Genomic DNA, 144,179 nt, shown 5'->3' on the forward strand with positions numbered 1-144,179 from the left:
TAAATTTACTCAACAGCACGCAGCTTTGGCTCGCTCACTCATATGTGTAGTTATGTTCCACACTCCCTACGCGCAAATAAGGTTGTGCTTTTTTATTTGCTCATCACAATACCTACTAACAAACTGATGTGATGTAATTTATGTGTTGAAAAATGCACAAAGATGAGTAAGTGTACAAGACTGGTCTCCAGATGTGCATACGTATATTCCGGCGTGCGAAAAAAGTGCTACAGTTAGCCATACCTTTGGCTGCAGCGAAATCGACAAGCTTCAGGCCGTTGTCGTTCGTTGTAGAGTGGAGGCTTTCTCTACCAAGCACGGGGCGGAAGAAGTTATCCTGCTCGACCTGCGCATTTGCATCCCCGATTTGATGTCGTGTCCTGGGCACTCATTATTCGGTTTTTCCAGGAGGTCATAGACCTCCTCCTTCTCTTCATCGGGTTTATCGTTGGTCGGTGCGTACACATTTATCAGGCTGCAGTTCAAAAATTTGCCCTTAATTCTCAACACGCATATAAGGTTATCAGGGCTGTCATTCGCACACTCATTGCGCTCAGTGTGTTAATTTTACGTCAAGCTACAACGAGAACGGTACCTACACATTTTGACAACTAACAGGCACAAAGAGAAAGAGCGAAAACAAAATGACTATGAAAGATATCACCAAGTGAGAAATATTTCCGCCGTCAGTCAGACATTCAATCAGTTTGGGGTGAATAGCTGTTTCTACAAGCATCGTAGCGTCTTACGGTCTTCAGAAGAGTTTTTCCCAGGAAAATTTCCTACAAATATCATATACCGATATATTTTTAGGACCTAACTGGGAATTTCTAGAGAATAAGTTTTGAAAAAGTGAATTTTCCCATATAAAATCGTATGGAAACTTTAAAAATCGGGCGCAAATCGGGCGTTTCACCGATCGATCTGAAAAGTTACACAGTTGTTATGTGACTAATGGGAACACGAAAAGTGCATGGGAGCTAACATTCATTTTTTGTCCCACTTTGGGCAAATGCACAAAGTGTACTCAGTCGCATTTTTTCGGTGTGAAAGAAATACAAAAGAGCAAGTGGAGAGAAGAGAACACAAACGAAATATCAGGAGTAGCTCGCACGGTTTGATGGCAAATGTGTTGTGTACAAATTTGTGTGGTTCTGTCTGCACTAAGGTGAATTCCAGCCCTGACGGTCACTGATCGGCCTCCATCTAATGACACGCTTCATCTGTTTCCCTATGGGCACGAAACCGACTCCCCTTTCTGCTTCCACGCCGCCACTGTAGAAGATGTGATACTCGAATGAAGTTCTCCCGTTTTCGGCCACCTCACCTCCTGTATGGCAGCAACCTCCACATTCACTTTTTACAGCTCTCTTGCCAGTATACTTGCACGTGCCGGTTCGAGTAGAGTCCTTACATTCCTAGTACCGAGTTTCCATTTATCGTTGTCCTTTTTCGTACGCCAAAATCCATGCCGATTATTCCGTTCCGTATTTATTTCTGGATTATTCGTAGTGATTTACTTTCGGTATGCTGCCTTACTAGGGCTTCGACACCTAGTCTTGCGACGGGTTTGCCGTCTTAGATATAGCTGGCGAGGCACCGCGTCTCGTGATTCAGCCGCCCGCTCCGGGTCAGACGCTGCTGTACGCCGCCCGTAACATGGGGATACAGCCGCGTACGATCCCCCTCCCCAGTCAGCATACGACCATAGTTTCCACCGGGGGTTGGTATCCCGGTCGGCACCTCGTGGAGGTTGGGATGGGGATTGCTGGGCAAAGGTGAATGACCACAATGGGGTCTCAAGTTACACGTGTCCAACCATTTGCCAACCAGTATTGACCTCACATAGGCAATATACAAAGTTTTGATAGTGTACGGATCTTAGAAATTTTAGCAGAAGCGTTTGATAAACCCTAACAAGTTGTTTGGTTTGTGTATGATAATGTTATAGTGGTTGATGAAATTTAGTTTAAAATCTAAGATTATTCCTAAATCCCTAACTTTTTCACATATTTCTACATTCTGATTTCCTAATGCAATTACAATTTTGAGCGTTGTTTGTTTTAGGGTAAAGCATATTACGTTGCATTTTTCACATTTAATTCCAGTAGGCTTTTCTTACACCAGATGTAAAATGTGTAGATTTCATTCTGAAATACATTGATGACTTCTTGATTTGTTATTTCCAAAAACAGTTTCATGTCGCCGGCATATATTGGAACTTTAATATTTTTGCGGATGAAGGAAATGTCGTTTACGTACAAAATAAGAAAAAGTGGTCCCAAGTGGGAGCCACGGGGAACACCTGAAGTAACATGAATGGGGTTTGACTTGTTTCCATTAAATTTTATTATTTGTTGCCTGTTTGTTGAATATGATTCAAGCCACTTCAGGAGACCAGACTCAATTCCATTTTTTTGCAGTTTAAACAGTAGCATTGGTATGTCAATACGATCAAATGCGTTGCTAAAGACTGTATAGAGAGCTTATGAGCACTTCTGCATGGTACTAGGGATATTGAAGTTCTGAAGGAGAAAATGCAATTCTCAAGTCATCTTCGTTGCAAAGTCCAGACCAATGGAATTGATTCATTCTAGCTACTCTAGCGGAGTTGATTCTATACACTCTGGAATTGCAGAACTGTTCAACTTTAACGAACCCATCAACGTTAATTTACTACTCTTGATAGTAGCGTACATATTTTATCAATCAATCAATTCGAATTTTCATTATTGTTTTGATTTGGCACACTCTTTTCATTCTGTCTCACATAAATTTGGGTTTACGTCGTGTCCATTCAGCCTCGAGCCCATTATGCTTACCGTCCTTTAACCTAATGTACTTATGTGTCACCTATCTCAAGCGTACTATATCCCGAAAAACAACAAAGAAAAACAACAAGTGTGTATATGATGCATAGTTTAAAAGTGTCTCTTCAAAATATGCGGTTAATCGTTAATTTATAGCACAATACATAGCAATAAGTTTACTATTTATATCAAATTAAAAAAGCAACTTATTTTTTTTATTCTTAATAGTTTTCAAACCAATATCCTAGTTGATCGGTCATAGTTCTTAGTCTCAAATTAACGTCGACATCTAAATTTTGTGGTCCCCGTGGCTAGTGGCGTAGCTATGGTTTGGTGGGCCTGGTGCGGTAACAAAAATGTGGGCCCCCAATGGAAATGACTGGGCAGTTTTTTCTTCCATAAAAGGAATTGAGACAAACAAAAAACTTAGATTTTTTACTTATTTATTTCGTTGTCCGCAAAATCAATAATTAGGTATTTAGATACTCACTTTCCGAGCCGTTTGGTTGACAAAATCAGAAATTACAGATTCAAAATCAATGGAATCAGTTATTTCACGTTCGATTGATAAAATGGCAAGGTTTGTTAATCTCAAGTTACTCATCGTTGACGTCAAATAGTTCTTGATCAACTTTAACTTAGAGAAACTTGATCAACTTTAACTTAGAGCCAACTATTTTCGAGTGTATATAGTCTCGCGTGAACGCAGATTATTTCCCTCGCTCTGGTTCATGTTTTCGTTAGCCACACAGCAACACAGATAGACAGCGTTTTCCAGACTTGGTAAAAGCACCGCTCCGAGCCGCTCGGTGACATCGCCAAATAATAGACACCAAGCACCACGAGCGTATTATCGTCTTATGTGACATTCGTAGCAAGCACCAGCTCGGCGCAAGAGCTAAAAAAGCTACGAATGTAGTGTGATAATCTTGTGTTCGTCACCTGCAGGCACGTTGAGCGTTTTTTCTTTTTCGTTCTGTTTTGATCCGTGAAGAGATATTTGCTGTGTAAGCTTTTCTTAATTTGTTGCGCACCAAGCTGGAGACCAAAGCACCTAGCCCGAGTGTGTGTGGGCTATAGAGCTAGAGCTACAATCAAGCTCTGCTTGAGATGCTGTGCGTACTTTACCAAGTTTGATTAGGAATTTTGTAATATTTTTTTAAATATAAACTCGTTTTTTTGATCAAGATTGATGATTTTGCTTCCTGAAACGACGGAAAGTATCAAAATAGTGTCTTGATTGTATTTCACTGTATTTTCTGGCTGAAGGCTCAAAAATATAAAGCAATTTAAACCTCATATTACAGGAAATATTTAGGGTAAACAGGTATAATACGCCCCCCCCCCCCCCCCTAAGGAACATCGTCAATATTGTAGCTATGTTTAACACAAACAACAAATCGTTCATGCAGTTTGATACACTATTTAGTTGGTAATGTACTGCTATTACTTTGTTTTGTAATTACTGTTACACAAAAACGCCATAATTTTATTAAAAAAATTGACTAAATTGCAAGCTCTCCAATCTATCGGGGCAAAACACCCCAGATGCAGTATTATATGCCCCATGCAGTAGCTTCATAGGCCAGCTCAGCATGCGAAGTGAAACAGCGCTAAAGCAATGAACAAATCAGCCGGGCTAGCGGTGGGGCATATTGTCCGCGAGCTGTAGTGTAGCAGAAAGCATTGAATACTCAAGCAAATTATAAAATTTTTATCGTTTCTTCACTAATAACAGCTGCTTAGAGGTTCATTTGAGATATATTAGTACAAAAACCAGGTAATAAACTTCATACATAAAAAAAAACGTTACGGAAACGCTGCAAGAAATTGGATCTGAAGCAGCTCAAATCAAAATTGATTTTTGTTTATTTTTTGCTGCTAGTGACAATTATCAAATTTGCACAGAAGGTTGGTCCTATGACCCGCTACGGATTCCCAATAGTCTCATTTCTTATTTTTTGTGTGTTTCCGAATAAATGGACTGGGGCGTTATGCCCCGGGGGGGGGGGGGCGTTTTATACATATTTACCCTACCGAAACGCATGCTTTTTTAAACGAAGCAAACAAATCCAAGTAATTGCAACTGCTGCAGGTAAAAAATTTTCACGCATGCTCTTTTGAAATTATTAAACAGAACATTGTTGTGCTGCTTTATTACATTAAATTTCATTTCATTGAATTCACGACATTCAATTTCAAAAACAACACAAACAAATAGTCACCCACTCACCCGCATACGTCGTCAGCGCACACCCTCTGCACTAGCTGTAATGTGTAATATACATAGCAAAGAGAATCAAAGTACAAGAAGACGGAGATGCCACGAAGCAAAAAAGTAAGCAAAATGATTTGGGGCTACACCATGCGCTCTATGTAACTTTAGAAAAGCACCGACGAAGAGATATCCGCTCTGTGGTGCTGGTGGTATTCTTCATTCTTCGCGTGCCGAATCATCGACCGAAGCACCCAGCTCAAGTGCGTGATACCTAGCAAGCAAGAGCTCAATTTATGTTCCACTTCTAGTGCGGTGCGTGCTTTACTAAGTCTGGTTTTCAGGATTGCAAAAAACCGCTCCTTCGTTGCGTGTTTCCACGTTGCATCGAATGTTTTCCGCGGTCGTAAAACATCCAACTTCGGCATCAGTCGAATCACGAATCATGGTAACAATGAACACCGGTATCACGTATACTTTGTCCGTGTGGATCACGAGAGCAGAGTGGCGAGTACAAATACATGAGGTTAAGTTCAGATGGGCAGTTAGACCGGTTCGGTGTTCGCAAGATTTTGGGGCCCCCTTGAGTGGCGGGCCTGGCGCGGACCGCACCAACCGCATCCCCCTAGCTACGCTACTGCCCGTGGCTTAGTGGTTAGCAATGTCGGTCGGCTAGCTCTCCCACACGGTTGTGATATCGGGTTCGATTCCCGATCGAGTCGAGGATCTTTTCGAACTGGAAATTTTCTCGACTCAGCACTGGGGCACGGTGTATCGTTGTACTTATCCTACACATACAAAATGTGCCAAAAACAATATCGATAACGAATTCTCTCAACTAATCTAGTTGATAGAGACCGCTATTAGCCCCAGAGCTAAGCGTGCAATATTGTTTGTTTTATCTAAATTTTGATTGTAGCTTACCAATTATACTTGCAGTTTTGAACAACGAAACTATTCAAAACGGTTATAGAAAAGATCGATCTACAATATGCAATACAATTTGTGTAAATTCTGCATGTAGTTGCTGAATAATAGTTTGAAGGTCATTTTTCGAGGTAAAATTTGATTTCTCTCCGCCGGGAATGGGTTAACATCCAATTGTAAACACAGATAAACTTTCTCAGTCGTATCACAAACCAAGTCTATAATTACCAATAGAGTTCCGGCGTGAATATTGCACACAAAACACACTACAGGACCGAAATCTAGTAATAACAATGACTCGAAATGTTTCACAAATAATCGATTCCTTGCCTTCACGTACTTTTCAAGACTATTTTTTTCCTTCCCCAGGTCCTAATGCAGTCCAAATCATCCCAAGAAAAAACAAGCAAAAAACCCACTTCTCACTGCGATTAAGTTATTACGAGCAAACCACAGAGGAAACAAAAAAGCAAAAGGGTCTCGGCAGGACTTGCGGAAAAGAACCCTTTCATTTTCCTTCCTTCATTCGATCCGCTCTCCTGCAGCGAAGCAGCCCAGAACCATATGCAATCGTCGGTGATTTCTAAACAAATATACATAATTCATAACTGTTATAATTTTTTGTATCCCATTATTCTATTTGTCTTAACAGCATGCGGCTATTATAGATTTGGGTCTCTTTGGGTCTTTATCTGTATTTTTTTTTTTTTGCTGTTCTGGTTTTCCATTCAAATGCTTCTCCTCACGACACACACATACGTGTCAGTCGGTCTTTCACTTCGTCCTGCTGTGGTGCAAAGGGGGTGACCACTGTTGTCACCATCCCGGGGTGCTCCGGTGTGTTTCTGTCCAACACTAGTCAAATCTGACCACGGTCGTATCGTATCGCAACCAATGGAGGCAATAAAAAGATAATCCTTTTTCCTTTTTCGGTCGGCATTTTCGAGTCAGGATATGCTACCAGATTGACTTTCAACCCTTTACCTAACGAGGCAGTCAACGGTTGGTGAGAGGTGGTCGTAAAAGTTCAACAATTTCAATTTATGACTATGGGAGAAAATATTTATACCATTTCGTTTCAACTAGTCTTTGCGAGAAGTGCAAACGGAGTGCAGAGGGAATGGTCAGTACCGGCTGCCCGCTGATCGTCTTCCTTGGGCTCTCATCATCACCGTCAACTGGAAGCTAACATGAACTAACTGACCTGCTGTTAGCCGCCAACGTTGTTCCGTGCCCTAGCTGGAAATCCATTCGCCATGCTGGATTGATACGAATTTTCCCCTGCTGTTCCCTCTACAACCGACTCGACAAACCGGGGCCCCAGTTGAGGCTTTTATGACTTTATTAGGATGGAAACGGTGAGCGCTTCTCTTGACCATTCCTTACTAATGATTGTAGGTCAATTGATTTATAGTGTTTCGCCTCTTTCACTCTTTGCCAATGGCCACTGGTTGTGGGGAATCTGCTGATAATCGGTCGAAGCTACCGTTTCGAGATGTGTCTGCGGGATGATAGGATTTAGGATTCGTTCAGCAAAGGCTTTGCTTGGTGCAAGTTTTGGTAGGAAATTTAGTTTCTATTTCATTCCCTTTAATTCAAAGAGGCTTTATAAATCGGAATATTTTTTCGATTGAATTGCGCAATCTTTTGAGAAGAGCACCTAATAATTCCCTTATACAGATAATCGTGCTAGAGAAATAACTTGTTTTTATATCATAATTTAATACTATAATATTTGATTCATAGGACAAGCAATAACTCAGAAAGAGACAGTTTCGCAGCACTAAATTAACATAAAAAATGGTAGAAATGACCTACAATTTGTTAGTAAACAGAATCCACTCTTTTTTCAAAGATATATTATTATTTTTTGAGATTTCATAATTTATTGAACCTTTCTATTTAAATACATTTGATTGTTCAATAATCAATCCCAGGGCAGAAGCTAGCAAAAAATAACATAATAAGTTATGTTTAGCGCTGAAATTCAAAAAGTTTCGTTTTTTGTTAAAACACAAAACAGGATTGTAGTTCCTTTGATCCAAACTAATTTAACTCTTCAAGTATCACCGGAATACCCACTAATCTTTCCTCCCAACATAAAAACTAAAGCTGCAGAGCAAAGGTATATTTTTATTTGTGGTTTACGTCCGAACTCCGCTTTCCCGTCCTAAAACCTTAAACAAATTTTGAATAATTATGTGCAGCCCAATTCCCGATAACGAAGGTGCACTCACAACTCGGGACGGGCAGGTAGATCCGTGGACGCTGATTGCCCCTTGTGTTGTTTCTGGTGTTTGTTTATTTACCCAAGCACTGCGCTTCTTCTGAGCTCTGTTCTCTCGCAACTGCATTCGGAATGCGATGTGCAGCCAAAAGTCAGTCCTCAGCTGGTGCACTCCACCAGCGAGGGTAAAGGAAGAAAGGGTACAAGTATCATCGATAGTCGCACTTTTTCCGCTGGCATTCGAACAACAACCAGAAGAAAAAAAACCCTAAACAGACGTGAAGCGTAAAATAACACCCGAAAGGAAGTAAAGTTTGTCTCCGACGGATTTGAGAAATAATTTGAATAATTCCAGTGGATTAAGAATTCCCTCCGGTAAAACCCGTACAACGAACAAATACGCACCAGAGCATATGCTTCACAACTGTGTGTTTCGCATTTCCCTTTGACACTGCAAGCATGTTTAGTTCATGCTTCTCACGTCTCTGGACTGATTTCTCGGAATTTCGCTCAAGCTCCTGGGCATTGGAAGTTGACAAACGGAAACAAACCACGGAAAACGATATTATGCGATGCCAGATAAGCTGACCGACAAAATGACAATTTGTTGCTTGCCGATTGCTCATTCTACCGCCTAAATACTCTGTCTGACGGTCGAAATCAGCTATCGTAAAAGTTATTGCACGACCATCTTTTTAGCACACGAAAACGCAATCATTCGCAATAGTTCTTAACTGTAGTTTTTTAGTTGACAAAAAAATTCATTCTTTTATGAGTGAGTTCATTTAGCCCTAAAAAGTCCCTCTTCGCTATCTACGGTGCAATAAAATGCGAAAAAAGCGCATGCTTCTGCGTCTCAAATATCCGCAAGGAAATATTTTCAGCATTTTAACAGATGCACTAAAAAAGCTGCAGAAAAATTGCATTTATAATCATAAAGTGGATCTTTACTCTGCCATAAAACAGTTACTTTTTTTCTTTAAAAAGAAACCAATTGGAAGAAGAGAAGTTTGCAAAAATGTGCATTGGAGGGCCACAACACAGTACAACTTGGCCGCAGGTAGTATTCGACAGACGAGGTGTCCTTCGACTTGGTACGGGTCGAGTAGACACAGAGCAAATATTTGCACTTTTTCGAATCCGTCGTAAAGCGATGCTCGCCGCCGTGTGCAATTCTTATCTTGTCCTTGCAAGGTCTCCGTGTTGTTGTGGGCGACGAAGACGGAATAATTCGGTCCTTTTTGCGGAGTCATAAACGGCTTCGGTAAAATTTGGCACTGGTCCTGTATGGTATTTGTTTTGCAGGGAATGCTATATTTTTTATTCGAACTGACGGGCACGTTTGCATTCAGAGTAGGTTTGTTTCTTATTTGGCGCTTTGATTTAAGTGGGTTATGCCTAAATACAATAGTTTGAGCATTGGTTTTAGTGAGCATGGAAAGATTACCGAAGGTGCAGTAGTTGCATTGTCATTTTAGGCGCTCCAATCATTACTACCGAAATTGAAATGATTTTTTCATTGAACACACGTACTAACAATTTTTGATTTGCTCAGGATTAAATTTGACATTTCGAAATAGTGCCAACTCATTATCTAATGTAGTCGAGGATATTTTAATATAACTTACGATACTTTACGATCGTCTCTAAGTTTGTAATAGCCTCTGAATAGTTACTATAATAAAAGAAAAATGTAATAACATTTCCGTAGCTATTTTATTATTTGGTGATGTTTCATGATCAGATCAATTCAGATTATTTTCAAGGTAGGTACATAGACTTTCATATCACATTTTCACCAATAATATCGCGTGTTATCATATAGAAAGTACGTCTTTCAAAAAAATATATATCTGCCTAGCAGAAAAAATAATTTATAGCAAATCCGACGTGAATTCATTAATATATATCGTTTTTTTCTGATCATGAAATCTGTATCAAGATTGGACCATAAATGTATCATAATCGGAACGGTCATTTCATTTGAAATCCATTCAAACTCAAGTTTAAGTCAAGTTTAGGTCAAGTTTAAGATAGACAATTTAAATGTTTAAAACTCTTCTGAATATTTTGGAATTGGCACTCTTTAAAAAAAGGTTTTTTCTCACAAAACTTTTTCATAGATGTTTTTCTCTGTGTGGACTCATCACTGCGACCATAGACATTCGATCTATTGTGATATTGCCCAGGTTTTTCTGCACTCCGTACTTCATATTGTTGGCAGTATCACTATTAAAGTAAATGATGCGCTTTTCATTTATATCCGTGTTTGTGTGTGAGAATTAACGCTTTCGTTTCAAGCTATACTACTATACCGAACCTCTTTCTAGCCTACCAATATCGCCAAATTACAATTCCCTGAAGTGAGACTACACCTAACTTTTCTCTCTGGCCAGATTATTTCTGAGAGGAACTTATTATGTCAAGACAAAGGAGTCTTATCGAAATCTCGTTACCCGTGCCAATATCGCCAATTACAATTCCCAGGAGAGGAAAAATATTCCTGAGATCAGTTTTACCTATTATAAGGAGGGTTTATTTTGTCAAGAGGAAGGAGTCTTATCGAAACCTCGTTCCTCCAAACCAAGATCACGCCGTAACTACAATTCCCTGAAGAGAACTATTATACATTACTCAGACCAGTTTTATTACAAGTGTGACTTATTTTTGTTAGGATGAAAGTCAGCAGGGATACTCTAGAATTTAGCTTGAAGAAAGGGTATGTAGTGGAGAGCCTGAGAATAATCCCAGGTTAAAGTCCTTTGACAACCAAAGGGCCTGATTCTATTGAGATTCAAACCCACGACCACCCGCTTATCAAAGCAGACTCTGTAATCTTGTGGCTACGAAGCGCCTCCTTTTCATAGATTTAGCGTCCAATATTTCATGCACGGGCGAATTGAAGCGGTGAAGTCTCAGAAGTAAACTGGTCCGACCATGATTCAATGTTGGTCCGGTTTTGATACAAAACAGGCTTTTATATTTCACCAGTAATTCCAACTTTGAAGCAAATATTTCGACCAGCATATTTAAAAACATTTTACTAAAAAATATACTGCAATCCTTTTATATTTGATTTTATTATCACTGCTTGAAAACAAGGCATGATGGCTGTAGAAAGGGCGAATTTTGCTTAAAAATGGATATAAAAAAAAATCAACTGATTCTATTACTTAAAAAAAAGATGTTTTTGAAGGTATTGCTGAATATTTGAAAAGTTTTTCATTGAAAAGTGAGGCAATGTCGCATTTGAAAAACTGATTCAATTAAGACAAAAACCTCTATTTCCGGAAGTATGAGATGTAGGTTTCTGTTCACGCTTAAAAACGTTATCCAGTGAAATGTTTTTTCTCATGAGCAATCTTTTACCCTCTAGTGCCCAATGCCGCCTTTTGGTGGGCTTTAGTCAAACCTCTAAAAAACTGCAATAAATACTTAAAAAGTGTGATTCATAGTGATTTTACCAAAGCCCGTCTAAAAATTAACTTGGGTTAACTACTTTTTTCTTTGAGTTTCACAATAAATGTGAGATATGAAGGACATAGAGATTCCATGAATAGTTGATGTTTGGTGCCAGTGCCTCCTGGTTGATCCTTGGCATCGTTGTACTTTTGGAACCCTCACAAGAAGCATGCCAACCTACAAATATATTTCGCCATGCTCGCTTTGTTGGACCAACGAACGCCAAGTCTGGATTCAAATGAGAAGATGTTATAATTTATGAAGTTGGAAGCTGGAACATCATCAAGCTTCATACTCTGTACAACTCAAATCTGAGGTCAGTTTTTGGCCTTTATGCTCTCAGATTACGTAAATACCTATATTAGATGGTATTTGGCCATTCTAGGATATTTCTCAGAAATCACCATCTTGGATTTCGAAATGGCATAGAAGGTTGATTTTAGGTCTCTGGGAATCATCCCACTCTTAGCGCGATAGCCGAAACTACATCGACACCACTACCACCCTGTACAGTTATGTACGGCGATTGGTATGAAAAAAAATCGTGCATAAGGTTCTACAATTCTTCTCGGGTCGCTCCTAGGCTATACAGGTTTATTTTCAAACCTTGCTTTAGTAATTTCTCTTCATCATAGGATAAAAAACGCGACAGAAATTTCCCAATAAAAAAAATTGTTAGAAAACTTCCATTTTCGATTTTATGTCGGATTTTTGGAAATACTTGCAGCTTACAGCTTGGTACTATTTATTGGTGACGTAATGTCTTACGTAACGAATTGTAAAAATTGTAAGATATGTTATAAAATTTGTGTACCATTGTGTATTGCGCGGAACATTGCCGTGGCACGTTTTTCCAAGACTAGATGTTTAACTCCCAGCTCTTCCAATCGTGCACGAAAAAGTTGGATCCTGAGCAATCATTGCGTTTTCGGCACAATTCTTGATCGAACGATTGAAAATTGGAGGTAGGAGAGGATTGTACAAAACGCACCAGTTAAACATTTGCGAGATTTACAGCGCTTCAAATCATTTCAAAGCGACATTGAACGTGTAGGATGATTGTAGGATCTATTTATTGTATGTTTATGACGAAGTTTATTATAAAATACTCGATTTCAATGTCTTTTTTTGTAAAAATTACCATTGCCGCCAAACAAGCCCGCGACCAAAACGCACCACAACAAAGGTCAGTATGCTCCAAAGCAGTAGGCTAATATGCCACTAGCAAAAATCAGCACGCGAAGTGAGAAGCGCTTGTAGTCTCGAAAGTAAAATCAAAAATAATGGAACATGCTCTAAGTTGTCGAGCAATCTCCTGCAAGCTCTTCATAGTGAATTCTGCCCCAATTTTAATTTTGATTGTTTTTAGGTAAAAGTTGACGAAAGTTAGTAAAATGATTTGAAATACTCATAGTATTATAAACTCCAAATATGTAAAGATTAGGGGAACCATAGTTTTTTGTATTAGGTAAGTAAGTTAGTTAATCATAAAAGCTTAAAAAAAATCATGAATAATTACATGTTGGACAGAGCCACAACCAATTGCACAGTTTTTTGAGTATTTTAGTCATTGTGGCAAACTTTTTTATATGAAAACTGTAGAGAAACTGGGTTTTTATGAGAAAAGCGAAGAATTTCGTCATAAAAAGCCACATTGTAAGTCTTTTGGAGAATTAATAGCATGGGCCATCTTACCCAACTGGTGCGTCTTGTACGGTTCTGGACGGAATACCGTAAGAGCAAAAAGCTGAACCCAACGCTTCCTGATTATGTAACGAAACACCCCTATAATTTTTCGGTACTTTGCAGATCAATACCGAACTTCACCGAATTCGCATACCATCAAGTAGATCATAAGCATCCACTACTTGAGATTCAACGTGGTGCCCATGTTTCAAATGCGTTTTTATGAAACCTATCCCGATCAGTCAAAAGTATCAGGATTATAAAAAATCAACATGTGTTCTAAATTTCAACATGTGTCCTAAATTTGGTTTCGTTAATAGTTAAAATATCTAAATTCTTTCAAAATTACTTACTGTTTATTATAAATTATGGGAAGTTTTAGAAGGTTTTTAACAGAAAAAGATCAGAATCAGCTAGAATGTACAATATTTTGTTAATTGAATAACAAATTTTGTTATAAATATGCTTTACAAAACACACTTTTGAACATTCAAGTGTATGACAACAGAATTTGATGTAATTCTATACTTTTTATCATGCTGGCAAGAATATATCAGGCTTTGTTTTTTCTATCAAGTTTGGATATATTTGTGTTACCCGTTTGTTATAATCGTTTGATCAGGATCACTTTTTTTAGCGCATCGTATGAATTTATCAAATTCGTTACCTTAAAAGTTTAATATTTCCACAACAGCGCATATTTGTGGATAGGTAGTTCTTAAGTAAAATTTCCCGCGAAACACAGTGGTGATATCAAATTTAAAAAGAAAATCAGAGTGCGAGAGTCACAAAGATAAACACAATTTAATTTTTAAACACAAAGATATTCATAGTGGCTGAACGCAAAATGTGATGATGCCATTCAATTAGAAATTTAAAAACCTGTAAAAATGGTATCTAACATTATCTTTAGCTGTTACTGTCTCTGAGATATGATGTTGCTATGTTGTCCCGCAATTGTCGAGGGATTGTCCGAAATATATAAAAACTTTGGATTTTTTTTAGTTTCGCCCTGAAATAAATCGTTTTATTTGTATAGGAGTCAAACCCGTTCACTTGGTATGGTATGACCCATTTATGAGATTTGGGTTTTATCTGAATATTATGGGAAAAATGCACCTATTCACGATGTGTAATGAGCTCTGTGAGTCAAATAACTGGATGCGATACTGAACTTAACCATACAGAATACTCAAAAATAACCCTACAAAAATAAAAAATGTCAGAGAAAAATAAGAGTTTCTCTCTCTTTTTTTCTCTCTCTCTATCTCTATCTCTATCTCCATCTCCATCTCTATCTCTATCTCTATCTTTATCTCTATCTCTATCTCTATCTCTATCTCTATCTCTATCTCTATCTCTATCTCTATCTCTATCTCTATCTCTATCTCTATCTCTATCTCTATCTCTATCTCTATCTCTATCTCTATCTCTATCTTTATCTCTATCTCTATCTCTATCTCTATCTCTATCTCTATCTCTATCTCTATCTCTATCTCTATCTCTATCTCTATCTCTATCTCTATCTCTATCTCTAACTCTATCTCCATCTCCATCTCCATCTCCATCTCCATCTCCATCTCTATCTCTATCTCTATCTCTATCTCTATCTCTATCTCTATCTCTATCTCTATCTTTATCTCTATCTCTATCTCTATCTCTATCTCTATCTCTATCTCTATCTCTATCTCTATCTCTATCTCTATCTCTATCTCTATCTCTATCTCTATCTCTATCTCTATCTCTATCTCTATCTCTATCTCTATCTCTATCTCTATCTCTATCTCTATCTCTATCTCTATCTCTATCTCTATCTCTATCTCTATCTCTATCTCTATCTCTATCTCTATCTCTATCTCTATCTCTATCTCTATCTCTATCTCTATCTCTATCTCTATCTCTATCTCTATCTCTATCTCTATCTCTATCTCTATCTCTATCTCTATCTCTATCTCTATCTCTATCTCTATCTCTATCTCTATCTCTATCTCTATCTCTATCTCTATCTCTATCTCTATCTCTATCTCTATCTCTATCTCTATCTCTATCTCTATCTCAATCTCTATCTCTATCTCTATCTCTATCTCTATCTCTATCTCTATCTCAATCTCTATCTCTATCTCTATCTCTATCTCTATCTCTTTCTCTATCTCTATCTCAATCTCTATCTCTATCTCTATCTCTATCTCTATCTCTATCTCTATCTCTATCTCTATCTCTATCTCTATCTCTATCTCTATCTCTATCTCTATCTCTATCTCTATCTCTATCTCTATCTCTATCTCTATCTCTATCTCTATCTCTATCTCTATCCCTATCTCTATCTCTATCTCTATCTCTATCTCTATCTCTATCTCTATCTCTATCTCTATCTCTATCTCTATCTCTATCTCTATCTCTATCTCTATCTCTATCTCTATCTCTATCTCTATCTCTATCTTTCTCTCTCTCCCATTCTCTTTCTTTCTCCTTCTCTCTCTTTCTCCTTCTCTCTCTTTCTCCTTCTCTCTCTTTCTCCTTCTCTCTTTTTCTCCTTCTCTCTCTTTCTCCTTCTCTCTCTTTCTCCTTCTCTCTCTTTCTCCTTCTCTCTCTTTCTCCCCTTCTCTCTCTCTTTCTTTCCTTCTCTCTATCCCCTTCTCTCTCTATCCCCTTCTCTCTCTCTCCCCTTCTCTCTCTCTCTCTCCTATTCTATCTTTCTCCCCTTCTCTCTCTTTCTCCCCCCCTCTATTTCTCCTCTCTCACTCTTTCTCCTCCCTTTCTCTTTCTCCCCCCCTTTCTCTTTCTCTCTCTCTTTCCTTCTCTCTCTCTCTCTCTCTCTCTTTTCACCCTCTCTCTCTCTCTTCTCTCTCTCTCTCCTTCTCTCTCTTTCCTTCTCTCCCTCTCTCCTTCTCTGTCTCTCTCCTTCTCTCTCTTTCTTTCTTTCTCTCTCTCTTTTTGTCTCTTTCTCCCTTATGCCAGCGTTTTTGTAGTGTTCATGCATGCTGATTTCTGTTCAAAATAGCGTCGCTGCTTAAGGCTGCATCCATTAATGACAGGGGAGAGGAGTTCCTGTAACGTTACGAACTGTTACCTAAAAGAGGGAGAGATAAACTCTGCGTTACGTAACGGAATGAAATCCTTGCTTTCTTCTCCGCGGAGACCAGTCAAATTTTTAAACCAAGCAATTCAATTCAGTTACGTAGAGCAGAAGAAATCGACTCACGTTTAAAAACTGAGCAAAAGCCTATTTATTTATATCTGTCGCAAAAATAAGCTCACGCCGATTTTTCAGGAACCACATGGCGAATTTCGTCTAACTTGGCCTCATATAAAATGAGTTTTAGCTTAAATGTTCACTTTTCAATATTTTTCATGGTTCTATGTATCGTTTTAATATAAAGCAACCGGACGTACTGGATTTCACAGCCCTGCTTTAAGATTATCGCGATATGTCCCGCATTCGCGTTAAAAATATTTTACCAAAATTTCACATCTCTGGAAGATGAACTACCTGTTTGTTCGTACTTTCAATGCACATCTCATGTAGTGAATGTTGTATTTTGTAAAAAAAAACATATCAAGGGGTAATACCCACCAAATGCTCAAAAAACAAGGCTTTTTCATTATTTTTTCTGAAAGACATTTGAGATGTAAGGTATATAAATCATTTATCGTTAGATTAAGCAACTCTTGGAGAATAGAAAAAAAATATTATTGCTGCTTTTTTACAAAATGGCGGCTGTGCAGCAATTGCCGTAAACCGCTTTTTTTTTAAAGTTGTTTCGCGGCGAGCAGTAGAAGTCGTGCCCAACTCCACCTATAACCAAAACAAAATTTTTTTCATTATCTAAATAAGTGTACATAAGTGAAGTACACATGATTATATTTTTAGAATTTTTCTTCGCAAAATGTCAACGGTTTGAAAAAAAAAAGTTCTGTTTCGACAAAAAAAATCGACTTTGATTGTTTATAACTTTAGTTGTTGTTAATCAATCGCTTAAATCGTGTGTACTTCACTAGATAATCCAATGAAGAAGCTACAGTTAAAATTTCAAGTCAATCGGATGAAAACTTTTTCAGTTCTATTACTCGCCGATTTCGAAAACATGGTTTTGAGACAAACGCGTTTAAAGTTCCAAAATGCTAGAAATCTCAACAAACGCAATAATAAAGCCCCTAATTTTTTTTTACCTCCAGTCAGCTATCCCTGCGCCGTAAAGTTGTCCTTCCTGGGCTTTATTTTCCTCGTCTTTCTTTTTGTTTTCGGATGTATGGCTGCCTCTTTCGCGATATCAGACATGCGATGCTCAGTGACTTTGATGCGGTTGGCGTCCGATCCCACGCAAAACTAAAACTTGTCACTCATATATAAGTACTATTAAATAGAACTCACAGTTAAAAAGTATAGAAAAACACAAACAAAGAACGTACACAACGAGAACGGCTGATCGACTAAACAAATGAAAATTGTAAGTAAACACGTGCTATAGAGACGCTGTATCGGTCGAAACTTGATGCAGCGACCTCTATACTTCAAATTTGAAACACGAAATCTTTCATTGGTAACTTCTACTAGTTTACAAAGCCTCGAAATTAAAAACAAAAACGGGCATCACCAAAACAAACGAAAAATGTTATTTTGGAGCATAAAAGTTGTTCGGTAAAAATGGATTCAAACGAATTTTGAGTTTATATCAGTACTTCGACGATGTAGATTTTGGTTCTAGGATAGTTTTGGCATTTTTTAAACCAATAAAAAAATGACATGAAAAAAAAATTGTGGTGGATATTACCCCTTAAACGCCTTCACGTGTTTCAAACCTTCCAATGACTTTTGCTGAATAATTTTGAAAACTTCTTGAGTCTTTTTCATCATGAGATAAATGTGCCTATTCGCAACTGTAATTTTCAACTTAAATTTTGAGAAGTGACTTTAATGTATACCTCACATCGGTGGGGAGGGAGATAATAAGAGTTAGAATCCGCATCTCTCAAAGCCTTTGATTTTCACTTTTTTTCAATTTGAAGGTTCTGCATTACTGTTTATAAGGGTGCCTATAGAGTGTATACACCTTTGAATTTCTTTCAGCGGTAGGGCTAAAGAGTTTCGTCCTGTCGAATAAGTTTCAATGTAAAATTTCAGCTCAGTCATATCGTAACCTCTATCTAGTTCGAGGTATAGTCACAAATCCATCGGTCGATGCAGTAAACACAGCCTTGAAAGCTGCGTTTGATAAAATAGATCATCGAATATTACTCAAGAAACATACTAGAACGGGTGTGTCCGACGACCTGGTTAAATGGTTGAAATCGTCCCTAAGTGGTAGAAGCCTGAGTGTCAAACTTGGATCCTGCACCTCCCGACGATTTACAAACATCTCCGGCGTTCCTCAAGAGAGTAATCTTGGACCACTCCTTTTCGTTATGTTTATAAATGATGTCGCAGCCCGTCCTGGAAGAGGATGTAAGCTGTTCTATGCTGACGATCTAAAGATATTTATGGTCATTGACAAATTTCCCGAATGCCAAAGACTGCAAAATCTGTTGGATATTTTTGAGGATTGGTGTCAAAAAAACCTAATGACTATTAGTGTTCAGAAATGTGCTGTAATTTCATTTCATCGATAGTAGTAATCCTATAAAAGCCACTAATACAATCGGACGTACACCTCTTGCTCGTGTCAATGAAATTAACGACTGGGGTACTAATTGATGATAAATTGACTTTTGGACCGCATCGAGCTGATATTATTGACCGTGCAAGTCGTCAGCTAAGATTTCTTATAAAGGTGTCTAATGATTTCACTAATATCCATTGCCTAATATCGTTATATCCGGCGTTAGTAAGATCGATTGTGGTGTTGTGAGCTGTAGTGAGGGCGCCATACCAGACAACTTGGATTGATAGGATTGAGAGACTACAGATGCGTTTTGTCCGTTTCGCACTTCGTAGACTTTCTTGGACAGACAGGCTGAACCTTCCTCCTTATGAACACCGTTGTAATCTGTTAGGAATTGCTTCTCTGGAACGTAGAAAAAAAATTCAGCAGGCAATGGTTGCTACTAAAGTTATTTTTGGTGAAATCGACTGCCCGGCTCTTCTAAGCAAGTTTTCTCTGGATGGTTCTGGTCGAATTCAACGCGGATCACTGGAAGAAATGTTTATAACGCCGTTCCATCGCTGCTCTGTCTTCGGATACTTTGAAACAATCTCCAGAACAATCCGTACCTTCAACAAAACTAGTCAACTGTTTGATTTTGAATATTTATAAACAGAAACTGCTGTCAGCTGGACTTTTTTAATATCTGTCAAGTTTAAGTAATTTAATTTTTTTTACTCATGAAGACTATAACTTGTCAGATGAATTATAATAAATAATAACAAAAATAATGAACACCTTGTTGCCTATGGGAAAAACAACGACGGCCGCATGGCAGCGAAACAAGTAGGCAACAAAAAAAAGAGTAGCGATAAAGACTTTTTTTGGTTTGCTCAAAAACCCATGAATAAAAAGGCTAGAAAAGAACAGGGAGAAATATCGGAAAAGAGAATTGTTTTTCTCCGGGGTTTTAATAGGAAAGATTTAAGAAGAATTTGTTCAATGTGGAAATAATTATGCTAACCGTAAGAATGCGTCGAGGAACTCGCGAGAAGACGTTTGTCAACTTGAACAGGAGGTTTTGATTATTGAGAAGATTTATTTGGACATCAAAAGACTTCGGTGCTTACTATCTGGGAAACGCAACGGTGGACAACTAGTTAGTTTCCGAAAATCATAATAGACGTACATATAAGGCCAGTATTCCAGAATTCGTGAAATCTGATATTGATTTTCTGATCGCTTGAGATATTGAACTATTTTCAAAAAAAAAAAAGAACTCAATAACATAAGTTACATAGCAAACTATTTTTTTCAATTTCAAGGGGGGAGAAGACTTTCACAGCATTATGTAATAAGATCGCGTTATGTTTTGTTACATTCGCAGGGGTGAGGGTCCAACATTAAATTGTTTGTGTTACGTAGATAACGAATATCGCCTAACTGAAGTGCAGAAAAATATTGACAAAAGTTGACGGTCAACTATTTTAAAAGCGAAAATCTTCCAATTTTGACTGTTTATAATTTTGGGATGGATTTAGCAACACCTGGTAAGCAGTATGATCAGCCATAAATCGCATCACCATAAAACGTTGGAAAGGTATTAGAAGACCGGCCGTTTTTCTTATCAAATCATGGTTCAAACCCAGGAGTTAGAAGATATGCGGTTTGGTCAGATAAAGCATACATTACGTCAAAAAACACAAACGTTTCTGAACAACTACCCACGAATCTGCCTCAGTGTCGCACAATCGGAGATTTCTTCGAGATTCAAAGTTACTTGGTTTATATCATGCACCATTCTTGTTCCGGTATCATAAAAAAGCTTTCTTAGAATGCAGATTACGACCCTTTCTCAAGTGTTCATCAATTACTTTTCGTTAGTAATGAATCTTCATGAGAAATTAATCAGTTTTACCTTTGTTATACTAAACAAAGGTTATAAAATCGGTCGAAAAACGCAAAATAGATCCATGATCCGGAGGGCCGAATCGTATATACCATTCGACTCAGCTCGACGAACTGAGCAATGTCTGTTCGTGTGTATGTGTGTGTGCATGTGTGTGTGTGCCGCAAAATACTAACGCACCTTTCTTACAGAACGCAATATCCGATTTTAATGATCTTATACGCAAACGAAAGCCACTGTGCTCCCCCAGAATGCTACCGAGTGGATTTTTGATTAGTGGCTTAGATTTTAAAATATTGATCAAAAAGTATTTTTATGTAAGACATTTAACTTTTAAGGCAAAATTAATGGCACGGAGAGCCATGTGTTGTATACCAATGTACTCAGATCGACGAATTTAACAATTTATGTATGTTTGTGTATGTGTGCCTTTACGTATGTATGTGTAAATATGTTGTTTATATGTGTAGTATATCAGAATCGACCCAAAAAAGAAAAATAACAAAAACAAACTTTCTTTACAGAACGCTTATTCCGATTTTGATGTTCGCATGCTAAAATGAAAGCCCCAGAGATCTATGAAAATCATACTGAGTGCGATCTTTTATTGGTTGCTTGAACTGTAGAGTTTTGACCAAAGTATATTTTTGACATGGGATATTTTACTTTCTGGATAATTTTTCTCTCTCACTGCTCTTTCCTCTTCTGTATCCCTCTTTTTTCGTATCGCTATTTATTTCTCAAGGGAAATCAAGAATCATCGACAACTTTTCATAATCTTTACACTCCTCGTAGTGCGTCTTAACTGGTGTAAATAAATTACCCTTGAGCTTTTTCTTGGAAATTTGAACCAGATTTTAGAAGAAACTGCAATGCTTACTTAGCTCTTTTTCTTCCGAAGCTCCCGTTCTCACTTCGTATAAAATATATACTAAATTATACGTTGAACCTAGATTTGCGAAGAGTAAGAAACATTTACAGCTTTCCGGAGCCAAGCATTGTAGCAAAATCTAATCCCACAGTTTGCACATGTAACACATTTAGCGATGCAGATATTTTGAAAAGCTTTACCAAAGATGCATAGACCTATTTACGTACGAATGTGTTAGTGCCACCCGTTGAGAAAATCACAAATAAATCGCTGTTTTGTTTGAAATGCTACGTTTTGAACAGCTGGAAAATTTTTCAGTTGAATACTTATTTTATGTAATAAATTTGTGACCAGGAATCTAAAGTAGCTGGTGAACGTAATCGGCAAAATTAGGAAGAAGTGTTGAAGCTACTCCACATGGCTATACACGTTTACTAGTGTGCGCAGGTGAAAAGTCACTTATATCTATGAATGATACAATATGCTCATGTAAGATATAAATATTGCTTTCTAATTAAAGACTAAGTGCAAACAGAGTATCCATGTTATTATGATGATGATGGTCCCGCCTCTTACCCCTACAAAGATTTGAGGTAGACGATTTATCTATTAGATAATTAGTTATTACTTCAATTAAACCAGAAAGCAAAAAAAACGGACTGGTTTTGTCAATACAGATATAAAATCCTCCAAAATATTCCAATGCTTAAACGGCAGTATTACTGAATAAAAAAATTTAAACACAAGTTTCTAAGCCGTTCAACGACCAAGATTACCAAGCTCTAATTATTTTATTTAGTTTTTATTTAGTTCTGATTTTTTTTATTTTATCAATTGGACATTATTCACATCTGAATTAAGCCAACACCAAATATAGCCCACAGCTAAATTTCTACAGTCCCAACAAGGCCATTCCCGCCGAACTCAGCAAGCAAAGCACAGGTAAACCGTGAACTTAACATGATTCCACTTCTCGTTATCGCAGCAAGATTTAAAAAGTCTTTATTTCGGATTTTTTCATACAGCCTAGGCCTTCGAAAAGAATAATGTTCTTGACTACACTCTGAAAATCTAAAATTCTCAAAGATCGTGGAGAACCTTCATTTTCAGATAATGTATTTGAGATAGAATTAAAATGACAACTTTCATCAATAGCAATATTTTTTTCCTGTATAATTCTAAACTATATTTCGAGAGCAGGTTTGTAGAAGTTTGCTTCAATTTGTAAAAAAAAACTTGATGCTGATTCATAAATCTAGGTCCTACGATTTCTGAAAATAAAGCGAATAAGTAGAACCGCATTAAACTAACATACATGTTTGCTGTTCTAGTGTAAAATCAGCATCATTGTTATCTATCACTGATTCCCCATGTTCGATTATTTAAAAAAAAAAAAAATTGCTTCTTGCCAGCATTTAAAAATTGGTTTGTGATCGAAAATATGAGACTCATGTACTCCAGTGATAACATTCATATTATTTGCGAAAATCACGTCAAGCTTTAATTCAATGATCTTCTTTGGTTAAATCTCTGAAAACTATCTTTTAAATTCATTTCATTCATTATTGAAATTGGACTTACGTTGGTATACGATTTGTAATTGACTGGCCTAATATGTATAAAATAATAGTTAGTATTACAAAGGTTTCTGCACCACTAGGTGGATTAATTCAGGTTTTTTGATAGGTTATCGGCTTCTTTATCGTCAGGTTTTACCAATTATTGTCCAGGGGGTTAATGAAGTCATAGAGAACTCATATTTTGCAGAGTGATACTCTGCATTATGAAGAACCACCATGCAAGAAATTAACGATCTTGAACATCATTTACCCTCCTGACAATAATAAACCCTGACGATAATAGAGCCGATACCCTACAGTTATCTCTTTTGACCGCAGTGAAAAATCCAAAATTTTAGTTGTGACCCGTTGGATTTTTCGATATTATGACATGGCAATTTATAATTACTTTTGAACTGCAATTTATCGTGTATCGTGTATGACTATATAAGTCACTTAGAAACCGAAAATAGCAACACTGTAGGTTAAAATATATTTATGTTGGTTATTCTAGAAATGATTTTGAAATGTCCTCCTTGGTTTGGTACACACGATTCACATAGACTTACTGGTGTTGAAACATTAGAAGCTATGTCAAATAAAACTATTAACAATTTTCGACAAAAATCGTTGCAATTCTACTATATAAGGCTCTTTTCATAGCCAATAAGTTAGGAATTAAGTTAATTGTAAGTTCATTTCCTTTTTTTTTTTGCTAGTAGGTTCGAATCTTTACGAATGGTAATTCTTATTGCGGAAGCAAACAAGTCCTAATAATTAAAACTACAATTTTCTAACAGTGTAAAGAAGTCGCCATTTGTGATTGGCCACGCAAACTCATTATTTACTAATATTTATCATAAATATTTAAGCTACTAACAAACCCCCCTTAAAAAAACATTTATATTGTCTTGAGAGATGTAATCTTCTAGGTTCGCTTATGTTGGATAAAATTTGATAGAGTTTTGACGAAATTGGAGGAATTTTATGAAAATGTGTTGAATTGTTCAGGGTATTCAAGGGATACTTTGATTAATGCTTGAACCTTATAAAAATTGTACAGTAGAATAGAATCAAATTGATTATAGGGGTGCAATTGATCACCGAGAAAGTTGTGATAAAAATACTGATGGAAACTATTTAAATAATGTTATGCTGATGTTTTACCAGAAAATAACAAAAATTTAAATTCTGAAGCTTTCGACCTTATGCGATTAAACCAAATTGAGATCGGTCAAACGACGATGGGACAAAAGCAAAGTTAGTAAGTTTCATTTCATTGGTGGCTCAATGAATAGGTCTCTTTTAGTTTCCACAGTAGCTGTGATTGATATTTTTTTGTTCAAAAATAATCTTTGCTGTACATGGCAATATCGAAAATAAACACATTTGAATAGAATGCATGGATTTCATGGGTGATCAAGATCATCCCAACTTATTTCATAAGACCTTACTTAATTTTTCGGTTAAATACAAAATACGTAGAGTAAACGATACAAATTTCAATTAATCTTGGACACATATCAGTACTTGTTTTAAATGAATACTGTTTCGAAAAAAAAACAACACGAACCGCATTATTTTGCTCAATTTCAAAAGTGTTCAATTTCACCTTGTTCCGTGGTACTTGAGGACAAATAAACATCACACAGGTCAACAATAGTTAAATAAAAAAATGTTACCCCTAAACTGAAATTAGTTGCCCTAAAAAGATTATAGTGCCCCTAATGTTTGCAGAAGTGCGTCAAAATGCGGCAGATATTGCTCGCCGGGTTCGTCGCTTCTACGTTGGCTTAAGTCTTTGAAAAAATTATCTTCACTAGTGGCATCAAAATTCACAGGAACTGAATTGTTAGAAAAGCTAAAATCTTTTATTTTTTCCAGTTTCAGCTTTGAAGCAGAACCTGTGTTTACCAGCGTTATCTTGTATTGATTTTGATTGGGACTTTTATCACGATTTTTAGGTTATAACTTTCACTCCACAAAACTGCGACGTTGTGTTTTTTTACAATTCAATTTTCGTAGTATCATATGCATTTTGTCATTTCAATGTTTAAATGGAATGGGAATAAACGAAACGAACGAAGGCTCAAACGAGCTCGTCTTTAAATATTATTTTTTGAACAATTTGAACGAAATTAAAATCACATCGAAAACATCGCTTGGAATGTTCCTCCCGGTGAAAGGTTCTTCAGGTAGGCTTCAGAGTCGAAGACCGGTTGCTCGCTAGAGCAAACATGAAGCGACCGTAAAAAACGAACTGAACTGTTTTGGGCAGCCGTCTTTTGGCACCATAAAACAAATGAGCTGCAAAAAACTAACAGAAATTGACCTGCTTTGGGCAGGAAAACCAAACATGCTTTATTTTCAATGGATTTCGTTTCGCAGTTACAATTCGGGTAGCGAATTTTTTCCTTGGTTGTTTTTTTTTGTTGGGGGTCGATCCAGCAATAATCGTCCTTTTTCTTTACGTAATTAGCAAGGACGACGATGCGCGTCTAGTGGGTTACAAGCACAAAAACAAATGGGAACGTCAAAGAGAGAGAGAGAGAGAGAGAGAGAGAGGGAAATGGGCGTCAATAAAAATCAACCGGGACCCAAAACAAACCATAAAGCAATAAACGGGTGTTTTTCCCTGGCTGCTAGCCTCCGGCGGGGGCTCCGTTATTATAGCAGCATGCCGCGATCGATGTGACAACGATGTTGAGGACGACGAACGAACGTTTGACCTGCTCCGGTGATAAGTGTTGAAAGGTAGGTGTTGGTGGTGAGTAGTAGTCCTACACAGCGAACACATACCAAACCAAAACCGGAGGCATCGAACCAGATCAGCGTTAGATCTGGATTCCGCCTTATTTCTGATATCGCACATATGTACATGAGGTACGACCACATCGAACGGACAAACGCTGAAACGCCGATAGAGTTGACTGGGAGTCTCCGCCTCCGGAACCGGCCCGGCTTGAGCGATGATTGGTTCGATCGTTTCCCCTCTCTTTCCGGGCTCACGGCAAGCACCATTGAGCAAGCGGGTGTTTTGCGGTCTACTTTACCTACTGTATTCGGAGGAAAACTTACACCGATAGCGCGATGGGGTGGCTACAGTGTCGTACAGGGACAGGCACCAACACAGTGGAAGGCTTTGAGGGCTGTGTTGATCCCCGGTGTGTTGTTTTTCCCTAGCATAGCAAACAGTCGGCGGTGATTTTCGTTTTCAGTTACTGAATGTGCGCGCTCACGATCACAAGCTGTCGCTGCTCGAGGGCTCTACGATTTTCCGTTTCGCCGTCTTTTTCCTGTTGCTTGATGCTCGTAACTCCTCAACCGGTTGAGTGTGGCGGTGGCTTATGCTGATCGGCTGCTGTTGCTGTTGCTCGTGGGTTTTATGCTGCTGCTGCTGCTGCTGTAGAACAACCAGCTGGCATCAACGGTGGTGCATATGATAAACGAACGAGCGTGCGGGCGCTTGGGTGTATGAGTGTGGTGTTGTAAGTGCTGCTGCGCCGGACGGACCCTTCTGGCTGCGATCTGAATGCGCGGGGTTAACAGTTCCGAAACCCCGGTCCAACGGAACGGTTTCCGCCTCAGTCTGGCTCGTGCTGCTAACGACGCGCATTGCGGACTGGTGATCGCTGCGAATCGTGCTGCGGGAGTTTTCGATCAGTGCACGCGTGCCCTGGAGCACCGATAAGTGACCGCGCCCGCCGTGGCGAACTTTAGAGTGATAGTGTGCAAACTAAAACAAAAAAATTAAATAAAACAATAGCGGTTTGTGATTTGATGAATGTGCTTTCTTTCCGCCTGTTTCGGATCGGTTGTTTTGTAAACAAAAGTGAAGTCTACTCGGGCGAACGGGCAGATAATTGGATGATAATCGATTGAGAAATCGACTGAGAAGAGAAAAAAAAACGTACTAATCGTTGGCAAACAGTGATTGAATCGGCGCAAATTAACGCATCGCCACAAATTGATCCCGTTTTGGGTGGTTCTCGTGCAGAGACTGACCACGCGGAAAGCAGAACAACGAGACCGGCCGTCCGCGAGAGCGCTTATCAGGCCGGTGTTAATTGTTTGCGCCCTCACGCGGACCAGAGAAGCACACGCCTCGGTGAAAACATTGAGCCCGAAACGGAGTCGTGATCTGGAATTGCTAGTGTCAATAGTAGAGCAATTCGGACGTGTGAACATTTTTTGAACTGGATTTTTTTTTTCGTTCGAGAAGTGATCTATTAGGAGGTGCGGATTGCACGCCTCAGAGAGCAGGGACTGATAACTAGTCGGACAAACAACTCAAAAGAGGATTGATTACGAGCTGAATGATAAGCGGTGCTTTGTTGCGAAGTTTTGTTCCAATCGACTGTACACATTTTTGTTGTTGGATCTGTTAGGTGAAGTTCTATGATATGGATAGATTAAGTGAGGAAAGTGTTTGATAGTTTGTGCCAGTGAAATTAGCGTAAATTCAGCACAGTTTCTGCTCGACCCCTGATTTGATTTGTTTCGAAGAAGAATCGCTGCCGATTGCTTCAATTATTTAAGGTGAGTGGATGATCTTTAGAATTGCTATGAGTTGTCTGCTTGGATTTCTGTTTTCAAATTTTTTTGCGTATCGAAGTAATTTTTATTCATCATAACCTTCGATATTTAAATTATTTATAATAAACAAGCCATTGATTAGGCTCATGACTGTTATTGTTGACTTACATTGATTGTGATTTGGCGCTTAATAAGTGACCGATTGAATTAAAAAATCATGCTAAGCAAACTGTTATTTATTAATCATTGCGCATAAACGAAAACCTCCTTCTTGATTAGTTACACATATTTCTAGAGGAAATATTCAGTTTAATTTCAAGAGGTTCACATGACAACGAATGTTCAACTACACAATATGCTGGAGTTCAATGCATATCAAAACAGTCAAGTGATTGAAAGCTTATTTTCGAGCTTATCAATACAATTTGAGATCCATAAGTTTTTTTGCTAAGTTCAATGGAATATAACAGTGATGAATTAACGCAAATTCAAAGTTTTGTTGCTCTCTAGTAACAAATATTTTTGAAATATTTTGTCTATATTTTTACCCTCGATCTGCATTTTAAAAGACTTGGCTTGGCGTCGTATGTATTTTGGAGAGTTATCACTTCATTGAGCACCACGTGACTTTACGCTGGCGATCACTGGATTAATTGCGAAATTAACAAAAAAGAAAAAATATTTGGAAAGAAATTTTTTGAAATTTTGTCCAATTTTCTTCTCAAATATCTTTAAAAAAATCAATGCAAGGTTATTAATTTTCTAAAAATGCTGAACGTTTTTTGTATTGCCTTTTTCTCTCTATCGGTTTCTAATTAAAATACCCTTCTATTTAAGAGATATGGTTTCTGTCATGTCATTAAAGACATCTTTGAGCACCGAAGCAACAGCAAACATGAAATTTGAAATCTAATCAAATGTTGCTAAACAAAGGTTAGATGTTTCCAGAGAACTGTTACCGCCCTTGCTACATTCTTGCAACTGTTGAGGAACGGAAAAGGAATGTTAGTTCAACATTTACCTAAGAGAACCACAGAGTACTCTACATGCCCTCATAAATATTGCATGAGATGGAAATGTTTAGTAGAAAATGAAGACCCTGAGATACATGTGTTAGATGTTGCGAGTCGATAATTGATTATATTATAGGTATGAATTTTGAGAGCTACGAAGAGCTGTGGCTGTTGTGATTTATCGACTTTTTAGTTAAATTGTATTTTATCAGTTGAATTTTTGGATAATTCATACAGAAATTTTACTATTTTATGTTTTGTGATTATGGGTAATGATTACATAGAGTTTAGACTTTTCATAATAAGAAACAAACCAGTCCGAAGACTGAAAGTCTTTATAATAAAAGGAAAAAAACTCTTCATAATTTAGTTATACGCTTAATTTTATCCACCGATTTGACGTAATTGTCATCAGTAGCAAATTAATCTTCAGACAGCCAGTCTGAAGGGGTTTTACCACATCATATGTTTCCATTACACCTAAACTGGAAGTCGAATATTGTCAAATTGAACCCAAGCGAACAAAGTTCAATGTTCTCCGAAACATAAACCCAAGCCTCTAAAAAATATATGTTAAGTGACGCATTCGTATAAACATAAAATCCTTTGTATATTTACAAACATTTTATTAAATAATTAGTTTATTTTCCTTCTACCCTCAACCGAAAATTCATACAAAACCGATCGGTATGATTCTACCTCTACACGTCGATGATCAAAGCAAAAAAATGCAGCGCCGCCTACATGTCAAAAAAACAATTTATTAAGCACATAGTATGTCAACGCAAACAACTCAAACAGAACGAAAAATCTAACAAAATAATATTACTTATCTCGCACGAAACCCTTCTAAGACTGCATATTCTGATAGTTCTGTTGTTCGGAACACCAACACTAGTAATTTTAGTTGATTTCATCATTTATTTCCTCGCAAAACACACTTTAAATGAAAAAATTACGTGGAGACAAAAACGCGCAACAACAATCGGTCTTGTTGTCAGTTTCTCCCTCATATTCTACTCAGCTGAAAGATAGTTTCAGATTTATTCCAAATACACTAAATTCACCCTTTACGAGGGTTTCGGAGTTCACGCGACTATTTAACCCGGATTTTAAAGTTTGTTTGCGGCTTTTCTACTTGGATTTCTCAGAAAAGTCGAGCTTTACGTGGCATGTTTTAAAGGGTTTTCGTTTTTTTATCGTTTATTCAAAATGTCGGAGTTGAGTTTACAGAGTACAAATGCTGAATTTTCACTGCTTTTACCTGATCTTTTAACTTTTTTCCTTGATTTTTATGTCGACTCGCAGGTGGAAATAATACTGCTTTTTAGATACTTTTGTTGGTATTTGTCATATATGAAGCGTTTTTTGAACTGGAATTTTGAAAAATATGTGGTTTTGTTACGTATGAAACGCATAAATAGTGTCTTTAGTGTGTTCAGTGCAGTAAACAGCAGTAAAACCTGAACCGGAACAATATATTAACGCGCCAAATTTGACGTTCTTCAGAGAAAAATCTAGAGCTTGAAAGTGAAATACACCTTCCTACACTTATCAACAACAACAAAAGTCCAATCCGGATAGGTTAGAAACAATTTTAAGTTTGAAACCCTATTTATAAAACTATAACAGTCGACAAAAAATATATCCCTAAAACTGAAAACAGTTTTCCTGAAAAGATTATAACTTTTTAACCATTGCTGTGAATTTTGGTGCCTCTAGCGTGATTATAAGTGCGTCAAAAAGCCGCAGAGAAATTTTCACCGGGTTAGTCGCTTCTACGTAGGTTTGCAGGAAAACTCATTTACGCCTCTGAAATAGCTATCTATTTTAGGGGCACCAAAATTCACAGAAATGGTTAAAAAAAGTTATTATTTTTTTGTTCTGTGTGAGTTTACCAATGCACAATGGTCCAGAAACTAAATTGAGGGGGAATTTTGGATCTAGGGCTGTATAGCAATATTTTAGAGAAAAATTTTCTTCTACTTAGGGGTCATCCACAAATTACGTAAGGGTTTAGGGGGGTATCCAAATTTCTTACGAATGCTTATGAAGGGGAGAGAGGGAATCAAGACAATCTTACGTAAGATTGAAAAATTGAAAAAAAAAATTACAAAAAAAATTTACAAAACTAAAAAAAATAAAATTAGTTGAATTATTTATCGCTGCGATCTTAACAGTTGAACCTTAGGGAAGCAGTGAATTCGCCGCCCAAGTAACAAAACGGGTTTTATCAAAGTTTTATAGCGCTGTTTTGGCTTTATTGAGCGCTACAAAACTTTGATAAAACCAATATTGTTACTAGGGCGTCGCTGGGTGATTGCGTGCTTTACCTCATTTCTACTTAATTTTGAATTGATTGTATTAACATGTTTTGTTTTATCCTCTACGAATATGCTATGTGTAAAAAAAATGTTTTACCTCCGAAAATATTTTTTTCCCTAAAAAGACAATCGAAAATTTGGAAAAAAATCCTTACATAATTAATGGATGACGCCTAAGTTGTTATATATGATAAAGCGCCAATTGAAAAATTATCAAAAATTAGAAAGACCCGAATTTTCGATTGAATCGAGTGTTTAACTTTTTGTCTCTGAAAAAAAAAATTGTTCTACTATGTTATAGCTCCGTGAGTTTTAAGCGACTGTTTGAAAAAAAAAGTTTATTTTATATTTTTGAAAATAAACGATTTATATTAAAAATAAACATTTTTCGCTCTAACTAATTTATTTTAATTTTCACCATGAAACTAACTTTAAACGACTTTCAGGGCTTATCAAGAGAAAAAAATTGCAATGCTGACATTGTGAATATCTCAACTCTACTTGAGGTTTCATGGTCAGCCTATTTCGGAACTAGTAATTCAAAGTGCTCCATTTGTGCTCAAGATTGCAGGGATGAATTGTTGTCAAAAATAATCAAACTCGTATTTTTTCAAAGGGTCTTTAGGACGACCAGCTCCGAAATGGGGTGAAGAATAAACAAGAATAATTTTTGAACCAGTTGATAGATTTCCGGAATTTATGAATCAAATTAAAGATATTTACACTAGCGTCGCTTTTTACGCGGGTTTTTTACGCGGATTCCAGAATTTACGCGGTTTTTTTACGCGGCACGTATCCCCGTAAAAAGCGACTTTAGTGTATTTCTAGTTAAAAAATATACCAAAAAAATTAAGCTGTGTGCTTTTACATAGAAATTATATACAATTATTGGTGTTTTTGTCACATTTTTTGAGTAAGTTCAAACTCAAATATAAAAAATAACATATTTTACAAAATTTCACCATTTATAGAGTCAAATATGTTCTTCAAAATAAGAAATATTTTTTATGTGTTCCCCAAAAAGAATGACAAACTAATAAAAAACTCATATTTTTTTGATGAAAAATAATTTAAGAAATATAAAATTATAATTTTGTAATTTTGGGTAGAATTGAGATATTTACGATGTGAAAATTTCTCCTAAAAAGCTATAAAAGTCGTTCAAAGACAGTTTTAAGTTGCAAATTGAAATAAAAACGAAGAGTGAAAAATGTATTTTTCTTTCTTTCTTTTTTTCTAAATCGCTTATTCTCAGTGAAAACTTTTTTTACAGAGGTACTCAAAATTAATGGAACTATAATATTGTAGAACAATTTTTTTCTTCTACAAAAAAAAATCAAATACTTGATTCCATCGATCAGTTGGATCACCCTTATTTTGGAAAATTTTTCAATAAGCGCTTTATCACGTCTTGCAACATTTTAGAAGAAAGTTTTTCTCTAAAATATTTCTATAGAGCTCTTGACCCAAATTTCTCCCTAAATTCAGTTTCTGGTTTCTTGTGCAGTAAAAAAGGAAATATTTTGATTCGATTTATCACCCTTATTATGTCATAACGTACTGTTATTATTGTTCTATGATAACACAGCTAAATCTAAATTTTAGTTCTGACGAAACTAACATGTTTTGCCCTAGAGCTCAAACTAGAAAACTATTAAAGAATGTAAATTTCCCATCCTTTTCGTGAATTTTGGTTCTCCTAGCAAGTTCAGAAGTTCGCTAACAGGTTGCATAATAATTTCTCGCTAGGTTCGTCACTTTTGCGTTTGCTTACGGGAAAACTTCATTTAAGTCTCTGCAGACTTTACGCACTTCGGAGCCTTCTAGGCGCACCAAAATTCACACGAACGGTTAAAAAGCTATTTTCTTAATTTTTTTTTTCAGTTTGAGCTCTACCATAAGCCTGTTTTGACAAATTGCTTTTAAAAGGGAAAAAAATGTCCTAGCTTTTTAATCATTCCTGTGAATTTTGGTGCCCTAAGCCAGCTCGAAGTCTTCAGAGACATAAATTAAGTTTTCGCGTAAGTAAACGTAGAAGCGACGAACCCGGGGAGCGATTACACTGTGGTCTTTTAGTGCATTTCTAAGCTCTCTAGATGCACCAAAACTCACAAAAATTGTTAAAAAGCTAAAATCTTTCATATTTTTCCAGTTTTAGCTCTAAGGCAAACTTTTATTTTCGCTTGTGTCGACCAGTATAATCTACTGACGGAAAAATTGCGATTCTTGATGTGATGAAGTGAGAAAAAGTAGAATCACCACAATTGCAGAATTATGATAAAGACTCCCAATAATTTTGATTGTGGATTTTACCCACACTTTCGAGTGCATATTTTTCACTGGGACTATCACTATATTTGAAAAAAAAAAAAATAAAACGTTTAAATGCGTAGAAAGCTCAGGAAATAAATCGTTCTCGAAATGATTCTAAGTTTTTACTGGTCGATAAAAGTGAAAAAGATTGCCTTGAAGCTCAAAATATTTGCTCCTAAAAGATTATAGTTTTTTCAACGATTTCCGGGAATTTCCGAACCTTTAGTGTATGCAGAAGTGCGTAACAAAGCTACATAGTAAGTGCTTATCGGGTTCGTCGCTTCTATGTTGGCTTAACTCATTTAAGTCTACGAAAAAAATTATATTTTCTAGGGTCCCCAAAACTCACAGGAATGGTCAAAGAGCAAAAATCTTTCATGTTTTTCCAATTTTAGCTCAAGTGTAAAACAATGTCTCCAGAGTGAATTATTAACGTTAATATTTATAAAAATTCGCTTAAACTTACAACAATCAGTGATGAACTTCAAACAAAATGCAAGTAGAAAATATGCTAGAAAAATAAAATTTTTATGCATATTATGAAATAATATCGACGGAATTTGACTCCAACAAATCGAAAATTTCAAACTACTTCAATCAATTTTTATGCCCCTCTGCCCAAACACAGACGCCCTTGCGAATATTTCAATCCGCCTCTGAAGGCCCGCTAGACCAAAGCCTCCCCACCTCGCAAGCAAAACCTTATCTCGTAACGACGACGCCACACTTGACGCAATAAAATTCACTCCACCCCGAAATGGAGTTCGCTCCACTTGGCGGTAGTCCTCACGCGGGTCCATCTCGATAGCCATCGCTTAAAATCTCGATGACCATTGGCTCTCGGCCCAAGGGGTTGTGCTTGCACAACCACACCGCACCAGACGTAGCAAATATCCTTCGCCCGCGGCAGACGGCATGCGCCCCGCGCGAAATCAATCAATTAATCTACTCGCACAGCCGCCAGCCAGCCAGCCACAAAAGAAGACCTCATCTCGTCGGATTTTTGACGGACACCGCCCCGTACAAACAAAGTTCGATTTATGTTAATTAACCCTCTGGTTGCCAACGCGCGCGCGCGTGATTTTGCCCTGCGCGCTTCGTGAGAATTTACGACCCCGATCAATTAACATTTATTAAGTTTTATAGATTATGCGAAGTCGCCGCGGCCCCGGGTCACAAAATGGATTTTAAAGTGGAAAACAATTAAAGTTAACTAATGTGATCCATCACAAGCGAAATGCATTTTTTCGACTCATCAACGAAGGAGGAGGGTTCGTTCGTTGGCGGTAAACCCGCAACAAATCGCAACGCGTCGCGTTGAGAAACCGAGCATGACTTGCGCGCTGCAGCAAACAACGAACCCAACAAAATCGGCGACGAGTTACAATTAAAGTGCAAATGCGCGGTCTACACGGTACTGAAACACAAAGATATGCTAATCGATTGATGGTCGTCATTAAGGTGCACAAAATTACACCTTATAAACCAGCACCGAATCCTGTGGATCGTCGCGGCCACCCGGACAGTGCGCGCGCAGAGCCACCACGGGTTTATAAATCACATTTTAATTATTCTCAATAGACCGTATTAAATCATAACATTGCCACAAGCAGCCTGCGGTGCGCGTCAGAACTTCCACGGTAGTCAAAAAACCACAAGAAAGAAACGAAATGCAGCAAGCGAAGCACAGCAACAGCAGCAGCAGCAAAAAAACGCGAAACAGACAGTAACCACAGAACAATAAGTGCACTTTTTTGTACCTGCGTACCCCCGCTTTCGAAGTGCACTCGACGCGAGACGCCAACCATCGATATGTAGTATGTGGAGAGGAAAAAAAAACCCCGACAATGAACAATTCAGCAACACCTCCGAACTTCCCGAGCAGGGTTGTGCGGAAAGCGAAGGTGACGGCAGGTCAGCGATCGGAATCAGGTCTGGACTGATAGACTCTCTATCTGCGAATTTCCACTAGTAAATAGCAATCGAACACAGCAAACAGCGCTGACCTCGTTCCGTACCGGCAGTTTGATTGCTGACCGCACCGCGAGCACACTTACGGCCCACCTCCGGTTGTAAGTCATACGATCTGTCACAATCCCCGCTAACTAAGCAGAACTGATTACGGGGCTTGCAGCAACAGCAACAATGCAACCCGCTTCTCTGGGAAGTTCATCCGCGAAGACAAAAGAGTTCGAATACGCGCGATTCGCGTGCACGTATATTTCTGCACCGCTGCACAGTCAACCGCAACCGCTGCTGTGGACCGGCCGGCATCGAGGACATTCACTTAAGGGCCGCCAAGTGTGCAGCAGCGCCAAGGAACCATGAACAATCCCAATTACACACTTTGATCCACGCCACGGGCCCCGCACTGCTCGACTGCAGCAGGATTATTAATTTCCATTGTTGGGCTCCCGGGGGTTATATTTCTTGCATTGCGGGCAGTGATATGATGAACGAGGTGCGCGTTTTTTTTTTTTGTTGTTTGCTGCCTTCGCGCTGTTTGGTAATTATAATTTAGCTGGCCACTCACACCGGTAGCTGATCGGGCTAATACTGTCAGGCGTCATAAAAGTGGATGCATTCTGCTGCACAGCAGAAACTGAGCCGGATGCGAAGGATTATTTATCATGTACGAAAGCTGACGGAAGCGGTGGCTTTGTTTTGCTTCCATTCGCGATGCTAATCATCACTGTTGCTGTGGGTTATTGCTCGGAGATGTTGGCGAGCCCCAGAACATCCTCTTTGTTACCGTTTCGCCGAAACAAATACTTCATTTTATCGGCGTTGCTGCCATTTTCTCACGACTACGGCGAACAGTCGGAAGAGGGAAGCCATTATAATCTATTTTTAATTGCATTATTTCTCCATTTTTTCTACGCGTCAAACGCAAAAAAAAATGAAACAAATTCAGAGCCGATGGGTGTAAAAAATGGCATCTTCCGAGCGTAATTAAGCTCCCGAGCAATGATGGGTACGCCCATACTCGAGCAACATTGTTGCCATTAACATCCTCATTGCTGTCGTCTTCCTTTCACTCTTCGATTCCGATGGTGCTGCCGATGTGATTGCGAACATTCATCACCGAGGATTCTGGGGACAAAAACAGCGCAAAACAATCCATTGAGCAGACAAGGAAACGAGTAGCTGCTGACATGAAGGTAAACATAACGTTTAATGCTCTGCACTGAAACTGATTCTCCCGAACTTGTGGTGGTAGTAGCAAATCCGAAACCAACAGATCTGCTGGGTCAAGTTCAAACGACAACGACACCGAGATGGCGCTTCCACTGCAGTCACAATAGGGCCACTTTTATAGTCGATCCGAGTTGTCGCGTCTGGACCTTTGGCTTTCGTCTATCCACTACTACTTGTGATAGCTGGCAGCAGGCAAGAGCAGCTCGCAGCAGTATCAAGTAAGAAGCAGGAAGAAAAATAGTCTAGCATTATGAACACAGGACGACGCCTCGCTGCAGCTCGAGCACGGGCACGGGCACGGGTTGGTAGGCATAAAAGCGAACGCGAAGGCGTTAAATAGGTTCATTTCCCACGGTTTGTTAATCGCGAGCCAATACGGTACCTCTTTCACTTGGCTGCTCCACCGTACGGGATAGAGCAGACGAGAGGTGAAAAGTAGAACTAGTTACAACACGGTCCGTGAGCTTTCATAGTGCAGGGTTGAACTCACTCCGGACTGAATTATTTGGTCGGAAGATGTACGCGTTTCAACCTTGACCAAGGACTCCCAGAGCACATGCTGCGTAAAGCAATTCGATTTAATTAAGAACGCAGAGCACCACTCCTATTACAGTCCAGCTGTGAGTTCGTTCCGGCAACGCCGGTATAAATAGACCCACTGAAATTTCTGGGACGCAATTACAGAGCTACAATTGCGTGCTTTTTACCATTCTTTTTCCAATTAATAACTTCATCTTTATTGAACGCAAGCAGAGCTGACTGCCTTTCATCCCGAAAGGCTGAATAATGTCACATTCAACGAAGCAACAGTGGAATGCACGTTTACCCGTTGGAATGAGCTGCATGATTGATGGAAAACTGTTCGTCCCAAAAGGTGCATTCAGACCTTCAATCTCCCGCTGTTCGAAATCGATTTCTGACCGGGTTTCCACATTCCAGAGCGTGGACTGTCGCCGCGGTTCGGCAGCTTCACCAAATTAATCGAATTTTTCTTCGCCCTTTCGGAAGAGTTCGCTGATTGACGATCGACTTTTATCGCGGTTCCAGTTCAGATAACACACCGAAAAAAAATCCCACACAGACCGTACCAACCAGCGACGCCCCAATCATCGATAATTGCACGCAAAGCCGAAAAGTCTCGAGAGGAAACCGCAGCGCTTACGAGATGCAAATGAAGCCGCGCCAACGTGAAACTGAACCAACATCATTAATCAAAGTATTTGTTTTTATTGCGGGGAAAATCAAATGATTTCGTCGATACGCACACTTGCGGGTCGGTATTTTCCCGCGCTCCCCGAGAGCGAACCCCTTCGTGAGTGCCCTTTTCGCAATGGGCTACCGGGCTGGTGGGTGGCGTAGTTGCGGTTTTAGTTTCGATTGAAATCAATCGTTGCCGCCGCCGCCGCCGTCGCTGTAGCTGTAGCCAAGGGTGTGCAGTGCTTTCCGAAATAACACTTGGAAAATTGAGTGAGCGAGCGGCCGGTCCGGCCTCGGCGGTGAACCAACGCTTTTCACACGCCCTTTCTGTTGCTGGTGCTGCTGCTGCTGATGGATGGTTCATAGTGAAGAAAGACGCAGGCCGGGGGGACTCCTAATGGAGTTGCAACGTGAAATTGAGGGAGGAAATTGTGAATTTTCAACGATTTTGCGCCACGATTGCGCAGCCTAAGAACCGGAGGTTATTAGGCTGAAATGAAGAGCGGTACTGTTGTTGTTTAATAACGATTATTAGTTGTTTATGTTGTCGACTAGCGATTTTGCGTTACTCTCCGAAAGGGATGGGTATCATATTGCTCCAAAATACTCTTTAAATCGCGGTTAATGGCTGGGGTTATTCCATTTTCTCGATACAGAATTGATCCTGTTGGTTGCATGAAAATTATATTATTATTAATATTTTCGACTAAACGAAAACTAGTGTACGATAAACGACTAGCAATCTTTGACCTTATGCACAAATTTACAAGAGAATGCTGTTGTTGACAGCATTTTGAGACTGCAGATGATTTTCACAAAAAACGGCAATAAACCCCCTTAGTCACAAGAAGTGTGACAGTATGAATATTAATAGACGATATCATGATTCCAGTTTCTCTAGAGGGATATTTAAAAAAAAATCAAACATTTTATTACTGCGAGCGAGTTTTGACACTACAAAAAAACTCCTATTATCGCTTCGTCCGATGAAAAACAAGTTTTGCTTTAAGATTTGGTTCTTTCATAAAACGCGCTTATATAATTCGAAGTGCAATTTGCTGCAGCCGAAATTTGATGAAAAAATATCCATGCATAATTGATGGAATGTGTGCATTTTCCCTCCAATTCAACTATAAATAAAACAATGAAAGTTATTTCCGTTGTGTTTTCATGCATTTTTATTCAAACTTTTTTTATACTGTATTTTGTTATCATCGAACACGATAGTTTACATGTTTAAAATTTTTTATAGCTGCAGAAGAAAAAACCAATTTATTTTTGATTTTTGACTATGTTTATTACGTATTTTCGTCACCATAAAAACGATTGTGCATACACCGAAAAGTTCAAGCGGTTATTAAATATTGCATTCTTCCTATTCGTACAATTTTTGATCTATGAAAACATCAACTAATTTCAGTCATTCTTTAGAGAAATGATGTCTTCAGCAAAGCAGTCGATAAAATTATCACGAAAAACTTAGCTGGAGAAACTTTTTTTATATGGACCACAATGCGACCAGTAGTTTTTTTTTATCTTTGCATTTGGCATTGTCCAAATATTTCGCAGTTCGCACATTTTGTTTCTTTTACCTTTTTGCAGTGCTACTTATTCAGAAGTGTTATAGGCGGCATTCATTAATTACGTAACGCTCTTAGGGGAGGGGGATATCCTTGGCCGTTACGATTTGTTACATACGGGAGGGGTGAGGTAAGATGAGCGTTACGTAACACCAAAATTCTGGAAAGAGTCTCCAAAAACGAGCATTTTCACCAGGCAAATTCTTTTACAGCGTTACGTAATTTTTATGGGGGGGGCCAGGAGTTGGCGTTACGTTTTGTTACATATGGGGAGATGGGGGACCACAAATGGGTTTTCTGTGTTACGTAATTTATGGATGTCGCCATAGTGCTTTTTGTCTTTTCCTTCAAACTCAGTAACCTACTGCCTTCCTTATCGACCTTATCATATCCTCCAGCAAGCAATCGCTCTAACAGCGTATAACATGCTATAGACTATGATACCATCGAAGCTTTAGATCACTGGTAATTAAGTCTAGAGAAAAGTTTTTGTGCGGAAGAGCCTAAGAATAAACTCATACTTTAGTTGAAAAATAATGAATTTTCGTAATATTTTTTCCGTTTAGAAAAAGGTGAATTGTTCGAGTATTTTGGCAATCGATTAAGGTATATTTGAAGATAAATTTTGCAACTTGTAGTAATTATTACGCTGTTGACAGCGTTTTTCACGAAACCATAGTAGTAAGTTTTTGTCAGCATCTGCTGAACCGATTTGGCTGAAATTTTCTTCTAGTATGTAAAAATGGATTATCTAACTTGTTATATAGCCGTTTTTCGAGATATGGTTTTTCAATTTTTTTTATGTTTTTTTAAATAGAAATTTTTCATGAAAAAAAGTATTTTTTTACTAAACTAGTGCCATTTTGGCAATTTTTGGAATTTTCAAAAGCGGCTATGTAACAAGTAAGATAATCCATTTTTAGAAGCTGTGAAAAAACTCTCCACATACATATACCTTAATCAATAGTCAAAATACCCGAGCACATTACTTGACTCTGAACATCCGAAAAAAAATTACGAAAATTTATTATTTTTCGACCTTGCAGAGTAGGGTCCATCCTGGAGTCCTTTTGCCAACGAATGGCTTGGTTCTACTTAAATTAGAACCTATCACCACTCGCTTGTCAAAGCGGACTCTGTGACCTTGCGGCTACGAAGCTCTAAGCTGTTCTTTCAATTCTTCTTATTTTAGAAATAAATATTTTCATATCAGATTAGTCTTTGAAATTAAATTTATGATAAATGTCTAACTACTAACTTTCCTAACTTTCGTTGAATATTTTTAAGAAAATTTATAGTACTTTTTCAGTAAGTGTGATGAAGTACTTCCAGCTGGTCTTGAGGTACGTTGCTGGCCTCCAAGTCAGTCATCGTAGGTTCTAGTCTCGACTCGGGAGAGACTGTTAGAGTCAGTAGGACCGAAGCTCTAACCATGCAATTGTCCTTTACATTTTACAGCTTCGAAGTCTGTGTATAATAGACAAAAGGTCGAGTTCTGAATCGAAATGTAGGCTTTGGTTTGCTTTGCTATTGAAATATCGTAGTTGTTGTATGGTGTCAGCGGCGGGATATTAACTTCAATCTGATAGTCGTTTCATGTTTGCTGTCTATTACTTTACCTTTAATTGCTAGGAATTTATATTTTGTTCGAGTGATCCACTTTTCCTAAGTTTTCAAGGTATTCATAGGAACAATACTAAAGCGAGTCTGAAACTAATGAAAAGTAATCTCCATTCTTCAAGGAGGTTCTCATAACTGCAACTGACAGCAACCATCTTAAGTTGACTTGTCGTGTTTACAAGCAAGTGTGCAGTTTTCGGATAACGAATGTGTTTTAACCATGACAAAATTTTTGTCAAGCTTATAGTTGAGCTTTTTCGATAAAATCTCAGTCGAAATCTTTCTAATGATCGAAAACTTTCTACTGATTTCACCAACTCGACTGAGAGGCTCTCCGGATCAAATGAACTAAGCAATTGTGTATGCTTTATTTCTCAAGAATTTATCTACTTTATCATTTGGCAATGCAATTTTTTTTAAACGCTCCATCTGAATAATGAAAAAAGTTAGAGAAAAGTTTTCAAAGGACTAATTTTAGAGAAGTATCAGAATCTCCATTTGAGAATATTGGAAAAATTAAATTCAGAATCCGGCACTAAAAGAATGATTTTATATACAACAATTTATTGAAGAAGCAATCTTTTCAAATCTCTTCAAAATTAAGTTATTTTGATAGACAATTCGGTTGCCTAAAACTCTTTAGAACATTTCAGAAAGGGGAATTTATAAATAGAGAGCCTTTTTTGTTCATAAACTGTTTCGGAACAATGCTAAGCATTAGAAAACAAAAAGTTTCTGCTTATTGTAATCCACAGGTTTCACTTTGCAGAAAACAACATTTTATTACAATTTCCAGTTGTATTTTTTGCGATATTTTTGAAAAACTTTTCTCATAATACTGGAGAAACTTAAACGCCATAGACACGAAACAACTCTAAGTATATTAAATTTTATGATATTTGTGATATATTTGAGCCTCCATCGTAGTCACCGCAAACCTTTTGAGAAATTATTCTCGGGGGAATGGCCATAGCTTCACTAACAATTAATATTTTTTTATAAATTGATTGCTTTCTGTTGTTGTTGAAAAATTATACTGTCAGAAAATTATAACTCTGCTGTAATTTATAGTTTCTAAAAAGCCAAGCCTTGGTACTACATTCCGATTCGGAACTTGAGCTCCTGTTTACTATACAAAGAATAAGTGTACAGGACAATTGCGGGGCTAGCGCTACGATCCTATTGACATTAACAGTCTCTTCCGATTCAAGATTCGAACCTACGACGCTTGACTTGTTAGGCCAGCATCGTACCTCGAGACCAGCTGGGGAGGCAGTTTATAGTTTCTATACACCTTCAAAAATCCAAACTTTCCTCGTTTTCTCAAAAATAGGTGCATAATCCATTGAAGTTGCATTGATATTGTTCCAATAAATTTATTTAAAAAACCTGTGAAGAGTAGTTCGTTCGAATAAAGTGTAAAACAAATATAACACAAATATTAGACTTGCACTGAAATCCAGCCGCTCTCACCATATGTAGCACCCGCCCTGCACTGATTTTTCTCGTTTTGACGAAACACCACTACACCTACCGTAAAACCACAATTTTTCTGAGTGTTTTTGAAGGCTGGGCCTAATGATTCACTACAGGGAGTTAATTTATGTTCATTTTATCAAAAATTAGGGTGACCAAGATTTTTGTTCAAATCGAAGCTCCAACTTTTTTTCATCTTTGTAGATAGCAAAAAAAATTGTTCTGCAGTGTTGTGGTTTCGGTAATTTTAGGCATTTTTGTAGAAAAAATTCATTTCTCTCCTTGAAAATAACTGATTTACATTTAAAAAAACATCTCGTTCGCTTTTAAATTTTCATATTAAAACTGTTTTCGACCGACTACTAGATTTTTTTAAGACAAACAATACAATATGCAATACTGAAATTGTAAATTTTTCATTCCTATTCAAAATAATCAGTGTTTTTCTTTTTAAAATACGCACTTTTCATTCGTTCGTCGTTCATTCTGTTGCAAACATAAAAATATTTTTTGGCTTCATTTTTTTCGAAGGTTACATTTTACCTGCATATGAAGAATTCTGGATAAATTCAATTTGAAAGCATAATAACAAGTACAAATCATTTTATAATTTTTCTTTCAAATATACATTTTTTTATTCTTCGATATTTTTCCCAAAACTAAACTCCGTTTCCCCGTTTTAATCCAAAAATACCGAAAACCGATCTACTAGTCCAGAAGTTATAAATTTTTGAAAATAAAATATGTGAAAAAACCGTTTTTTCGGGCCACTCTATTTTGGAACAAGTCGCCCTAACAACTTAAAAAATACGAGTCAGATTATTTTTAATCAAGATCAATCCCTTCCATTTTGGTCACAATTGAAGCACTTTGGGTGATCATCTCCGAAATAGGGTGACCAGAAGAAAGAAACGGCTTCATACGATATACACAAAGGTCTTATTTACGCGGGGAATGCGTTCTAAACTTGTATGGCCATGCGTTAAAAAAACACTTCTTCGAGTTGCAAATAAAACGAAGAAAACCGTCCTAAAATGTTCGAACCTCGTTTGAATGTGATAGTGGACCATAATGCAATATTTTAAATTTTGAGCATTTACACCAAAAATTGTGTTTTTTTAAATGATTTATGATCACTCGTGGCCTAAAACGTACTCGTACCGTTTTTGAGGAATTGAGGAAAGCAATAAGGCGTATAATAAGGCCTACTGTATTCTATTTTTCAAAAAATCATGACTTCGGAACCAGCCGATTGGTTTTCGATGTTTTTGATTAAATGAATGGTTTTAATTCTTAGATTTAGAAAACAAATTCCCAATTGAATGCAAAACTTGTGGAATTATAATAGTATTTTTTATGTTTTAAAATCGAATTAACTCAAACACAAAAAACGTATTTTTAAAATTATCTCACTATGTGAAGTCGATTGTGGCCTATGAAACGAAGGCAAGATATATTTTTATATTGGCCCCAGAATGAACGACAAACAAAAGTAAAGGACGGTTTTTTGAAAAATAGTATGTATAACTTTGGAGAGGATGGAGAAATTTATGATATCAGTATTGCCAAAGATTTGACTTTAAAAGTCTGAAAGTCGTTCGAAGACAGCTATATGATGCGAAAATTCAAATAAAATAGCTTAAGCAAAAAAGCTGTTTGACCGTTGTTTTCAATAGAGGTGGGTCATTTTCAAAGATAAAAGAAAACAACTTCCGCAAAGTTACTCAAAGTTAAAGGGGTTACAACATTACAGGACACTTTTTTTCTATCTACAAAGTATAAAAAGTTGGACTTCTGATTTTGTCGAAAATGTTGGTCACCATAATATTTGATATTATGAATATACGTGCTTTATCATATTGTATAACAACTTTTTAGAAAAAAGTTTTTCTCCAAAATATTCCAGAATCCCACTAGTTTCGATTTTTAAACCATTGGGGCCTGACTAAAACTTTACTAATAATAATTGTAAATAATAACTTTACTAATAAAAACTGTGCAGTTAGAAAATCATAACTATAACATCTCAAACAAAACCATAAATTGCCAAAAAAATTTACAACAGCTAGAGTAAGTGTAATAAATCTTTATTACTAAAAAAGTGACATAGAAAGCTTTAGGATTGAACTGAGATCCCGCCGCTCGCACCACGTGTAGCGTCGGTCTAACACTGGTTGTTATTTTTTAAAGGAAACAACACTAGAGTCAGTCTAGCCCATAAAAACTTTGTGCAAATGTTCTTATGGGCTAGAGATGTCATTTTCTGATATTAGTCTCTTCAATCACGATTCACTTCTTGAGTGAGACTTATGTTACAAAGTTATCGATGAATACAAATATTTTAAGAGCCAAAAAGGTTTATTCGATCGGTGTAACGTGTTCAGCAAAACTGTAGATTGTGAATTTGTCTTTTCAGAAAAAAACTTCGATGTATAACTCCAAAATGTTTATTTTTTCAAATCTTATGAAAACTACAGAAAGACCATAGATGATTATTTTTGTTTTAGCCAAAATTGTTTGCTGTATGTATGTGATGTCGTCAGAGATGGTATTTTTGTTGTTCCAAAAAAAATATACATGTTTTTACATGTTTTTTCTTGAAAAAAAAAATTTAAAAAAGTAATTTTATAATTATATTTAAAATTATCTTGAAAAATCAAGTTTTTATTGATGAGACATTTTTAAAACTGCACATTATTTGCTAAACCTCGATGCATGTTAGAAGTCAAAGAAATTAAATATAAAAAAAAAATTACATTATAAAAAGAGGCAAATATTTTTTCAGTGTATATTATTTTTTGGGAAGACTAAATTACAGTAACTTTGCTGAAGACGTCCCCAAAAATATTTGTAATCCTCGATATCTTTTTCTCATTACCCTTTCTCAATATTCAGTCGTGATTCAAAAAAAAAAAAATAATAGCACAAATTGGCGTCTGTAGCTTATAGGACCATCTGTGCAAAGTTTCAGCAAAATCTAAAATGACAATTGAAAAAATATCATAACATTGTTTTATATTGTACCTGTTTCTTATATAGTATATGTTTTCTCCGTAAATCCAAAAAAAAAGCTTGCGCTCTTGTTCAACTGTAGTTTCGCGCTTGGTAAGGATGGCTAAAAACTTTCATTCGCGGTTAATATGAAAAAAAAAATCATCTGTCAGTTTTTCCCTCAAGTGAGCGGTCATTTTTGAAAGCCAAATCAGTCGTAATAAAAGTCATTACAAATTACCAACAAATTAATTAAATAGCGATAAATTAAATAGCAAATAGCGCTAAACTCTATTCAGAAAAACAAACAAACTCTTTTTCTCTGACATTTGAGTCCTAAATTCGCAAATAAAATATACAGACCAAAAATTTGCACAAAAAAGAACAAACTTACAATTTTCAACTCAAATTCTCAGTTTTTGTAGTTTCTAGTCTATTTCCGTAATTGATTTAAAATCTAGTTTTGCGGAAATTTTATATCCGCATTATTTTTTATACAACTCATAACTATGTTGCAACACATTTCAAGATAAGTTTGAAAAAAACTAAAAATGTTTTGGCACTTTAGCCATTGCAGCTATTTGTAGCGCTACAGAATAGTGAAGTACTGTCACTCAGTGTTAAAATTCGCACCATACAAGTTAGCAAAATGTGGTGAAATCGCTTCAAAGTTTTGTAAATACAGAAAGTGACAGGAGATGTCAATTTTCTTGATTTTGTTCCGATTATCTAGAAAACTCAACACCATTTTTGATACATTGTTCTTTCATAAAACGAAAAGTAAACAACAACTGAGGGACACAGCTCAAAAAACCGGATTGTTTAAAATTGGTAGCATTTAAAAAAAGTAGTATCATCCTGCCAGAAAAAAAATCATAACCGATCGCTCCATCTCCGCCAGTGCAACAATCCATCCAATCGTTCACACTTTCCACACTCACCCGGGGAGGGAAGGCGCGGATTGCAATCTCGGTTCGCATTCATCCGCTTGCACACACTTCTTCCACCCAAGGGGCCAACATTTTCCCACCCATAAAGCACCCTTCGGCAGCACTCTAGCGGCACTCGTGTTGCCAGCTTGGCCCTGCTGTGCCGTGTAGTGCAGCGCATTAATTAGACAAGTAAGTGTAAACATGGTGTGGTGCTCGGAAAAACAGGACTCTCGAAGAGGCTCTAAAAACAAACGGCGAGTTTGGCTCTGTAGCGAGAAAGAGAGCGAGCGAGAGAGAGTGAGATGTGAGAAGCTCCGTCAAGGACCCCGAAAGGGGGCGCACGCCAAAGTCGCGGGACTTGAAAGGAGCCGCCGCAGCCACCACCCGAGTGCAAAGCCATAACAACAGCAGAGATACAAAAAACAACACCAAACGCACAGCTTATATTTGGAGCAATAAAAGCAATAAAAATACAGCCGATTCCTTTGTCGGCATCTCGTTGCATCTCATTTCTCCGCTCGCTTCGCGAGCTTGGCCGGTGGCAGACCACTGAAAGATGAAGTAGAAGGGAGGAGGGAGGTCCTCTTGAGTCAGCAAAGTGTTAAACCGATCGACATATCGGGAAAATCGATGTCCATGCCGAGGGCTGCACAATGGCTCTAGGAGAAGAGCGCACATTTTGAATAGTCATAAACATGGATTTGGATTGGATTTTTGCCGCGAAGAAGTGGTTCATATTTTGTGTTATTTTTCCCATTCGCTCGGGAGAAGAAAAAAAAGGTGAGCAACCTAGCTCAATGAAAATATTATTTCATAGCGAAGCGATTACGATAGTGATCGGCGATGAATAGTCAAAAAAATAAAACCGAATCTTCGAGCGTATAAAACTGTGCTGCCCGTTTATTGCGGGCGCAGGGCCGACCGAGCCGGGGGCCGCGCCTTTGTCCGGGCCGGCTGCTCGCGTTTGTGATATCAAATAAAGATTCGAAAAGAATTGGATTATTAGCACCTTTTATGCTTGACTAATCTTGATACACTAATTACCGCCGCCTCACCGAAGCCCGCCCGTCCGTTTCGATTGATGTTTTTTTTTTTCCTGGAGAAGAATGATGAAGGCGAGCGAAATGAGCGCGCGCGGTAGACGATCTGATAGGGCTCACGCTGGGGTCGTAAAGCGCGACCCAAGCGGGGAACAGTGGCGGAGTGGGCTGCCTCGAGAAGTTCCAAAAATCGGCGAGCTTTTGATGGGCGCGGATGATTCGATACGGATTGGTAGTGGATTGGGTTTACGATGAGAAGTACTATTTCGTACTATTATAGCTCGAATATTTTGTGGTGTAAGAAAATGTGCAAAAGAATTTGGGGATTTTTCGGAGATTATTTGTGATGTTTGACTAAAGAAGTGATTGACCTAAGATCTTAGATAATTTGTTAAATAGATTCTATTGTTCCGCAAGGTAGCAATTTGGAACTTCTTAGGTTTAAATTATTTTTCATCAGAATTGCTTTGTGGCTTAATAGTGAAAACCCACATGCAATTATCTGACACCGAACAAAACTTCGTCACTTTGCATCAGGTCTTCAATCAAAGTTGTCCTCAAATTCCAACACCTCATCGAAAGCTCAACGGTTTTATTGGCCTGGTCAAGATTATCTCCGGGTGGCGCACGCACGGTTTACAAGCAAATCTGCATCTTTAGTGGCAGCACCGCTAATCTTCCTCCCTTGCTCCCCTTCCACTTTCACGCTCCCCTAACCTTCCCGTGTCATTCAGGTCACAACCGGTGTCGCGCCGATTGCATCTATAATCTTGTCCTCAATTTTACATTTTTTTTTTCGCTACAACTGCCACCGGCGGGTAAAGTGATAATTATCAGCAGCTCATCTCAAGCTCATCTGAAGTACGTGCCATCCTCCGGCGCGTCGTCATCGGCGCGCGGAGCAGCACGAGCGTGCCGTGCAATATTTTCCACTTTGAGAAATCCCATATATTAATCCGCAAAGTATAGCGATAAAAGGTCACACTTAAACATACACACTCACACACATGCATATGAGCAATGCCCCCGCCGAAGTATCGATGATGATTGAAGCAGCGTCGAACGGCAAAACGTCTTGCATCACACTCGCGAACGAGCGTGATGAACAGTGAAAATCGAACACGGCATCGACACAAGAGGACCTTCGCGCGTCAGTTTTGGTCACGTTAAGCTGATTAATTAAATTTTTGCAGTCATAATACTCTCAGCGATTTCAAAAGCCCAATTCAGATCGAATTTATGGCGAATTAAGCGATTACAATGTCAGTCACAAAGCAGGTCGCAGCACTTTCGACGGGTGTTTCGAAACAAAAGGGCAGGAAGCAGACCGCTCTGCTGATCATCGGAAACGTTGCCAGCCAGCGTCGATAGGTTTTGGCAAACATTTTGCCCTCTCACACGCCGAGAAGGAAAACGCAGTCCGAATCCGAAAACCCTCCAATAATTCAATAATGATTTATAATTTAGGATCATCAATTTGTCTATTATTTTTCCCGCGCCGTTTCTCTCTCACTGCGTGTTTTTTCGTTTCCTCCAGCTGAACGGCGGGGATTTAGCTTCTGTTTCCCAGTGTCGGGCGCTCGAGTTTAAGGCTCGCGCGGTTCGTTGGCTCCGGCGGACGGGATGCTGATTTTAAGGCTGCTGCTGGACCCGATGGCGTTCATTCATGGCTTCGAAATATGAAAATAATAAGATTACACACGGCTAGGCCAGCAGTTGTACCGTGCGCATCACCCACTAAACGCCATTTCGTCCGGTTTTGGATGTGGGGGCATAGGACGCGAGGCGTTAAGCGTTCCGCGGGCCGTTTTTCGTGTTGACGTGTTGAGTTGAGCTGCACCCGCCTGCCAGCCAGCGTGGTTCGGCTCCAGCAGTGCTTGGTTTTATTTTTTCGGGCACTTCCTGCTGTTGGCTAGGCGATGAGAAAGTTCCTAAAAGATGTGCGCTTTTTTTTCCTCCCCTGTTTTCTCGATGCCTCTCCACTCCACTCCACTTCGAGTTGGGTGGAATGAGAACGGATAAAAGTGGCTGCTGCTGCTGCTGCTGTTGGATGGGAAACTGAAAAGTGTTATAGATATGGAAGTTTTTTTTCTTCGTTTCTGAGATAAGGAAGAGTTTGGCCAATGGGCTGTAATTACCATTAAAATCAATGAGTTTTTGGTCTACATTTTTTTCGTGGGAGAATACGTGCGCGTGGTGGGTGTGAACTGATTGTTTGAGCAGGAAGTTCCCGGTAACGGAGCAGCAGCAATCGTGGGTGCTCAGTGTTGTGGTTGCCGCGGACAGTGAGGGTTACTGGTTATTGATAACTTCTTCAAACTTCCGGGGATAACCTAAACAATAGAAGAATTATTTATATTATTCGAAACCAAACGACAAACCTTCCCCTCCGTCGGTTGCTTTATGATTCGGTACTAAATCAACATCCCACTGAAGAATCCACGCAGAGACAACACCACTAACACCCCCATGAAACTCCGGATGACTAATTCTCCCGCTCACTCGCTTTGCTCACTGCATCCGAACAAAGCGCAATTAGAGAATGACCCACCAGGCAAAGCCAATTGTCGGCTTTCTCCACCCGTTGCGCTCTCACGGAATGCTTACGCACACAATAATGGCGGCCGGCAGTGAAATGACAATCATGCCGCCCCGACCGCCTGCCGATCGATCCGATCCAATCCGGCTGGCAGCAATTAATATCGTATTTGTATCGTACTACAATCGCGCAATGACTTTCCATAAAAGTGCGATGATTTCTTAGAAATTATTCCACGCGTAGGCGAATGGATCCCACCCACGAGCGGCGAAGGGCAAAACTAGAGTTGTTGTTTCTTTGCTTGCCTCGCGCTGCTGGGAACCGTACCGGAGCCGGGTGGGGCACCAAGGGCCAATCGAAAGTTAATTTTGACGCAATTAGTTGATAATTTGCTGTTCAATTTGCGCTCCGCTCTCCGATGGCCGTCTCAGAAAACGCCAAATGCTCCGTTTCCCAAGCTTGGTAGGTACACTAATCCAATTTTCGATTTTCATTGCCAACGGCAACAATTGGCAGCGGATCGGAGGGCAGAGAGCGGGCACCTGTTCGTGTGCGCACATTTGAGCGAATGCATTACGTTTGGACGATTATTATAGTTTCGGTTTAATACGGATGATTGGGTGAGCCTTTTCACGCTCTCGGTAGGATTGTGAGAAAGGTTAACCGTTGAAAGCTGGAAGGTTGCACTCTGATTTCTAACGATCTCTTAATTTTAAAGCCGACCGACCAGATGAGAAATCAATTCAATTAGCCCCATTTATCAGAGAGTCGAAATAATGTGGAACCATTAATCTTACCAAAAAAACGGTACCGATAAGTTACCAACCATTTCGCAAACTCATCGGCGGCACAGCCGCTCTTTTCCGCGAACAAGATAATCCGACCGGAAATGGGCAGCGTGTCCGGTTCGGTTTTGCGATGACATAATTAATTAACAAAACAGTTCTTAGGAACGAACTGAGATGTAAATGACTCGATCGCCGGGCGTGAGAACTAGTGTCCTGCTCTGTCGGTCCATAGTTCATAGCGATCAATTAGAACGACACCTGCTTGCTACGGTTCGCTGGAAACCTGACTGACTGACTCACACTGGTTACGTTGTCGGACACCCCTTTTGAGCTTCGGCCCGAGATAAATGTGATCCAGTAAACCAATTGGCTCGTTATGCAGTCACTGTGTCCGAGCAGCACGCGGTAACGATCACCACTTGTTAACAGGCTTGTAGCGCATTTTTTACCCCCTTCCCCGGGTTTCGTTCTCACCACTTGTGAACCCACCGTACGTGTGTGGATCGAACACACAATGTAGCCGGGCTCAATTGGGTCGAACTGGGGTGAACTGGGCTTCATCAATTTCTCCTCATCATTTCCCCTATTGTATGCCGGACCGCGCGGAGCATAATGGGCATCGATTGGGTGCCGAGTATTGAACTCCGTTGTCGTCGTCGTCATCGCCTTGTACGGTCCAATCGATTGATTGATGTGCCAAAAAGACGCGCGGATTGACGACCGGATGATCTTTGGGGGTCGGTAACGAGTCACACGGATTTGGACTGTTTCGCGCACTGCGTAGACTTTGCTAACAAAGGTCAAACCAGACCGGTCGAACTGTCTGGCCACAAGGAGCGTCATGAGTTTGGGCAGATCGGGTGTGGTGGGAATTTTTTTGAGAAATTAACGTGCTCACTTCATTGCCTTCAAGTTAATGAGGGAAGCAAGTTGCTTCTAAAACAAATTCATTAGAAAATACAGTTCCCCAATGCTAGAGATACTATTTATTGGTTTGAACGCAATCCGGTATTCCAGGGTATTAGTCTTATTTTATCATTATTTATAACCTGACTAAATCCAAGCCATTACAATACCCTGAGAGTAAATACACGCTGAAAACCATTTTGACATCGAATGGCCTGTTTCTACTGAAATTCGAAACCACGATTATTCGCTTTATAGAACGGCTACACCTTTTTTTAAACCATAAATTTGGTCCTAAAATTCGAATTTTCCATGAAAAAAACAGAAATTTTCCACGAACTTTAATGAAGCGTATGCTTAAAAAATATCTCCCAGATGGTCACGAGGTACGATGCTGACCTAACAAGCCAGTCGTCGTAGGTTCGAGTCTCGGCTCGGGAGAGACTGTTAGTGTCAGTAGGATCGTAGCGCTATCCCTGCAATTGTCCTGTAAACTGTAATAGTTGGCTGCGAAGTCTGTATATAATAAACAGAAGCTCAAGCTCCGAATCGGAAGGTAGAACCGAGGAAAAAAATGCTTTAAAGGTCAATTGATGTCACTAGTTTGAGTATATATTTTTCACACTACTTTTTTGCATCGCAGTGGTTTGATGATTGTTACGCTTTTGAATAAATTAAGCATTAAAATTTAACAATATATATTTAAGAAAACATAACATTAATGACGAAAATTATAGGAATTTCAATTATTTCAAGTTCAACAATATTGCAAAAAAAACATTTTCTTAGAATGAGAAAATGTATTAGGAATTTTTTTTTAAATAGTTTCTTTTTCTGAATTTTTTTTCAAAAGTTACCCGCTAAATATAGTCGAAATACACGAAATTATACCAATAAATAGTGAATAATCTAATACTTCAAGAACCACTGCAATGAAAATATCACAAATAATGCAAAATAATTATCGCGTTTTTTTTACTAGGATTCTGAACTTCAGACATTTTCGCCATTTTTTTTAAAATTTTGTTGAAAGCCAGCATTCCAAAACGTTTATGTGTCGTCAAAATACGGCAACTTTTCATTGGAGGAAGTGCCAAAATCTGATTTTTACTGCTCTAACGGAAAATATGTGGTCGCCCTTAAAAAGACGGTCGGCTTCAACTGTATTCACACTAGAAATTTGACGACTCATATATTTTGAATGCCAGAATTCCCGAACGTTTGCCTATGAGAAAACTTTGCCTTGGAGGGAGGGCCGACTAATGTATCTACTACTGATGCTGCCCGCTACCGGACAAAGGCAGCCCGCATAATCAATAACCATAAACGGATGATAATGCAGATCGTTTAACGATAATCCACACAGTTGTGACTATATCCCGAACTAGTTGTGACCCGGTGGTTCACTTCTTAATTATTCTAGATAACAGAGGAACCCGATCTTAGCCGTTTCGTAGCATATTAGCGAGAAACTAAACACGAAACAGAAACATAAAACAAAAGTTACGAAAGACAAAGAATGGCTCACTGAAAATTTTGCCGGATCTCGGTAATTTATCGCCGAGAACAGCACCACTGAGTGCTCGATTAAAAAATAAATGAAAGCTGTCACATTTTTTCGTAAATCTCTGTTCAATCTGACTGAAATTTCAGCACAAAATATTACCAAGCTATCATCACAGGCAAACAGATGTACCATTCCATAAAAAATTAAGAAAATTGTGGTTCCAACTAACTTCCAACTAACTAGCGCATAACTGTAACTCATTTGAATTGACCGATATGTTGATCATATATATGCCAGCTGTCATTATTATTTTAACCGTTCAGTGGTACTCTTTTTGGCAATAAATTACCGAGACTCGGCAAAAATTTTTAAGTGTGGCATAAGTTATAAAAAATGTAAGATCACCAATAATATCAAAAATACAAAGATAACAAAATTTACAACAAAAGTTACATAATACCCAATAGTACTACAATTTAAAGAAAAAAACTTATTAGATGAAAACTGCAAAACACATGAAAAATTACAAAAACAATTGAATAACCAATTTTGAATTATTTACCTAGGAAAGTTCAAACAGTTACGAAGATTTTGGTTTGGAATGAGAAATTTATATTTATGTCAGAATGTTAAAAAGTTACAAAATATATACTGAAAAAATATTATAAATGACAATAATGATTTTAATGTTAATTGCGCAACTCAAGCTCTTGCCATTCGTCAATAGATGACGCTGGTTGATTATGACCTATTTGAAACGAACCTAGCTGAGACATATGATTAAACAAACCGTTCTGACGTTAGTTATTTAATTATGGCATCATATACTATTTCTCGTGTGAAAATGTCTGATTTTTCGCCAAATAATCATCATTCGTGGGAAATGTCCCTAAAATGGCGGCTGAAGCGAATCGAGAGGCGAACAAAGTAGTAAAACAATGTGCAGCAATATGAGCAGGGGTAACAAAAAGTGATTCTTCTGTATGCCAGCGCTCGGCCTCATACTGCCAAAGTCGTCCAAACTTACATAGAAATGCCGGAAGTTTTCACTTTGAATTTCAAAAAATTGCATCTGTTGTCATTTTCAAGCCTCTGAACATTATCCCGGTTCCAGAAACACTCATATTGGGTAGTATTCGGCCATACTAGACTGTTTTCCAGAAACCGGAATTCGCCATCTTGGATTTCAAAATGGTGTCTCGATTCGATGTCCGGTCTCTGAGCATCATCTCGATTCAGAAATGACAATCTTTGGTATGTAATTCTTAAAAACGAGAGTTGTCACTGCCTATTTCGAAATGGCAGAAACCGGAAGTCGTTATCATGAACTTCAAAATAGCGTCTAGAGTCGATTTTTCGGTCTCTAAGCGTAATTTCGATTCCGGAAATAACTATGAAACTGGAAGTCGTCGACTTTTTTGAGTTGCGAATATAACGAAGAAAACCGTTTTAAAATGTTTGAACCTCGTTTGAATATGATAGTGGTCAATCTAGAGACCAAAATTCAACATTTTAAATTTTCAGTATTTAAACCAAAAATTGTGAATTTTTTTGAAAACGGATATATGATTACTCTTGGCCTAGAGCGGAAAACGTGATTGAAATGAGGTCGATATCTTGTACCGTTTTTGAGTAATTAAGAAAAGCAATCCGCGCAAAAAAAACGTGTAAAAAAGACTTTACCACAGACAAACAGACGTGCCACTCAATGACGGTTTCATCGACCTGAAAAATAACGATAATTTTGAAATTTTGCTTAGTGGGCAATAATGCTGCAAGTGTCGCTATGAGCAAGCGTGCCTTTTCATCATCAAAGACAAAAACCATCAGTAATGCCGCTTGTGTTGATTTAAGCAAGCGTGCACACCCATTAGCACAGACAAAAACCATTTTACGAAAACAAGTTAGTAGGCAATAAGCTCACATGGTGGCTTCGAATAAGGACGAAGATTTTTCAGGATTTTTGTTCGAAGAGGCACGTCTGTTTGTCTGTGACTTTACTGTATACTTTAGACATACTGATTTTGTTAACGAACCACTGCAAGCGAGAGCCATGTGAAAGCTTAACACTTCTCTTATCAAACGCTAAACCACGCGCAAAACTGTGATTGAACTCCCAGCAACCAACTGTCACCAGCTGTCTGCTCTGCCATGGCTTGCTAACGCCGAGTACACAAGCGAATGGGTAGCAAAAGTGAAACAAAAAGAGCGAAAGAACTAGTTCACTGATCATCTGAATCCATATAGATGCAGGCAATACGCTCGCAAGCTGATCAGAAGAATTAGTTCTTTGAATGAACGAAACTCTTAGCGAACGGATTACCTGCGAGTTGGTCAAAAGAGCCAGTTCATTGGAAGAATTAGTTCTTCTGGGAAAGATCAACTGAACCAATTCTTTCGCTCCTTTTGTTACACTTTTGCTACACATGCGTGTGCGCGCTGGCATTACAAGTAGACGTAGTTCTACCACAGACAAACAGACGTGCCACGAAATTTCTTTTCGTGAATCAAAACAACGGTCAATTCACATGAGTTTCGATTATGCAGAATATTCCCGTCGCAGTGGTAGTGGCACTCATGTGCTTTTTCTCTATGAACTCAATTGACAATTGTCACGCGCCGTGCTGCCATAACAGCAGAAAGGCTGAAAATTTATCTTTTGCGGAGTATGTCCAGTAGGTGTCGCACAAGTTAGTAGGAACCACAATTTTCTTAAAATTTTGTACGGAGTGGTACGTTTGTTTGTCTGGTTCTACTTAAAAAAATTACTGTAATGAAAAAAGTAACATTTTAATAATACTTGAAAAAATCGAAATATTTACAAGAATAATTAAACTAAAAGAGAAATATAAAAATGAGAAGATGTGTAAGAATTGTAGGGTATTTTAAAAATACCGAAATTTGCAAATTTCCAAAAAATATTATAAATGAATATTGTAAATGACAATGATGATCCTCACAACAGAATAGTATATAATTATTACAACAATTACTAGAATTTTGGGGAGTAATAAAAAAACAGTTATTGATCAAACTTCAAATTTTTGCATATTATACAAAAAAAAATGAGTTAGAGAACTATACAAATAATTCAAAGAATGACATTATTGGCAGGTAGCTATAACAGGAATTGACATGATGATTTTGGATGAATTACTAAAGTTATAAGATTGCATTATTCTTAAAAAAATGCAGAGTTGCAAGAATAAAAAGAATTGGACGAATTTCAATCACGTGTTAACTGAGAAGCTAACGAGAACTGCTTACTCTTAAACTGAGAGAGAAAACATTTGACCCCTCGCACGCGATGATTGTGAGTGAAAAGGATGACTGAAATACTTGGTTAGTTACTCACTCTGTGTGAAAGAAAGTCTAGTTATCCAAGGCGTTTGACAGGTAGAGGATGTGAGCAATTCAATCAAGAGAATGGATGAAGCCTGCGACTAGACTTCCGACCGTTGGTAAATAACATTTTAGACAAATACGACGCAACTATATTTCCCTTGGAAAATTATCATGTCATGTACTTTTCAAAAAAAGGGCTGAGGAAGCCTCAATACGAAATATAAACATGAGAAGCATTGCAAGGAATAAAAGATGAATCATGAGATGTATAATAGTTACAAGAAAAAACAATAATTTAATGATTTATAATGGCAATAGAAATTAGAAAAATAGCATGAAAAAAAAACCAAAGTATTCTAAAAACCGTAATTCATGAAATTTCGAACATACACAACAAATAAATATAATAAATATCGAAGATTTATTTCCTCACCATCAGGGCAAAAACAATAAACAACTTCAAATCAAAAATATAGTGCAGTACAGGAATGTTTTATTTCCTTCATTCATACCAAAAAGATTCCTCGAAGATTTCCGTTAGGATTCTAGCTACGATATTATAAATCAGTTTTTTCAGTTTCGATTTTTAATTAAGATTGTTGCCCAAGTTCGGTATTTGTCCTGTTGAGGGTCGAAGGTCTTAAAGATGATTATGATTATAGTTCACTTTTTTTCGACACTGAGGTTCGAACTGCAACAATAGTGGTGCTATTTATGACAGCGTAAAGTTTTTTTGTTTCTTCAACAGATTCCAACAACGCTTCCAAGTAACGCTCCTCCATTCATCAGCCCTTCTTTAGCTGCCGCTAGAACAATCAGTCGGTCTTGCCCAGCTTGAAAGAAAAATAACAACCTTGATCAGAGTATCCTCCCTTACCTCCGCTCTCAAATGCCCCAACAACCATCCCATCTTCTAAATCCATTCAATTCGGAATTCACGCCCTGCTTCCTCCCTCTCCCCTTCCGATTGGAATCCGATCTCCGCGGTGCGCCGCGATTCGCAGATTTCGATTTCAATCAACCTTTCAATTACCGGTATTGTTTATCTGCTGCAAAAGCGAATCCTTCACGGGCTTGGCTTCTGCATTGGCTCGATCGGTCCAACCGACCAACCGACCGGCCGACCCTGCCAGACAGAAGCTTCCTCATTTCGCATTCAGTTCGAGCTGATTTTCGACATAATAACAGCCACCCCCACCTGCCTTACCGCCCTGTCACGGCGGCGCTGAACCAGACCCTTATGCGGCCGTTTTGTGTACAATGAACTTATTTTTCAATTGACCTACCCCCAGCGCCAACGCTGCACCAAACCAGCTGCCAGCAGTAGTGGCGTACTTCAAACTCCACTGCGCGCGGCGTATTGTTATTTATTTTATCGATCGATCCATTTCACAATCCGAGAGACCCCGTACGCGGTGCTGCGCGCTAACGCAAGAGGGTAACAGCTCGGCTTCTAGCAATTCTTTTTGGCGAAACGCAGACGCGGCCGGTTGCGCGGGTGTGGCCGGGTTCTGGCTACCGAAGATGCATCGCTGCTGTTTGAAGGCACCGCAACCCGGCTGCACTATGACAATAATTTATTGGTTATTATATTCGTTCCAATATATTCACAATGCGTTGTTGCGACGTTTTTTCTTTCTTTTTCTAAGCACATCTGCTGACTTGTCATCTGTACTGACCACCTAGACGATCCGATCGCGTTGGCTTGATTCAACTTGCGGTAGGGTAGTCGCGTGAAGAGACAAACTCCTTCAGTTGTCAATCCGTGACAGTCGTTCGGTGCGGTTCGGTACATTATGGCCGTTACGTACGCAGCTCGCTACGTCACGTCAAGACGGGGGCCACATTTGTCTTCGACTTTTATGACATTCCTTCGGTAATGCAGACGAAGGTTTTGTGGCGATCGATGAATTTAACGATGGCAGCATTCCACCTCAAACTGGAGCGTCACGACCTGTGTGGCATCGTGCACAGCTTATCGCTCTCGAAAATGGTGTATCATATTCACATCATAATCGCCATAGCCCCCAGTGAGGCGACCCCGAAATCCGAGAAAAAAAAACACGAGAATCAAACGTGGAGATCGACGAAACAAAACCCATGTAATAAAATTAAACGCTCAATAAAATTTTAATTAATTTCGTATTTCGTTTCTTTCTCCTGAGCCCCTTTGCTACCATTGGATCGAGTGCTCTCCAGTGGAGTTGATTCGTTCTCTGCCGCCCGAATCGACCTCGGTTCATTGGGCGGGCGGTAGGTCGGTCGGTCGGTGCAAACCGCAAGAGAATACGGAACCGCAACGTTGAAGCGCAAATTATGGTTTCAGCGCTCCAGCATCCTGGCTGGATGTTGACGTGGAGGAACCGAAAGCTCCACGCTTGCAATTTGAAGATTATGAGAAAATTTCGCGCTGCACTCGCATACCAACACACACACATACGTCCATCAAATTGCTATATGGTTTACAGGCCCACGAGACTACACGAGGTGAGCGCATAGGTCACCCTTCGGCGAAGGCTGCAAAATAGAAGCTGTTGTTGCTCCCCGCAGCAGCAGCGTCGGTGTATTTCGGACTTTGGATGCCTTGGGAGGGTAAAGCGGGAGTATTTTTCCATAAATTATTCCCATTCCAGCACGTTTATCATTATATTTTTAAACGATGTACTAAAATTGAATACATGTTGTTCGGTTCACCGCGATCCTCCCGGTCCCGGCGCGGTTTCGCTTCGAAACACTTGACTCTTTGTATCGCAAAGCGAGTGATATTTATTCATATATGTAGAACTGTATCAAGCGTACAGCACTCACGAGCGCTTCTTCCAGGAGCCAAAAATTCCGATCACATACGGAGTGGCCACTAACCAGCAGCCAACTAAGGGCGATCGGCGGCAATCGATGATGATTTGTACTGGTTTTATTTTCCCCGGTGTTCACCGCGCACGGCAACGTGATCCCTTCTGCTCGTCACTGACAGCACGTAGATTTATGAAACATTAAAGTCATTGTCACTAGCCCGAGCGCGAACGTATTCAGAACATCACGTACCGAGAATGTGTTACCCGGTGCCGGTAGCTGCCGTGGTCGGCCTCGATTTGCGATTCACCTGTCAGAGCGAGCGCGTAAAGTGGTTCTGCTGGTTGTGGGTGTGTTTGTGAGGATTATCGGTGGTCAATGAATAGTGATGTTCAGTGTGTTGTAGACTTATGTGTATCGTTATGCAATTCCAAAACTTCAGCTTTCTATTTCGAGATAGTCAAAAGCGTTTTAGTAAACTGTCAATGAACTCATCGAGGCCGAAATTCTTCCCGTACCAGCTCTGATCCAGTACCCCAAAACATCATTAACAACCCACCCGAAAAGCCACGACCAATTTGTCCAACCCGAAATTCCTTTCCAGCCCGTTTTTAGTTGTAAACAGACGCAATCCAAGCTGTCAGAGCGACTGATCTAGATCTCGTGTGTCTTTATCTCGATTCTTTTTCTTTTTTCTTCTTTTTTACAGGTGAGCTAAACAATTCCTCCGTGCCGTGATATTTCACGACTCGCGGTATTTCTACCGACTGAACTTCACGAAACACCTTTCCCCTGCTACTCCTCTGCTCCCAGTAGAGTTGGACCACGCAGTGGACCTTAAATCGCTGCTAGATGATCTCCGGTTGATGTACCGAGCGGGTACACGAGGTCGTTGCTCACACAAACACATTCACACACAAAGTTCGCAGCATAATCGAAAGGTAATTTAAACTATTTCAAGATCGGCCCGCTTCGATTGTAGGGCCAAACTGGTTGGCGAGAAGGGAGCGACATAAGATTGCGGCTCCATAAGCCGATATGATCGATAGGGATCGTCGATCTCGGCGTGAAACGACAGCAAAAGGGAACGGAATAGCGGAAGAGCAAAAGTCAGAGGCCAATGTTTTATAATATTTATCGAACGCCCTCGCACATTTCAAATTATTTTATAGTTCATATCCATCGTGCTCTTGCCGTCGGATTCGCCGAGATCGGGATGGACGAACGAACGAACCGGGCGATGATGGCAGGTTTTTCCTTCCATCCTTCCATCTATGCTGGTGCGATCACTGTCGGGGCTGTCCGTACGCGATGGGCTCAAGCGCTGATCAACGTGTGTACAGAGAGACACGCGCGCTCCCAAACGACGACGACGACGACGGATCCCGTGAGCTCCTTGGCTCCCTGCCCTAGCCCGGAATCGATCGGGTGAGGGTGGATTTCTTGCCGTACTGTTCGGTTGAATGATCTAGTTCCCACGGCTCAATCGAACGATCGAGCGCGGCTTTGTTGGAGCAGGAGGCGCAAGGTGTGATGGGGTGGGACGCTATGTAGCAGCACGACGGCCGACGACGATCGGAGTCGTTTAATTTGCGATCAGAGCCAGAACCTCGGTGGCGTGCGCGATCGTATTTTCCCCCCTGCCGGCTCAAGTGTGCATGGGAAGGAAGGGGAAGGAAGAGTGGGTAAAATGACTGTGTTGTCATGTGCTCTCCTCTGTACTAGGGTGGTTCTTACTTTCGGGATCACCTGCCGAAAGTTGCACTGGTAACGGTTTGGGAAAGGGGATCCTCGTCCGGCAAGTGATTTGGATTGAAGAAGAGGATAGATTTTAATGTAAAACCTGCATGTACAAAGATGTAGCTGGCTGCTGGGCTGATGCAGGTCGCGAGTTGCATATATATGCGAGAGGGAGTTGCCCCTTGGATGGCTCGTAGCTCGTGATGCTCGTGTGGTTTAAGGAAGCAGGCGCACACGTTCACCGCCACCGCCGCTGATTTCCGAGGCGAGGAAGCTGAAAGCATTTTGTACAGCCGTCGTCGTTGTCGTCGTCTTCGATGGGCCTGAAACGAGTGCAGTGAATAATCTGGTCTAGCATAGATCTCACCCGGTTGTTGCGGAGGTGTACAGCGAAATGGAAAGCAGATAATGAATTTGATTTTAATGCTCGGTTCAAGTTTACCGTCCGTGCTACTCCGATCCGGGCATGGGAAGTTGAAGGGCCGTCAAAAGGCACAATGTAACCGGTTGGAGCATTGGCAGACTGTTCGGCTACCGATCGACAGCGCGGGCTTTGTTGAGTTTGAGTTACGGGAAGAAAAAGTTAACGCGTACACTTCATCCCAACGGAATGCGTCCATTGTCCCCGAGACTGATGAAACCTAAAAATTTCTCACCATCCGTCACGTGGATTCTTTGTTTCTATCCAATCAGCTATTTTGTATCAAAATGTGAGTCACTGCCATTCCGATAAACTCCCCTCGCAGTACACAAGACAGATTATTTTGATTAATAACTTCGTCAAAACCACATCAAACAAGTTGGTCTTCTTGGTGGGAACTGATGGAAAATATATCAAGAGCGAAGAAAAATTGCGCGATACAAACGACGGCTCCGGTTCTGCCAGTGGGTGCAACTTTGAAACCAACCGACAAATGGACAGACGGAGGACTGCTCATCAGCCTCGCAGCGGAAAATCGATCCTTCTTCGTCAATCCCAGGGCATCGGCGAGTGCAACCTTTAAGACAATTGTAATAAATATGATATATCTCTCAATTACCGCCGCTCTGTGCAGACCAATCTATCATCGGACTTAAATGAGCAGGGGTTGCAAGGGTCGACGCATAACTGCGTGCCCTCATTCTGCTGAAATGGACGGCTTCGATGGTGGAGGAACAGCAAAAATTAGCCTGCTTTAAATCGAACCGAGTTCGCCTGGTTTCGCGTCTGTCGCGCGGAAAAAAGTATGGTGATTCGTCGCTTTTTCAACGGTCGCTGCACCTCGGCCACTCCCACAGTCAGGTACGACGGAACAAGACTCACATCATCGGTTAACAAGCCGGCGCACTTTCCTTGCAGGCTAATTGCTCTTCGTCGTCTGGCTGCTTTCGGCAGCGATGATAACTCAATTACGATTCCGAGCGGATAAGTACAGTCGGCGGCCCACTCACAGTCGCAGGCGCAGACACCGTCAACACTCACACTCGCGCGGACGGCTAAATGGGAGTCGGGTGGAAAATCTCTGAGAATATATTAATTTATCTTATTTATGTGCTTGTCGTTATGTTGCACAAGCATTGCCCATCGCTCAAACGAAAAGCGAAATGCAAAATCGACGCCGGGACTCGGCCGTGCCGCGCGCGCTCTTTGTTTCCCGGCCCTTTAATGGGCCTAATGTGCCACCATTCATCAGGTGCACCGGCCCCGGCTGTTCGGGGTGTGACTTCCGAGCCGCGCACGATGGCCTTCCAGCGAACGGAACGGCTTTAATCAGCAGGACCCTCCGAGTGCTGTGCTGTGGGAGTTGGGGCATGATGAGCAGCATCACCAAAAACAGCCCAAGGTGACAACCGTTGATTCCTATCCTCGATTATATCCGAGGTGTTAAGATGTTCTTCAACCCTCAGGCTGAGGAGCCTAGTTTGGGCTGAATTGCTCCACGACTTTGGAGCGTCTGTTTGGCACGACTTTCCCAAGGTCGGGACGCAATATTGAGCGGCTGATCTGGTGTTTAATTTTTTTTTTATTCTCGCTTATTTTCCGTCGGTCTATTTCCGCCACTGTTGTGGCCAATCACCGACGCCCAGGGAGGCGACTTCACACCCAGGACCCTAACTCACGACCCGTTTATTAACGGACCGGCGCCAACGGCTTTACTTCCTCATGCGATGGAAGGCGTGATCCCAGAGATTTTTCGCCTCAGAAAATCTCCCGGTGTCGGCTAGGATTGAATCTAGATCAGTTGGGTTGGTTGCGAGTGGATCATGCCACCTCACAACCATCGACACCTATGTCGGCGGTGGGATTCGAACCCAGGCGTCGAGCGTGGTTGGCGGAGACGTTACCAACCACACTAGGCCCCCGCTGATCTGGTTATTAATGGCTTAATCAAGATTCAAGAATCAGAATTATAGAGTGGTGCTGGGGCTAACCTTTGAAGATGATTCCGTTCTCAACTGCAGCTACTTTGGGGTGAGATGTTATTAAACTGTCAGATCAGAACCCTGCTCCAGCATTCTTCTTCTCCGTTTATTTATTTTTCTTTTATTGAGTTCAAAAAAATTTATATTTTGCTGTTAAAATTTGTATATCCAATATACACCCTCTAGTGCTCAAGATAATTTCTAGACGGGCTTCGGTAAAATCATCATGAATCAATATAAAGATTTTTTAAGATTTTTTAATTGAAGCTTCTTAGAGGATAAACTGAAGCCCGCCGAAAGGCGGCATTGGGCACTAGAAGGTTAATCAAATAGCTCTAGCTCTTGATTTGAGTTAAATCGTTGTTATGATATTAGTCATTGTTTGTAAATCTGAATAATCGGAGAATTTCTAACCAATCAAATAACTAAAAATTATAACACAAGAAATAGAGAATTCAAAATCTCAAAGCATTATTGCTTATTGCTTTGAATACTGGATTTTCAGCTCACTTGTTCAAGCACAGTTTGAATCTGTACATTGTTGTTGCCAGAAAAGATTGAGTAACACTAATATACTTCATTCGGAATTTGATTGATTCAAACTTTAACTATTTTTTTTTTGAATGTTAAATCAAGAGTGGAATTTATTGAATGTATTACGTAACACTTATTAGATGTCCGTAACTTACTTTTTATAGTTTTTTTTCTAATAATGGATTTTGGCAGCACTGCCGCACACGCTTTCATTCAAGCTGTCAAAAAGTATGTTGGGTGACAGTAAATTCGTTTTTGCGGTGTAGCTACACTCGTGTTACACTCTTTACCTTGTAACTCCGGGATTGGTGTAGTACCGTCGCAAAAACGAATTCATAAATGTTAATGAGCACTTTGATGCACACTTTTTTGCTGTTGCACTTTCAAACTGTGCAGTCCATTTTGGTGGGAAGTGCGCAATAAATATTTACAGCATATTTCTTATCTTAGAACAGAAGCGTTAAATCAATGCAGAAAATTGACAGCTCGTCTCATTTGTATGTTACTATGCGCCACCTACACGTGAAATATAGAAAGTTTTTATATCTTGTTCGAATGTAGATGTAGTTGCTGATATTATTATATATATAGATATAGAGATTTATAAGAAAATAGGGTCAATAAATCAATATATTTCAAAGTCGTCGGATTGATACCAAGAGCAACAATATTAGGTGATTTCAATCTATGTAATAAGAAGAGCAAATTTTAAATGAAGGTTTAAATGAGACTTATTTTAATTTAAGGACAAAACTGGATTTCATTTTTCGCAAAACTAGGTCAAAAAAATGAGCAACATTATGCAAAATTAACATGTCTCTTCCGTTTTTATTACTTTCACATTTCTATTCAGTCCTCCAGTGTCGATCACAATTCGCGGAACGATCAACCAACGCGAACTTCATCAAAGACATACTAATCCAGTTCAACACGCAAGATTCCAATTTTGACACCAAAAAATCAAAAGAATGCCAGCACTGCGTACGTGTGTGGGTCGTCATCCATCACCAAAAAAAAGCATAGCAGATTCTTCACCTCTTCAACCTACGCTGACGGGGCGCTGCTGGACAGTCCGAAAATTACGGTGTCAAAATATTTATCACCTCTACGGATGACGGGAAAAAGTCATCTTCCCATGGCAAAGTTTTTACCCTCATCTCTCCTGTACCCATCACAGACGATCGCCGTTTCCTCATGGCGAGCAGACACGCGTGTTCGAGACCTAGGCAATCAGCAGCGCGGTGCGCCATCGTGTTTTCTGGCAAACGGTTTCCAATAGTTTTTGTCATAATTATCGTGTCGAGAGAGACCCGTTTGCGCTCCGTGCTGTCGCCGCAAACCGAGCCAGACGGAACCGCAACACAAACCACCGGTTTGTGTCCACCTACCCAAGTGCGAGCGCATGACCAGTTTGTGGTTGATCTGTAATTTGCTGCTCGTTTTGCCTGTGCTTTTCCAACACAAATGTTTAGAGGTTTCGAAAAAACAGTTCTTAAAGTTCCATCTGATCGTAACTTTATTATAGTTTGATTTCGAAGCACCTTTAACGCCTAACCCCAACACTAATAAATGAACTGGACTGGGAAGTACACTGGCCGATTACGAGTGAATCAGATCACATAGTCAACAAACCATTTATTAGCACCCATCAACCACAGTTCAGTGCACTATCGGCAAAGCCGCGCGCTATAAAAACCCCATCCGGCAGCAGCTGACATCATCTGGATCATCCGTGCGCCTGCTCTCGCCCTGTTGGTGGTGACTGTTCCGATCAATCTCCCCACTTTTCACAGCCCATTTGCCCGCTCGGCAGTGTCGTGACGGTTGCATTTAGCACCGAACCCGGATCTCCTTGCTCAGTGAGCGGACTCTGCCTACAAACCAAAAGGCTAATCAATCGTGCTGCCCCGACCGCCAGCCATCATCAAAACAGGTGTGAAACACTCTCAGAATATCACTTCCTATGACCGAAGGTATTTGTTGCGCGATGAATAATCCCTGCTGCTGCTGCTGCCGAAAAGCAATGCTCCAACAATGACGTAACTCGAGCTGACCGGTGTACGAGGCTCCATTAAAAGCGATTTCCAGCAGATTTTATTGACGAAACTGGTTCCCCCGCGACGTTCGTGGAAAGAATGTTTGGAGGAAATAAATCAATCTAATGAGGGTTGGAAACGAAGCCATGCCGGACCCGTTTATGGGTTCCTGAAACAAATTATGGTTTTACTCTTTCCATTTTTTCGCCACCCGATAGATGGTTGATAATCGATCAGGTTGCTGATAATAAAAGTGACCCTTTCACGTTCTAAGCCGCTCGGAGAAGAAGCCCACGCGGCGGTTATAAAAATCGAATAAAAATCCACCTCTTTTACAGTGGATCGCGCTTCTGGCAGCCGGTCGAAAGCCGATCCTGCCCAGGATAGGCGGGGTCGCACCGATTCGGTTGTTAATTAAACTTAGCCGGTGTTGAGAAGGTGTTCAAAATATTGTGACGGTACTAGCCAGTAAGGCTCGGCAGACGTAGGCGCGCGAGAGATATCATAACCACATTTGTATTTACTAGCTTGATGTTCAGCAGGGGGAAGGGATTTGATGGAACGCAACGGTGAACAGACAGCCGTTACAAGGCAATAAAAATTAACCGAAAGCCTGCACGACGGTTGCAGCTGTCCGCACCGAGGTCGCAGAATCCGCAATGATACGGCCCCTGTCGAAGAGACAGACCAGTAAGGCACACAATCGCGCCTGCCGCTTAGACGCACAGACACACACACACACATTTTTCTTGTCACTTCGTCCAGCTTATCTGGGAGTTTATATCGGCTTCGAAGTCGTGGCTTCGTGGGTCACTTGGATTTGCCTTTGAGGGGGTGGAAGACCCGGGTGCGCGTCTAAGCGATCACGAACAGAGGAGAAAATAGTTTCAATTGATTTTTACGGCCGAATAGAGTACCCTACGGTTGCGACTTGGGAGCGGTCAGCCGTTACCTCATTAGTGCGAGGTTCTTCTTTCGGACCACAGCAGCATTGAAGTGTGTCTTATCTGCGCTTAAACTTTCATGGCGTCACTCCGTACGCTGATGTTGCAGTCGGTAGGTGATAATATTGCAGTTAATTGGTTTCCTTTTTGCGACCGGGTCGAACCCTACGCTGGGAGTGCGATATTGGCACGCACATAATCGGGACTGGCGCGGCTGAATGTTGGGGCTCCGCCATCAACACCTCACGGATGGACGGATGCCACTGGAAAGATGCCCATCAGAACCGGACCCATCAATGGCAACGGAACGAGATGGTGGAATGTCGCTTCATTTAGAAATTCCTGCGCGAAACGGGTTACGTCCAGCGGATCAGAGAAGATCTTTGTTGATCGCTGATACGGCCGAAGGTGACATGCGGCTCGACAGCCTCAGGACTAATACCTGAGGGTGGTGATGGGTTGAAGGAATTATTTTACATTCAATGGCGCTGTGTAGAGGCGTGGCTGATGCGGAAAAACGGATGCAGGTCTGCTACTTTGTAGCAAGAAAAACGATGAAAATGATCACCAAAATTACAATAAAACATCTGTCTGTCACGATGACGCTTTACTACACCTTGTTCTCCGACTGACCTTGAACTTTTTGCGGTGCCACTGCGTTTCTGTTTATGGAGCTGTTCCGTCTTGCACTGGCCCGCATATAACGTTGCATGCAATCCAACGTGACGGTCAGTTTGAGACGATTTTTCCACCCGTTTGTTTTGGTTTTGTCGTTTTCCGCCCGCTCGCGATTGTTTGCCACGCTCTCGTTAATATTCCCCCTGCCCGGCCACGAGAGCGGTGCGGTGCGCGCGAGTCCTACGGGTCTATAATTTATGTTAACGATTACCGCGATTGCTGTAGACATTCGCTCAAGTTCGCCACCGGCAACGCCGGTCGGCGGCTTGTGCTTCTAAATAGCGCAAACAGACCTCGACGCGTAGTAATTTGTACTGCGGTGAATTTCAATGCGCAGGAGGACACCCGAATCACGCACCGCTCGTCATGTTAGCACAGTACAAAGATACAAATGAAACCCAACGATTTATTTTCGGCCCTTGCACCAAATTTACACTTATTTTCAAAGGTGTACACCACCACCAATTGACATTCATTTTTCGGCCCAAAATCTCCACGAGCGTGAAAACTGTTTTGGACGCCCTCCACAACAACCGCGATAGCATTTCGGGCGTGCCTTCCAGTGCAAAGTGCCCAATTGACCGGAATGCGATTGCGCGACTGCATATTATTTATTAAAATTGAAAACTCACCTTACGTAATGTGGGCCAAAGTCGTACCTGAGCTTTTGCGGAGCTCAGTCGGGCTGGCCGTCTAATTGAAATGACATCGATTTTTGAAACGCGCACAACACGTCGGCCCCTTAGTCCTGGTTGGGTTTTTGAGTGGCAAACACACTAGTGGCACCAGTGCGAGTGCAACTCCGACAGGGACAAACCTTCGGCGTCGATAATTTATTTCGCTATTACGCCTGATGAAGAAGATGTGCACTGCCATCGCCTACGGCTTGAACCCGAGATCACTGTTGAAGAGAGAGAAGAAAAAAACCAGTCAAATACAGTTCGGTTTGGTCTCTAATTTTCAATTACCGGTAAATCACCTGAACATAAAATTAAGATTAATACACCTTTGACTACATGTTTCGTTTCGCACGGTTTCGAGCTTCAGCTTCAGTAATTATTTAAAGGTTTTGTACCGGCGGCGGCGTCTCGTTAGCGCGCACTCGACAGCGCCAAAGTTCTGGAATGATTAGGTAAGAATTGAAGCACTCGAGAATTTTTGCAGCCGCGCTGAGTAGTTTATCGGTAACTGAAGAGGGAAGTGATTTACATAGCAGCACAAAAGAAGCGGACAGAAGCCGCTCCGTACTGGGGACGGCACCTGGCGCGGTTCCGGACGCTTGGTCACTTGATTTGGCGTGGATCTGATTCTAGATGGAGTGCCATGAAGTGGGTGACCTTGGCCGGAGTGTCGGCGGTGGTTTACTTATCCCGGCCGCGAGTGGTTGTAGATTGTGAAGACTCGACGGTGGAATTTGATGCTTCTAATGAGATGAAATGGTACAGTTTTACCGCAGTTCTTCAGCGGTGAGTTGTTCTGTTTTATGTGTTTTATTTTCCCATGAATTGGCATGAGTTTAGACAACTTTGCAAGGTGCTCAGAGGTACTCGGGTTTTTTTTCCGTGAAATCGGTCTGCTGAAGATTGATTTATTGCAAAGCAAATGAGTTCGCAAATAGCTATTAATATAACGAATGACGTTATTACAACGATATTTTTTATCAACCCTAGAAAGATAGTCTGCGTCAATTTGACTCCTTGCTTTTAGTGCCATTGCCCTCTTCTTTATCAAATAGTGCGAATCCTTTCTCATTTTTCCGCAAACTGAATTTCGGTATTTGTTATGTATTGATATGTTAACACCACAATAACCACTCATTATTAAAAGTTAAACAAAAACTAGCATTTAAAATGAGTTAAGATTCATACATCATTTTAACGCCAGAATAAGATTATCCTTCCAGGGTTAAAAATAATTAACTCGCATTAGAAATACTTTTTTGCTTTCGTGGTGATGGCCACAATAAATGTAACCTGCAATTCAAGTAAAACAATGACTGTCCAAACAGTGGGCGATTTCTATAAAACAAACTACAAACATAATTCAAAATCTCATTCTGTATCGATGTGCCGTTACCGTCGTTACAATTCCAACCTCGCCATTTTAATCGACCTTGGCTGATTGACAGTTCTCGCTGAACATGTGAAAAGGGCCCATGTGCCATATGTAAACAAGCCACAATTTCACGTTTTTCAATGAATACAAGCTTATTCTACTCGTACAAATAAGATTTTTTGATAAAGAGTGAATTCTTTTATCAATAAATCTTATTGGTAAGAGCAGATTTCGCTTGTATTGATCAAAAAACGAGAAAATTTGGCTGGTTTACATATGGCACATGGGCCCTTTTCACATGTTTGGCGAGAGTTTAGCGCTAGACATGAAGCGCTGAACCAGTGCGCCCAGTTTGCAATAGACTCTGTGATATTTTTCATGCAGCTTTGTTATTTAAAAAGAATCTCATAACAGTTCCATTTAAAACATTAAAGCGTTTTCTGGGAAATTTCTAATCAAAATAAAAGAAAAAAATTATATCCAAAGGATGCTTTAATATACCTACTTGATATTAACCAAATGATTAAATTGATTGAATCGTTTTATGTTATTGGAATTCTATATTAGTTTCGCACTTTTTTGACAACAGTACGATCATATAGAGTAGATAAATCTTACTAATGCAATCTTGCTCACTCGGCCGTATAAATCAATTTGTTTTCAACTATGAAATCAGCTGTTACTCAGTTTAAAAAGTATATTATTTTTCATGGGTTTTTTTTTATTTTGGGCATTGCTAGAGTCTGCTTTAGATGTAAAAAATAACAAAATTTTCAAATTTATGCCACAATTCTGAAACCCAAACTTTTGAGCAAATATTTAGGTTTATTTTTAGTTTCCTGGAATAACAAAACTTTTATACTTTTAAGATGGAATAGACGTTGGAGGTTTGCCAAGAATCATAGATAGTTTCGGAGTAAAATTTATTGAAAAAAAAACAATATTTTTGTGGACATAAGGGAAAGTAGTTTCTTTTTGTGTTTGCAGACAAGAATCTTTTCTTGCAATATTAGCCTTCAGAACAGAATATTAATTTCCTACTCAAAATATACTGCCGTTCTACGCATAGTTGTCCCATGTTAATAGAACACTCAATAGAAACTGGAACAACTATGCGTAGAACAGCAGTATAGCTTAAGGTTGAATTAGTCTCAAAACGATACAAGAATTTTTGCCAATCAACCCAAGAACAATTGGACTCGAAGTTTGTTAAATTAAAAATTGTTTAGTGGTCCAATGAGAAAATTATACTAGACAACAATTGACATTAATCAAAATAGTAAGCGGTTGACCCTGAGAGAAAAATAGACAACAGACTATGGGACTCCTGCATTTGAACATCCATCATTTCACATCATTTTTTTAGACAAACTTGATATACTTTTAAGACTGTTTTCCTCACAATGTTAGCATAAAATGAACATTCTTTACGTCAATTACATTGCTTCGGGAAAAAAATTTCATGCAGCATCTAGTAATTATATCAATATGTGAACCAAACTGCGAACGTAAATACACAACTACAGGAAAACAATAATTGTATATGAAAACAGGTTGATTAAAAACGAAGCCAATTTTTATAGGGTTAATCAACTTAGTCAGTTTTTTCTCAATCCGATAGTTTCGGTGAAATAAAGTCAATAAAGAGCCAATTGAGAAAGGCCTATTTTTAAAAAAATATCCATCTTGTTACATTATTTTCTCTAAGGGGGATGATGTAGTTTGGGAATACCAAACCTACAGGCAGCAAATATTAATTACACCTGGAGAAGCACACCCTCTGTGTCTCTGTTCTCGGTCCCGCAACCCGTTACCACTTTTTACCTCACACCAAAGATAACTAGAACAAGATACCTAACTTCCATATTTTTCATACATTTTGAATACGACCGATTTTCGACGGTTAGATGACTTAAATTCTCATAAAATTGTCACTATTAGCAATACTGATTTATCGTGCATAGTCCGTCATCGATCGTTGAGCTGTTCAAGATTGTATATGAAAAAGGTGTAGCAGTTTGGTCAGCTCGACGCTTCAGATAACATGCAGATTAATGATATTGTCATTTTTTGCACTTAATGCTATTGCCATATTTCTTGCACTTCAAAGTACGAAAGAAAAGTGTGAAATTGGCTGTCAGAGTGGGAGTTTATATTGAGGGGTTATATTTATTTTCAGGTCCCATTCCACCAACACATAAAGTTTGATATGTCGCAAGCCAGGTTTCAGCACCATTGTGCATATGGTCAGGTTCACCGAGGCATCCGATTTTTGCTTTATTAACCTCGGCAAGGGTGGGAAACTTTGCTGTAGAGCGTGCTCAAAGCGGTTATCAGGAATTTCTGATGGTACGCTCAATTTTAAATGATGCGCCGATTATTCTTGATTCTTCCGGAAAGTTTTATGTTTGAGAGCTAAACATTCGTACACATTATTAACATTTTTCGGATGGCAGCACCGTACAGTCGTTCACATGGATACTGAAAAAATTATTTCACCTTTCAGCAGTCATGTTTTGGCCTTGTCGTCAGTACTAAGTAAAATAATTCAATGTCTACAAATGTCAAAGAATGCATTTATGGATGTCACCCCAGCTGTCTCATTTGTGAAATAGTATCAGATGGGCTAAATAGAAGAAAAAAAATGAGTATGATTACTCGTTCTGAGCTCGACCCAACTGGACTCAATGTTTGTTGATTTAAACACTGTTTGAAGGTCCAACAATTTATAATAATCAAAAATAGAAAGCGATTTGCCCTAAAGGAAAAATAAAAATGCAGTAAAAGAATGATACAAATACCTATTGGCAACTTAACGCAAAACTAATAAAGACTATGCGACTCCTGCATTTGAACATTGGAACTAGGACAATAATGACACATTAGATTTTTAGACAAAAAGTACTGCTGTGGTAGCTGTCAGTCGAACAGTGATTTTATTTTCCTATAGACCATTGCAGCAAATCTTTTTATTCTCACTTATTCAAATGGTACTCAATTGATAGTTATTCTTAGTGTACCGACACCTCACACATAACGTTTAAAAGGTATTTTTGACACTACATCTACATCACCCGAAGGTAAACAAAGATACCAGTACCTGTCAAACGCGGATGCGTGACGTCACCGTGCGATGGTCTAGACATTTTACTTAAAGACGCTTTTCTCTGGCTCTTTTTCTCGATTTTACGCAGGGTTGCAACTAAGTTTTCAATAAGATCTGGCAAAATGCAAATGAAAAAATAATATAGTAGTTGTTTCGTGGTAACAAAGACTTTTTTCCGGATGAAATTCTCAAGGTATGGTAACCAAAACTGCAAAATATTGTACATAACTTGAAATGATGCCTTTTCTGTGAGACAATACGAGTCAAAAACCACACTGAGTTTTGTTTTAATCAATTTCGGGCAGATTTTAAATCTAATCTGTTTACGTGGCACGCAATCCGAAATCTGGCAAAATCAAGATTTATCTGGCATAATGGCAACACTGATTAGACGTCAAAAAGCTGTCAGGTAGCTGAAAGGTATTGCTAGCAGGTACAATTAAGGATATATATTTATATTCACACGTTTTTCATGTTCTATTGCTAAACAATAAGTTGGTTGGTCAGACGAAACAATGATCAATCGCGGTGAAAGTATATAATATTTTTACAGCTTTGCAGTTTTTGTGATGCCTTTATCATTCCCTAGGACTGTCATCGTCACCACTGGTTATACGAGTTGAATAAAAAAGTTAGTCAACATTGCGCTTTGAGAAGAGATCTGGCACCTCTGACATGTAAAACCTTGTAGCCAAATTGGCGGTTTTTTCATCGCTTATCTCTCTCTCTCTCTGAGTACTGCCAGTCTATGTGAGACAAACTGTTGCTGCAATGCAAGTCAACGAGATATACAGGTGTGGAAGATAAGATGTTTGTTTGTGTTAGTAGTGAAAAATAGACAAATAAAACGTGTAGTCCACTGTTTAATAGCGGAGGAAGGCATTTTTAGCCGGAACCTTCCAAAATTTTTGAGAACAATCTACCGAAAATTGTTTGTTTCACATTGTTTTGGAGCTTTACGTCATCACTGTTAACAAACAAAAGTCCTTTGTTTTGGATTGAACGTTTTATGAACTTTGTGCAAGACAAATTGGCATGTCCAGATATGTTCCAACCCGTGTCGGATAGCCCCAAACTTCGTATAGTAAGAAGAATAAAATTTTGTCATAGAACAGAACTTACCAGATTACTTAGTTATCTCCTGTAATGTTCCTATTTTAATATCATTTCCATAGCAGAGCGTAATGAAAATTTCTCACGCTAAAAATTCGTGCGGCACAATGAACGGAGCTCAAGATCACATTTTCAACACTTGCGCCATCAACATTAGTGGCGGCTTCAGGAAACTCTCATCGTGACATGGGTTTGGGATTAAGATGCTTTGGCTGTTAGTCATATAAAGGCCATAATTTAAAAATTTACTTCAATACGTATGGTATCAAAATAAAAAACTTGTTGCGCATTCTGGTCGCGAGTTAACGATTTTTTGGAACATTGATTCCTACTTTTTTCAGTTTTCGAACTGAATATTATTCAAAATATGAATTTGAAGAAACGAGGAGGATTAGGTTTTCCTTTCATCCGAATGTGAGCTTATGCAGGAGCAAATGCAAATTCCCGTTCCAGTTTCAGATCTAATCCAAACTGGGACAAAGAATTTGCATATGCTCACATATGAATGAAATGAAAACCTAATGCAGTAATCAGTGCATTTAATTTGAATAAGAGCTTTTACATTTTTTATTAACTATTTTAATATGGAATGAGATCATCGAAGTCCCCACATAAAGTTTGATATTGTATCAAATATAAATTGTCTGAACAAAAAAAATGACAAGTTTTATGACCAATTCGATAGGTGACCCACACACTAACAGACGTAACACTGGAACCTAGCTCCATCGCCACAAAAAACGATTATTTCAAATTTCCAATCGAATTGAAGTCATCGCGCGATAACTCCATCTGGGGCGCTGCAATTTCGTACATATTTTGTGGTTCCCAATTCGACACATACACGTACGCTGGCGCTGGTATCGGAAAACAAGACACAGCGCCAACACGGCAGTAGGTGATGCTAGTGTTACTAACGTAAAGTATTTGTATTATCTGAACGATGATTTTATTGAAAATTTGTTCGAAGTGTTATGTCTGTGAGTTTGTGGGAGACCTTCACATCTAAACAACGGCTAGGAGTTCCTTTCTAGAACCCATAAAACTTTTTAATCAATGGTCGGAGCGCTTGATGTTTTTCTATATTTATTTTTTTTCATGGACAATTTCCATATTTGAACGTGCTTAGGAAGAATAAAAACCGGAAATATATTGCACCATATTTAAATATCTTGATCCTCTTTTTTTTAAATGTCACTCAGATTATGTGAAACAAAATTTTCAGTTTCAAATTTTCAAGTATCAAAAAGACTAATTCGAGAAACGATCTTTAAAGCTTGTGGAGCTGTTGATTAAATAATTAAAAAGTTAAGTTGCAAAATGTGACAAGCGACTTATTTTATAGATAGAGCTGTTAATTTTTTTTTATTGACGATTTTTTCGAAACATTGTTTTGTTAGCAAAACCGATATTGGTTGATACTTTATTTTATGCAATCCCCGCAAAAAGTTGCAGTTTAACCCATCATTGCCCTAGTGCCCTATGCCGCTGCAATTATTCCGTTCGATGCAAATGCAACACTGCCTGACAGTCGGTTTCGATTTCGTATTCCCGCGTCGTCTAACCGTACGGCGGGCAGCCAGTGCACAGTTTCAGTGCCATTTAAATATTCTCGCGCAATCGTGCACGCCCTCGCTCTTGCAACGCTCTATTTACTATCGTCTTATTAGCCTACGCTCTGCTGCCGCTGCCATATCAAATCGTGTTCTATTCGATGTTCTTCTACGACTAATTTCGTCCTCCGGTTGCCACCTCCGGCCAGCAGCCGTCTTTAGCAGCTGGAGGAAACAAGTGTCTCCTCTAGCCGTCGTTTTGCTTTTCTGCAAATCAAAAATGACTCAATCCGAGTGACGTAAAACCCGCGCAGCAGGTCTACGTTCCTGACCTAGCCAAACAGTCTCCGCAAGTCTCCGGATCGAAATGACGCCGGAGAGCGCCGTCTACTTAACGAGATGGAAAGAAACAATTAAACCGCATGGAAACAATTTAAACTGTATCAAGGTGAAGCCGGTCGGTCGGTTGCCGTGAGGTAACTGAAAGCGAAACTTTCCCGCCACCGCACCGCACCGGCTGAACGGGAGCAAAACAAACCTCTGGCTGACCGCTCGCTGCTAGTATGGGGAGAGCGCCGAAACGAAACAAGTGCACACACAATGTGGATTGAATTTAAAAACAATAGAGCGTGGTTGTTGTGTGCGGTCTCGACGCGCGGTGACCGTGCGCAAACGCGTGCCTCGCCGTGCCCGGCGGTAAACGGTTTCAATGTTAGCACTAGGAAGACGCCCGCCGCGGTCGCAGGGGTAGTGACAAAACGCGCACTCGTGGATTTGTCGCAACATTGTTTCCATGCTAATTGACAAATTGATACTTTTGCTATGCATTATATTTCATTGGTTTGCTCCATCGCTAGTTTCAATTTGTTTCAGCTTATTGCGCCAGCAAGTTAGCGGTGGCGTTCTTGGTACTCGCTGGCTGCTGTTGGGTTTTAATATTTTAATCATCAGCAGGACTAATTGTTGCTGACTGATTGAAATCGGTCTGCGCTGGCAGAAATCTATGCGCGAGGAAAACGAGGTTGCCTCAGGTTCGCTGATTGAAGTCTTTTGTCGTTGAAAGCGCGTCGATTCGACACGCGGCGCGCGCCACCGCTTGGAATGACACCCGGTTGACAGAAGTGTTGCCATGGCATTGCCCAAGAACGTGAACGGACAGCAGCAGCAAGACAAAGCGAGGAATGTGTCGCACAGGGATCATCAATCTTATCGATTTATGAAGGTTCGTCGCTTTACGTTCGAAGAGCGAGCAAATCAGTGGATTCTCTTTTTCGAGTTAAAAGTGAAGCAAGTAGTAAAACCAAACACCATGAATCGATTGAAGTTCAACCCGTTTTTTTGCACCGGCTCCGGTGCCCGGGAAACCGGGTGCGAAGGCAATTGCTGGCTAATCTGTGTAGACATTAGAGCATTAATTATGCAATTAACATGCTATTGTTGAATATAAATCGAAGCGACAAAACGAAAGTGAAATAGCTGTAGAAAAGAAAACAAGCAGTAGCATAAAAATAATACCTTCGGCACTCCCTGTCTCTAGTAGCTAGGCCCGGGCAGTCGCATCATGCCGGTTCGGGCTAGGGAAGAATGTGAGCTTTAATTAAATAATTGAACCGATTTGAGCACGATCGTCACGCTTCGGCGAGCGCGAAGAAGTTTGATCTAATTTAGCACCGATTGTCTAGCGCCGCCAACTGCGATTGTCTGTCTGACTGACTGAGTGACTGACTGACGGAGCTTGACTGACTGTGAGGTCTCCGAGGCATTTTGCCACCCAGCGGCAGGATCGGCCGGGAGGTCTCATAAATCGCTAGCTCACCGCATCGTCGTCAATAAACTCGATAAAATATTGATCCAAACCAAACTCGTCAGCAGAATGCGGGAAAGTTAATCTAGTTCAATTTCGTGCCACAATAGAGACTGCAGACGGAACTGATTTACTGGCTAGGAGCATTCATCATTCTGGAGCCGGAGACTGCTGTCGCCAGGGCCCTTAAATGCCATCCCGCGAGGGCAGCCTCGGCAGATTGAAGCGATACACTCATCTTCAGTGGTATTGTTCGCTACTGACTGACTGACATGCTAGCACAGCTGCCAGCAGGAGGGGAGGAAGGAGAAGCGCGGAGTGTCCCTTTTGCGTCGCCATCACCGTCATCATAGTCTAGAAAGCTCAAGCGTGGCTGACGCAAATAAATCTTTTTACATCATTTCTGCTCGATCTCGAAGTAATTGCGATCTCTTTTTTCTGCTCTGTGCCATTGTTCCGAATTGGAGGTACAATATTTCAACCGAGGTGATCCGAACCAGGTACTTCCATTGATCATGTCTTCCCAGCTTGTAGTTTGTAGCAATGTAGCTATCGGAATACCGGTGCTAATCAGGTTGGGTCGTGTGAGTCCCACTGATTAGGTCAAAACAGTTCTCTAGTGCGGCCTACAGTCGAAGCAATTAAGCCCTCCTCTAGCCTCACTCGTTCCTCACCACCAGCAAAACAAACTGCTCCGAATAGACTGCTGTGTAGGAACTTGAATTCCATTAGAGGTTGCCCTCCAAGCTAGCAGTCGATATTTACCCTTCCATTCTTTCAATAACCGTTCTAATCTAAATAAATTGAAGAGTAATGGATTTCAAACAAAGAGCAAAGTGCATTAAGACAAACATTAGAATGCTCTGCGTTCTCCGTGCGCGAAGCTTGTTTGCTTAGCTGGCCACAAACCGGGCGGTGGAGTCTGTGATGCCCATCACCGATGAAAGGTCCTAATGCACATCTCCTGGGCTAGTCTAGTGATTTGTGCTTCTACTGCTGCAGCGGGGAGCGACAACGCAGCGATGCATTTATGTGACTCCGTTTGAAGATGACCGCTGAGCAGTTCGAATGTGTTAAAATGTTTCGTACTTCCTGATGAATATACGGCTTATAATGTTCATTGTTTGCGACCGCTGAGATGAGAGTGAACAGTTAGCTCTTTGATACAGTTAAAGTGCCATTCCGCAACGGCCGAAGCCAACGGAAATGAATGCAGGTTTCGTTTATCTACAGTAATTACTAGAGACAACAACTTTTGAGAAGGTGACTCCTGTGAGATCTTTCCTTGACAACACCACGTTCCCGGCTTAGTAACACGGCCTGACCGTGTTGGTGTTAATTAATCAATCGATCGCATCGCCTTCCGGTAGCGCTCGGACCCCGTGTCGCTTCGAGTCTTGTCGAAACAATTAGAATGTTGTATTTGCAGTAGCTACTGGTTGTCGATGGCCTCCCCCCGTGTTTGCCAGGAAGCTGAACCCCGACCAAAGACCACAGTTTAATTAGCATGGTTTGGAACTCCTGTTGCTACCCTCCATCAATATCGCCACCGCGCACGGCGCCCCCTCCCCACACAGAATCGCACACAAATTGATTAATCGATTAAGCCAGATTATGAAGCACTTCAATTAATTACCATCATCATCGGTGCTAATGAAAGTTTAATTTCCCTCCAAGTGCCTGAAAAGTGCCTTGGCCTGGTGGAAGCGCAGTAGCGCTGCTCTGTGCCATGAGCGACTTATCGAGAGAGCCCCCCCTAGCTAGGCGACCAGCAGTCGGGAAAAACTGTATGGCGCGAAGCCACCCGCTGTAGTGCATCACGGACCCGTAAAAGCCCGGCTGTGATCCATCCATAATTTATAATCCTGCCTGCCATCTTGGTGCGAGGGGCGGCAGGCAGAACCCGCCCGACTTTGCCAACGAGAGCATCGTTTAACCTTTTTGCCGCAGCTCCGAACGCGAACGCGAAAGTACTTCACATAATTATGATCTTTTTATGCGCTCACCCTGCCCTCTGTTGGTCTGTTTGGAAAGGCGAACGAGCGACCGGGCGATCGACGGTAATGCGCGCTTCCCCGTTCTCATGAGCGCGCATGTAAATCATTATTTAGATTAAAATAAATAAACATAAATAAGAATGGCCGAACGGAACGGAGAGACACGAGTGAAAAGAGGGAGATCCAGAGCGGCTGCTGCTGCGACCTGGCCGACATACCTGTTCCGAGAAAGAAGCTGTGGATAGTGGTAATCATGAAAAGCACCAGATCTAGCTGCACATTGCCTCGTCGTGAACCCCTTGCTGGTGGGTTCCGAGCAGGGGAAGGGACAGGTGGGCTGCCGCGCACGAACCGGCGAAAAGAAAGTAAAACAAACACGAACAGGTTATTCGTGAGTTACCTGGTTTAATTTTGCTGCTCCCGTGTGCGCGCCAAGCCAAGAGCCTTCTTACACCGGATGAAGATTCCCTGCGCCGGGTTGGGTGGATTCCTGCAGGGAAGGGGGATAAAGTGGCGGTAACTATTTTTCTGAGGTGACGACGGTGATGGTGATAGCAGACCGCGCCAGGTGATGAACTTTGAGCTTCGAATGGGGAAGAAGAAGAAGTTAACAGTTGACAACCCCGTTGTTACTGGGTGAATAATATGTTTGATTTTGAGATGGCGCCAGCAGTAGTGTTGGTCGATTTTGACATAACTAAAATGTGATGAACCAAGCTGAGACGTATAGTAAACAAACTGCTATGACATGTTAGTAATTTTATTGTGGCTCACTTGAATGCCAAATAACCGTCAAAAAATAATAAATAATATAAAGTGTTGCTTTACTTACGACGCAGAAGCGCATCGAGAGTTAACAACAGGTTACGGAAATGTTGCTTCATACAGTGCTGAGAAATATCACCACCTAGAAACTCAAACAGACTGATATCAAGCCAACCTTAGCGTCAAATATCTTTTCTACGCACAAACATAAACTGTAGCTAGACAACGGTCGCTAGACAGATCGAAGTGTTGATTTTCGATGAACACATTTGTTGGTATTCATTCCTCAGTCAAAGTTCACATTCGTTTATATATTGTCAAAGTTGAAATTCATTATCATCATCACGGAAATGAAAACGAATATCAGTGTCAGTAACTTGTACTGAATATTTGTATTACGTTGAGCTCAGATGCAATATTCAATATTAAATTCCCGGGATTCGACAAGCAACCGACTGACCTAGACCAGTTCATACATAATCACAGCAGCCATCATAGTATATAATTCATATAATTTATTTAAGTTATAACGTTTAATACGTTTATTCTAATAAATGATATTACTCATAAATAAGTTCAATCATAATCACAAATATTATTGTTCGAATTCATGAACAATTGATTCGCCAAAGCTACCTGTCTATTGGTGATGATTCTTGGTTTCTTCTGTGTAATTTCATCATCTTTGAATAAACCATGCTCATACGCTTCAAAAGAATGACTAGTACGGAAATGCCGGATGATATTCCCGATGTCCAAAACGACTTAGGAATGTTTGCATTCGCTCCCAACATCAATTTGACAACGCCTACGTGCAATCAGCAGTAAAGCAATTTCCTGTAGCTTCCCTAAAAGAAGCTTTTTAATGTTGAAGCACTTTTTACAACGTTGAAAACACATGGACGATAACCATACCTGCACAAAGCTTTCTAGTTTTGATAATATCGTTATCACGAGAAGAGCTTCCAGTTGGTATTGCTATCCATTTCAGATTATTTTCGAAATAAAAAAATGTAACTGCACTTCAAAAAATATCAGTACCTCGAATCGAAATTGATTTTTTTGCCTTTGAGTTTCATTTTCACGGTTGCTATTTTCGAATTGATAGTTGAACCGATCCGAATATCTTCTGTTTCGTTCTTGTTGGGTATTATATTCATTTTGAGACGTCAAGTAACGATGAACACTTTTGTTTACATCGCATATCGGTTAGTGAAACCGATGGTCATGGTAATATGTATCACCTACACGACGAAAAAGCTGAGTTTCAATGTTGTGAAACTCATTTGATAATTTTAACCACTGGCTTCATGTGAAATAATGTACCGTGATTGGTATTGTCGTATTGAAGACGGTAATTTTGATGTTGACTTCCGTGTGGGAAAATGCCACAAATCTCCGAAGACGCTAAATTGGAGGAATTGTTGGATGAGGACCTATGTCAAACGCTGGAACTTGCTTCGATATTTAGAAGTCACCCGCCAATCCATTTATGAGCGGTTGCATGCTTTGGGTCGGGTTTGCGCTTGCGAACTTGCTTCAGCGGCAAAAAAGGAAGGCTTCATCATCGCATCATTCTTCGTCGCATTGTGACAGGTGATGAAAAAGGGACTTATTTCAATAACCTAAAGAACCCAAAGTCATGAGGACAACAAGTAGGATAAGTTATTATTTGTCGGGAACAGGTCAGTGTTATTTATTACGAGCTGTTAAAACCGAACGGAATCATCACTGAGGAACGTTATAGACTGCAAATTATTCCAGAGATTCGAAAAAGTGATTTTACTGCATGACAACGCTCGGCCTAATTTTAGCAAAGTCGTTAAAACTTACATAGAAACGCTTCAATAGGAAGTCCTACTTCACTCGCCATGTTCCTTAGATATTGCACCCTCCGATGATCGCTTGTTCCTTTTGATGACCCGTGGTCTGGTTGATCAGCAGTTCTGACGACATCGAAAAATGGCTCGATTCCTGGATAGTTTCAAAGGACGAACATTTTTATCGTAGCGGTATAAATGCTTTGTGAGAAAGATGAGACTAAGTTGTAACTAGCGGTGGGTAATTTTTCGAATGATTTATAGTTAATTGCTTTAGTAGAATAAAGTTGCATTTTTATTAAAAAAACAGCGATAACTTCGCCGTGCATCTGATATATTCTTTTCAACCAAAAAGTTTATTCAAATTACATTTTATTCAGATATTTTATACTCACGAAAAAAAACACTGGCTAATACCCTTTAGTTTCCTACGATATTTGATCACTATTGTCTTTAACATTGAAATAGTTTGCTATACCAAAGATTGAGAGTTATACTAAGTATTGTTTTTTATCACTGTTGAAATAACGGAAAAATATTGAAATTGAATTCAGGTAAGGTATATCGATGATTTCCTTGGTACTTTATCGTCGTTCTTCTAAAGAAAGTCAAACTATTTTTTTTTAAGAAAACCAAATACTGATGAGAAAAAAAGCCCTGCCAGTAATAGAACTAAATTGAAAACTTGTTAAGTTATAACCTGTGACAAAGTCTGTAAATTGAAAGACTGTTTCTTGATATTCGGTAATCGATAGTCCAGTTAAATCGAGCCTAGACCTAGTAATCATACTCATTGATTTCGCTTTATCCTATTCATAAAGCATATCAAAAACAGTTTCACAAATGAGACAGCTGGGGCGATCTTTTACGATTTGTAGGCGTAATTATTATTTACTGCCTGTAGGTTTTGTATATTTTTATATTGATTCTAACGCTACATCATCCTCCTTGGAGAGAATAATGTAACAGGATGGATTTTTTTTAAATGGTCCTTCCTCAATGGTGTCGGTTGTTGTTTACCTTGTTTTTTTTTTTTAAGTTTCAAGTAACTTTTTCATTGTTTTACAATTTTTGAATTCTGGTTATAAAACTTTGCTTGGTTTTCGAACAACCGTTTTTATATGCACTCTTAATGGTTTTCCTGTTATATTTTTAAGTTCGCAATTTGATTCACAAATTGATATAACTTCGTATGGTACGAGATAAAATGACTCTAATTTACTTCTATTTTCGTTCACAAAAAAAAAATACTCTGCGGTCTTTTGACGCACTTCCGAGCTTTCTAGGGGCACCAAAATTTACAGGAAGGGTTAAAAAGCTGTAGTCTTTCCAGTTGTTGCTCTTGAGCAAAACCAGTGTTGGCCAGCGTAATGAAACAAAATTCGATTACTTACTAAAGAAGGGTAACAATTCAGAACAAATTAGCTTCTTAGACACTCGGAAACTGTTGAAATATCCTACTAGACAGGGCTCTACATTTTCGAAAAGAATCAATGAAACTGATATACTCGCGCTGTCATTTCGATTTGAACAGTTTCATTTTCCCTTGATTCCTTTCGGCTACTATCAGCGAATCACTTCTTTCTCTCTTTCCCTCTTTCTTTTTTTCCGATCCTTTCAAATGAAACTAATGACTATTTCAATCGACGGAGAGAGTGACGGAGGGAGAGACTCTTTCCTTTCCTTCAGCATCTCAATTGAAATTAGCACTGCATCGCGTCGTGTTTGATGGTAGTTATATATATATATATTTTCAATTGAGATTCGTCATGTGAGAGTGATGGTGATAATCTCCACTTTCAATTGAAAAGCGTTTGTATCAATTTCAAGCCCTTCAGTTGTCAGAATCCAGCAAGAGCTTTCGACTGTGTGTCATGTGACTCACGAAGTGCTCGGAAATGATACAAAAGCTTTTCAATTGAAAGCGACGGGTTAAAGCGTCACTATAACCTGATAATTGTCAATTGAAAATGACTTTGTCAGGCTCTGCTACTAGAGACCGGACTCAAAAAACAATGCAACAGTTAAAAATGATCATCAAGAGTAGTTTAGGTCGGATATTTTTGAAATTCTCAGGGAATGAATAAACATATAAGTTTTTGTTTTACAAAGTTGGTTGATTACACGTTCTCTTGAAGGCTAATTGCCACCATCTTGAACTTAATGCTACCCACAAAATCATGTGCAACATTTACGCCATCATTCTAACGCCATTTCATTCTCTCTTGTTTTGAGTCCTGGTCTTTTTTTTTACGATCATTTCGTTTTTCGGAACTTGCCCTTCATATTCACACAGATTATTTTTTATTGGGGGAAATTCTGACGAGTTTGATGGATTTACCAACGGATCGTTGACTTCATACCATTCCATTACTGGTTTCACGCCATGACATGATGCCAGATATGGCCAAAACTAAGTGTCACCTTCGTGGGACCATAATGAGAGCAACTGGTGCTTCTGGAAGGATTCATCTTTGGAAATTTGGCCGTTGATGTTGCCTACCGTTATATACGGCTTAATGCAACCACAGATCACCTGCCACACCAAGAGAGACTGAAAATTGAGACCCAGCCTTTAGGTTTTGCATATAATTCTACAATAGTCTTTTGTCACGCTACACTATGCCCCTTGAAGAGAATAATGTAACAGGGTGGAATTTGTTTTCCAGCGGTCCTTTAACAATTGTCTCCACAATATTTTTTTGTTTATTGGTTGTTATTTACAATGGCAAATTTATCGACCTGCTTCTTCCGGAACTTTACCAGAACATCCAAGCAGGACTACTCGACGAAAAACTCTAGGCTAGGATCTACTCGGCGTCCGCTTTGATGTACGTCTTGTTGTCCATTGCCATGCATCTTAGCTGCACTAATCACTCGCGGTATAGCTTCCGGACACGGGAATTAACCACTTTATCCTTTCCGGACCACACAGTTCACACAATTGTGTAGGTGAAATGTGACGTAAAACCAAACCAAAATCAAACTAATTCTTATAAAAATACACTTATTTGGTCATTTATTTTATTTTTTTGTGACAGTTACGATATTAACACTGCACACTCAATTTATCTCGGCAGACTCCCCAACAGCTGATCGGTTATTTCCTCTGCAAATATCAGCAATTTATTTCGACAAATACTTTGCAAAAATATCGATCTACCGTAAATCAGTAAGAACTGACATTTTGTTCATCGAAGCTATTGAAAATTCTGCCGGAAACTGCCGAAACACTGGGTGGTAACGTGAAAGTGTTACCTATTATTTATGTCATTAAACTCAAACCAGTTTTTAATTCTCCTCGGAATCGATTTCAATAATATCTATAAGTAGTAAAATCACAGTGTACTCAGTAGAGTTCAAATCTTTCATCTTTTTGTATGAAAATGGCCCGTAGACGCTTTTCGAAGCCATCGCAAGCCGCACGCGCAATTTCATTCGGCATTTCGTCCCAAAGCTACACAGAACGTTTTTTAAGTGTGTCCAAACTCAAATACCTAACGTCGTCCAACTTTCTTGGCATGTATCCCCAGATACTAAAGTCTAGCGGGTTCAAATCCGTTCAAATTCTATGTTACCACCCTGTATATCGCTGAATTTATCTGCTGTTGAGTTATTGGCAATTAAATTTAAGTGTGTAGCGTTGTGAGCGATAAAACAATTAATTTGACGTTCAAAGAGAAATAGAAAGAAGATATTGTTTAAGTCACGTTCATCCTACACAGTTATGTGGGCTCTTTCCTCATTTTTAAGAAATGAACTCTGGCCCGCTTCATTGTTTACTGGATGAAGCAGACGGAACATTTGATCTTCTTGCGTGGCCATCCCGAATCGAAAGGTTTGAATTTTGATAAAAGTAAGCGCTCGTCACTCTTGCCTTCACGAGGACGATTGCCTTCGCTTTTAACTCGTCGCTGAACATCTGGGTCTCCTTGAACGATTTTACTACCTTAGGCACGGTCAAATGTCGATTCTCTACTGTTTCGTCAACCTGTGGGAATATTCTTTATCGGCGCCTAAATTTTATTGTAGAAGCACTTCTTACTTGGAATCCAACTCGATATCCACTTGATAGATTAAGATAGGATTTTGCACATGTAAATACTAGTTTATGCAATATTTTTTAAATGCTTACTCATGTAAAAAAGTAATGCATAAGGGAAAGTGTTGTTGTTTTTTTGAGTACATTCTTTATACATTGTTTGACTTGAAATCAAGGACTCGTTCCTTTCAGTTTTTTTGTATTAATATTTTTATTAAAACGATAATGCAATTGAATATGGTAAACTGAGGGCTTATAAATATAAAGTTGGCCAGGTGGAAAGAGCATGCAATTTTTTACAAACCAAACGATTAGTATAAATTTTCAAATGAACATAAAGCGTGTTTGTCGAGCTTAAAGCTATCGTTCATTAGAAGAACTTTGTAAATTTTTAGTGGTCCGCTCATAATTGACATGCATGTTGTTGATATTAAAAATAAATTAGCTGTTGCCAATACAAACAGGAGATCAATAACAATTCTCCCCCGGAGCTTATTTAATTTTGTTTGACGATGAATAAAACCGTCCTTACGGTTTATATTTACGGTTGCATCGCTTGTACGCAATCGACCATTCGCTTGATAGTTAGCCCATAAATAATCGTCATAGTTAGAACAACTCAACAACATTCGTACTACAACTTTGCTCACGAACCCATAGTCGAACCCTCTCAGCAGAGGACACTTAAAATCATTCTTTTAGTCTTCCATATCTCCCATCTTCATCCCTACACACAAACACACTCGCGACCCGTTCCTGGTGAGTATTGGTTAGCAACGAACACAAAGCTCATCAACCCCAATAAAACTTTTTATGGAAATTACTCTCAGCTTCCCGAAGACTGTTCCACTGTGCCCCCCTCACCCTCTTCGTCATCAGTGGCGCACACGTTTATAATTGCACTTTTATTGGGCAGTAATTCCACATATTCACCCAATAAAATCAGCATCAGAATGGCAACACGTACGCCGTAGTCCCCGCGGATCCCGGCGCAGTAGAATGAGATCACCGATCGCGACGACTCCTCCACGCTGAGGCTCGCTTGCTCGTCATCGTCGCCGTCGTTGTTGCGATTTTGAGTGTCCGTGTGCTGCAACGTAGAGTTGAAATAAAATGCAACTTTTTTTTGATTTATTTCCTCGTTCGTTCCCGACCGCGGCGACGATGATCGTCTCCGCTGCTAAGCCCGGGTGTAATTATTATGAAGAAATCGCCACATTCATTAGGCAGTGTATTGCAAGCAAGTATATGATCTTAAAAAGTCAGAATAAAGAGATTCTGCTCGTTGTGGGATTCCCGGTTGTAGACGGATGTGTGCGCGTGTGTGTGAACAAAATGATACAAACTGTAAGCTAGTAATAATTACGCGAAATGCCGTGCCGTACCGTTCGCGTGAATCCGCCCCGGGGAGAACCGAAGAAAGATCTAATCGCACACTCCAGTTCCTATTTCGTGAGAAGCTATCATCATAGAAATCGTGTTTATTTCTTCATTACTGTGTCATTATTCGAGCAGTGAGCCCACCCCCCGTGCTTCGGTTCCGCTGCATCGTAAGTGAGCTCGTGTGAGAAGATTCGATGCGGATACGATCTCTTCGCTCGCTCGCTCGCTCGCTCGCTCGCTGGCCTAGTCGTTTAATAGTTTAATTTTCCATATCGTCCCGCCAATGAGTTGTTCACTTAACTCGTTATTTTTGTCTCCAGGCTCGATCTCACCCAAGCAATTGTTGTCAACGTTATTGTCGTTGTCGTTACGAGCACCGGATGCGATAAGTGCATCTTCCAGCTTCAGGGTACGTGGAGAGGGGGCTGGCCCAGTTCGACACGCCGCTTTTGCCGGCGATAGAGCAATCTCGATACGCTAAGCGATTGTTGCGGAACGTTCTAGCGCGTGTCCTTTGCCGCGGAAAACCAGCAGAACAATAGCTAATGTCAGCGTTTCACCTTTAATGAAATTTCCCAGCGCAGTATCGCACACACTGATCGACTTCCTCTGCCAAAGCGAGGAAAAACTGTTCGAACACTTGTACTGACATTTGTACCGCCACAGATTGACAACAGTTCGATTAGATGGTTATCGAGCGCGCCACTGGACAGAGTGGAGCACAGCGCGAAAACGACACTTTCGATTCCACGCTTCGGGCCACGTCTCGACGGCGGAAATCCCACGCTTTCGATGGTCTGCGGCTTCGGTGAGTTCAAGATCAGCTGCCCGGGCCCGGCGTTGTAATTGTACCTTTGAATAGAGCAAAACTTTTCGCGCATCTGTTTCCGTCCGTCCGTTCGTCCGGACCCCAGCAATCCGCTAAACAAACAATCCCGAAAATGACTCATCAAATTTGATTCAACATTGTTACCTTCACCCCGACGGGGACGGCCGTACAAATCAGCACCCGAATGGAACCGGAGCGAAATCAGATTATGGTAACGATGCTAAATTCCCGCTTGACAAATTGTCGGTAATCTTTTATATTCCATGAAATCCGATTTGGATCATCACTCCACTCCGCCCGTTTGTGTCCCGTGGGCTTTCAGCCCTAACCGGTAGGTTAGACACGCAAGGGGAGAACCAGGCCGGATAATCATTTTCTCATCCATTTTCTGTGCTGCCGGCCGAGCACCATCATGTCCGCACCGTACCGAATGCGACTCGGGGCAACAGGGGTTTTCGGTGTGTGAAGTCGGCCAGTCATTGCTGCTCTTTTATGATTGATCTGAATTCGTTCAATCGCTCACTCGCTCGTTCGGGGGATCGCTATCGGAAACCGACCGATGATGCTGAAAATATTAATCATTTGTCATCGTTGCAGTCAGCCCGGGATTGTTGTCCGGGCCTGTCACGGCGAAGAGGGCTTTTCCAGGGGGTTGAATCAAAGAACTCCCCGGAGAGCGTTTATTCAACGGAATCGAAGCTGCAATGTTTAAAAACAGCCACTCATTCTTTAATCGAACTATTCTCATGCATCAACGATGTGTGATCATTCCTCGGTCAAATTTAAATAATAAATGTCGACTCGCGAGAGTGTAATTTACATACGGGTTGCTATAAAATCTCAGCTCTGTCATATTTTTTTCGACTAAACAAACTCATATTTTCTTTTTGTTTTTTTTTTTTTTTTTGCAATGCAAATCGGCCACCGCCGCCGGCTCCTAAATTCAAATTAAACAAAGTAAACACGGCTCAGCATGCATGTATCGGTTCCACTCGGCTGCGGCAAAAAACCAAGCCGCTGCCAGGCGGTCCGGCATTTCCGTCTTTATCAGATAAAGCTAATAAAAGTGGCAATTAAAATTCGCTTTTACAACACTTTACGCTGCCCGTCAGCCGGTCGCAACGGCTTCCGAAGTGTATTCCCGAACGTATTGATCCTGCCGTCGCGCGGCGGTCGTGGATGTGGAAGAACGGTCAGCGTAAGGATAAACTCTGTTCAAATATATTCAAATTCGCCCAACCGTGGCACATTAGCGAAATTCTGTTTTTTTTTTTGCTCGCGCGCGCTGACTGCACGGATTTCGCGGAATAAAAAATGCACTGGCACATATGCACGAAAATGAATTATTTAGCACGGTTTATGACTTTTCCCATAAATCGTTTATCACGCGGCCATGAGCTGCGACCGGCCTGGATCCGAGCGTCGAAACGATGAACGTCTCCAGAAGGTGTTCCGCGTATGATAAATAGCCATGGAGTGCTTCAGCAGCAGCAGCAGCAGCAGCAACCAGAGCCCGGGTAGAATAAAATTTAAATGCATTATGATAATGTGCCAAAAGTGCAATAAAAAGATGTTTCATTATAGGAGTGATTCTTTTTTTTCTGTGCTCGCGTCTGAAAGTCATGTAATCACGGTGCAAGCCCGACCAAACAAGACAACAATGAAACTACGGAGCAAATTGGCCCCGATCTTGGTCGGTTACGAAACCAATTGCACCAATGCGTGTGTTCGTGTGGGTAAGCACGGTTACGCCTGAATAATGCTCATTAAACTGTCAACATGGGAGGCGATTAACAGTGTACGATTCAGTGGCTAGTTTATGGCAAATCGAGTGACCTGCCCTGGCTCTTCGGAGCTCGAATACGGCGCGCCAGCAGTGGGTGGAGGCCAATGCTGTGCAATATCCTCGATCCAAGACTCCAATTACGACCGTTTATTTATCCGTAGAAATTCTATTAATAAAACTAGATTTCACTACTTTGTTGATGGCGGTGGGAGTACAAGACGTGATGATCCTCGGATGGTTTTTAACTGAAAGGGGGTTCGACTCACCGGTCGTAATGATAATTAATAAGACGTGAGGTTAACTGCGAAGCCTCTGATGCTCTATCTCCGCTGATGTGATGCAGGACGGGCTCAAATTAAGGCGTGTGTTGATGAGCACAGAAACAAGTACCAATTAATTGATTTGTTGCTGGCAATAGGCGGCACAGCGGGAGGTCACCCATCGAGGTGAATGTTTTTGCAATAAAGTGCATCCTAATGCATAATCTAATGAGGTGTGCACAGAATGAGGAAACCCTCGGTCTTAGAATGGGGCTTTATAGTGCAAACGACTTCACGATAAATTTACGGCGGCTCGAACTTGATTGAGTTTTATTACATTCTTCCCAAGCCGGAAAATATTCCTATTCCTGGAAAACGACCTCGCTGCTGAGGCTACTGTAGGTATGCGATTTTTACATTTGTTCCCTGCAGATTGGGATAAGCAAACCTTTCACTCTCTGGAACACAGAAACGAAACTCTTTTCCAACGAATTTCGTAGCTCATCACGACTCAATTAGGCCTATCTTGATCTGCACCATGCAACGGGAACTCGGTTGCTTCAGCCGGCAGCACACCTTCCCCGCGATCGGTACGTAGTTTCTACGTAGTGAAATTAATTGACTATCGGGCACATCATGGAAAACAACCGGCGCGGCCCGAACCGTTGCTGCGACGCAGACATTCGAAACAAGTTTATAAAATTGTAAACATAAAGCGGCCCCATGTATCCGCCGGGTTCAAACCACCGGCACCGATGCACCTGCAGCAGCAGCACTTGCACCAACAGTACCGCATCATTGAATTCTGTTTGGCAGATACGCCACCGACGCTCGGGCTGCTTGACAACCGCTGCTGACCGCGCTTTACTGCAACAACAACCGTCCAGGTCAGTCAGAGTTGAAAGTAATAAAAATGCAAGTATTTCTCCTCTCATCTTTCTCTCTCACTCCCTCCTCAGGCAGTCACCGACTGTTCGCCTTCTTGAGCGCAAAAAGCCCATAAAATCACAGTGACGAGCACGCTTCACCTGAGCTTGTGCCGATGGATTAAAAAAATGTTAAATTGAATTACAAATAATGACTGTGTATGTGTTTAATCGCCATCGCGCCATCTTTCCTCTTTCCGCACGTATCACGATAAGCGCACGTGACATCAAGCGGGTGGAAGGACAGCTTACCATAAAATCGAATTTGATAGACGTCTGCAGATTCTGTGTTTTTTTGCCCATTTTATACCGAACTAGGAGACAGTAGAAGTAGAGAAGATGCTCTTGCTGCTAGCTGGGAGCGTACGCTGGAGCAAATTGGGACAGAGAAAGTGATCATTATCACACATAACGCCATATCCAGCAGCAGTGTAGCAACAGCAGTCAGTTTCGGCCATCTTGGACAGTTTGCTGTCACAACCCTCCATAGAGAAACATCGAGGGATGGGATGGAACCAAGTCACTCATCCACTCGCTCACGCCGACGACGTTGTCATTCGTTGTCTAGCGATCACGCTAGTCGCGTACAATATTGAATATTATTACCGGCCTTAAATTATGGTAATAAATTACGAACCGTTTTGTTCGCGCGGCCATCTTCTCCCCGTGTTCGTATCGATACTTCGCGACATTTCGCTAAACGCTTGTGTTCTTCGCCACTTCACACTAATGAGTGGTCATTTTTCTCTGTCTCTTCCCCCACCACCGGCACACCGCTCGATCGTGGGCCTTTTAGCAAAACAAACTTGCCCATCCAACCAATTTAGAAAAAAAAACAGCGTCCTTAGAAGTCTCCACACAATCGTCACACGTCGCTCGGTTCGGCAAATTCATAATGCCAATGGTAGAAGAAGGGGGAAGTTTAATCTTTGGGGTTGCGCTTCGAGAGTAGCCGCGAATGCGGTGCAAAATTTACAGCCTCGGAGCAGTGTCAAAAGTGAAACATATTTCACCCGACCACCGACTGCCGACCGATGTGTGCGAATTTTTACGACACCATAGCCGTCCCTGATGGAGGACACTTACGTGGTCGGTCGGCCGGCTCTAAATCATGGCATCGTCCCGCTGCTGTCCGTCTGCTGTCAGTCATGTACACCGGGAATATCGGGGGATAGGGCACGCAGCATCCGCAGTCGCGCCAGGCTTACATTGTTCGCGGTGCGGTGCGATCATACAACGAAAGGCCCTGTTGCGGTGTGGCTGCTTTTGATTAGATGATTTTCCTTTTGTAACTAAGAGCCAAAGTCTAATGAGATCGTTTATTTTGTTTCTTGTTTGTTTCTTCTAGATGAACCAACAGTGCAAAGTGTGCGGGGAACCGGCGGCCGGATTCCACTTCGGGGCGTTCACATGCGAAGGGTGCAAGGTAAGTTTTAAACAAAATTTGTAATGTTCTAAATATTATTTTTTTCAAGTTATCTGTTTCTATATACACGCAAGTCTTGAAAAATAGTTACGTACTTCTAGTTCCCAACATTTTTATCTGTTTTCGCACCGAAAATACGCGAAAAGCATGACGTAATGGTTATCCTGAGAATACAGAACTTCAAGCTTCAAGTAGCTTTTACAGACATCGGAAAAAGGATGATTACATGCTTGACCAAAGCTAGATTATAGCAGAGGCACACTCGTTTTTCAGCTTTCAAATTTGATAAGAAATTTCGTTGTTCTCGCAAAATATCAACGTGGTTTCGCACTATTCAACTCTTGTGGGATTCAAATGAACTATTACTAACGTCTATTACGTAGTGTCTTGAATAGTTCTACACCCATGAAGAATGGAAATACATTCTACCATAAGATATTACGGAAGACGAGGCGAGCAACTTGCCTCACCTCCAGCAAAATGTTGTAATTAGGAACGCAAGTGAACGAGTCGAGCTATAGATGAACAAAAAAACGAGTCGAGCAGTTTTGGTCAGATGAGTAACTCGCCGCTTGCCTCGTTTACTTAACAGGCCCGAATATTCCGAAATTTTCAAAATCTTTACGAATTTTTATGTTCGGGAAATTATCGTATTGGCATTTATTACTACCTGGTTCAACTGCACGAAACGTGCTCGAAAATGTGTATGTCATTGAAATATTTTCAAATAAATGAACTAATAAAGAGCAACCAGGATTGGGTAAAAATAAAACCAAACTTCAAAACTCCCCACAGAATAAAGGAGACAAAACAAGAAAGTTGGGAACGAAGCGAGCCCAAAGTTAGGGATCATCCACCTAGCTTCTACACTGATGGTTTTGAGATAAATGATACCGCGGGAGTGTCCAGGAATCAATAAATTCTTCAGTTTCTAGGCGGAAGTTTACGCTATAATAGAATACGTGTCTAGAAAGGTACTACCGACACGCAAATATTTGCATTTTTTGTGATATTCAGGTTGCACTTAAAGCCCTGAATCACCACTAAACTAGTGTAGGAATACATCCTATCGTTTCAAACAGCTGGCTAATCAGGTCAATTTATGACGGGTTTCTGGTCAATGTGAAATCAAAAGAATACGAAGGCTGATTTACTAGCTAGGTAAGTGTCTTGCACTAGCTTTGTTCGTCCATAGCCTTTTTGTGGAGTCTCACCGATTGCAAACAAGGATATCAACTCACTGAATAGTGATGAGCCTGCACGTACGCACTTACAGCAAGATGATGTTTACCACAATTCAATGAATTCTTTTTATGCACGACTTTTTTGTTATTTTATTTTACATGATTTTTACGCGGTTTTTTGCAATTGCGCAATTTGTGATATGGGAAGCATTTTTTATGACCAAAAGGCCTGATAGGATAATTGGTCAAATAGGGCACACACTAACATACACATACACCGATGACCTTCAACCTCCCTAATGGCATGATCAAATGATCAGACGTCTCAGGTGTCTATTGTCAAAGCTGCGGTCCTCAGGAAACTTGTTCTGAAGGTCATGCGGAAAACTTTGCTGAAAACCACAGCTTTCTAGGAGGTTGGAATCGTGATATGTATAAGTTAAGGTCAAAACACGGAGAATGGTGTTCACACTAGTATCACATGGTGGTGGAATATCTGACTTAACATACCACCATTCAGAAATCCCTGAGCTTCTGAACAGCTTTGCTGAAGACCGCAACTTTCTAGAGAGTACGAATCGCGGGATGAAATCAAGGTCAAAATACGAAAAATTGCGTTCTCACTACCGACTCATAGCGACATAACTCTCCACTGAACAGTCCATCGAGAAGAAGCCCTTGACCTTCCGAACAAGTTCGGAGGAAGGTCGGAAACACAGGATATCTACCTATCCCAGGTTATGCTAAACTTTTTAGGGGGTGCTGCCATATTCGAGCTGGGTGTTTCAGTACTCAGTGAAGTGATTCCAAACGTATGGCGGGTAGTGTACACACCACGTAGCAAAACTTTTTGTTGGAATGACGCGATCTATTTTCACTAGATTTTTCTGGCGCGGACTCATAAATCTAAAAATAAACAATATTTGAAAAATTACAAATTAGATCCGATATGGAAGGAAACAACTCAACCATCTCAGGGGTCTGCCAAAGTTTCCAGCAACGATTGGCGGTGCACCTCCAATAAGAAGATGGACAAAAACGCGCAAACCCCACGAATCAGCGATTATCATGAACATCATCCCGAACATTTCGCTGCGGGACAGGGTCGAAAACTGTTGTTTCGCAAATTTTGTTCGGAAGGCTAAGAAATGAGCCGGGATGAAAGCAACTATAGCCAACTCATCAATCGATCTAAAGTGCCGCAATAATTATCGATTCACTCTTTATTGTAATTTTATTTTAATAACGAATATAATGTTTCCCTCATACCTTTCTGTTGTTCAATTGCATTAAAAACTATAAATCGAAAAATTAATCCTTGGGGAACACAAGTAAGACATCATCTGGTTTCAAGAATATATTTGAAATCTGTTTTTTTCGAGTTTTATTGGTTATTATCCAACAGACGGAGTCTATCGAAACAACTTTTGTTGAAGATCTGTATCTTTTTTGCAAACGTAAGAAAATTTGAAATGATTTTTGTTAATTTTTCTGAGCGTCTTCAAAAAGAAACATTTAAGTTGATTAATTTTATTGAGTATTTATCGAGAAGAAAATGAAAAATGACGGATTCGATTTACTTATTCAGGTCACTTGAAATCATCCGCGTTTAGACATTGCTGCTACCCCTAGACCCAGAACTTTACTGACGATTTGTTTTCTGTGACGATAAGTGCGGATATTTTATTTTAAACACAGTAATTGTTAGAGAAATTTTGAAGAACAATTTTTATGGCGATTTTTCCGGCTTATATTTTTATTGAAATAGAACAGAATGAGATCGAAAATTCTTATTGATAACTTTGAACAGATATCAACATTATAATATAAATATGCATAAATTTAACATCGAATCCCTGAGCTACTATAGATGTTATTTTTTTTTTCAGAGGGCTGAAACTTCACGTTTTTTTATAAACATACCTGACAATCTCCACATTTTTACAAATCATCTGATCTTGAATGCTGCAGGCTTAGGAACAGATTGGTGTTTTTTCTGCTTAAAGATAAAGAAAGTAATTGACAAACAATTTTCGGGAAAAAATTGGCTTTTATTTACTGAAGTTCAGTTTAAAAAAACTTCAGTACAGTCATACCTCGATATAAAGCAACCACGATACAAGGTAAACTCGATATAACGTATCTTTTATCTCGATATAACGTAACTTTTTATGATGTATTGAAATTGTAAATAAATGTTACAGCAACTGTTTTTGAAGTAAAAATTGCTTCAAAAAATGTTTGTAGTAAGTTTTGAAACCAATGGAACCAATTCAAAAATTGTGCATGAGAAAGGTTTAAAAATACTAATAGGTTATGGGAAATAGGTTTTCACGCATTCTTTAGTAACAATTCACAGTCTTGCATCAATTGAAAAACAATTTTTTTGCTTGTTGAATTTTCTCTAAATGAGCATAAGAGCGGTTTAAAAACACTGATAAGTGATAGGAAATAGGTTTTCGCGCATGTTTGAGTAACCATCAACAGTCTTGCATCAATTAAAAAAAAAATCGCTTGTTGAAAATTGTCCTAAATGGGCATAAAAATGGTTTAAAAATACTGGTAGGTGATGGGAAACAGGTTTTCACGCATCTTTGAGTAACCTTTTGTAACAATTGAAAAAAAAAAAATTTTTGGTTATGAAAATATTTCTAAATGAGCATAAGGAAGGTTTAAAAACACTGAGAGGTTATGGAAAATAGGTTTTCGCGCATCTGTAAGTAAACATAAACATTCTTGCATACATTTTGAAAAAATATTTTTTGCTTCGATATAACGTAACGAAAATAAAAATGAAGCTGCCTTATATCGAGGTATGACTGGAATATTCTGGAAATTCTTTTTTCACGAGTTACATAAAAAATTATCGTTTGTTGTTTTTTAATTTTTTTTTATAAGCGTTGTTTGTTAGCAGCTTAAGTATTTATAATAAATATTTGTAAATATTAAATTTATGTGATCAATCACAAATGTTGATTTCTCAACACTATCAAAAATTTTTAAATTTTATTTGTTCGAAATCGATTGCATTCGCATTAAGGACTTGTCTTTCGTAGGGCTTTGAAACTTATTGTCAACCATCGTTCGTATTCTTAATCAGATAACTTTGCGCTCAACACTGTTCGACTTTCTTATTTACCACGGTGACACAATCCGTCCTTTCGGTCGTAGTCGTGGACATGCAGAGGTAAACTTGGTCTCCAACATAAACGACTGTTACACCTTCTTCCTTACTACCCTCTTCCTCACCATAACGAACGTAAGAACGTAGCCGGTGTCGTTATAGATCTACTTAAACAAGCGGTTCTCAACCTGGGGTACGCGTACCCCTGGGGGTACTCGAAAGCCTTCAGGGGGTACGCGAAAGAAAAATCTGTAATGGCGGACAAAGCAATTTTTCTTTATAATACTTCATTTATTGTTCAATTTTGCTCTTAAAAAATGACTGTAGCAATCAAACAAACCTTAGTTCAATTTGAAACCTGAGCTAGACTCCCACAACATGATCTACCACTATTTTCTCCCACTCTGCGAGAACATTCCAAGCCACGGGGTACAATCGATATGGAAAATATCACCAAGGGGTACGCGGACAAAAAAAGGTTGGGATTAAACGAATCCCAAGTAGCCATACGCTATGGATCTTTGTGCAAATTCACTACTTCAGATCCATCATGGAGGAGTAACAACGAAATGTGCGGTCGCCCAAGTTCTTTTGAATTTTACATAAAATTAAAAACAAATTTAAACATCGAAACAAATCCGCAACAGGTTCAAACGTTGAAACAAATGCCGATGTATATATTTATCGTTCAAATATATTAAAACAAAAATAAAACCGTAAAACAAATCCTTGTGGAACACAAATGAGACTTCATTTGATTTCGAGAATATATTTAAGAGAATTTTTTCAGTTTGTCATGTCACTTAACAGCTACGAAGGTAACTTTGACGAAGATCGGTATTTTGACGTAGAATTACGTATAACGAAAACATTCTCGGATAGAAGTGCAAATTGAAACACCGAAAAAATCGTGGGAGTTACAAAAATTGTCAAATTGTCAAATGCTAATAACACAGTCAGTTTCAACGGATTTCATTCTCGCCTTACCCGATTGAGAAATTAGCTGAGGGTCCACCAAAACCAAACATTTTCATTTTATGATGCTAACTATTGTACTATCAAAAACCTGAATCAATCCACCTAGTGGTGCAGAAACCTTTGTGATCGCGCACGGCCCTACGTTGTGTTCTAATTCCGCCCTTTGGCATCACGAGAGGGCAATTAAGGCCCAGGGACGAGTTTTCTTTTCTCACCGCGAAATACACAATCTTTACTTTACTACTGTACATTTATTCTAAATCTATTTACAAACGGGCAGCGTGACGGCGCTGCCGCCGTACGCTTATCGACTGACACCGGATTGAGATGGCAAGTACACTTTTATAGCTGGTCGCAAACAATGACCAGCTTTGGCGGGAGGCGCAAATAAAGCCTAATTGTGGCAAAGCAAAAACGCGCCAACTAGCTTGGCTTGGTTCTCGCGTCACTCACGGTGTTGCGGACAGTCGTTCCTGTCGCAGTGCGGATGGTTTGACGCAACATACTCCCCCCCTTGGAACCACCAGGTTCCAATTTCCATTTGCGAGCGAGGGTGGGTAGCGATGATGAAGACGGGGTGATGAGCCAAAGCGTAGCTGACGACGATCACGCAGCGATGAGGAACGAAGACTGCTGCGGCTGCGGGACAGGCAGGCATACCCAGCGATGACACGAAGTACAAGCGACGCGAAGCTGGCAGCTGTAATAACCGTCCAGGCTGTGATGATGACGATTAGAAGCTTCGGATCGGTTCTTGTCGTCTGCAGGATTCTGGCTGAAATTTGCTCCGCGTAAATGATTTTGAACCAATTTGTATTGATATATACTTAACTTAAGGTGGGGGTGGGGCAACAGCTTCGGTCGCCGCGGTTGACCAGAATCGCGTTGCCCCTGATGCTTTGCTGCTGGATACCATGTAGCCACTTCTTGTTTGTGGCTTGTCGACTGTTACTTATCCTAAGGGTAGAGGCATGGCTCTAAATGTTCACGGCTCTGAGCGAGACATCGCTCTGGTGAGTGGAGGCACGGCTCCGACTATTTACACGAGGAGGCAGGACTCCGACAGGTGGAGGCACGGCTCCGAATATTAACACAAGGAGGCAGGGCTCCTAGAGGCATCGCTCCGAAAGGTGGAGGCACGGCTCCGACTATGTTCACGAGGAGGCAGGGCTCCGGAAGGTGGAGGTACGACTCCGAATATTTACACAAAGGAGGCTAGGCTCCTGGAGGCATCGCTCCGAAAGGGTGGAGGCACGGCTCCGAAAGTAGCGTGGACGCAGAGGTCCGTCAATGGAGGCACTGTTCCATAAACATCACTTTGTACAGACGCGTTGGTCCGGGATGAATACACAGCTCCATCGAAAGCAGGCACGGCTGCTAACCATTCCATGGCGGGGACGCATGGATCCAAGTGGAGGCACGGCTCCAAACACACATAATGACGCAGAGGTCCAGGCGGAGGTTCGACTCCGAAAACTCTTGGACGCAGCGGTCCGGGTGGAGGCTTGACTCCGTTGAAAACAGTCAGGTAACTGATATGAACTGAAAATTGTCACAGCGTAAACGTACTGCATTGTTGCATATAAAATTAAATACTTAACTAAGCAGGATTGTGGGGCAGCAGTTTTCGGTCGCCGCGGTTGACCTAAACGCGCTACCCCTAGAGGCATCGATTACCGGAACCGCCTGGCCACTTTAAGCTTATGGCTGCCCATGATGAAACGGATGAAAGTCGATTCGTCCCGTTGATCAGCATTCCTTGAAATTAGCGAACGGCATACTCCGCCAATTGTTGAAGGCAACTTTATACTTCTTGCTCGTCGTTGACTCAGCACTGAGCGGCACACGAGAGCCATTGTCAGATTTTTGTCGTATAATTCACACGATTCCGACCATAGTGCATTGTCCGAAGATGTTTCACACTAATTTTCACTATTACGGTTGCAAATTCATAAAACAAACGTTCGTTCAACCTTCACTTAACTTTGTAGTCCGAATTCCACTCACTTTTGTACGAACAAATCTACATCTGGCTATTGTTTTCATTCACCGCACGTTTGTGATTGTTCTTGTTGCCATTGCGTAGCGGCAAGACTGGTGGGCTTTGTTTTCTTGCAGACTACGACTGCCAACCGTCTGATATATTCAACGCGCGAGAAGTTCATCGCAAACGTAAAGTGTTGGTCTAGAACGACGCGGGTGAAGTCCCGTTAGTAAAGTTAGCACTCGAACGGAACTATTTGCTGCGGTTGCGACAATTTGCAGAACGCACACTAGCAGCGGCGAAAATAACTTTCTACTGCCTTTGCATGGCGGAATTGAAACCACTCGCGGGTGATGCCAAACTAGCGCAATCCTGGTCACGGCACCAAATATGATCGCGCACGGCCCTACGTTGTGTTCTAATTCCGCCCTTTGGCATCACGAGAGGGCAATTAAGGCCCAGGGACGAGTTTTCTTTTCTCACCGCGAAATACACAATCTTTACTTTACTACTGTACATTTATTCTAAATCTATTTACAAACGGGCAGCGTGACGGCGCTGCCGCCGTACGCTTATCGACTGACACCGGATTGAGATGGCAAGTACACTTTTATAGCTGGTCGCAAACAATGACCAGCTTTGGCGGGAGGCGCAAATAAAGCCTAATTGTGGCAAAGCAAAAACGCGCCAACTAGCTTGGCTTGGTTCTCGCGTCACTCACGGTGTTGCGGACAGTCGTTCCTGTCGCAGTGCGGATGGTTTGACGCAACACTTTGTTATACTAACTACCTATTACTTTATACTTATTAGACCAGTAAACCACAAATCGTATTCCAACGTAAGTCCAATTCCAATAATGAATGAAACGAATTTAAAAGATAGTTTTCAGAGGGTGAACCAAATACCATAATCGAATTAAAGCTTGACGCGGGTTTCGCAAATATTATGGATGTTGTCACTGGAGTATATGAGTGTTATTTTTTCGATCACAAACCAATATTTAAATGCTAGATAGAAGAAACTCAATTTTTCTTGAAATAATCGAACGTGAGGAAACAGTAATAGATAACAATGATGGTGATTTCTTACTAGAAAAGCAAATATGTATGCTAGTTTAATGCGGTTCTTTTTTTTTTCATCTCCATAATCCGGGTTTGAATATCACTTTCGCTTTATTTTTAGAAATCGCAGGACCTAGAATTATGAATCAGCATCTTATATTTTTTACGAATTTAAGCAAATTTTCACAAACCTGTTCTCGAAAAATTATAGTTCAGAATTATACAGGAAAAAAACTATTCATGAAAGTTGTCAACTTAATTCTATTTCAAATGCATTATCTGAAAATGAAGGTTTTTACGACATTTGCGAAATTTGGATTTTCAGAGTGCAGTCGAGAACATAATTCCTTTCGATGGTCTAGGCTGTATGATAAAATTCGAAATGAAGACCTTATAAACTTAGTCTTAAATTAGAAGGCAATATTTATATCTGACATGAGCATAGTGTATCATATCATAGAGATAAGTAACTTTTCACCTGCGCACACTAGTAAACGTGTATAGCCATGTAAAGTTGCTTCAGTTTCATCCAAACTGTAAATCATCGCATCTCGATGTTCACAATTCATCAAACCTTTTTCCTTTTTTTGTCAATTACGTTCACCATCAACTGTAGATTTCTGGTCACGAGTGAAAAGTACATTCGAAACTGAATTTAAAACATAGAATAAGTGTTCAACTAAAAAGTTTTCCAGCTGTTCAAAATGTAGCATTGCAAAGGGGTGGCACTAACATATTCGTATGTAAATAGGTCTATACATCTTTGGTAAAGCTTTTTTAAAATATCTGCAATTGTGTTACATTTGAACACTGTGAGCTCAGATTTTGCTACAATGTTTGGCTCCCGAAAGCTGTAGAAGATTATTATTCCTTGCAAATCTGGGTTCAACGTACAATTTAATATATATTTTGAAGTAAGTGAGGACGGAAGCTTCACAAGGCAGAAAAGGAGCTAAGAGAGCATTGCAGTTTTCTCTAAAATCTAATTCAAATTTTTAAGAAAAAGCTAAAAGGTAATTTATTCACACCAGTTCAAGCTACCAATAAAAATTCGCACTTAGTATGATTTTTAAAGAGCTCTATGGCGTTCGTTTGAGCATGCGAATATCAAAATCGGAATATGCGTTCTGTAAAATGAGCGTTTATTTTGTAATTTTTTTGTTTCGATTCTGATATACTATACATATAAACAACATATTTATAGATACATACATACAAGCAAACATACACATACATACAGAAATTGTTCAGTTCGTCGATCTGAGTCAATTGGTGTACACATGGCTCTCCATGCCATTCATTTTGCCTTAAAAGTTAAATTTCTTATGTAAAAAATACTCTTTGATCAATATTTTAAAATCTAAGCCACTAATCAAAAATCCACTCGGTAGCATTCTGGGGGAGCACAGTAGCTTTCGTTTGCGTATAAGATCATCAAAATCGGATATTGCGTTCTGTAAGAAAGGTGCGTTAGTATTTTGCGGCGCATACATACAGACAACATACATACACACACATACACACATACACACACACATACACACGAACAGACATTGCTCAGTTCGTCGAGCTGAGTCGAATGGTATATACGATTCGGCCCTCCAGATCTTGGATCTATTTTGCGTTTTTCGACCGATTTTATAACCTTTGTTTAGTATAACAAAGGTAAAATACTAAGCCTAGTTTTGAACGCAGATTTCGATCGGAATATAAACGAGACTGAAAGTGGATGACAAATGGGAAGCGACGCCAGACACTATTTTTAAGTTCACGATGATGACTTTTGGTTTCTGGAAAATGGCCAAAAATGGCCGATTACCATCCATTATGAATATATCCGAAACCAGAATGATGCTTTGAAACCGGAAATAACTTCAAACGCTATTTTGCACTTTAAGACGGCGACTTTCAGTTTCGGTAAAACAGTTAAAACACTTGAAATGGGGTTAATGTCCCGAGTCCTAAAACCGACCCTAGTCGCAATTTCGAAATCCATGGTTGACTGAAGCCGGAATTCAACTCCAGACGCCATATTTTTTAAATATGTATGGTGACTTTTGATTTCCGGAAAACAGCCAATAATAACCGAATATCACCTAATATGAGTGTTTATATAGGCGCAATGATGAAATCGACCCCAGATGCAATTTGCAAATCCATGGTTGAAACTACCGGTTCCAGGGAAACAGCATAAAATGACCAAATGCCATGATGATACACAAAGGGCCCGATATTGAACTTAGATGCCATATTGAAATTCAAGGTGGTGACTTTCGATTGCTGGAAAACAGCTCATAATGACTGAATACCATGTAGTATGAGTATTTCTGGAACCGAGATGATATCCAGATGCCGTGAATCGTCTCCAGTCAACATTTTGATTTTTTTAGGCCTCTTTCAGAGGCCTTTCAGAGAATTATGTTATTAGTTTTGGATAAAAGCTACTGTCAAAAAAATGTTACTGCAAGATTATCGAACGTAAATTTAACGTTAGAGAGAGTTGAAAGAGGATTATTACTAAAATTCATCGCTTCAGACCTTCAAACAGATTTGTTCCAATTAAGAACAATTCCAAACTTTTTGCAAGAAATTTACTGATATGAGACAGGCTGTCATACTTCTACGTCAATCTTGCAGTCGTGTCTCATACACAACCTTTTCACTTTTTTTTCAAACATTAGCAACCAATTTTCTTTAAGAGTCTTTATAAAAAACAGTTTTTTTCGTTTAAAATTTTACATAATTTTACATTTTTACATCAGTTTTTTGACAATTGTTGTGAGGCATTTTCGGATCAATTTATGTTAAGACTTCCAAACAACGGTAAAAAATGTGTTGGTAATAATATATAATGCCTTTGAATATTCGCAAATTGCAAGATAAATTTTCCGGAAATCATTAAAATACGTGTGTGAAAATTTGATCGATTGTTTACACCGCTGACGCATGCATAGAGTACCATTTCGAACGCTATTTATTAGGTGGACGGAATACTTGCGCTCAAAACCGCCAATTCAAAAGACACCAATGGAGAAATCACATATTCTATCACATAGCAACCGCTCAAGCAGAGTATAAACAAATATTCACCTAATTGAGTCACCCATTCCTTACTTTTCATAACTTTACACGGCATAACAATGCGGTTCAAAACGTTTTAAAACCAAATTGTGCGATATTATCACATAAATTACTTCCCAACCGTGCTTTATTTTTATTTCAAAAGAATGATCGAGAGCATTGAAACGCCATCTGAGCACTAATGCAAATCAATGATTGAGTAATAACCGCAGGATGTTCATTGCTTGAAAAAAGACAGATCAGATAGACAGAAAATTTTTAGTACACTTTCTTCATATCGCGCACATTTTTTTGTGCAGTTTCTTTACTTAATAAACATTGGTTTTTGAACAAACATTATTTGAATCGGTTTTAACAACTTCATGTAAGGAATAAAAAAAAAATCAGTATCCCCTGCTGTGAACACACATCTTTACAACCTTCATTTATTTCGACAATTCCTTCTTTATTTTAATTTTCACAGCATAAACATACACAGCAGTGCTTCTAGTACAATCTCAAACATTAGTTTATTATATATTTCCATAGAATACATAACAGTGTTACATAGAGTATATAACAGTGTAACTTGTTCTAGCAGTTTTGAAGATATAATTGAGCTGTACAGCTTCTTCATACGAGCTATCCCAAATTTTGCCTAAATTAGGCGGTACAGTTGAATGAATAGAATTAAACGTAAGTGAAAAAAGCAATTTATTTCTTCACGCCGCCTCTACTAAAAAATAAAAAACGCAATTAATGCTTCTTTAATCACACCGATCACCACTCCACATTTGTAATGTACACCGTAACTGTGAATCATGAGAACTTTTCACTTTGACGCCCATTTTTTCCGCCAGCTAAGCTTTCAAAATGGTGTCATTTTCCTATTTTCAACACTTGCCTTTGAAGTATAATGTATAAGAAAACAATAAGTTCTGTCTCTACTTTTTTATCTCCATTTGAATAAATCCCTCCAACCCTGAGCGAAGAAAATCACCTCCACCAGCACCGCGACACCACTTCCCGTCATTAGCTACCTCCGTCACGGGACACCTTGATTTCCTCCCGAGTGCACAAAATTACAACCTTACTAATGATCTACAATTGAGCAATCTAAGCCAAACAATGAAATGGCAGAAATAAACTCCTAAACGGTTTTACTACAGTGCCGGTTGTCGCTAAACGGGGGCGGATAGTTATCGCGCAATCACTGAGGAAACTGCTGGACCTGCCCTAGCGGAAAATAAGCGCCCTTTTCAGTGACAAAGCGTTGCCAACTGCATAGGCACTTTATTCACTTACACGCACGTGTGTACAGTACCGTGATATGGTCGCATTAATTTTACCGATTTTTTCTACGTTCCGTCGAAGTTGCTGCGAGTGGAGAAAAACAACGTGAACCAGACATTGTAGTATATGGTTATACTAGCGATTACCGGCCCTTCGGGCCTCTTTTCCACCCCAGAACCGGGGGAGTGACAAAACCGCCAAACAATCGGTACATAATGGTAATAAGATTGTCGTTATTCTTTTCTATCAAAACATTTGTACGCGAAGAAACTCTGTTTATGATACACTGACAGCGGTGTGACAGTGCCACAAACATAAACGGGGTCCGAACCAGCGGCCAGCGCAATGTTGGCAGTTTGCAACGGTAGCGAGTACCTAGTTCTGATGCAACCGCAACCTCCCGCAATGTGTGCCGCGCGGTACAACCGTCTCGCGTGTGTCTAAGGGCAGACACAGGCCAACCGCGCACGTCTCTTATGTGACACATACAAATTCCACCCGTTCCCAATGTCTCAACTTGTCGCGGAGTGAATGATATTGTTAGCATAAGCGCGGTCTATGCTTTGTCGTCAACGCCGACAACGACGACGACGACTGACGATGGCGACAGAGACACATTGGTGCGGTTGTAGGAGTTTGCAAGGATCCCGACCGGCTTGCGCTGAATCTTCCCGATGTGCAGCACAGCCATTGTCTGGGTGGGGGTGTGTGATGAGCAATTCCTTTCCAAATTGCCGTGTCACTTTATTTTAATTAAAAGCATACCCTTCGGTTTCTGCTGTGCCGCAAAATGACGTTGAAGGGAGCAGCCTGTCAGAGCTGTGAAAACATGGTTCCGGTTTGGAGGTGATTGTTTTTGTTCGTGCGAACGGCACGGATCACATCCAGAACACGCGTTGGAGATGATTGAGTGAAGGGAAGGTTGTGTTGCATACAAACTTTTGGCACCCCATTGTAAAGCACTGACATTTAAAAGAATCGAGAACTCGGATGAACCTAGAACCGTAGCGTGAAATAAGAGTTGAAAAAGAATCAAGAGCACCCTCCGATCTGATGAAACGACCTTCACGGTATGGAATGAGGAAGTTTCTCAGCTCTCCTCCAAATTCGGACCCGATTTTGAAGCTCCATTCCGAAGAGTCTATTTGTCGGAGCTCGGCAGTTTCGTTATGATTTATAGGAACATTGTGTCCGCATCCGGCGTGCTGCTGCTGAAGCGCAGTGCGACCCGCGGTACAAAAAAGGGAAAAAACTACACCGTGCTTGGCCTCGCGCTCAGTCGATTGGTGTTTGCTGTTCTATAAATTTGATATTTTATGCACGACTTTTAATAACAGAAAAAGTGCAGGGGGAGACCGTCTGCGAAAAGTGATTGTTTAGCTCCCAATCATCGGACCCCGTACAGCAATGCCAAATGTTAATTAGAACTTTGATTTGTGGGAACTTGCCGCGCCGCACAGACGACAAAAAGTGCAACCCGAAAAGTCGCGGCTGCACATGCAACGCTAACGTTTTATATGTTAATTAGCGATTTAAATAAACTCATCATTTCGATTGTATCGCAGGCAGTTTGCCCGCCATTGCTCAATACCCTCCGGTTGCATGTCCGTGTGGGTTGTCACAGTATGCGGCTGCAGAGCAGAACTGTCACTCCGCTGGCTGGGTGCGAGAACAACACCGCTCTCGAATGAGCGATGATTCATCCCAGCCCGGCGCTCCCAAATGCTCTCCAAATCGGGCAAAGGTGTTCTGATTCCCATCATTATAATAAGTAATGAGACACAGAAGGTGTCGTTCAGCGGGTTTGGACTTGATTGAAGTCAATAGTGTCAACGCTGTGCAGTTTTTATTACATTTTACATTCCATTCTTTCTTTAGAAATCCGCGTCGAACTTTACAAACTTGCATCCATTTTGTATCACTTACCTCACTTAGGCAGCTGCGCTGCGGTACTTCGACGCCTACTGTGTGGATGGCACAAATGCCGCAATTACAAATTTGTCAGAATGATTTACGAATTCGCGGTCGCACGTCAGACTGTTGTTGTTCCATTTCATTTTTCGCTGCATCAAATGCAACAACAACGAAAGTGACTCTGCGCCAATTCTGGTGCATTTGCCCCGACCACGCATTCCCCGTCAAATCAGAGGATACTTACACGATCAAACCGATGAGCGAGTACCGATCGTAAAAGATCGTAATTTATTATAATGTTTGCACTCGTTATTTCCGAAAGGATCGTTCTGCGCCGTGGTGGTGCTTCTTGTTGGTGCTGCTACTTTCGGGCCCAGCGATGACGCGGTGCTTTACCGAGTTGTTGGCGGTGCGACTCTCGAGCCTCTTCCTCTGCGGTTGTATCGAGATCAGGGCGCACACCACACCTTTTTCGTCGGCTTCGTCGAATGCCAAGTGATCTCGAAAAGTCAGAAACCCGTGCCCTAGAGTTCTCTTCCAGTCGAGCAGCGAGCGAGTGTATAAATTTGATTTAAGCGCGTATTTAACAATGATGATTATGAAATTTTTGCGTTCGCGCAGGTTCCCCGTTCTCGGGTGATTCATTTTTCTCGATCCGTGAGTTCCGTTTGATGGGCGGCTTTACCCGCGGCGGGGTGCATGTTTTGTCAATTGTGAAATCGGACAGATCGGACGCCCGGGCTGTAATTAGAGCCCTGCCGAGATCTTCGGCCAGATTTTGGTGCAATTTCCCTGCCAGCTGCTTTGAACAACTATTTCCGATCCAGTGCTCTCGATATGTAGCAAGACACGATTAGCCACTTCCAGCCCCACTCGGACGTGACTAGAGACAAAAGAGTTGCCGCCCCACCGGAGCCCCTGGCTCCGTTTCGGAGCAGCCGGTAACAATGGGGCCGGGTCTGGCGTTCAATATCTTCGAAGCGGCGTAATTACAGATTTGTGTAATTTAGCTTCTGTCGAGAAGAGTGCGCCGCGGTTGACGGCGCTGAGCTTCGGACTCTTCGAGCCGCGGCCGAACAGTACGCTTGAGTGATTGATTGATTCGGTATTTAGCGCTATTCGTGCAAGCGCCCTATTCATCTTTTGTGCCTAATCGTATTCTTCGTCGGACGGAACGGATTTCTTCAGAATATTCAGAGTACGGAAAGCGAAATTGGACGATATACACGACGGCCAGAGGCTCTCTATGCATAGAGTTCAGCGGCAATCAGCTGGGTGCAAATGAGCACCATGATCGGCAATTAATTATGAGAACGGTTGCTCGTTTCGCTGCTTGTTGTGCTCCTGAACACAGCCCTGCAGTAGCAGCCGGAGCCGCCACCTCTGCAGTACAAGTGGTGATAAATTAGAGACACTTTATAAACTGTAAGATTTCTCTCCTTTCTTCAAATCGAGAGTCACCGGAGTGCGCAATCAAATGCACTGAGTTGTGCTGACTTTGGCGCGCGGCCGGTGGATTTCCTATCGGCGTGTCCTGGGTATGCGGACGTTGGTGGTGCATCTTTATGGGCATCTTCGCAACGAGTTTCAGCGTGGGTAATTAATAGTGCAACGCAAGTTCGCTTGATTAGAAATCGGCCTGACTGATGGACTGCCGCAGCTTGTGTGCATTGCCGGTACGGTACAGCAGCCGGTTGCGGAGTTGGGAAGCACTCGAGCCCCTGCCGGGCGTGCTAGGGCGTTATTAAGAGCTTACAAACACTGACAAATGGCTCAATTGCGTAAGCTTCTTCGGGTAACGACTAGGCGAAGCTGTATTGAAATTGAAAAACGAGGTGGTCAGGCTGCTCCATCTTGCTTTAGAATAATAATCTTTTTTTTGCTGATCAGTTCTATGACAAACTGAAACTGACTTCATATTTTGTTCTCTTTCTTTTCTTTCAGTCATTCTTCGGTCGATCCTACAACAATCTCTCCTCGATATCGGAATGCAAAAACAATGGCGAATGTATTATCAACAAAAAGAACCGAACCGCCTGTAAAGCGTGTCGACTGCGCAAGTGTCTCATGGTTGGCATGTCCAAAAGTGGATCCCGGTACGGTCGTCGGTCGAACTGGTTCAAGATCCACTGTTTGCTGCAAGAGCAGCAGCAGGCGGCTCAACAGCAAGCTGCCAACAGCCAGAAACCTGGTCAACCGCCAGTTCACGGAATGTTCGGTCCTCCCGGTGCGTATCCTCACGGAATGTATCGACCTCCGTGCACCAAGGAAGAACTTATGCTCCTCGGGTTGGAAGAATACAGCAAACATCCGTCGGCTTCGCCCTCGGTGAGTTCTCCCGACAGCCACAACTCCGACAGCTCCAACGAGATCAACGATCGCCGGAACGCACTGCTGCGCCAGGGCAAGCTACACGATTCGTCCTCAATCAACAAAGAACTGTTCCTGCCACTGCCCTTCGGAGGATTGCCACTGATGCCCCCACCGGGCTTCCTTCCTCCGTCCCACCTGATGTTTCCCGGATTCCACCCGGCTCTGTATCCGCACCATCAGGGTCTGTTGAAACCGGCTGATCCAACCACGATCCTCAGCAGTTCGCCGCTTGCCAACAACAACAGTCGCTTCACACCAAATCACAACACCAGCACTAACAACAACAACAACAATAACAACAACAGTAGCAGTGCTCCAGCGCCAGCAGAAACCAAATCACCGGACTCGTTCTCGAAACGGTTCTACCTGGATGCGATCCTCGAATCGCAGCGGTGTCCCAGTAATGAAACCTCTGGCAGTGCCAAGGAAGAGCCCGAACCTGAGGAGGTCGTCCCGGCAACCATGACTCCTCCACGATCCCCGACAGTAATCCGTGGAACTATACAGCAAGACAACCCTATCGATCTTAGCATGAAAACTGGCAGCAGTTGCTCCTCGGAAGATCACCGAACCTCCGTCTCCTGCGCGGATAGTGACGACGAACAACTGGTAGTCGTTTCCAATGATCGCAATTCTCCTCCCGTCGCTAACCCCCTGCTACCCAAATACACCAACAACAACAGCCTCCCAAACAACAACAACAACCATCACCACCACCATCACCAGCTTCATCACCAGTACCGCAACAATCATCACATCCAGCGGCATCAGAGTCCATCCTCGATGGTGCGAGGGAGCGGGAGCGAGTCGGAAATCGAAGACACCGAAACCGAATACGAGCGGGAGGTGAAACGAATGAAACTACAAGGTACGACCCCGTTGGATCTGACCACGAAAGTTTGAGTAAGCTTCGTCCTTCTAATGCATCACCCACGAAGACCCACCAAACAAGCAAATATTGTTGTTTTTGTTTCTTATTTTAACTAACAAATCCGTTTGTTTTGCTGAAGGGACATTCCCTTGCCGAAGAGCATCGATTCTTAGCCAATTACAAGGCTTGTGAAGATTCAGAAGACAAGTGCTAGTGTTTCCACAACAAAAAGTTTATTTCAAGGCAATATCATTCCTCTTGTCCAATAAAAAAACTGTAAATATGTTAAAAACAAAATCAATTCGGAGAGAGCACTGTATGACAATCATAGTAGAATGGCATTACGCTGTAAAAATGTATGTAGCCAAACTGGGCCAGTTTGTAAACCATCAAAAAATTATGTGCCAGTAGCGTTATTGTAAAAAGATGAATAATTTCAACCGGACAGAATGAACCTAGATCACGATAGGACAAAACGGTCAGTAAAAAGTCGGTTTCCTTCTTCCGCCGAATGGATTCGATAAACCAAATTGTAACTAGATAAGAAAACTTGTACAAGACACCCCGCCCTTTAAGATAGAATGTATCACGTCATAAGTTCAAATATTTATTTTCCTCGTCGACAATGCAAAAAAGCTTTACACCCTCTCCCCCAGTCGACACTCCTCGCTGCGTTTTGATTGCATTTAGGACCGGCTGCCCCTCAAACTACTGCTCCCGATCCAAACAAACTTTGTTGCTCATCTAGCGTCTCCCTGCCGCCGCCGCCAACCCGAGGTGTCTGTCTGTGGCACCCGCATCTGTCATCCCAACAGTCGCACTCGGTTGCACAAAAGCCCCCAGGCAGGCATGACTGCCGTTTTGCGCTGTGCAACATTTTCTCTCGATTCTGCTACCGGAATTTCCGCACGGCGAAGCCGCGCTGTTTAAGCACACACAAATTAAAGTCAGCTCTCATCCAATATCATCATCATTTTTCTCACCGCCTGCTTCCTTCCCAGCCGAGGTGCGAATACGTGAGAGCCCAGCACGGAACGCATGAAAATCTTGATGCATGTGTAACGAGCGTTAAAACCGAAATCGCCCAAGGGCATCAATTTCAATAAATCTGCAAGCGAACGGCGGCCGGGTTTCCGCACTGATTAGTGGACCCCGGAGCGTCTTCCATTCCCATCGTAAACCCGGTCTGGCGTAGACGCTAATTCCGAGAGCAACCGACGTAACCGCAGATCCAGTTTATCTCATAAGCCTCCTCATTTTTACCTTCCAAGCAGTCAACCGGCGGCCAAGCTGTGGCCAACGTGGGGCAGCGACGAGAGCAAAAGCTTGCTCCCAGCCTCAAATAAAATAAATTCGTTTACACAAATCGCACGTTTAGTCGAACTCTATGACCACAAATCATCTGGGTGAGAAACCTTTCGGTTCACCTTTCTCGCAACTCGCGAAAGCAGCCAATCTGTGGCAAATGGAGCTTTTTTCTCCCCTAGGGACACGTACACACATACACCCATGCACAATTTAATAGTCCAATCTCTCATCGTGTGATGAAAATAAAATTAAAGCTGTAGCCTTTCTGAGTGAAATGACCACAAAACTTGAACAGGTAGTTCCACACTAGAGTCTAGGCAGCAGCGACAGCAGCAGCAGCAATAGCATCACAAACGATGAGAAGAAAAAAAGTGAACGCAAAAAAAAACAGAGTTGTTAAATTAAGGTTAGTTAGTCCAATGTGTAGTTTAATTTCGTTTTTAAGTGGAACCCATAAAACACAAACATAATGCACAGATGAGCACGAAAAAAAAACCGAGCTGGTTTAGTTTTAATCTTCCTGGACCAATTTCAACGCGAATAGAAGAAAACAAGACGTAAGACACCGACTGCACACACAGGCAGCCCGCTAGAGCCGATAGCGGAACGTGAGAATTCGCCTCATAGAGACAGCAACGAATCAGAAAGGACATAAGAAATAATAAAAAAGGAGAAAAAAAAACTAACTAGACGATTAATAAAAACAAGTGATCTATCGGTGTGCGAGAGAGTAGAGCTGAGTCGTAGAATGTTATGAAATATTTTCTTTTAACAGTAGACAGTGCGCATATCAGTAACGATATATGCATTGATGGCATGTTTTAGTGTTAGCATAATTCGAAGGTTTCGCAGTAATACATCGATTGTTGATTGTTGTAAAAAGAGCTAGAGTTTAAGAAGGCAAAATTTTAAAATTATTTACCATATCCAATGGAATATATCTAGAAGAGAATAAATATCCTGTAGAGGAAGATTATTTAATTTGAAATAATAACAATTTTATATTCGAGAAACAGTCCGAAAATTCAACGTCTTAGTTTGTGGAATAAGAATGCTACGAAGTCAATCAAAATCAAATAGAAATATATTGATGACCTGGTTCTTTATTTATCACAATCCTTACCAATCCGTTTTTATTAACCGCTCAACTTAAAAAAAGGAATAATTTTATGTTCAACTGTGATTTCATTGTTTCTTTTGAGTCAAAAGTTTTGACGAGATGAGACAGGACTGTTTCTGGATCGGTTTGTTGTATCACTTCCTGTTTAAACTGTGTGTTAACTTGCGTGTCTACCAGAACTGTTGTCTCCTGAGTAGTTCCTCAAAAAATTACCTAGTTCTAATTATTTTTTCTAAGTCATTTTTTACTTTGCTGAAATTTTTCATAGACGTTTCTATGGACAAAAAATGCCATTCTTTGCTATTGCTTTTTCGAAACAGGACTCGTTTTTGAGAAGCTATTATTTTAATGTATAAATTTTTTCAATGTATGAGTATTTCGGAAAAGTATTAAAAACAACATCCTTTTTTCAGCATACCTATACTGCCCATAAAAGCATAAGAGTCCCATATGGAAATGCTCACAGTTGAGAAAATTGCGAATGAAGTTCTAATTTTCAATTTGAGGTAAAATAACTATGATTCATCTAAAAGTATGTTTTATTCAACTGTATGTTCATGAGGTGGAACATTGTGTATTTCCATGAGTTCTAAGAACTTTTGAATGAATTCCAGGCTTGGAAATAAATAATGGGACTCGTTTGCCTTTAATTTCTCTCTATACATAAAAAATAAAAGCATATCAATCTCCACGCATTCTAAGACGGCCAAGGTAATATTCATTATTCCTTATTGTGTCTGTCATGTGAACAGTTTATTTCACTTCAACATTTTCGAATCATACGAATTGCAATATAGCGATTTGGTTTCAACATGAATCAGTGCATGTTTTTATCACAGAGCAACCACAGCTGATAGACGAAAGCTCGTTCTACATAGAGTCTACAATGAAATTCCTTAAAAAGCCCACGAGAAATTGATGCAGACTTTAAGGTCGCACTCCTGAACAATTTTTAATTAAACTTTGCAAACATGAACTGTGTTTTGAATGATCCAAGTCAATAATATTTCGATGTGAACACTTTTCTTTTAACTGATAACAAATGTGAAATGTTGTTTTTAACGTCAAATGAATATATACTTACGATGGGACTCAGAACAAACTTTAAAATTTCATCAAGCTTTAAAATTTCTTCAAGCCATATGAAAATTTTAACAAAATTAAATACATTGACAGATTAAACTTAAATTTGCCTAAAAGTCATATGGGACTCTTTTGTTTTTATAGGTAGTATAATGAAAAAAATCCAATTCTATTGATTTTTTTTTTCATTTTCATCCCACGAAAAACTAATGAGCATAGCCAAAAAGTCTTATGAGGTACTAAAGAGATTATCTTAACATCGTCGTAAATCCGGCCCCGAAGATCAGTTTATTTATTCATCCGTTGATTTTCTGAACACTAAATAAAAAATAGTGAGAATGTGAGAGTGAAAGGCGTCTTACGCAAATAACATAACGCTTAAAATCTAGAATCTAGATTCCAAACCCCTCCCCCCTATGTAACAATAAGTATCGTTCGATATCACTCTCCCTTTAAAATTACATAACGCTGAATAACCCCCCTTTGAATTTGCAATTCTCAACAAACATCACAGTTACGTAACGATCTCAACCACCTTCCCGCCCCTATATGTAACAATCAGTAACGTAGGCTCAACCCCCCCTCCCCCCTCTTCATGCGTTACGTAGCTTGTGTGCGACGCCTAACCAAATTTGAGAAATTTGAAACCTTTTAAAGACTGAGCATTCGTTTCCCGAGCAGAAGAAAGTATCATTATAATATCACAACCAGATATTGGAAATACACCTCATTTTGATCTTAATATGGTTTACATAGTTGATAAATAACAAAAAATAATACCAAAATATTGTTCCCTCAAGACTATATGAATAACAAAGCTAGATAATTCGATAACAAACCAATAATTTGCATTAAAAATCACAAAAATGACCGATTCAGATATTTTCAAGTTATTGAACACTAAATGCATAACTGAATTTATTTAAATGATCAATTACGAACAATTTCCACTTAAAAATTACTTTTAATTAGATATTTTAAAAGCAACTCAAATATCTTAATAAAGGTATAGCGAGATATGATATCAAAATTTTATAATAATTTCATATCCATGTATGTAAGGTGAATGTCTTTCGAAGTACACGATAAGTTCTCATAGCTAAATATGTTATTGATGAGTTATCATTTCATTATTCTCTCCTGCCCGGGTTTGACTACCATTATTTCGATGTGAGCAACTTTTCAGAAAAAATAACTAAAGTTAATTTAATACGAACTTTCAATCAAGAAACGTCAGACGCACTTTACGTTTAGATTGCTTAGTTTACGACATATTTATCTCAGTTGCTTTTTATAGATTGAAGTTTTGAACAAAAACTACTAATAGATTAAATCGAAACCGTTTATTGCATTTTAAATCAAAATAGAAGCCCTTTATTCTGTTTGCCATACTAACACGATGCGTTAAAGTATCGTGAATGTTGGATATCCACTAAATCGGTAATAGGCGCCGTAAGTTTTCATTATGCAAATTTTTCATTGCACTCTGTTTTGGTCTTGTTAGTAAAGTTATGAGCGTCGCTAGAAACCTGACCTGATACGCTTATCGCCTAATGGCAAAATTTGGACATAGCAAAAAGAAAAACAAAGTTGTGTATTATTTCGGATTTTAACTCCTGTGTTTGGAATCACACTCAGAGCTAATCATTCTAGTTTGAGGGTGAGCAATTAATTCAACCTTGTAACAATCTACGCCATAATATGCCTAACGATTAGTGTTCATCGGATAGTGGCTTAGTGATTGGCGGTTCCAAACTTTTTGATAGCAATACCTCCACTAAAAGTATCACTAGAGGTGTGACGATCACCGATATTTTTTTTGTATGTTCGGTAAGGTTAGCAAGCTCAAAATATAAGATAAACGGAAAAATGTTTCAGAATCATGTGAATAACACTGGTCGAAAAAGCGAAATACTAGAAGGTATACAGCCCTAGGGGTTATATGAAATGGTGACGTAAGACAACTTTTAAATATTATGGGTATTCATGTCGAGCTCGTAAACAAATACCCAGCCGTAAAAATACTCACCTCCATTGACGAGTAATGGAAGATACACAGTTTACGGCTGAGTATTCATATACGAGCTTGATGTGAAGACCCCTATTGATTTTTACTTTTGTTCAACATATTTCACTACGCCTGTTATACACCGTGTATCTCACACAGGTATAAGGGCTCCACTTGCTATCGTGTTAAGAACAAGAATGAATTTGCATTTGTCTTTTGTATCGAGTTGAGCGAAGGTTTTTGCAATAAAAGCGGAGCGACACAGATTTGAGAAAGAGAAACGAAACAAAACACCTTCAATACTACTGAATTATTGTCATGAGCACCAAAAGCAAATTCGTGCTTTTTTGATGCGAAAATTATCCTGGTTCTAGATTAACTATTCCGCGTTATCGATATTGGACCGATAACGGTGTCCGACTGGGTAAAAAGGAACAATTAAACCGAAAAATCACCCAATTTAGCAGTGAAATTTTCTTAAAATGAGGGTTACATCTTGCTACGGTAAACTGTTCATAGGTAACACTACCGTTCATAACTCTTATCTTCAAGCATTTATAGTTCTGAAAAGAACCGATTTCATAACCTTCAGCTAGAAATGCGCGCTACAAAACGCTGATGATCGCACCACCGGTAGCATTAAATATTTTGCTTGACCGCACATAATAAATTTGCTCTCCACTCTGCCCTTTGGTAGCTGTGCCAGCAAAATATACTGCAGCATACGATGATGCCTGTTGCTGCCGTATGCAAAATAAAGGTAAGATGTTCCGCAGTGCTTGGAAGTTGACCCGTATGCAGCTCTCGTTTTCTAATGTCGCGTACCTTTAACAGTCATACTCCACTCGTTAACGTTTGACGTACACGCAGTCTTTTGTATCGAGTTTAAATAGACAGTCTTTTGTATCGAGTTCAGGGAGATTTTTGCGTTGAAGGCGTGGTCTTGAGAAAGAGAAATGGAACAAAACACTTTGTTGTGACAGAATATGTAGGCAATGGAATTTATTCCATCCATGTTATTGTTTTCCATGCTCGAGAAGCTAGGCAATAGCGAGAGAAATGTATGGGAAAGCTTGACCTTGGAACTTTTCACCTATTTTCATCATTAAGTAGTAAAGAAACAATATTAAACATTATACCATAGAATTGTCACACATTTTTTATATTCACCGACACATAAATGATTAAGATGCATAAATACGTTCGCTTGCTATAATCGATTAAAATCGGACGCAACATTTGCCAGTTTCAATTTCAATTAAAAAAATTAAAATTATAGAAAACAGAGACGTAGTCCTACGTCAAAAAAGCTTAATACAGTTGTCCTGAAAAGAATATAGTTTTATAACACTTCCTGTGAATTTTGGTGTCCCTAGTGTATGCAGAAGTGCTTCAGAGTGTCGCTTTTACGTTAGTTTATGGGAAAACTCATTCAAGTCTCTGATTAAATTCCCTTCACTAGGGGCACAGTAAACCTACTGGTTGTACTGGCAGTAAGTCCGATTTTTCAGCTATAAGCGAAATAAAATTACTTGATATTTAAATTTGAAGATAAGATAACCGGTTTTTACCTTCAGCCAATTCCCGGAGTTCGATAGAACAGAATTGATCTTTCAACTGCGAGTTCATTGTTGAAAGTTTCAGTTTGATGTTGTTTTCGAATTTAACACCGGTTTGCCCAAGCCTTTCAAAACACTAGTTGACCAATTGTGAAATGAATTCAACCGATAAAGTTTTTTTTTGAAAAATAATTTACCCAGAGTTTTGCGCATGCTTAAAGAGTTATTCGTTTTCATCCTAAAAAGGTCTTTAGGGCGCACTTTTTTCCTGTATGGACTTCCTCACTGCGACCAGAATCGTTGATCCATAGTGAGATATGCCCGGGTGTCTGCTACATCCCACACTTCTATTATTAGCAGTACCTACTCCTTTTTTAGAACTATTGGGTGAATTGGGTAAACTGCAGAAATTAGATTTCGTGAATTGATTCCATAACGAGCAAGTATCAGAATCTGCCCACAGTGATTTTGCTCTTACTTGGGAGCGGTACAAAAGTGTACCATCATCAATTGCCTACAAATTACAATTGTCGAATGCAGTTGTTGATTATAATAGCGGACATGTGTAGTTATGTTTCATTTTATTTTGTATTTATTTTTATTGCATTGATACATATACTGCTGTGAAACGCATATCAGTCCCATCTGAATTTTCGTCGATTTTGAGTTATGACCATCGGAGGTTATAATCGGCAATGCTTTACAGAATAAATGTGGAAAATAACATAGTTTGTTCTGAAAAATTTTCAAAAAACATCAGGTCAGTTTGTCCCATCTTAAAAGTAATTGCATACCAGTCCCACAATGAATACTATAAAAAATAACGCTTATATTTAAAGTTCAAATGTTTTTTCCACAAAATTATATTCTTCCTTATTAATGTTGAGTAAAACTTCAAACGTCATCAAAAGAGCCAGATCCAAACTGAGACAATCTTCAACAAAGCTATCTTCATATGCGTAACAAGCACGGATCAGATCTGACGAGGATTTTTTGCACGAGAATAAACAATATTTTCACACTTTAAGAATGATTCTCTTCCAGCTAAATTAACAAGTTTGATAACTATAAATAGCAACAAACTGATTCATTCTCAGTGGTCATAAAGACTGGGATTGTAAGGCGATTATTTCACCCACTGTAATGCAAATTAATCGCATATCAGTCGCACTATAATTTATTCCATTGTAATTGTTATAAACTGACTTTTTCTGAAACGAAAGTAACAAAAATATTAAAACCCATCAATCTGAGAAGAAAAAGCATATATATTTTAAGCCGATCGTATTTTATTGGATTAAACATTCAAGATCTTTTATCGCAGTTTTCTTCGTTCGATGATTTCGCAGATGGGACTGATATGCGTTTCACGGCAGTATAAGTAGTATTAATTTAATGTATGGTAAATATACAAGCAGGATAACATTATAAACACATAACACATAAGACACAAGTCATAAGTCACAAGTCAAAAGTCAAAGGTATTGCCAACAACCTTTTGAAGTAGAATACTTCTCTCAGGAAGTTCGGCTACATAGGGATGTGAAATGAAAATCTAAAACCGAAAAAAGTGAAAAATATGTCCAATTTCAAATGCTAATAAATCGGTTAGTATTCGATGGATTTCCTTCGTTCTTGCAGCAATAGATTGGAAAATCTTCTAAGATTCTTCCCGTAAGAAGATAATTGTAATTTTATTATTCACACTATTGTACTATTGAAAATAGTCAAGCCTTGTCAAAACGAAAAATTCGACCTCTGATTGGTCGTTATATGCTTGCTTCCCAAGCAAGGTCGACAGAATCATATACCTTGCACTTGAAAACATGCTATTTGGCCTATATAAGAGCCTGTTTCAGCCGGAGCCGCTCCTAATAGTTCTAGACAGCGACAACAGCAGTCGTCCTTCCTTAGCAGCAGCACTAGCTCTGTGGTTGGTCACCACGTCTCAGGAGCAGCGCGGTTTTTCTCAGCGTGTGTCGCCAGACAGCCATTATTCCCCCCGTGTTGGGGCAGCATGAAGATTGCCATCAGGAAATCCAATTTTGGAAATCAAAATGCCTTTTTGAAGGCAAATAAACAAGTCATTGAAAGTTAATAATTTTTGTCAACGCAAGCAAGTATTCTGTGTTGCATCCTAGCAATTTAAATTTGTCGCACCCGTCTAATTTACTGAATGTAAAATAGCTTCCACAGTGCATGTTGTCCGTGTATCTTAATTCCCCCAATGTTGGGGCAGCTCAAAGGTTGTAATTAGCAACCGATTTTGAACAGCAAAATGCTTTTTTTAAGGCAAATAAAAAAATAATTGAAGGTTAATAGTTTTCTGGCATCAACACAAGCAGACATTCTGTGCGGGATGCAATCGAATTCTGTTGTAGTTGTCTAATTATAACTTTATTTAATAAACTCCCCATTGTAGGGGCAGCGCAAACGCTGCGATCAGCATAACCGACATTGAATAATAAACTGCCCTGTTAGAACGCATTCACAAAAGCAGTTAGTTCGACTATGCAGAGCTAATATGAAGACGATTCAATCAATCAGCGTAAACAGAATTTCGTCGTCTCCCAGCTGCCAAGTTGTCACATGATGCAACACGCAACAGCGAGCAAACGAAATCGCTTGATGTTACAAACCGCAATAAAATACGGGTTAAAACCGTTGCGTGTGTGAGAGCACCATCGGTGTTTATTCGCTGGATGTCTACTGAACGCAATAATCTGCTTACATGCGACACGGGGACGGGAACATTTTTTTCAACGAAGCTGCGCAACACGACACAAAACATGTTATTTTGTTGCTTCAATGAGAGTGCTATCGGTCCGGTTCGACAAGAAATCATTTTTGTGCATCCGTGCTACGAAACTGAGGGAAAACTTTAGAAACTGATAAAAGAGGTGGAGCTTATCAAATGATCGCTCTGAGCCGGAATGAAGTCACACATATTTTCAAGTTATGTCATTCCACCACCTACGAAAAATAATTCATTCCTATTTTCATCCCTATATAAGAGCCTGTTTCAGCCGGAGCCGCTCATAATAGTTCTAGACAGCGACAAGTCGTCCTTCCTTAGCAGCAGCACTAGCACTGTGGTTGGTCACCACGTCTCAGGAGCAGCGCGGTTTTTCTCAGCGTGTGTCGCCAGACAGCCAGTGTTGGGGCAGCATGAAGATTGCCATCAGGAAATCCAATTTTGGAAATCAAAATGCCTTTTTGAAGGCAAATAAACAAGTCATTGAAAGTTAATATTTTGAAGTAGAATACTTCTCTCAGGAAGTTCGGCTACATAGGGATGTGAAATGAAAATCTAAAACCGAAAAAAAGTGAAAAATATGTCCAATTTCAAATGCTAATAAATCGGTTAGTATTTGATGGATTTCCTTCGTTCTTGCAGCAATAGATTGGAAAATCTTCTAAGATTCTTCCCGTAAGAGGATAATTGTAATTTTATTATTCACACTATTGTACTATTGAAAATAGTCAAGCCTTGTCAAAACGGAAAATTCGACCTCTGATTGGTCGTTATATGATTGCTTCCCAAGCACGGTCGACAGAATCATATACCTTGCAATTGAAAACATGCTATTTGGCCTATATAAGAGCCTGTTTCAGCCGAAGCCGCTCATAATAGTTCTAGACAGCGACAACAGCAGTCGTCCTTCCTTAGCAGCAACACTAGCTCTGTGGTTGGTCACCACGTCTCAGGAGCAGCGCGGTTCTTCTCAGCGTGTGTCGCCAGACTGCCATTATTCCCCCCGTGTTGGGGCAGCATGAAGATTGCCCTCAGGAAATCCAATTTTGAAAATCAAAATGCCTTTTTCAAGGCAAATAAACAAGTCATTGAAAGTTAATAATTTTTGACAACGCAAGCAAGCATTCTGTGTTGGATCCTAGCAATTTAAATCTGTCGCACCCGTCTAATTTACTGAATGTGAAATAGCTTCCACAGTGCATGTTGTCCGTGTATGTGCATGTTTTCCGTTTATGTGTACTGTTAGGGCAGCTCAAAGGTTGCGATCAGCAGCCGATTTTAAACCGCAAAATGCCTTTTTCAAAGCAAATAAACAAGTAATTGAAGGTTAATAATTTTCTGGCATCAACACAAGCGAACATTCTGTGCCGGATGAAACAAAATTCTGTTGTAGTTGCCTAATTCTTACTTTAAATACTTACTATATTATATAACCGGCTTTGAATAACAAACTGCCCTGTTAGAACGCATTCACACAGACAGTTGGGCCTCTGCCATGGTGAACGCGAACGCGAGCGATGGGGCGAGAAACTTGCCGTAGGTAAATAAATAGCTCTCTTTACGGCTGTTCGGCATTCTGGATTTTGGCAATCAAAACTTTTGCTGGCTGTCTGATTTTCAATGAGAAAATAGCCTTCAACTTTGTTGTCAGAGTGCCTGACTACGATTTGGTAATTATGTTTGAGTTAAATGTTTAAAAATTTTTACAATATTCCTCTTTCTCCCATTCAATAAAACAGGTAATACGATGCCTTCGTCATACGCAAGTTCACCATAACTCCCGCTATGGACGTAACACAGAGATGCAATCAGCGTCATATCCGATTTTAAATTCAACAACAAACTGTCCTTTTTAAGTCAACCAAACAAATGAATTGAAGATTTAATATTTTCTCGTTCTGAGCTTTAACCATAAGTTAATTATCTTAATTTGAATTCACATGTACATATACTCTGACTGTTGAAACTTGTTTGCGCCGCAAAGAGTTTGTACTTTACCTGTTCAGTGAGGTTGTATTTATATGTGCAAACTGAAATTGAATAGTACTTCAACTTCATTTGCACAGAATTTTCAATACTGCCAATGAGCGGTCAACATTTATTTACTAGGAAAAATGACTGACACGCAAGCAGCCAGGTTATCTCTCTTGTAAAAGTATTCTACTTCAACCTTGCGGTCGTGGCTTTGCACACAACCCTCCTGTGATTTTTTTTTTTAAATTTACACGCAACACCCTGAAGTCCAGAATCTACGGCCACAAATCCAACATGAACAAACTCGATCGACTTATAGAATCAGGTCATACATACACAGACCAAGCAGTGGTAGAATTAGGAAACAAAACAGCCCTCTTAGTACACTGCATCCACCACCAACACCGCTTCACATTAGCAGAAACCAAAATATTAGACCGTACTCTGAACCCACCAACACTCCCACTATTGGAGTATTTCCACATCAGCAACACCACTCATACCGTTAACCACCGAACAGACGTCGATGGAATCAATTGCACATATGCAGGACTTTTACACCAAGTGAATGCAATACAAGAACGAAGACAAGCCATTAAAACCTTACAGCCAAACACAACCACACACACAAACACCATTAACAACCAGAGTCTCAACCAATAGACTCACCAACAACTCTCCGAGAAAAATACTTGCTCCGCTATCCCCACCAAAGCTTTACCGGTTCAAGTTAAAGCTAACACACACAAAACACACAAACAAACACACACACGCTAAACAGTACAGTCAGTGAGTGAAATCAAACATAAAGAAGTGATACCGAAAATAGAAGAAAAATTGCCGATATAGGAAACGTTGAATAACGATAGTAGAATGGTAGGAGTGAAAGAAAAAAAAAAACGCTAATAACTAACAGTTTAAACAAAAATCCCCCTTTTCCTTCAGCTCAAAATACCCTAGTTGATCAATTCTGATGATACAAACCCGCAAAGCTCATGCGCTAAACAAAAAACGATACCTTTGTAAGTGAACGATAGACCACAGTTATTTTAGAATATTGTTAAATAAACCCATCTGTTTTAGAATTCCTTTGAAAAAGGCCCCAACCAACGGCCGAAACGTCGGATGTGAAGAAAATATTCGTTTAGATCTACTGAGACTGCAAAGCCGAAAATCCAACACCTTTACCCAGAGATCTAGAACATCATAACGAAAAAACTAGCTTTCATCGGCTGCGCTTTAGGGTGCGGTGGTCTAACTATGGCCTATCTGTTCAGGTGCGTGGCGGGTGTGAGATTAACCCACAACGAACCTTTCCTGTAGGCATTGCATTCTGTTTCCTATGCCAGCGGTTCAATGCTACAAGCAATCCCTCTCACCTTCATTACCTAAGCTGGCAATGCTTATACAGTACAGTTTATCAAATATATTATGCCATATGGCGTACTTTTCCATATGAGAACAGTAGAAATCCTGGGTTTATATGAGCTGAATCAAATAAACAAACATTCAAAGTATGTGAGTATTTTAGGAAATTTATAGCACGGGGCTCTGCAGGCTCTCCCTTAATTGCTCGGCGGGTTCGTCGTTCCTATTTTTGCTTAAGGGAAAACTCATTTACATTTCATCCGTCGGTACCATTCGCCGAGCTTGGCCAAACACTGCGAGATCCGCCCGGCCGCGTTTAGCCGCTGGTGACCTGGATGTGTCGATCGGCAATGCTCATAGCACCATGACGAAGGACCTGGGATACAAGCTATACAAAAACTGCAAAGTTCACGGAGTAACGGAGGCTACAACGAGGAAGAGGCTGGACAGAGTCGAACAGATGCCTTCGGGGCCCGCATGTCAGAAGTTCATGTTGTCTGTGGATAAACTTTTTGTCTTTTTTTGTCTTTCCACACAATGTGCAAAATAATCGGGTGTGGGCGCCAGTATCCTTTCGTCCCGCATAGACATCCCGCGGTTCCAGAGCGCTGCGCCGGTGATGGTTTGGGAAGCCGTATCAAGGCGTTAATAGCTCTCACTCTGGTGTGATTCGAGGGCAACGTACTTATCAACGCTGCCTACCGAGGTTCCGACACTTCAGGACCTCTACGTCTTTCACTTGGAAAGTGCACCGACCCAGACGGCGAATATCACCCAAGCGTGGTGTCGGAGAATTTGACAGATTTCCTCGGTAAGACTTTGTGGCCTCCCCGCTTTCCGGACCTTAATACCCTTAACTTTTATGTATTGTCGTTTATGTATTACAAGTCTCTGCTGAAGATTTAAAAGATTAACATAGGTTTTGGCGTTGGACTTCCCGAAACCGTGCCTCAAAGCGGTCAATGCTCCACATTTTTGACCTATGAAAAATTTCCAAATGTGAAAATGTGAAAGAAATGCGTGAATGGTCGTTGTCTCAAAAATTTGTTTTTTTTTTATGTCGACCTGCTGGGGGTGAGAGTTTTTGAGCTGAAATACTCCCCCAGAAAGTCGACTTTTCTAAAAAAATGTTTTTTTGGGTAAACTCTAGAATTAAATGTTATTGCATTTTTGAGATATTTGGTTTAAAAAATATTTCGATTTTGAATTTCTGGTTTCCCATCATTTCATGTTTCAAACGTTCACAGCAACATGAAATTTGGGATCTAATAAAATGTTACTAAACAAAGGTCAGATGTCTCCAGAGAACTGTTACCGCCCTGGCCACGTCCTTGCAACTGTTGGGGAACGGAAAAGGAATGCTTGTTCAACATTTACTTAAGAGAACCGCAGAGAACTCTACGTGCTCTCATAAATGTTACATGAGATGGGAATTTTTAGTACGAAAGGGAGACCCTGGGATACATCTGTTAGATGTTGCGGATCGATAATTGATTGTATTATAAGTATAAATTTTGAGAGTTATAAAGAGCTGAGGCTATTGTGATTTACCGACTTTTTAGTTTAAATTGTATTTTATCAGTTGAATTTTTAGATTATTAGCAGTTTTACTATTTTATGATTTGTGGTTATGGGTGAATGTATACATAGACAGTTTAGTTATACGCTTATTACCACCGATTTGACATAATTGTCATTAGTAGCAAATTAATCTTCAGAAAGCCAGTCTAAAGGGGTTTTACCACCTAATATATTTCCATTACATCTAAACTGATAGTCGAATATTGTAAAATAAGACCCACGCGAACAAAGTCCAATGTTGTCCAAAACATAAACCCAAACTTCTAAAAATTGTTGTTAAGTGACACATTCGTATGAACAAGAAATCCTCTGTATATTTACAAACATTCTAGTAAAACAATAGTTTATATAATATCACTGATCTCGCACAAAATCCTCCATAGACTGCATATTCCGATAGTTTTGTTGTTTGGAACACCAACACTAGTAATTTTAGTAGATTTCACTATTTATTTTTTCGCAAAACACATTTTAAATATAAAAATTAAGTGGGGTTAAAAACGCGCACAAACAACCGGCCTCTCGACGAAGTTTTCTTTTGATGCCGAAACAAGAGCGTTGTACGGCCTTCAAGTCCGCTTTCGAATGCATCTCTTGATTTTACCAATCAACTGTTCGCAATTTGTTGATTTCCAGTTATTTTTGCACCAAAGGAACTCAATCTCCGATTGGACGAAACTGGTGGATTCGTTGGGTTGCGTATTTGGGGTACAAATAGAGTCGAGTGATTGCTTTGAAACGTTTGTGTTTTTGACGTACGGTGATGATATTTTTTCTTGCTAAATCACATACACAATTCATCTGTATAATGTTTTGAAAGAAATGGAATGTTCAAACATTCGTTCTGGTACCAAACCACTAGGCTTGAACCATGATTTGACAAAAAGGGAAAAGTCTTTTTCTGTCCACTACGCAGGCTGGTCTTCAGCTTTCTTCCTGATGGATTATAGTTGAGCCCTCAAAAAATTCCAGATTTTTAGTTGTCACCAGTTACCACAACATGATCTACCATACTACTCTCTCCACTATGCGAGAACATTCCAAGCCAGGGGGTACAATCGATATGAAAAATATCACCAAGGGGTACGTGGACAAAAAAAGGTTGAGAACCGCTGATCTAGAACAACGCACTGTTTTCTTGCTATGCCAGGTTTTCCACAAAAGTTATAGTCGATTCTTTCCAACTCCACCTCTTCATTCGAATGAATCACTTTCTGAAATGCCGAAGCAAAAAATAGTCGTTAAAAGCTAAATGTGGCAAATACGTTCGTAGCGCAATTTTTCACCCAATCTAGGCGGAGAGAAATCAATTTTTACCTAAAAATATAAACTTTAATCTCTTATTACTTATCAAATATATGCACAATTGACACAAACTATATTGCAAATTAAAGATCAATCTGTTCTCTAACGATGCTTAATAGTTTCATCGTGCAAGTTTTCAAGTGTAATTTTTAAACTTGAATCAAAGGTTAAAGTCAGCTGAAGTTACACCACCCACCGGGAATGGGTTAAATTTATCAGTAGTATCGCAAGCAGAATGAGCGAGCTTGATGTCTCGGGGAAAGAGCACTATTTTTCGCCGATTCGACTTGTTCTCCAACTTCCAATCGATCCAATAAATAAAAGCAAAGCCTTGGTGCTACATTCCGATTCGGAACTTGACCTTCTGTTTATTATACACAGACTTCGCAGCCAACTGTTTAGTGTACAGGACAATTGTGGGGCTAGCGCTACGATCCTACGACGACTAGCTTGTTAGGCCAGCATCGTACTTCGAGACCAACTGGAAGGGATAATCGATCCAATAATGTACAATAATATTGCTTATTGATTGGTTCACTGCGTTCAAAGTTATCGATGAATATTATATTTTGCAAATCTCATAAAATATTGGCCAACAATTTACCGGTTGATTGTTATGTTTTTGGGCGCTTCAGAAGGCTCTTATCAGTCACTCTATCGATTGCACTCAGGATCCATGTTTCATCTATTCTCACGAATCGTCACATAAACTCTTTCTCAAAGAACGTTATGTCACATTCTCCATTGTTAAGAAACGCGGCACTCATTGCCGCACACAAATTCTTCGTGGAAAAATTTTCACATGATTTTCTATATTATCCGTCGTGATTTCATCACCTGGCCTTCTTGAGCGTGGTGCATCGATTGTTAAAAATCAATACTTGACGGTCACTATAGCTGGAGCTGTTGTTCCGTAATACGGATCTAGGCATTGCTCGACTTGAACAGTATTTTTCCCATCAGAAAGCAATGTCTAATCGAAACACGAAATTTACTTTTTTCCATGGTTTCGAGATGCATCGGATTTGTTATACAATTTTTTTATACTCAATTAACATCTAATTACGACTTGACTCTGTATTGAGCCGTGTCAAAAAAAATTGTAAATTCCGATACAGGTGTCATTTGCAATATATTTCTAATAAACGTTTTCCTAGGTACAATCATGTTTAAAATACCACTGATTCATACACTGAAATTTTTTTTTTTACTTATTTGTCCTTTTCAATTGCTTGTCGCACTGTTTTGTATCGGCAGGTAGTATAACTGTTCATTGAACATGTATGGAAAAATAGATGTCGTTTGACTATCGTCCTTGTATCCTTGCATTTCATTGCAACATATACGGTTGTACGTACGCCCAAGGATAGCCTATGCTAGCACGTCATCACTACACCAGTTGTCCTCGACAATGTGGGTAATAGGAATATATTATTATTCAAAGAAAATATATAAAATTGAAGTCAGCCAAGTTTTGACCTTTTTCAATATCGTTTTGGTTTATTATTATGTTTCATAAATATTGATGAAGTTTGGATAAAACAAAATGCATTATGCAGCTCATCATCTATTTTGGATGATGATCATAAATTTAATCAAGTCAAGCGTCCTATAAAATAGGTTTGAATAATATCGGCTCTTGCCGATTCATGATAAATCAAATCTTTCTCGAATAAAATAGCTAATGGCGCTGTTCGCGTCTATAAACGCCAGGTCGTCCTCGCTTCTCAATTAAGTACAGCGACGATATTGTTTGTCGATAGGTTCTCACCTCAACCTCCTCTCGGTTCAGTGGATCCGTTTCGATTGGCTTGCGAATAGAAACATTGGGCCACACAAGTCATTTGCAAATTAATCCCACAGCTAATTTTGATGTTCGATCGTCGCAATCTAATTGTCCTGCTATCTTTAGCGATGATGGGACTTCCTTTCCAATTTGACTCGATCAAACGTCACCTTTGCCATCTTTGTGTGTGCTCCAGCTTCATTGGGTGGCCGTCTGTCGCGTGAGAAAGTTCGTTTTATGGCCGGTACGCTGCTGTTAGGTTCCGTGTTTAGTACTTTACTTTGTCGATCGAAGCCAAAGCTTTCCCCGCTCCAAGAAAAGAACCTCTCTGTCACCCAAGCGGGAATTCGTTTTACTACGGTTAGTTATTACACGGTTGCGGTAGGTGAGTGGAAAATCCATTGCAAATAATCATCAAATTGCTTTATTTATTACTTTCCATGATTCAATTGAGATGTCGAGTTGACTCTTAATACTTGTGTTTTTTTTTTGTTATTTAACGCTGCAAATTACTGTAATGATACTAAACATATTCGACTAACCTTCACTAATTGTTCTTTAGTATACTTTTACGATTTTGATATTTGTTGTTTATTTAACTCACCAAATTGGCAGACAGAAAAAGTCGATCAAATGTTTTTGAATTTTGCAATATATACCTACGATCAGCAAAAATTGCTTTCTCAGATAACCTCTTAGAGCAGATGGAATGCGGTTTCACGACGACCTGAATTACACCCGCAGATTCCAAGTCCAAGTGGGGTGCAAAGGGAGCGAAATAAAGGCAGGCCACCTTCAACGCCACCGTGACAGCTGGTGTGACGTTGACCGTGGTCTGGAAACGAGCGGGCGAGAATCCTTTCCGCGTCGCATAGTATCGCATCGCTTGTTGCCGTCGCTGTGCACAATCTAAGTCTTTCTTATCTAAATGCTCGCGTAGCATCTGACAGTTCCTTTATGGCAATTAAAGCACAGGTAAAGTGCGCACTAGATGTTGGAGTTTTCGCTATCGCAACCGATGGATGCTGCAGCTGAGAGATGCAATTAATTTTCAATTAAAATACTTTTATTACACTTTTCATCTGATTGTAGATTACGGGCTGCTCCGTCAAGTTCACTGCAGGGGAATATGAGTTGTAGAAACAGGCACCCAAACGGTATCCGCGTTGCGATGAATGGGAAAAGTTGCCATTGACCTCTAACCCGTGTGGAATTCCATCCGATTGCCTACCGTGAACGAATTATCCTGTACGTAAACACTGTACGAATTGCGGATGAATTGAATAACGGGTACAAAACTTCGCGGCCTGGTAGCTGCCGAAGCGCCGTTGCACGACCTGTTGTTGCAGTACTAAGTGATGTCCCGAAGCGTTTTGAAAGCTGGCCCGCATGTCGGACCGGACACCGGTCGACTAATATCTCTATTTCCCACCGAATTGGCGCAAATAAATCCGTACACATCGACATCACGCTTTTCCATGTTTTTCACCTTTTCAGCTCAGTTTCTCACAGCCAGCCAGCCATAGCGCACCACCTCTGGGACCGCAGGGCTGGAGCATCAGGTTCTGTTCTACTTTAATGGATTGATTAATCATAATGAAATATTATTATCATTAATGCTGCATTAGGTTATCTTGGGTTTGGTGTGCGGCCATTAGTTCAAGCACTTTTGGCGATGCCAACAAGCCGTTACATCTCGGCGCGATCCGCGATGAGAGATGGCGTGTGAATACGAGAAAACCGGACGAAGTTCAAATCTTTCCTCGAAGTACAGGAATAAATACTTTCGCTGCACAGTGAACATGACTCAAATGCTAGGCCGCCGCGATGGTCATTGCCGTGTCCGCAGGTGATTTTCCGCTTGTGCACGTTTTCCCTACATGGACTGTCTTCGATTTCGGATTGTATGTTGGTGCCTAAGTGGACACGATTTCAAAACGTTAATTCCACTTTAAACCGATTGAGCTATTATGATATTCTGGGATTGCATGTGCTGGCATACTATTACGTAGGTAGGTACTAACTAATTGGTTTAACTGACTAATGTGGTTGCATTCTCATTGTGGCAGTGTTTGATGATATGTTCGGTAGACGATCGGTTATTGTAAGAGGGGTAATTTCATCTCTTGGAATACAAAAGAAGCTTTGCGAATCATTTTTAGCTTTCTGCTGAGGAATTCTCTTCTAAATTCACGCTCGGATCTCGGATCGAGAGGTAATAGTATTTTGACGAGACTCTGTAAATTTGAAGCTTCATATTAATTGTGCAAAGTGTATGACTCCATCTAACACTTCCCACAAAATTTGTCTTTTCGATATGAATAAAACTGACTATTTTGATCAGACTGGAGAAAAAAGTGAAAAAAATAGTGAAAAAAGTTGAACTTTCATTAATATGAAGGTAAACACGATATTTGTAGAATTTCTTGATGCTAACCTTATTTCGTTTGGGTTACCTCGAATCTGAAATGATCATATATGAATGACTTTTATTTGATCAATAAATATATGTGGTGGGCACCGCCAGTCAAAAATTTAGCGGCGGTAACTGATAAACTCTAATTGCTTGATATAAATTAGCATTGAACAGTTTCTCCAAATCTTTCACCTATCTCCACCAACATTCATGAACCTGTAAGATGACATTGGAGCTTGTAAGCATTTTGTTATTCTATTGATTTTTGTTGACCAAAACACGAAAAAAGTATGATTATGTTACTTATAACCAGTTTAAATTCACAGTTTAAATTCAGTTTCAGTTTAAATTCATTAACCAGTTTAAATTCACCAAAGTACGTTTTTTCATGGAAACCTAATTTTCTCAGCCTCCCGCGGTAGGTTTCAACTTAGCTATTTAATTTTTAAGCTCTATATTTCTAGAGTAACGTCTTCTGAATCTAAAGATGATGAAAGTTTTTTTCTAGCATACACAGATTTGGAGAAAATCAAGTTTTCATAAGAACTCGTACTTTAGTGAATTCAAACTCGTTTTTCTCTGAATCTGTGCATCTTTGGATTCAGAAGACGTTACTCTAGAAACAAAGTGCTTGAAAATTGAAGAGCCAACTTGAAACCTAGTATGGGAGACTGAGAAAATCAGGTTTCCATGAAAATACGTACTTTAGTGAATTTAAACTCGTTTTTCTCAAAATATTTGCATGCTAAAATAAATATTTCATCACGTATGGATTCAGGAGACCTTACCGCAAAAATGTAGGGCTTAAAATTTAAAAAACGGTCTTGTTATTTGAATTTTTATAAAAAATGATTTTGTACTGAAATAATTTGGAAACTCCAAAATTCACTCTTACATACCATATTTCATCCACCTGACATGATTTGAAACAAGAAGCAATTGATACGTATGAAAATTCCTAGTGTTTGCTCAATCTGTTCGAAAAATCAGAAAAAAACACAGACATATTTGCGTCTCACAAAAACGGGGAGGGGTCTAGAGTGGTGGCCCCTCTACCAAATCTTAGAACAACTATTTCCCTTGAATAAAATTCCAAGTTTTCCCAAATCGGCCGTTCCAGTGCTGAGAACGAGCATTTTCAAAAAACAAGTTCGGTCCCGGGTCTTTACGGGTTAATGCAGTTTTTGTTTTTGCGCTTTTTTGTTGATCTCAAATGCAAGAAAATCCTTTAATTCATCGCATTTGAACCTAGTCCTGCACCAGACTTACAGTTGTTTTACGTTTGGGCATAGATTCAATCTATGCAGAATTGTGGCTAATTTCTCACATTCAATAAATCTCTGTTTTCTTTTTCTAGCAAATGCTTTAACCCTTACTAACACGCAAAGAATCCTGAGTAAGAATCCCCAGGATACCGATTAACGTGGTGACGGAATCGTGAAAGGAATCGCAAACACGATCCGGAGGATTCCTGCCCACGATTCTTATTCAAAAATCCTAGAGCCATATACAGGGCATTCTAGAGAATTTTTTTTTCAGGAATCCTTTTCAAGGACGCTCACGAATCTAATGTGAGCAATCCTAGAGAATCTATGCGAATCGTATGTGTTCATCCGGGAAGCGTGCTTTAAGTTTCTCTCCATTTGGATTTAGAACATTGCTGAAAAAGAACACTCTCAACACGATTAATGTTATTCTATATTGTCATCCAGCAATGGTCAATTTTGGCTTCAATTTTTTGTCTGAAGTTTTCAGAATTAAAACCAATGTAAATTATATTGAGTTGATTACAGTAAACCTTGCTCAAATGAGAATCTGGAACAAATGGATTAGCTCTATATCCGGTGTATCATTCTTTATCCGGATATTATTATATTGGGTGGAAAGCGGCCATTTTGACTGTTTTCCAGAAACCGGAAGTTGCCATCTTACAATCCAAAATATTGCCTGAGGTCGATTATGGAACATATTTGTTACCACTAAAAACATTCACCTGCCAAATTTGGTTCCATTTAGTTGATTAGTTCGCGAGATGTGCACAAATTTGTGCAGAAACATGTGCCTCCAGAAGAGGGAGGGGCGTCGAACCATTGTGGACATATATATCACCCTTTTAAACATCCACTTGCAAAATTCAGTTGCATTTGCTTGGTTTGTTCTTGACTTGTGCAGAAATTTATGTTTCATTTGTATGGAACCCCTCCTTTCCAGAAGAGGGAGGGGTCTCAAACTATCATAGGAACCTTTATCGGGACCAAAAACTCCTACATACAAATTTTCACGTCGATCGATTCGGTAGTTTTCGAGCCTATATGGATCAAACAGACAGACAGACCGGACTACATTTTTATATGTGTAGATTACAACATCAATATTTTAGAACCTAAAGAGTGAATATACATTTACTGGATTGAAGCGTTCTTGTTAATCTATTTTTACAAATAAAAGTTTGTATGAGAAAAGCTGGGTCTGACCGCTAGGTGGATTAATTTAGGTTTTAACATATTGTTTCAAATAGTTACTATTGAAAAAAATATTTTTTTGTCCAAAAAAAAATATTTTTAGAAACTACAACTTAGGATGCATCTGCTGTGATAATTTCATTAAAATCGATGCAATATTCTTAAAGGTATGTTTATTTAAAAACATGTTGGCCTAAATTTCAAAGACAATAACAACTTTAAAACTTACTAAAATTCAGTAAAAATTGAAAAATCAACTTCACGGGCGAAACTCTTGAAGTTTCTGATATTTATTTGAAATAATGAGACATCGCGTTTTTTTGTGATCCGTTTCACGAATTCTGACCCTATTTTCATCTTCCGGTCTATGAGAACTTTCAATAGCTCAATTTCTGCATTTAAATAAGTTTACAGTAAAAACTACATATAATGCAACAGACTCGTGGCCTTTGGCCAACTCGATTGTCCGGGGTGAATGCTGTCCTTTCTCGCTACCGCTCGCTCGGACGTGAACTAGGAGATCACCCCTATGTTTGGAATAGAGCTAGGAAATCCAACAGATCAGTTGTTTAAGTGCACGTGGCCGCCGCTTCCGACGGCGGGTCGGCGGCCGGCTCGGGCTGCGGGAGCAGTGCCGGCCTTGGGGGCCGCCACAGTCCCTTGCTCTCGATTATGCGGCAAAGCCGCATCAGGTATACACCTATGGGTACGAGCATACCTATGAATAGGGACATGCGAAGCGGTAAATTGCCTAGTTTAATCTTGACAATAGCTCGATGATTTATCTCAAACTGTCAACAAAATAAACAAAGCGCTGAAGAGTCTTAAGTAAATGGAACACCAATTTTCGCTCTGGTTTATTTTTTGTTAATCTTTGGATAATTTTATTAAAAAACACAAGATTAAACTTTCGTTATTTTTGTAGTTAAAGAATTCAAATTCGTTTGAGCATACAAAACGCTAAAAAGTTTCAAGTAAATATATGCATGAATTTTTGCCTTGAGATTTTATATAATAGATGACTTTCTAATATTTCAGCTCCTCAGCACCCCACCCACCACTTCGCTTGGTCCAAAATAATTTGCTTTCTCATGATTGGACGCGTTGCTCTCGCATCGATAAAATCGCGATTCATATACTCATCATTAACATTTGTATGTCTCTCATGCTCTCATACTCATAAATTAACTCTGGAGACGCGCAACCATCGCTACGCGGTTTCGTCATGAATTAATTCGTTAACATTTGTTGTATGGTTTTGGTTGGGTGGATGTTCACGCGGTGCTCTAGCATCGATAGAATCGCGCAAATGTCTTATATACCAAAGTCGCTTTTTTACGCAGGGAATACGTGCCGCGGCAAAGGAGCCCGCATGAAAAAACCGCGTAAAAAGCGACCTTAGTGTATTACGAAAATTTTATGACCTATAAGAGAGCGTGATTAATTAGTTACACATCATTTCTTGGAACGCGCTTCCGTGAAATAAATTTCGAGAAAAATTTTACACTCGGAGAATCAAATTTCGGGGAAATGTTACATTCGGGAAAACGGTACATTCGGGAAATCGAAACTCGGGGAAATGGTACATTCGGGAAATCAAAATTCGGGGAAATGATACATTCGGGGAAATGAATTTCGGGGAAGTGGTACATTCGGGGATATAACATCCGGGAAAATATCATTCGGGAAATTCGACACAACCATGTCTTTTGGTGGAGGCCTGATAATGATAGTCTATACGTATTGAGGATCAAGGGCACATTCTTCAATCACAGTCTTATCAACGTGTACGCGCCGACAAACGATGAAATCGAGGACGTTAAGAAGGAGTTCTACGAGCTCCTTGAGAGAACGTATGGAAAGTGCCCACAACACGACATAAAGATCGTCGTAGGAGATATTAACGCACAAGTCGGATGAGAGGAATTCTCCTGTCCCGTTTTTGGTAGAAAAGCCTTCACTCTACCACCAACGACAACGGCTTGAGGTTAGTGAACTTCGCCGTAACCAGTAGTACCCATTTTGCACGTCTAAACATTCGGAAGCACACCTGTAGACACCCCAATGGAGAGGCTTGCTCCCAGTTCGACCATTTCCAGATCGACGACCGGCACTTTTCAGACATCATAGATGTGCGGTCCTTTCGAAGGCCAAACATCGACTCGGATTACTAATACGTGGTAGACAAGATTCGCGCCCGGCTATCCAAAGTTCGGCGAGAAAAATACGTCTCGACATCCAAAGGTTATCAGTGGAAGCAGTTACTGCAGAGTATACTCGGAAAGTTGATAGACGGTTCGGTGAACCAGCTGGAGTGGACATGAACGAGCAGTGGAGGCATCTTCATGATGCGGTCAGCGAAACAGTGCGAGAAGTGATAAGCATAACAACGGGAGTCACGCGTAGAGAGTGGTTCGCTGCTGAGTGTCTAGAGGTGACGGAAGAGAAGAACCGGCCTACGCCAACACCTTAGTAGCAGCTAATCGCCTGGCCACCGGTTCTCCTCACGAACCTGATTATCGATAAATCGCCGGTGGCCAGGCGTAAGAAACAATATTTTGAAATGGCGTTGAACGGTGAGAAAGGTAGGAGAGTCGTCGAGAGGAACAGGATAGAAATTGGGGTGGACGGACAAGCTGTGGACCCACTAATATTGGACGAGGTGAAGAATGCTTGAAAAATCTGTAGAACCACAAAACCACTAGAAAGAACGGTTTACCAGCCGAACGTTTTAAAGTCGGGGGTGAGTGGCTGTGAAGTGCAATTCACCAGATTATCCTAAGGGTATGGTCTGATGAACAACTAGCTACGGACTGGTTGGAAGGACTCAAGAAGGGGCATAGGCTCGACTGTAGTAGTTATCGAGGCATAGCCCTCCTCAATTCCGCTTACATAATTTTCTCCCGTGTCCAGTTCCAGCGACTGATGCCGTTTCAGGAAGCCTTTGTTGAAGAATACCAATGCGGTCTTCGAGTGGAACTATCTACAACAGCCCATATGTTCACCATGACAGAGATCCTCGACAAGTTTTGAGAACACAACTTGCGGACACATTATCTGTTTATAGACTTAAAGACGGCGTACGATACAGTGAAATGCAGCGAGCTGTGGCAAATTAAGCTTGAAAATTGTTTTACAATGGAACTAATTGAACTGTTAAGTGCGACCGTCTAGACAGCGGGCAAATTTTCGGACGCGTTTGTGACGTTAGTCTAAAGCCAGAGGACGGGCTATCGAACTTGCTGTTCAACATACGCTTGGCAGGTACGAAGAACAGGTTCGCAGAGGAGCAGCACTATCATTACGAAGTCATTCTTCTAGGCTCGGTGTTAATCGTAGAGCTACGGAGAAGGCCTTCACGACTCTCAAAAGGGAAGCTGCAAGAATCACTATAAACTATACTGCCAAAACGGAGTACATAGTGGCTGGCAAAGTGATTGATGAGGATATTTTCACAGTAGTTGATGAATTTATTTATTTTGATACAATCGTAACGTGTGATAACGAGGAGAGCCGCGAAGTGAATAAATGGATAACGACAACGGACAGGAATACGGGTTGCATAGTCAGCTTAGATTCTGCAGACTATCGATCCGCACTGCACAGGACGCTGATTCCCCGGTGGTGTTCTACAAATTTGCCTACAACCTATCTATCTATTTTCGTAAAAATGCTATACCTCGAGATTGGCTCATATTACCTCGGGATGATAGTTGTTTCTTATGTAAAATTTTCCAAGAAACACGATGAAATTATCAAATTTAAAATAAAAATGGCTGCATTTGCCGAAAAATGTAAATTTAGTTTTCAAATACAAAAATAATTTATCTGGCAACACTTCCGGTCAAAACCTATATTTTTTCTGGATTCCTTGGTTCATTCCCTTCAAAATTCATCTATCACTATTTTTCGGGTGTCTTACGTCTACAAATTGTAAAAAAAATAATTACGAAGATTACAACTTTTTTCGAGAAAATGTTATACCTCGATATTGGCTCAGGTAATATCATCAAATTTAAGATCAAAATGGCTGCATTTGCCGAGAAATTAAATTTAGTTTTCAAATACAAAAATAATTTATCTGGCAACACTTCCGGTCAAAACGTATATTTTTCCGGATTTCTTGGTTTTTTTTCTTCAAAAATCATGTATCAGTATTTTTCGGACATCTTACGTCCATGAATTGTGAGAAAAAGAAAAAAGAGATTTTGAACAAAAAATGCGTAACTTTGCAAAAAACAGGGGGGTCCCACAGAGCGGGGGATATTCCAATCGAAACCAAATTTGAGATTTTTCCAAAGTGACAGTACATGAATAATTCTCCCAACTTTGAGCAAAATCTGTGATGGTCGTGTCCAAGTTTGTGCTTTTTCGTGGTCACTTCGTAAGGAATGACCCCTATTACTTCTATTAATAAAAGCAAAGCCTTGGTGATAAGTACATTCCGATTTGGAACTCGACCTTCTTTTCATTTATTCACCGACTCCACAGCCAACTGTTTAGTGTACATGCCAATTCGGGGCTAGCGAAAAGATCCTACTAACACTAACAGTCTCTCCCGAACCGAGACTCGAGCCTGCGACGACTGGCTTATTAGGCTACCATCGTACCTCGAGACTATCTGGAAGATAATTTCTATTACAATTATCAAACTATTACAATGTTCCGAACTTAGGCCACTGTGTACTGTAAGATTTTCACATAATTGTGTCGTTTTTATGTCACTTTATACCTGCTTTACGACACTCAAAAGGGCCTGACTCTAAAATGTACCGTACGAATATTTTGGAATTTCAACCAGAGAAGCCGTATGACGAATCGAATGTTGTACTCAGTACCTTTGGTGCATTCTTTAAATTAACGGTCTGTGGGAGCAGCGTGTGGTATAAAATCAGATCAAGTTGACAATATTTCAATATAGGGGAGGTTTGTCAGTCATAGTTTTACCTGAAAGATATACCAATTATGGCATGAACCAGTAATGTCCAATTGAGTTTAAACGGAGTAGTACCATAAATGGTACTAATGCGTTTATACGATATAGTCTATGTACAGCAATATTTGTCCAAAAGCTAAAACAAACATAAAATGAAAGCGCAAAACCGAAGTAAATGTTCGTAACGTTAATGAAAGATATTAGAGAAACAGATTTCAAACTATATAATAATTGTCAGCTGCAGAACAGATGAAAAATGCTTAGCGAAATATTAAATTGTTAGGTGTCGGTTAATCCACATTCGGCAATTGTCGGCCTTAATTAGGGAAATATAGTAAAACTTACCTATTTGAGTATTGACTCTAATGATTCTCAAAACGCGACACAAATTTCCTAATAACCAACAATCCTGCAACGTATGCACACCCAAAACGAATTGAGAAGATTTTGTTACTTGACCAACATTTTATTACTTTTTTGTCTTATGACAGCACCTGAGACAAAAAAATAACAAAATATATATCGGCTTCGCGCTTGTAAATGTTTCTGCAATGTATGTGTTAGCGAAAATTCACTCGCTGTATTTGTATTGATGCAACAATAAAGTTCATTTCTGCCCCTTTCATTTACAAATCAACAGAATCTCCCTGGAGCGTCCTAGTCTCAAATGTCTAATTTAAAACACAATTTTTTCGTTCCTCACTGTTTACTTGGAAATGAAAAGGTGTTAAATCGCGTGACCAGACTTGCCAGGAATGCGTATATTGGATTTTTGGATTAGCGCGAGTTCTGTATCATTCAACTGCTGCAAATGAGGTGCCATAGAGCGATGAGTGTGTGTTTTTACATTTTAAGTAACAAATTTGTTACAAAACGAGGAATTTTTCGTTATTTTTTCAAGGGGAGCAAGTCAAAATTTTGCGTGTGTTTGTGATGGCCATTATAAGCTAGTTGTGATTTCGACACATGCACAAAATATACGATAGTATGTGTTGTTGTTTAACTGAAGAAGAATGTTACTGTTTTCAAAATAACAAATTTGTTACAAAAGGTTTAATTTTTCGTCATTTCTCTTAAAGTAACATAAAAATCTTATGCGTGTAGAGATACACTTGGCGAAACATATAGATTTATTGGTGAATGTAACTTTAAAAAAAAAAACCTTCTCCCAGTATTTTTAGACTAATTATACCGATTTGTCCATAATTTATGTTGGGAGCTTATTTATATTTATATCAATAGCTCGGAATAAATAGAAAACCATTAGTGAATTTTTGTTCTAAAGTTGAAATGATTGATAACTTTCTAAGCCTAAGGCCAAAACTTGGCAGAAAGTTAATTAACAATAGAAAATGCTTTGTAAGGGAAGCTATAGATTCATATGATTTAAAGATATTCCACATTTCAGAGGTAGAGCTCAAGCTGGTTGTAAAGTTGACAACGCTATTTTCTAACAGCGATACAGTGTTCATACCGCCACACTGAGCATAAAGTAGAAAGGATAGTGAAAACTTTAACCTACATACATTCTTCCAGGAATCTAACGCTCGAGCTTACCTTGTTGCGCTCCACATAGTCCTCAGAGTACCAATCAAAGACACACATAGTCCTCAGAGTAGTAAATCAAAGATTGGGACAGACTTTAGTTTAGTTTAGGGTAGTTTTTTCTTCTGAATAGGGTAACCGCTCCTATATCCTCCATCTCCGCACCTATATTCATCTCATCACGCCTTTTGGATCAATTTATCGTCAAATTTTACCATATTTTCAACGTACAACTTTCAACCACTTGACAAAATCGAGAAGCAAATAGATTTACTTTCAAACATTTGTAGAAATTTGACGATATATTGGACAAATGAGAGAATTAAGATGAATATAGGTGCAGCTAACTGTTGAGATGAATAATGGAGCGATTACCCTACATAATTTTCAATTGCATAAACAGTAAAAACGAAATCTAAAAACCAATTTCCGTAATCAAGTGATATGTTTACACACTTCATATATGATAGTTGTTTATATATTTTTATTACACAGAGTGATTGTCATCGTCAATAAAATCAACAATCACGATACCCATATACCCAAAAATTAAGTTGGGTATTAGTTCCATTATTCATCTCATTAATAATTCAACATTTTCAGGATGATTTTTTCGTATCAACAGAAACTAATTTGGCAACTTTAGATTTTCTTCAACGCAGTGAAAGGAATTGTAGAAGTTCATCTCATATATTTCTGCTCATTCAAGCTTGTTATTGGAAATTCGAGATGAACATTTTAAAAATTATAGTATTTTTAGTGAGATGAGTGATTTTGTTTAGTCATTAAAATAAAAAGTGGTCCGCTAGTGATGAAAAAAACTTTGGTTGGCTGCTGAACGAGTCCCGTTGTAGCCGTACAGAACAATGCGTGGATTTTGTTTTCTGAGGTAGGTGATTGAAATAAATGAGTTTTCGTGTGCAGAAGCCTGACTATTATATCAAATTTAGAGCTTTTTAGTGAGTTTTTGAGGATTATACTTTATGAGAAATCTAAAGTGAACTAAGAATAATCCATTCCATGGATTAGCAGATGGGTTTAAGAAAAAAATATGCGTTTCTTCCTGTTTTCAATTGTGTTTTGATGTTGTATGAGATGATCTTAGTCCATATACTTAGATGAATAATGGAGCAGTTCCCCTACTTCTGCTAATGCAAGCTTGTTTTTGAAAATTTGAGTTCTGTTGTAGTCGTATAGAGCAATGCGCGAATTTTGTTTTCTGAGGTAGGTGATTGAAATAAATGAGTTTTCGAGTGCAGATGCCAGACTATAATATCAAATTTAGAGTTTTTGAGAATTATACCTATGAGAAATCTAAAGTGAACTAAGAAGAATCCATTCCATGGATTAGCAGATTGGTTTTGTTAAAAAATATGCGTTTTTTCCTGTTTTCACTTGTGTTTTTATGTTGTATGAGATAAATATATGGGTTGAGATGAATAATGGAGTAGTTCCCCTACTTCTGCTAATTCAAGCTTGTTTTTGAACATTTGAGTCCTGTTGTAGCCGTATAGAGCAATGCGCGAATTTTGTTTTCTGAGGTAAGTGATTGAAATAAATGAGTTTTCAAGTGCAGATGCCAGACTATAATATCAAATTTAGAGCTTTAAAAGAGTTTTTGTTAATTCTCCCTATGAGAAATCTAAAGTGAACTAAAAAGAATTAGTAGATTGGTTTAGTTAGAAAATACACGTTTTTTCCTGTTTTCAATTGTGTTTTCATGTTGTATAAAATGAATATATGGGTTGAGATGAATTATGAAACAGTTCCCCTATATTGAAACAGCACCAATCCGTTTAGTTGCTAAACGTAGTTGGTCTATGAACTAAACTCGACAGTATGGGACAGTTTGCCATACGAGGCAAACGGTACATTCGTTTGCAAACTGATCGTAATTGTTCCAAAAAACATCAAGTTGTCGTAAATTACTGCCCCAAACCCCATCCATCGATCCCCTCTGACCGAGGAGCAGCGCAACAACAAAAGCTTACAAGCTGGTACCTTACCGCACGGTTCGGTCACCCGGGACCTGACGCTGTCGAGAGCGTAATCTCTCGACACTCTTGAACAACAAGATCCCCCGCACAACAAAAGCCAGTAGCCAAACGAGCCATCATCTTGAGAGTGAAAAGAAAATCGGTCCCCATCTCCGTCAACACCGACGCGTTGTACATTTTCGTATATAATTGGTAACGAGACACTCTCGAGTAGCCCCAGGACCACTTGGGATCCCATCGTCACTGGACATCGTCGTCATCGTTTGTCGTCCTCATCATCGGTTCACCCAAATTACACAAGTGTTGATTGACATCTCTATAGGTCCCGGACCGGGTGGGTCGATGGTGAAGCGTTTGTTGATAGGCTCGCAGAATGATAGAAATGGTAATTTTACTGGGACGATGAATTGCCGAAAATAGCGCGTCTTATTTAATGCCACGAGGTGATCGGATAGAACAGTAGGACCGTTAAAGTGTGTCTGCGATGTAAAGACTATTGAAAAGAGGTTTCAATTAGAGCACTCGTGAATCGAACACCAAACTGCACGTTTCCAACGGAAACATTAATAGTTTGCCTAAAGCATACCTGAAGATCCAGTAGCTAATATTAGTTTCTTTAAATGGAGAAAAGTTCTGATATAAATCATGCCATCCATAAATCGCAACATTAAAATGAACCCTTTTGTTTCTAGCAAGTGAGCCTATAAAAGGGGAAAACTTCTCACGTTTTGACGCACCTCGTTCATCGTCGTTGTGGGCAGATCCGTCAAATGAGCACCTAGAAGCGGGATTTAATGTCATTTTTACAGCTTCGAACGTCCCATTGGCGGGAAAAGGCAATCGATCCGCATTCGCGCAGAACCTGGGAAAAAGGTCCCGGGTGCGCTATCAACAAGTTACCTATTTTCGTTTAATTTCCTCCTCAATAACTCATCAGCCCCGGTTTCGCTACCGTACTCTGCGCGTCTCCGTGGATCAGTTGTGAGCTACCCGGTGCTGATCATAAAGCTACTGTTTTCCATTTTAATGATTTATTTGACTGCCATAGTAAATCTTAGCCACGAGGAGTTGGATCGATTTACTTGTCTTGGACAGTAAATACTTCTAACTATGGGTTATGATTGAAGCGAGTAAACTTTTATTTCAACAACGCAACGTCGAACGAAGTATGTGTTTAGTTGTAAACACTTTTTTTTCGTAATCACATATTGTATTAAACTAGCTTAAGTGATAATAGAATCAGATTTTTTCCACAGTGCATTAACTCTGGATATCTGCAATATCTTTCACACGTTGTTAACAACGTGATCATCGGTTATAACTTCTGCAAATAAGAACCATCAATTTCAACGTAACTTACGGATTCATATAGTTTTTACTCAATTGAACGAATCGTTGCGATGTGCATGATAAGGTTCTTTTAATTTCCGCTTAACCATCATATAATTTTCACAGAAAAGACCAAACTTAAACAAATTAATATTTTTCGATACGAATGACTTTTGTACTATTCATTTCAACTACAATTATCATGGAAATATCGAATATTTTCATCTGTTTTTGTACGTTTGTGTTTGTGTCTTTTGTCTACTTGTTTTTGCAAGAAAAAAAAATTGGAACTTATTCAGCTTGACATCACCTTTCCAATTTCGTACAACCATTCGAAAATTGTCAATAATTGCGGATTGAATAACACGCCCGATCCAGCTCCAGCTCGCCTTTGTCTGGTAATAACTATAATGACACCACATTAAGACAGATCCCATTAGCGCACGATTCTTCAACACACCAACAACGGATGTATTCATCTTCCGCAAAAGAAAAAATCAGCCGCGAACCCCGAAAAAAGCAGGTCCCTTAATGAAATCGCAGTGAAAATAAAAACCAAACTGCCAACGTCGCGTTGGAGGATAAGCGATCGAGCGTCAATCATGGAAATTGGACTAGACGGATGCACGACCCGGTCTGGCCCCGCTCGCGGGGTTGCTTGAACCCGCAGCCAGTCAGCCACTGACGACGACGTGGGCAAAGGATGAACTCAAGCACCGCCTTCCGCTGTGTGTCTGCCGAATAGAGGGCAGCAGGCGGCCCCGCGCGGTGAAAAGGCATAAGTGTATCAAAGGTTTGCCACACGTTCTCATCCGTGAGTCAGCACGAAATGTGGTCGTTCGATCCTATTTTAGGGTTCCGCTGCTGCTTGCTGGCTGCTCAGGCCGCTGCAGGAGGATGTCGGCGGAAGGTGAGAAAATTATGACTGACTGACAGACATCCATCCTGTTTCGGGACGTGATTCATGTGGGAGCTGAAAGACTAGTCCGGATGAATTGCGGCTGGTTCTAAAAAAATATTTTTCATCTATCAATTGTTTTCATATTATTCCAATGATCGAATCGAATTCACAATTTACATTTAACATATTTGTAAACAAACAACAGTCAAAATCCAAAACAAGATTCGCACAATTCGAGTTAAACTCAAACCTGCAAATAATTTCGATTGCATCTGCAGCCATATTTTGCTTTATTTGAGGATCACTTGTTCAACAACCACTCGAAGAAAAGATCTAAGACAGCCTGCAGCCACTTGTAGTC

General features: G+C 39.9%; 1 protein-coding gene across 2 annotated transcripts; it reads left to right on the forward strand.

The window, feature by feature from the left end:
• The first annotated feature begins 26,481 nt into the window (after positions 1-26,481).
• On the forward strand, positions 26,482-112,639 carry LOC129724488 (knirps-related protein). Of its 2 annotated transcripts, none has more exons than XM_055679435.1 (3): positions 26,482-27,784; positions 92,466-92,543; positions 109,086-112,639. In XM_055679435.1, exons 2-3 carry the CDS (start codon positions 92,466-92,468, stop codon positions 110,415-110,417), a joined length of 1,410 nt encoding a protein of 469 aa, XP_055535410.1. In that variant the 5' UTR covers positions 26,482-27,784; the 3' UTR covers positions 110,418-112,639. The 2 variants fall into 2 exon arrangements, with proteins under 2 accessions (XP_055535410.1, XP_055535409.1); XM_055679434.1 differs by lacking the exon at positions 26,482-27,784 and adding an exon at positions 60,066-60,284.
• Positions 112,640-144,179: the final 31,540 nt, after the last annotated feature.

Source organism: Wyeomyia smithii, chromosome 2 (assembly GCF_029784165.1).
Source record: "Wyeomyia smithii strain HCP4-BCI-WySm-NY-G18 chromosome 2, ASM2978416v1, whole genome shotgun sequence".
Lineage (NCBI taxonomy): Eukaryota > Metazoa > Arthropoda > Insecta > Diptera > Culicidae > Wyeomyia > Wyeomyia smithii.

What these genes read in the sequence shown, in the direction of transcription:
- LOC129724488 (XM_055679434.1), top strand. Translation starts at nt 60,210, where the DNA reads ATGTACCGAGCGGGTACACGAGGTCGTTGCTCACACAAACACATTCAC. An exon ending in GTTCGCAGCATAATCGAAAG is followed by an intron (nt 60,285 to 92,465) that starts GTAATTTAAACT and finishes TGTTTCTTCTAG; the next exon opens with ATGAACCAACAGTGCAAAGT. An exon ending in TCACATGCGAAGGGTGCAAG is followed by an intron (nt 92,544 to 109,085) that starts GTAAGTTTTAAA and finishes CTTTTCTTTCAG; the next exon opens with TCATTCTTCGGTCGATCCTA.